Source organism: Haliotis asinina, chromosome 1, assembly GCF_037392515.1.
Source record: "Haliotis asinina isolate JCU_RB_2024 chromosome 1, JCU_Hal_asi_v2, whole genome shotgun sequence".
NCBI lineage: Eukaryota > Metazoa > Mollusca > Gastropoda > Lepetellida > Haliotidae > Haliotis > Haliotis asinina.
Window position 1 is genome coordinate 63288794 of NC_090280.1, and position 121480 is coordinate 63410273.

The following is a 121480-nucleotide window of genomic DNA, read 5'->3' on the forward strand; positions in this document are numbered from 1 at the left end:
TTGCAGTTAAAACAATTGATTATAAACATTTGTGTAATATATAACCTTTGTAAAACATACAGTGAAAACAAATCAAACATCATATTTCCATAATAACTGTAACAAAACAATATCAATTAAAACAAAGATACTCAGGTTCTTACAGCAATATCATGCAATCTGTAAAATTCAGAAATTTATCTCTGACTTGATTCAAGTATGAGTACTACCTGTTCCACACATGAAACGCCTCAGCATGGCACAACCAGGACAAATTGATAATGGTTGACTTGGCCATGTTGCTGGTATGTATGAAGAAATCTGTGGAGATCTGGATGAGAATTTGTCTTCAGCAACCCATGCTTGTCGTAAAAGGCGACTAATGCTTTTGGGTGTTCAGGCTTGCTGACTTGCTTGACACAGTCATTGTATCCCAATTGCGTAGACTGATGGCGTAGACTACTGGATTGTATGATCTTGACTTAACTTAACTTGACTTAACAGACCATCTCCATGTAGCTGGAACATCGCACAACGCCAAACGACAAACCAAACTCTAAGAGATGTCTGTGAATCATGGTACTCATACATGAGGTTATGAGAGGCTAATATGCCAATACAGAGTATGTGGTTACCATGACCACCTCATTTAAATATTTGTACTAAAATATTATTAACTTGTTATGTGGAGTCTTCAAAGAGAAAATTGCCAAAATGTAAATGCACTAAAATAGACAAAAACAATTGAGATCTTTTTATCCCTTACACCGCTAACCAACACATCAGTGGACTGAATTACTAACATAAACACAATAATACAAACATGGATTTCACAGAAAATGGACAACAAGTTTCAAGACTCTAAGATTTCCCATATCCCTCAAAACAGAACCTTGCTTATCCAGACTATGGGTTTTCTCGAATACTGTCCACAAACCATTTCCAAATATCTGAATCTGTAATCAGTTACTCATCCCAGCCAAATTTTACATAGAGCAAAAATAAACCAAAAACAATAAGCAAAAATCCTATGTCATAAAACGTATAATAGTATTCCATCACTGAATTCAAGTGAAAAAAACATGAACTTAATAACAATCTTGATCAATTAAAATTCGAAAATAAGTATCAAACACTATTTGAAAGGACCGTTTATCATTAAAATTGTAATGCCTGCCATGCTTGGCACTGGCAAGGATTACAAGATGAGTGCATTTTCTTGTAAACTAAGCCAGAAATACTAGTTAGCTGTGCATGGCTTTTCTCCTATCTGAAAGGTTTAGTTAAAAAATACCGTGCAGAATTTTGAGGCATTGCTTGAAGTCCATTGTAAAAGACACCATTATATTTTAAATAATATTTTCCAATATGGAGTTGTTTTAGTGTCAACACTTTATAATTAAAAAAGGAAAACCATAAGTGCAGTTCATACATGCAAATGAAAATACTGCTGGAACAAACAAAATTGAATTAACATAGTAAACACACCATAACTCAACTTCGATTTTGGGATGGAGGGGAGGATACGGCTTTATGAGAAAGGGGATCTGCACTTTCGAGAAAAGAGGGGTGCATGTGATGGACGAAGCTCACCTGGGGGACAAGTCTATAAGAGGTACAGCATACATTCAAGGGAGATCACTCTGACAGCCTTATTTAGGTCAACAAGACATGGCTAATGACACTGTCATTTCAACTATTTCACAGTGCACACTTCATTTTCACAACAGTTTCAATGGTCATTTTATACACTTTCAAGAGAAAAGGCGATATGCGCAACCATGCATCCCTACCCCCTCCATACACAAGAATGGGCTTCTCATCTGGATAAGCAGGGTTCCACTCTACTTGGTCATAAAAATATATACTGAATTTCCTATTTCCATTAAAACATTTATATACTTCATCTGACAGTTTTTTTGAGAATTTCATACATCTCACAAAACACAAATGTACTAGATCTTAGAAATAAAGAATTTCAAATACATCTAACAAACAACATTGAACAAATATTATAAATAACATAACATAAACATCTACAAAATAAAAGCTGTTATCCATAAAGACTGTTTGATATTGTACATCCCAGCTTCTATAATGTCACTCAAGGAAGTGTATCTAATAAATGAAACAAGTTGGATACAAGTTGATGAGTTGTAAAACATGACCTGCAATATGATCAGTATCTAATTAAGATGAGTGGACAAGTTTATATAGTGGTGACTTAAATTTTCTGCATTATCAAAACTGAACATAAAAAAGACGTAGGCTGTGTAAGACAGATGTATGACGACAACAATCAGACCTGACAATTCAACAAGAGACTTCTTTCAATGCACTTTCTTTCAAAATATGTTCCACTTTCTCTGAGATTGATTAAAATTACGACTTAGTATGGACTGTAACTTCATGTTCACAATCACATTTATACATACACAAATATGAAATTAATTTCCATGTAGGTGATCAGTGACACTGCATCTTCTTGTTACACTGGTATGTGATTTTATATCATCAGTCATTAGACTTTATCTTTTATTTTCAGAATTTGGCTGTAATTACCTTAAGCTACATTATCTATTACATTTCTCCACACAAAAAATTCAAAAGACTACGTTGCATCTGTTGACATGCCCAGCACCTGTCCAAAAACACTACTCTCATGTACAACACCAAGTTCAAGGTCATGAGTAGACACTGTCATGAATGTTAAAGTCAACTATGGGGGTAATTTACCATTACTTGGTGATGCTGTGAACCTTTCTGAAGCTACAATGCACTGATACAAAGTAAGACAGCTCTCTCTTGAATCATATTTGAAACAGGCAACTGCCAAAAGTCATGGGCCAGACATATTCAAGGGAAATAGTTGGGAGACGCATGTATAGCGTGGCTCTCCACTATTTGACAACACTCAAATCTATTGGAAGTGGACAAGATATTACAGGAACAGTGGCATATGATATCTGAGTCCAGAAGATAGTCATGATGTGGACTTCATGTCATGTTGAATATCTACTGGGACAAGCATGGGTCTAACAAACAGATATACCTTTGAACTTGATGTTATGTAGAATGTCCACTGGGACAAGCATGAGTCAAACAGAGGCATATGATCTGAGACTTGATGTCATGTGGAATATCTAGTGTGACAAGCATTGGTCTAACAGACAGCCATGGCCTGTGACACTAGCTTGTGTCTTTGAGACAGTCACTGCTGGGAACATGGAGTCATGTGGCACAAAATAGTAAAAAAAAAAGTTCAGCAAATGCTTATAACTTCAAACTGATTGTCATGTGGAATATTTATTGACACTCGAATACGTCTAAAACCAGATATAATCCGAGACTTATTTACAAGTTGAAAATCTAGTAGGACAAGGACAAGTCCATTAGATGCTTATGACTGTATGACGTCATATGGATAATCATTATCACTCTAGCTGAGCTATAGTTTGTGCCTTAAAGGTCACATGCAACCAAAAAATCAAACCTAATTAAAACACAGTTATCACTTGTTCATGATATATATAATGCATTGGTGATTGTAAAAAAAACCCAAATAAACAAAATTATAAGCATATAATCGCATTTCAAAAGTGCAATAATTCATACTTGGGTTTACCTCCCTCAAAACAAAGCAGCCATGATACTGCACCCCGTCAGAGGCGGCGGTTGTGCAGTTAAGTGTAACAAAGCCTTTTCATTGGCCACTGGTTCATATGCCAAAACGCTTAACCGGGTATTTGTTTATGGCTTATAAGCCCTATAGGTGTTAATTTCAAATTGCATGTGGTCAGTGATTGAAGTTGTGCATTGCATATTGTCATTAGCAGACAGGCAGGCAGACATATAGGTGTCAATAAACCAGACATTGATTTTTCTCAGTGACAGAGTCTGCTTATGACAATCAACATGATTGTTATGTATCAAGTAGAGTGTATGCTTGCTTGTGTACACAACCAAGGTTAGACTTCTGATCACGACCTCATACTCCAGGCAGGCATACTGTTTCAAGCTCCGCAAACCTATTCACTGCACACGTGTTATGAGCACAGCACAGCATAGCTGTTGAAACCACTTTTTCCCCCAGTGCTGGGGGAAAATTAGTGAATTGTTTGAACACCAATATCGCAGGCAATTTTTCATCACTTTTTTTTTTTACTTTATATTTTTAATTCGCATTTTTGATCATTTGTTTCAGTAAATGCAAAACAAAAGGTATCATTATCTGCAACATTGTGTTTTACGTTGCATGTGACCTTTAATGTCATGAGGTAATCTACTGATACTCCTGAAGACAGACATAATTTGAAACTTATTGTGTTGTGGAATATCTATAGTTACAAAAACGAGTTAGTCAGGTTGACGCTTATAATTTGTGTCTTGCTGTCACGTTGAATAACTAGTGGACTGGAGTAAAACTGCAGCCTGTCCTCTTCATCTTGTCTCCTCAATCTTTCTTCTTTGCTTCCTCAGGTATCTCCAGATATACATAGGATGACCAAATGTGACCACCATCATGGTGATGAAGAGGATGTCAACCTGCAGTACAAACCATTCGTCAGGAGGGGAACAAAGCCCACATTTATGCTGAAGAGGTTGGCATGGGTTCTAGAGACACATACCCCTAGTACATTTCTGTATACAGATACGTATCCAGGCCAAAATCTGACTACAAAAACATACTCTAGGAAAGTATATTTCACATTGTGCCATTTTCTTGACCCAAACTGTTAAACACAAATGCACTTGAATGTGTTGTGTAATCATACACAGTAACGAATATTTTGCAATGCAAAATACCACTTGCAATGTGTGAACAACTACATACGGTTTCAGTATAGGCTTACAGAATATGGACTGATCGGTCGCTTAGGACACTGGGTGTTTCTGTATTCTGATTTTGTCAAGGGTACCTGGGTACATTTTAGCTGTACCTGTGCCAACAACAACCTCTTCCATCTCATTTACAGCAATGCAGAATATTCAGGATACTTTGACTGTATGACAAATCCTTCATTGACAAGTTAACTATTCAACTTCTACCTTGAAAAGTGATAACTATCTGGGATTTATCAGGTATTCTGAACTAAGCTCCACTGTAAGGCAAATTTGGAAAAAAATGTTCAAAAGGGTGATAGTGTAATGTTCATATTTCCTTAAATTCTCTTTGTAATTCAACACTGCATTCAATGCAATCAGTTAAAACTTACTACTACTTTTTAGTATTTATTGATTCTCCTGTCAGTGAAAATGGTTCTCTCTACAAAGCAATGAAAGTAGAGTTTTGTTATACAAATATATATTAACATAAACTGGGAAATATTAAACTCCAATGTGAAAACTTGTAATGGCAAGACACATTCAAAGGGAACATGTTTGGGTTGCTGAGGATCAAATCTAAAACAGCTCTAAAAGAGAACAAGGATAAGATCAAATCTAGCATAGATCTTAACAGGGACAAGGATCGGTTGATGATCACATCTAACACAGATGTTAGTAGGGACAAGGATTGGTTGATGATCAAATCTAATACAGATGTTTGTAGGGACAAGGACTGGTTGATGATCAAATCTAATACAGATGTTAATGGGGACAAGGACTGGTTGATGATCAAATCTAATACAGATGTTAATGAGGACAAGGACTGGTTGATGATCAAATCTAACACAGATCTGTATAAGGACAAGGATTAGTTGATATTGACAAAAGCTGGAATAAATCTTCATAGAAGACAAGGATGCTTTCCTGAAGACAAACTCTAACCCTGATCTTCATTTGGTACTTACCACAAGCGGATTGTTGTTCAAGGGGCCCTGTATAAGGAGAAACAGTGGGTACTGCAGCATGCCGAATATTGCAGACACTGTCAGTATCACCCCTGTCACCTTCCCAAAGTGCTCCAATGGATATCTGGATCATGCAGATGTAATTGTGTCACTTTAATGTGAAGGCAGTTTGAACATCTGCAACATCTTGATGATCACTTGAAAATTTTTGTGTGCATGATAACGGATCAAACAATATTTGCATGTAATATATTTAACTGCTAACATCTGAGTGTACTGAATTCGTTGGTGTGGATATGACTCACTATTTCTTTTCCTGTAAGGTCCAGGTATATAGTCGGACAAGAGTTCACTTGCCACTGTAAAGATCAGGGTTCAATTTCCTTCATTGCTTAATGTGTGAAACCCATTTCTCGTATCCCCAAGGTGATATTGTTGGAATATTGCTAAAAGTTGCATAAAATCATGCTCGCTCACTCATGTATGATCAAATCTAGCACTGATCTTAATAGGAACAAGGATTGGTTGATATTGACAAACGCTGCACTAAATCTCCATAGGGAACAAGAATGGATTCCCGAAGACCAAATCTAACTCAGATCTTCAATGTACTCACGCGTTAGCTGCAAATGCGAAGTTTGGTCCGTAAATGAAGGAGCGACAGACACTGTGCAGGATGCAGGACACGTACTGTAGCGGGAGGATGGGGATCGCCACCAGGATGGAAAACACCAGAGACAGACCAGAACACATCAGAAACGAGGCCAACGATGCATGCAGACGTTCTGGACAAATAGAAAAAGGAACAATTCTTGTCTTTCCTTAATTAATTTTCTTGTGTCTGTCTCCTGTCTGCATTGTATGGTTTGAAGCACATGTGCCCTGATTATTTGCCTCTTCATTTCTGTGAATATTTTATAATGGCTTCCTTCAGGGGCCCTAGTGAACTATGCAAGATATTTAATATTTGGGATTGCACTTTCCCAGTAAAGTACAGATTCTTGTACTGTTGGGGTTGAGTGAGACACAGAGTCAACAATCTATCATACTCAGCTGCTGCAGCCTCTACAAAAACGTAAGTCTGACAACTGGTAATCTACATCCCAGTAGTTTGTTTATTGACGCACTCGGCAATATGGTGATGGTCTCTATATAATCAACTCTGGACCAGACAATCCAGTGATTGTGAGCATGATGTACACATCTGGGATAAAATGACATGTCAACCAAGTTAGCAAGCCTGACCACCCAATCCTGCTTGTCGCCTCTTACGACGGGTTGCTGAAGATTAATGGTAACCTAGGAAAGGAATTAGGACCACAGAGTGAATTCAGCAGTGAATTTGACATTGGTTTATGTTCGTGAGATGCATCAGTGACAGAGGTCATACTGATGGGTGCTGGTCTACCTGTAGTACATACCCATTCTGAGGCTGTTATATATTTTGGCTGCTGGGATCCGTCTGTCCATCAGCCGGCCACTCATAGGACTGGTAAAAAAGCCGATGAATTGCACAGAGGCAAAAAAGGATGTGTATTGACTCACTGAAATTAAAACAATAACAACCACATATACGCATGGAGAAACTCAGTATCGATTGACCTTGAGTCGTGTTATTGAGGGTCCTGGGCCTTGTACTCTTCATTTTCAGGGTTCCTGGATAATGGTGTTCTGATGATCGAAAATAATTGAAAATCAATCAAAAGAAGGATGAAAATTGATTGTCGATTGTTGATAACATATTTCAATTAATTAGAAGTGTGTTTTTTCAGTATAATACACATGAATGAAGTAAACTAACCATTAAATTTGATGAATATTCACACACAACATGCACTCAACCATGTAATGTTATTTGCATTGTAAAATTTTAACCACTTTTATTGTTTAATTACAATTCCCGTCTCTTTCTTGCATGCATGCATTCCATTGCACAAAAGTATTTTGTCACTGTCAGAAATAGAAAATCAAATGTTTATTCACATTTATACCTACAATTTATGCAGTTGATATGTGACAGTGTGAAATGTCAAACAAAGTTCAGCCTAATTACAGTATAAGTTTTGTTTTTCTAAATCCAAATTGATTTATTTGGAATGGACCATGAGTGTATGCAAATTACTGTGCGATGATATTGTATTACAAATGACACAAATTTTAAGTGCCCATTTTATTATCAAACTTAGTGTCATTTTAAACAATAGCTGCCACAAAAATTAATAACTTTCATACTGAATTAGTTTCTTTACTTCAGTTTTGTAGGCCGTTGGCCCATGTACAATAAGGAAAACAATTTACAACATAAAGAGTAGCAAATTACATAGATGGAATTACGATAACTTGTAGCAGAGGATGTAATGGAATTTCTAAAAGTAAGGGCTTCTTTAATATATTTAGAACCGTTAGAAAGTGTGTGGATACAAGTACTACTTATGAAACAAAAATATTTAGTCTGTATGCTATCCATTCTAGAATATGGAAAATACCTATCTCTAATAAAATCATATAATTTGCATTCAAACATGAAGTGAATTTCATCTTCTTTAGAGCCACTGTCACACATTTTACATATCTTATCAAAATTATTATCTCAAATATTACATCTCAAAGAAAGTGCATGTAATTCTGAGCAAACATATATTTCTTCTGATAGCTATTTGATTGATGGCAGAGACATAATATTCAGCATTTAATAATGACTTAACTTCTTTAAGGTACCTTAAATGGACAGATTCTCTGATATTACTGAGAATATGTTGCTTATCACAATCAAGAAGTCTTTTCCTAAAAAGGGAAATGAAATGGGGAATATCGCCAACATCCTGACTATACCATACATATCTGAAGCCATGAGCATTAAAAAGATATTTAACCGATGTCCCCCAAATCACTTGACCACCTGAATCTAATTTCTTCATAAGTAAATAACAATGTTTGAGGTAACGATCCTCAGACATCCTTAACAATTTACACCAATACATGATGCACCTTTGGTAGTAATCCACATAAATATTTGATCTACCACATTTTGCTAAAATACCATTACTGGAGACATGTTTTCCAACGCCCACAACATATTTACAGAAATTAGTATGAAATATTTCCATCAATTTCCTTTCCTCAAATCCCCAGATTTCGGAACCGTATAATAACACTGGTTTAACTTTGCTATCAAATAATTTGAACATTAACTTTACAGGCATGTTAGGATATTTATTAAATCATACCTTCAAAGAGAAATGTGCCTTACTGGCCTTACCAACTAGAGTTTGTGTGCACTTTGTCCAGGACAATCGAGTAGAAAATAGAATACCAAGGTAATTATAGTATGTTGATGTTTTGATTGGAATATCATTGTAAAACCATTTTTCATAGGAACGAAGGAAACCACCTTTGCAAAATACCAAAACCTGTCTTATCCATATTAACCTCCAGACCCCAAGAGCTACAGTAGTTATGTAAAATATTTATCTTTCTCTGCAATCTTATGACAGTATCATCAAATAAATTAAGATCATCGGCACACAGCAGCAGAAGTAAGTCAACATGATCGGATCTGACAAAGATACTCCTTAGACCTGAATCCTGCAGCATGACCTGAAATTCTGTTATAAACATCGCAAAGAGAAACGGGCTTAAAATACAACCCTGACGTACGCCGCTTAATGATTCAAAATATCTACCAACTGACAAATGGGAATGTGAACTGACACCAATATTTTGGAATACATATCCCTTAGAACTGAAATTAAGTTGCCTCTTATCCCTTGCCTGAAAAGTGAGTAGTGTCTTGTTAATGCAATCAAAAGCCTTTCTGACGTCTACAAACAAACAATAAAAACAACCACCGCCTTTAAAAGGATACTTTTGAATGAGACTTTGCAATGTAAATATATTATCTGTAGTGGAGTAACCTTTACGAAGCCCAGCTTGTGCCTCAGGAATTTTAGCATAAACTTCTGCGAATTGCTGAAGACAGTTAGTTATTACCATACAAAACAATTTACCAAGAACATCCATTAACGAGATACCCCTATAATTATCAACATTATAAACACTGCCTTTCTTATGCGAAGGCACAATAATACCCTTTGACCACTCCCGTGGATATGTGCTAGACGCAAGTACTCTATTGAAAATAAGTAACAAATACGGAAATACGGACGAACGCAGCAAATAATCATCTCAGCCTTGATACCATCTGGTCCTGCAGCCTTCCCACTCTTTAGACATTTTACAGCAGCTTCAATCTCATCATGGTTGATGATACAGTCAATATTATTATCATGATCAACATCAGTATCGTGGTCGAGACATCCATCAATAACTGAAACTATGAAGGATGTAGCTACCAAGGAGTCGCACTGTTACTATAAAAGGAAACACATCGGAGAGGTCGCCTCAAACGATGTGTCAGGACAAGATGTCGCAGACGGTGGTTGGAGATAAAGGGACAGAGATATCAGCTGGGATAAAGTAAGCCCTCAGAGAAATAAACTGGGGAAGCAAACGGCATGTTGTAACAATTTACAAATAATATCCAGTTCAGTCGATCATAGGGTGGTCATGCCACCTGTATACGTAGAGACATTTAATAAGATGGCTGAATTCAGCTTTTGGGTATCGGACACTTTTACGTATCTCAACATCAACTTTATGACAAAAGAGTCATCAAAATATGACATATTCCCCCTCGGCCGCCACATATTTGAACGGACAAATCATCTGAAGGTTACATGATGTTTTTTTAGATTAAGTTTGAATCATTTCCATGGAAATCATGAAAAGTATAAATGCCATATATCTGTAAACAGCTAATGGCACCCCTTCAAGATCTGCCTCATATATCTGCCAAGATCTGTTGAAAGATTTCAAATGGTTCCAGAAACAAAGCCCATCTGTCCATTTTGAGACTAAGTCCGAAACGTTTCCATGAATACCAAGAAAAAAATAACTCATAAAAACCTGTACATAGCAAAAAGCACCACTTTAGGTTCTGACTGATATATCTACCAAGTTTTGCAGAAAAATATTGAACAGTTTTTGAGTTCTGCTACAGAAACGAATTGAAGCCCATCCCTCCATTTTGAGACAAAGTCCAAAACGTGTCCATGGAACCCCGAGAAAATAATAAATCACAAAAACCTGTAAATACCAAAAGACACCACTTTGGGGTCTGCCACACATATCTACCAAGTTTTGCTGACAGATATTACAAAAAACCGAGAAAATGATAAATCACAAAAACCTGTAAATAGCAAAAGGCACCACTTTAGGTTGTGATTGATATATCTAAGACGTTTTGCAGAAATATACTGAACGGTTTTTGAGTTATGCTCCGGAAATGAAACACACCTCTCATGTCCGAAACGTTTCCATTGAAACCGAGAAAATCACAAAAACCTGTCCATAGCAGAGGGCACCACTTTAGGTTCTGATTGATATATCTACCAAGTTTTGCAGAAAAATATTGAAGGGTTTTTGAGTTATGCTCCGGAAACGAAGCCCACCCCACTATCAGACAAACACCAAAGTGTTCCATGAAAAAACAAAAAAAAATAAAAATGCAAAAAATCTGTAAACAGCAAAAGGTACAACCATAGATTCAGATTATTACATCTATCAAGTATGGTCTAAAAATATTGAACAGTTTCTGAGTTATGCTCCAAGTACTCCAGGTCCCAGTGGGATCACCCCACACTGGCCCCCCTTCACACCTACCGACAGCCTTATCCCCACATGCCAGCCTTGTCATCCAGACATTGAACATCCCCACAAAGAACCAGCTCCTCAGTCTCTGGAAACACATCCACATCAAGTTCCACATGAACAGTGGAGTCTTCATCACTTCCAACATGGTTGGAGATCTTGTTTGTTCTGCCTCAGACACAGACAAACCATTAGCACTGTCCACATGCTTCTCATCATTTGTAACTGCATCAACTATCAAAGACTTTCTGTTTTCACTTGTGGATATTTCCTCTGTCTTCTTTACAATCATCATGCTACCGTTCTCACTTGACCTCCAAATCACATTGGCGTCAGCGTCATAGGGCCTTTCTTTCTTATTCCTCAAGTGTTCACATGCAGAAAAACGGAATTTATAATCTGGAGGTAGGGGCCAAGGGAAGTGACTCTTCCTGTGGACTATAACAGTGCTGATGATGACAATAATGAACAGGCAGACTTGAAACACGAAACAGTAGTTGATCTTTATTCCTTGTTCATGTGCCAACTGGAATTGAAATACAGGATAGAAAAAATATTATAGTTCAAGCTGTAAGGTGGGAGGGTGGGGTAGCATAGTGGGTTAAAGCGTTTGCCGAAAATGTCGAATACCCGGGTTTGATTCTCCACATGGTTACAATGTGTGAAGTCTATTTCTGGTGTCCCCTGCCATGATAATGCTGGAATATTGCTAAAGCAGTATAAAACCATAATCACTAACCCACTCACTCTGCAAGGTACTACAAAAGATGATTAGGGGTACCATTCTGGATTGTGCCAAAAGATTATATTTAAAATTGTTTGACACGGGCTTGATAACAAGATGTGATATTGTAAGATTCAGCTCAGCCTTTTCGTTGTGTTTTCTTTTCCAAGGCGACAAAGTTACCACACTGGGAGATCTTCAGGTGCATATTTGTTTTCTGGGCACCTTTACTACACCAAAAACTCAAAACAAACAAAAATCTTCAGGAAACAGAAAGCACAACCACAGGAATGTAGCTAATGAGCACTGTCACAGTTTCATGCCTTAGTCAAAGTAGTTGTCAATTTGCACTACAGACTTTTACAAATAATAAAATATGAAAATAAAATAACAAATAAAACAAATATATGCTTAGACTGTCCTATCCTGTGTTCCCACTGTAATATCTACAGAATCTATTCAGGTAAAACAAGAAAGAAATATAACCCATTTCAAATGCCATAGAGTACAGATTGTATATTCCACATGAGACATATCCTAGTTAGGCAGGCCCTCAGTGATAATTTACTGGGTGAACAGAAATTATTCTGTATGATGAGAGAATTACCTTGAACAGTAAGAAAACTGCCGCACTGCTGTCAAAGGCTCCTGAACACATGCTGATGAGTGTGGAGCGAAGGTGCGGGATGAGTCCTCCAAGCTGCATGTTGGTCACAAGGATGAAATACCCTGCATAGCACTGGAGGATGTACCCTGGGTACAGCAGTAAGGGGTTCTCTGTAAGAGAGAGAGTGGATGAAATATCCTGCATAGCACTGGAGGATGTAGCCCGGGTACAGCAGTAAGGGGTTCTCTGTAAGAGAGAGTGGATGAAATATCCTGCATAGCACTGGAGGATGTACCCCGGGTACAGCAGTCAGGGGTTCTCTGTAAGAGAGAGAGTGGATGAAATATCCTGCATAGCACTGGAGGATGTACCCTGGGTACAGCAGTCAGGGGTTCTCTGTAAGAGAGAGAGTGGATGAAATATCCTGCATAACACCAGTGGATGTACCCTGGGTACAACAGGAATGGGGTTCTCTGTAAGACAGAGTGTGGATGATGAGCTAGAGGCTCTCTGCAAGAGGAAGAAAGAGAACAGACATATAATTCTTATTCAACTCACCTGGAGAAGCAACAGCCTGACACACAAATCCTATGATGTAGCATGTTCTGAAAAAGTGAAAAGTTATTGTGTGAAACGCTAAATGAATATTTGTAGGTGATTTGAACTTGTGAAAGCTTGAAGGTGATCATCAGTATACCACAAGGTATTACATACAGGAATACATACACTGTCACCCTTGAAACTGTGAACACCAACCCCTACACCCTTCAACCCCATTCCTGAATAGAGTATCTAAATGTATCTAAAAACGCTAATGAGTGCCCTAACCAAATAACCAAATAAGTCTTGAGATGACATTATTTTGATTTTACAAATGTTAACACATGATGAATTTATTATGTGATTTCTTACTGATCTTCATCAGCCAGCCCCTATTACCATATATGACCACAGGAAAGCTCATCTCATTGATCCCAACTTGATCCTTAAAATCTGTAACAATATAGTGTTTGTTTGCATATTTATTTATTTGTTTGTTGATTATTTCATGACGCAGTCACCATAATTCAAGCTATATGAAAGAAGACTGTAAATAATCAAGTCTGGACCAGACAATCCAATGATCGACATCATGAGCATGGATCTATACAATATACACATTGACATGCATCAATCAAGCCATCGAGTCTGACCATCCGATCCCGTTAGTCAGACTACAAGCATGGGTTGCTGAAGACCAATTCTAATCCAGGGTTAAAATGGTATGCCCTGTACATAAGCTGGATTGTTAACCTACACGTATCTTAATTCAAAATTAATCATGTTATTATACCATCTGGTGAGGGAGTATGGTTCTATGCTGGTTTTGGCAGTATTCCAGCAATATCATGGAGGGTGACACCAGAAATTTGCTTCAAAAACTGTATCAATATCAGGAATTATTCAAATCTGTGTTTTCAGCATGACTAAGAAATGCTTTAACCACTAGGGTGCCATACCATCCCGTCTAGCAGGTAACAAATCTTGTTCCTGCATATCTGGGTTTATGATCATATTGAGGTTTATTAATTTTACTCTAAGTGTCATTCAATAAAGTTAGATATGGTTCAACATTATAAGGTGTCTAAATGAGTTTACATGCAAATGCATCGGCAGAATCTTGTTCCGAAGCGGTCATACAGGTATCCATTGATGACACACATCAGTCCAGTAATGAGGGTGGACAGGGAAAAGATGAGGCTGAACTGCTCATCCTGGGGGGCACAGGTCCTGCTCTTGCCTGATTCCGACAGCTTCAGCTGATCGTCACATGACAGCTCTGTGGGTGGGGCACCAGAGGGTGGAGCTGCAAAATACAATAGTGTGAAAACATCACCCAAGGCACTGAAAGTAGTCAAGCCACTAACAGGGTGTGATGTCATCCGATAGATGACATAACTGCCTTGTCAGTTTGCTGACAGGGTTAACCTCTTTAGCATATAGCAGGGTATGGGCACCATCCTGAACAGACTGATATCAGTACCCTTATGTTAGGTTAACAAGATTAACCTCTATCAATCAGGCATAAAAATTCAGATCAGGACATCCATGGTTCAAATCCAAGCACAAGACTCAGAAATTTTGTGGTCGATACAAAGCATTAAGTGACATATATGAAAACTCCCCCTAACTATAGATGATGGGACCTTTAATACCTGCAGCATTGTTCCAGTGACTGGATGTTTTACCGGAGGAATCAGCCAAGGCTTTATAAGACATGGTAGTGATGCTGACATGATGATGTACGTCACTGCTGTTGCCAACAAACTGTGTGATAGAGATGTTGTTGACGTGTTGTGTACCAGAGACATTGCTGACGTCACATAGGTCTGCGAAGTAGCCTTCATCTTTGTACACATACACCACTGAGTGCCAGCCAAATATCACACCTGAAATAAACACGTTATATGTGACCTATGTAGAGTAGAACATTGTAACCATGTGCAACAGACATCAAAGGCATGTTACTGAAATTGAGGTGAGGTGAGGTGAGGTGAGGTGAGGTGAGGTGAGGTGAGGTGAGGTGAGGTGAGGTGAGGTGAGGTGAGGTGAGGTGAGGTGAGGTGAGGTGAGGTGAGACTGCTTTTAGTAACATTCCTGTAATATCACAGCAGGAGACACCAGAAATGAGCTTCACACATTGTTCCCACATGGGTAATCGAACCCGGTTCTTCGGCGTGATGAGCCAATGCTTTAACCACTGAGCTACCCTACCACCCCTGGTGAGGTGAGGGGAAGGGAGGGGACGTTAACATGGATTTAATGTTCCATTCCACACAACTGCATGCTGTTTGTATGTGTGGTGCGTACAAGACACAAGCACATGAAAGCTTATACTTTTCTGGACTTTACAGGTCCAGCAAACAGAGAGACCTGCTGCACTGTAAGAGGCACACCGATCTCAAACATGGTAAACTGACTGAGGCATAATACTCCTTGTCTTCTCCTTGTTAGTGGCAGGGAAACAACAAGTACCATCTTCCTACTGTTCTGTTTCCACTAGACCACAGGTGCAGTATTATAACTAACAAATGAATGAACAATGATTATGAGGGTGGACACCTCCTCACATGATTTATTCTTAGAACATTGGTTCAATTGAGTTGAGCTGAGAGTGACTGTAACAATAAACAAAACTAGATTCACATACAGTAGTAATGTTAAATGCTTATATCTGCATGGCTTTTATTTTTTCAAGTACGATAACTTATCCAACTACCGTACGAACAATAACAGATATATAACAATAACAATATCGCAAACAGACTAACATATGAACTGAATGTCTGATGTCTATGCATGTCACCATGAGACAAACTTCCAAACACGTGATTATTCACCTGTAATTACGTGCACAAGAGTTACCTGTATTTATCTGTCCTTCGTTTTACCCAAATGATATCATGTGAAATTATAAATCAAACCATATCCTTACATTTAAACCATAATGGGTCTACTGTACCACTGCACTACTATTACTACTGCAGAATGTGTGGGTCATTAAGGGAAATATCCAACCCCAGGGGCAACACATGTGCGACAATATACAAGGCATACATACTGCAGGATAGGTAGGTTAATCTAAAGTCAACACTTGGGACGCTACCATATATGTAATTAGCATAAGGTCAACACAGAGGAAAATATCACATACATACCAACCTTGTCAAAACACTGGACAATATTACATATATACTTAACCTGAAGTCACAACACTGCACAATATGATATATACTGAACATCATTGAAAACGCACCACCTGCAAATTTTGAAATAAGGCAATATAATAATAGAATCTTTTGGAAATGGAAAATTAATGGTGGGAATTTTGATAATAACAAACTAGATCGTAAATAACGCTCTACAGTAAAAAACGGATCGTTCGAACACATCATCAAACACATCACATGAAAACAACAAAATTCATGCACATCACACACGAAGGGCACAAATTGCATGCAGAAAGCATGCTGTTCAGGGGTATAAATGACCTTCGGCACAAAACCGTTCCCATTTTCGCAGTACTTTCGTAAGTAAAGTTTTTTCGCCATGCCAAGATTGTCACCAGAGGAACGAGAACAGGCCTTGGGTATGTTGCAGGTCGGCGCTTCAAGCAGAAACATTGCACGACGATTTGGGTGTCATCATTCGACCATTCTGAGGCTTGCTAACAGATACCAACAAACAGGAACCAGCAGGGACCGGCAACGCCCAGGTCAGGCACGTGTTACCACCCCTCGTCAAGATCGAGACATTGTACGGCGCCATATTCGGGATCGAACCTTGCCCGCTGCCAGAACCGCCAACGCTGTCCAGGGTCGACGTGGTTTGATCAGCGCTTCCACCGTCCGACGCCGTCTCCGTGCGGCAGGGTTACGTTGTCGACGCCCTTACGTTGGACCCATCCTGACTGACAGGCATCGCCGTGAACGCCGACAATGGGCTGAACAGCATCGTGTGTGGTTGTTACGACATTGGCATGGTGTGGTGTTCTCCGACGAGTCGCGTTTTCACTTGCGAAATGCTGACGGGCGTCTACGGGTATGGCGTCGATGGGGTGAATGTTATCATCAGGATTGTGTTGTGCAAACCGATCGGTGGGGTGGAGGCAGCATTATGGTGTGGGGAGGGATAAGTTATCACCACAGAACCGCTCTGATTGTTTGTCGTGGCAGAGTGAATGCCGTTTACTACCGTGACAACATTCTTCAGAACAACGTCGTTCCCTTCTTTCACCAGCATCAAGATCTGCACACATTTCAACATGACAATGCACGAACCCACACTGCACGTGTTTTGATACAGTATCTGGCTAACAACAACATTCCTCTACTTCATTGGCCTGCATTGTCACCAGATTTGTCACCCATCGAACACTTGTGGGATTACATCGGCCAACGCCTCGCACGTCGTCCGCAGATCAACAACCTTGGGGAACTCGACAATGCCTTGCAGCAAGAGTGGAATGCAGTGCCTCAGGACTTTATTCAGAGACTTATCCGTTCAATGAGGGGACGTTGCACAGCTTGTGTTGCTGCTAACGGGGGTCATACACGCTACTGACTTTCCATTTTGACCCCATCTTTATTTCATTGTCAGCTGCATTAAATCTTCACTGTTTTGCTTGATTGGTTTTTGCTTCTTTTCTTTATCAAACATTGGTCTACACAAATATGTAAAATTTACATAGATTGCTCACTTCTGCTCTTAGAAATCCACAATTTTAGGGGTGGTGCGTTTTCAATGATGTTCAGTATATATACCAAACTCTGAGATCAAAATACAGGACAATTTCACATATAAACAAACACTGAGATCAGCACAGTTGACAATATTACATACATACTTAACCTGAGATCAAGATACTGGGCCCTTACTCTCAAAACTTTCATAGCCCTAAGAATTCTTAACTTAGATCGTAGCCAAGGTGTTAAGAATGGGTTTAAGATGTTCGTAGAGCTACCTCAGCTTATCCACTACCACATATATCACACAGGACCATAGGAAGGTCACAAGTTTCATAAAATTCACAAGTAATCAGATCGAGAGTGTCCTTTATTTATTACCCACTTCTTCCCTGCATAAAATTGATAAAACAGCATATTTTTGTTATTTATATACTTTCAATGCGTGAGTAAGTGAGTGAGTTGAGGTATATGCTGCATTCAACAATAATATTCAAGCTATATGGCGATGTTCAGTAAATAATCGAGTGTGGACCAGACAATCCAGTGATCAACAGCATGCGCATCGATCTGTGCAGTTGGGGTACGATGCTATGTGTCAACCAAGTCACAGCAAGCCTGACCACCCATGGATTACTGAAGATCAGTTCTAACCTGAACCTTCACAGGTCTTTGTGCTTTCAAACTGAAATCAGTTTCATCAAGATTTTGTGGAAGAATTTTGCATGATGTCATGACACCATTCTCATCTGCCTCCTCATCACCAGTGCATGTCAGTTGTCATCACCTCGCTCAATCTCCTACAGTAAACTACTCTGTAGTACCTCATGTCTTGGTCGGCAATTCCTTTACCTGACTAACATCACTGGTGGAAACATAGTTGATGTTTTACTTGGATAAAATGTCTCAGTTTGACTCACAGTTGTACACAACACTGCAATGTTCACAATGTTTACATTCCCACATTGCATCTGGAATGTGGTATGACTAGTCAGTTTCATCTGGATGTACTGATCAAACTTATATTGGTAGTAGAAATGCCCCATTTGGTTTATGCTTATCACAGATGTAATTAAATCAAGAACATATTTAATCCACATGCAAACCGTCATTTGACTGTTTATCAGACACTTCAATAAAACAGCATATCTGAGTTAGCCCTGAGCGAGGATTGTTAATTAAGTTCATAGACACTGTTGTTTTTCCTCTCGTTTTCTGCATTAGATTAATCATAATTAATTCATGTGTTTGAAAAGACTGAGAAAGTAGTTCCATCACAACATGACCTACTTGAGAGCTCACCGGTTATCCAATTAAATCCTTAGAATCTCAGGTCAAGTCAGTATTGCCCAGGTCAATGTGATAGAACATTCATGTGATGTACGAGATAAGTATACAACTACCCACTTATTGACCACCTGGACACTATCGCATACATACTAACCCAGAGGTCAAAGCACATGACAGTATCACATATATGCCAACCCTGAGGTCAACACACCAGACAATATGACATACACACCTAACCTGAGGTCAGCACACTGGACAATATGACATCTAAACTTAACCTGATCTCCCAAATGCAGGATATCTGTACACACCCTGTGGCAAAAACTACCTGAAAGTCACTGTGACATGCATTCAGAAATGATTAAACACTTGTCAGATGGTAAACAGATAAGATTATGGGGCAGCCCTCATTCTGATGACCCCAAGCTAACTTTCATCTCAAGATGCAAGCTACCACACTAACACACTCCACAGATGTGTGAGGTTAAGATAAGTGATGAGTTCTTGCACTCAGCCATATCAAAGATTAACACTGTGACAATACATGATGACATTTTAGTCTCTAACAGTATGATCATACCTGCAAACAGCAAGATTTCTAAGAAGCCCCATACCACGACCAGTATGTTGAGAGGAGGTACCTTCGCCATTCAAACTTCAGTCAGCATTTGCACGATATTAGCCCATATCTGTGTCACTTGATTGAAGGAAGCCGAGGTTATCTGGTTTGCAAAGCAAATGGGCAGTTGTTATTCATGGACAAATAAATATTGACCTCGAGCAAACAGGTTTTGCAGCATATTCAAGACATGTCTGTCTGACAATACTGACAACATTATCAGAATAATTATCAGGAGCCTATGTAATTTGACTATTCACATGTTTACACACTGGTATCATGATTTGTTAATGAATCTATCCCGAGAGTGTGTACTGTTACTTAAATAGCCATAACATTTCCAGGTCATGTGCAGGAATTGGAACAATGGACCTTCTCATCCAATGTCAGACACCTTTACCACATGACCAAAGATGTATGACTGTCAGCAAGCTAAACCATGGACATTCAGATCCAAGGTCGGACACCTCCACACATGACATAAGACATGCTACTGTCATCAGTTGGACCATTGACCTTCTGGTCTAAAGTTAGACACCATCTCCACATGACCAAAGATATAACAATGTCAGCAAGGTGGACCATGGACCCTCAGATACGTGATTGGAAACCTTCTTCAGATGACCAAAGACGTATCACTGACAGCAAGTTGGACCACAGACCTTTTGATCTGAGGGTGGACACCTCCACACATGACTGAAGACATAACAAAGTCAGCAAGGTGGACCATGGACCTTCAGTAGTATATACAATGGGGGTTTTAAAACACTTTCAAGAAAAGTCTCTACAAAGCCTTATTTACTAAATAAGGCTTTGGTTGGGCCCTTAGCTCTTGCTATTATTACCCCTACTACTTAACGTGTGTTGGAGGTAACACTGTGCCGTACGGTACGATCAATACACGTTTATATCGATGAAACAGTTTAATGTGAACCGCCTACGATCACTTTGGTGTTCGTAATAAAGGCTTGCTGGGCTTTTTGTATCCCCTGTTCTATGTACTTTTTTTTCTCGTCCTCGCTGATAGCAGACTTACGAGACTTGGACCGAATATCTTGTTTCATTCCGTTATATTTTGTGAGTTCAGAGAGGATTGAACGAAACTCCTCTTCTGAGATCTTACTGTCAGAGAGTGCCGTGGAAATACGCTCACTCACTGTGTTGAGCTTTGCTTCGGCCAGAACCCTGATCTCGTCGTGTTTCAATGCCTTACGATGCAGTCTGCGTGATACTAACTTAAGCGCCAACCCTGCCAACCCTGCCACCCCAGCTGTTATTTCAATACCTAGCACTATAGGTGCGGCCACGATGGTAGCTAACAACCCAACACCTGCCGCCCCTAGTCCCATGCTGGTTGCCATAAGGGTAGTGTCAGCCCCGTCCACGATATTGAAAGCTCTATTGTACTTCTTACATAGTGCTTTCCGCGTGTCACGGTCTTGTTCTAGTTGACGTTTCACATCACATAACTGCCTCAAGCGGAACCCATCTACGGTTTCCAGCGTCTTCGCTACTTCCTCTACGACTGGGTACAGACCCATCCTATAATATATATTTTGAAAGATATTTTAATTGGGTTTCAGTTAAAAGTCTATCAATGTATTTGAAGTCTACAAGGGATAGATCATTACCAATGATAATAGGTGAGAGGCTAATAGACTTTCCTGTTGTAATAAAAACCCCACTGAGGTTTATTAAGCGGTTTATAGAATCCCAGGTGGTATCCTGTTGTATAATAATACGACAATATTGGTGCATGTGTTCGTTAGACCAGTGTATTGACACCCCGGGTAAAATTTGGTGTACTCTTGAGGTGTTTTCATTGTCTAAACCAAAGAAGACTTCTATGATGAGTGTGAAAGGGACTAATATTCTTTCAGGATTACTAAATGTTAATTTATTGTTTGACCTAGCACTTAACCCATTTTTTTTCCTGTCCCAAATAGTTATCATGCGTAATTCCCTCTCCGGAATGAAATCCCCGGGCCAGATACCGTTGTTCCTAATCTTAGTGGTATACCCCATATCTGCGTCTAATGTGATATAAGGTGAGGCGAGTGTTAAGTTGATCAGCCATTTGGGCTCTTTTAAATCTGATAACGACACCAGTCTGTACACGTTGTCTTTGAAGTGCAGGATGTATAATTCATCTTCCTCACCAGGCTGATCGAAACCCTCCGTATCTCCTAGGTCGTTAAGCGTAGTGTTGGGATGACTGGTCATTATTATACTATTACGATATAATTTCCAACTGGTTTTTTGATAATAATTCAGGGGTTAACTTCATACCCATGAAGTGTATGTTGTCAGGCAGGAAGATCTTGGTTAGTGATATCTTGTTTTCCACGATCACGTTGACCCCCTCCAGACTGGTGTCGGCTCCAACACCCACCCGCACGTAAACGTTGCAAACTTGATACTGGTGTCGTTTCACCCACCCGAGTTTGATCCCCTTCACGATCTCGACATCATTCCCCGATGGTTCCCCTAGGTAGACTTTGATGATCAGTGTTGAGTTTGCCGGTAGACTCTCTAGTATCTTGACCACGCCTTCGAATTCAGACACCAACTGCAATGTCACGTTTTGCATGGTCAGTTTACTCGATAGCATGTGGGCTGCCATAGTGTTGAGTGGGCTGACGACTACGCTACGTCTCTGAGTTGGGACATAAGCCACGAGCAGGGTTCCATTGTTCACGACTTTGTTTAGGTGGTTGTCTTTGTTATCAGTAAACACGTAAGGGGAGCCGAGCCTAATATTGAGAAACCAGTCGTTATCGGGTAACAACACCCACTTGTCATCTTCGGTGAAGACGAGCATATATGGCTTGTTTCGGGCGACGGTAGTGCTCTCAACATCGTCTAAGTCGAACAGTTTACCCCCGAACGATGGGTATATTATCCAGTTATCACCGGTGTTGACAAGGGCGTACTTAGTGTTGACTGTTGCTCTTGTGGTATCTACTATATCACTTAGGGTTCCACCGGAGACTTCAACGCGTTTGTAAATGTTGTTTTTCAGTTGCAAGGCGTACGATTTACCATCTACTCCGGGAGCGTCGAAACCGCGCGTGTCTCCAAGGTCGGAGATCCCGATATTGACGCATTTTTTCACTCCGGGCCCTTGTGCGCTGGTCATTTTACATGAAGCATTAAGCTGAGGTATCCTATATTTACAGGATTATGATTTATATCTAACACCGATATTATCAGCTCAGGTATGTTGCCCTGGGTTAATCTCTTATACTGCCGTGGTGAAAACGACTCGGTTCTACCGTCGTTGTATTTCTCAGTTTTCACCGGCACTGCTCTCAGTATAGTGGAAGGGTGACCTCCTTGAATGTTGTACGTTGTGCTCACCTGACCGAGATGAATGTACAGCTCTCGGTACGGTACTAGGTCGGGTAACTTCGTGCCTGTGACGGTTGTTGTTGGTTTTATCTCGTCAGGAGACATACCGAGTATCCTCGCTAATGGTCGGCCGAGCCTCAAGGGGTTTCTTCCGTTGTTGATTAACACCACTGTGCCGTTTGAGTCGTTCATCTTGAGTTCGGCTCCCAGGGGTTTGAAGACCTCGTTTAGAGAGCACACGCTGTAGTAGCCGTCAGTTATCTGACTGCGAGTTCCACTGACGAACAGCTTATTGTTGCTGGGGTTGATGTTAGTCCATTGCGGTAGGTAGGTGATATCGCAGAGTGCGACTTCGAGTTGACCTGACGTGTTATCGATCGCGTGCGTCAGCTGAACGGCCTCACCGCTCGTTATTCCTGGAAGTGTTATGTACATATTATAATATATAATTTATATATTATAATATGGACTTAGCACACTTGAAAATCGTGGTGGTAGGTAGTACGGGGTTTAAAGCAACCTTTATTAATATCTTTGAAAACTATATCGTGTCCGTTAATAACGCGCAGGCGGTGGTAAACTGGAATCAAAACCCAATGCAGTTTTGGCAGAACCAACTCAACTTTGCTGTGTGGTGTGCGACGACAGGGTCGGGTGTGACACTAGACTACGGTATAGACGAACTGAGTAAGGCGGTTATTTTGTTTCATATTTATTATCAAACGAGACGAATATTGAAGGAAATAAGTGCTCCTCTTCCCCAAGATAAAGCGTGGAGTATGACGAATAACCCCTATGATAAACGTGCTTATGAACGTGTTTGTGGGGAGTTTGAGATTCCAACGAATAAAGACTTTCGCCTTCCTGGTGTGAACCATGGTCTCGGTATAGTTTACGTGTACTTCTACAGGTCCGAAACATATATAGCCGGTTCTAAAGATGATTCATACAACCCAAACCATCATACATTTACAGGCCCCACAACGAATGCAAAGATCCATGTCAGCTGTATAAAGCAAACCAATCCTGATGCAGCCACAGCCTGGACTAAAATGATCTCAAAAACATCGAAAGAATTCACTCGTGCTGGTACAATACGCTTGAACGACTCGATTCGAACGTACGTGTGGGCGCTGTTGGGTGCGCAGTCGATGACGCGTTCCAACATCCTCGGTAAGGGAACTGCTTACGACGCTCAGAAACAGTTCGTTTCCAACGTTGAGGATGCTATCAATTCTCCAGTTGATCTCCCGCGGGCCATCGACCGTTACCAAAACGTGTTAGAATACGCCAGATCAAAAGTCAATTACGTGTTCGGCGTGGGGCTGTACATGGCTCCGAGTGATATGCAACTGAGAGTAAAAAAAGTGGTGGGTTATAACAACAAAATAGTCATAGCCACGGCGGATCAAAAGTTGGGTATCAACCCCAGGTTATTTCAATACCTAGCACTATAGGTGCGGCCACGATGGTAGCTAACAACCCAACACCTGCCGCCCCTAGTCCCATGCTGGTTGCCATAAGGGTAGTGTCAGCCCCGTCCACGATATTGAAAGCTCTATTGTACTTCTTACATAGTGCTTTCCGCGTGTCACGGTCTTGTTCTAGTTGACGTTTCACATCACATAACTGCCTCAAGCGGAACCCATCTACGGTTTCCAGCGTCTTCGCTACTTCCTCTACGACTGGGTACAGACCCATCCTATAATATATATTTTGAAAGATATTTTAATTGGGTTTCAGTTAAAAGTCTATCAATGTATTTGAAGTCTACAAGGGATAGATCATTACCAATGATAATAGGTGAGAGGCTAATAGACTTTCCTGTTGTAATAAAAACCCCACTGAGGTTTATTAAGCGGTTTATAGAATCCCAGGTGGTATCCTGTTGTATAATAATACGACAATATTGGTGCATGTGTTCGTTAGACCAGTGTATTGACACCCCGGGTAAAATTTGGTGTACTCTTGAGGTGTTTTCATTGTCTAAACCAAAGAAGACTTCTATGATGAGTGTGAAAGGGACTAATATTCTTTCAGGATTACTAAATGTTAATTTATTGTTTGACCTAGCACTTAACCCATTTTTTTTCCTGTCCCAAATAGTTATCATGCGTAATTCCCTCTCCGGAATGAAATCCCCGGGCCAGATACCGTTGTTCCTAATCTTAGTGGTATACCCCATATCTGCGTCTAATGTGATATAAGGTGAGGCGAGTGTTAAGTTGATCAGCCATTTGGGCTCTTTTAAATCTGATAACGACACCAGTCTGTACACGTTGTCTTTGAAGTGCAGGATGTATAATTCATCTTCCTCACCAGGCTGATCGAAACCCTCCGTATCTCCTAGGTCGTTAAGCGTAGTGTTGGGATGACTGGTCATTATTATACTATTACGATATAATTTCCAACTGGTTTTTTGATAATAATTCAGGGGTTAACTTCATACCCATGAAGTGTATGTTGTCAGGCAGGAAGATCTTGGTTAGTGATATCTTGTTTTCCACGATCACGTTGACCCCCTCCAGACTGGTGTCGGCTCCAACACCCACCCGCACGTAAACGTTGCAAACTTGATACTGGTGTCGTTTCACCCACCCGAGTTTGATCCCCTTCACGATCTCGACATCATTCCCCGATGGTTCCCCTAGGTAGACTTTGATGATCAGTGTTGAGTTTGCCGGTAGACTCTCTAGTATCTTGACCACGCCTTCGAATTCAGACACCAACTGCAATGTCACGTTTTGCATGGTCAGTTTACTCGATAGCATGTGGGCTGCCATAGTGTTGAGTGGGCTGACGACTACGCTACGTCTCTGAGTTGGGACATAAGCCACGAGCAGGGTTCCATTGTTCACGACTTTGTTTAGGTGGTTGTCTTTGTTATCAGTAAACACGTAAGGGGAGCCGAGCCTAATATTGAGAAACCAGTCGTTATCGGGTAACAACACCCACTTGTCATCTTCGGTGAAGACGAGCATATATGGCTTGTTTCGGGCGACGGTAGTGCTCTCAACATCGTCTAAGTCGAACAGTTTACCCCCGAACGATGGGTATATTATCCAGTTATCACCGGTGTTGACAAGGGCGTACTTAGTGTTGACTGTTGCTCTTGTGGTATCTACTATATCACTTAGGGTTCCACCGGAGACTTCAACGCGTTTGTAAATGTTGTTTTTCAGTTGCAAGGCGTACGATTTACCATCTACTCCGGGAGCGTCGAAACCGCGCGTGTCTCCAAGGTCGGAGATCCCGATATTGACGCATTTTTTCACTCCGGGCCCTTGTGCGCTGGTCATTTTACATGAAGCGTTAAGCTGAGGTATCCTATATTTACAGGATTATGATTTATATCTAACACCGATATTATCAGCTCAGGTATGTTGCCCTGGGTTAATCTCTTATACTGCCGTGGTGAAAACGACTCGGTTCTACCGTCGTTGTATTTCTCAGTTTTCACCGGCACTGCTCTCAGTATAGTGGAAGGGTGACCTCCTTGAATGTTGTACGTTGTGCTCACCTGACCGAGATGAATGTACAGCTCTCGGTACGGTACTAGGTCGGGTAACTTCGTGCCTGTGACGGTTGTTGTTGGTTTTATCTCGTCAGGAGACATACCGAGTATCCTCGCTAATGGTCGGCCGAGCCTCAAGGGGTTTCTTCCGTTGTTGATTAACACCACTGTGCCGTTTGAGTCGTTCATCTTGAGTTCGGCTCCCAGGGGTTTGAAGACCTCGTTTAGAGAGCACACGCTGTAGTAGCCGTCAGTTATCTGACTGCGAGTTCCACTGACGAACAGCTTATTGTTGCTGGCGTTGATGTTAGTCCATTGCGGTAGGTAGGTGATATCGCAGAGTGCGACTTCGAGTTGACCTGACGTGTTATCGATCGCGTGCGTCAGCTGAACGGCCTCACCGCTCGTTATTCCTGGAAGTGTTATGTACATATTATAATATATAATTTATATATTATAATATGGACTTAGCACACTTGAAAATCGTGGTGGTAGGTAGTACGGGGTTTAAAGCAACCTTTATTAATATCTTTGAAAACTATATCGTGTCCGTTAATAACGCGCAGGCGGTGGTAAACTGGAATCAAAACCCAATGCAGTTTTGGCAGAACCAACTCAACTTTGCTGTGTGGTGTGCGACGACAGGGTCGGGTGTGACACTAGACTACGGTATAGACGAACTGAGTAAGGCGGTTATTTTGTTTCATATTTATTATCAAACGAGACGAATATTGAAGGAAATAAGTGCTCCTCTTCCCCAAGATAAAGCGTGGAGTATGACGAATAACCCCTATGATAAACGTGCTTATGAACGTGTTTGTGGGGAGTTTGAGATTCCAACGAATAAAGACTTTCGCCTTCCTGGTGTGAACCATGGTCTCGGTATAGTTTACGTGTACTTCTACAGGTCCGAAACATATATAGCCGGTTCTAAAGATGGTTCATACAACCCAAACCATCATACATTTACAGGCCCCACAACGAATGCAAAGATCCATGTCAGCTGTATAAAGCAAACCAATCCTGATGCAGCCACAGCCTGGACTAAAATGATCTCAAAAACATCGAAAGAATTCACTCGTGCTGGTACAATACGCTTGAACGACTCGATTCGAACGTACGTGTGGGCGCTGTTGGGTGCGCAGTCGATGACGCGTTCCAACATCCTCGGTAAGGGAACTGCTTACGACGCTCAGAAACAGTTCGTTTCCAACGTTGAGGATGCTATCAATTCTCCAGTTGATCTCCCGCGGGCCATCGACCGTTACCAAAACGTGTTAGAATACGCCAGATCAAAAGTCAATTACGTGTTCGGCGTGGGGCTGTACATGGCTCCGAGTGATATGCAACTGAGAGTAAAAAAAGTGGTGGGTTATAACAACAAAATAGTCATAGCCACGGCGGATCAAAAGTTGGGTATCAACCCCGATATTAACACCCCCTATATCCCACACATCCCACCACGTGAAACGGGTATAGTGGCGCCACCCCCGGAGCCTAAAGTTCATGTGGAGGTACCCCCCACACACCCCCATATTCAGGCCACCAATCATATTGATAATAAAACGGCCCTGGTGGTTGGTGGGGTAGCTTTGGGACTTATTTGGTTAAAAATTTCTTAGCCGCTACGTACACCAGACCCGCCACGGCGACGATGGCTGCCCACAGGTTTTGACTGAACCACATGGCAGTTTTAGCCAGAGCACCCAACAACCACGAGACGATGCTACCCAGGATGCCGGGAAGGGCTTCAGCGGCTTTACCAGCCAGTTTAGCTAGGTGTTCCCCGAGTTTTTTTATCCAGTCTTTAACACCGCCGGCAGGTGTGGGGGGAACTCCGCCGCCGGCAGGCCCCACAGTATCCCCTGTCAGTGACACCACCAGGGTTGATATGATGAAACCCAATGCAGTCAGAATACTGGCGATGGTGATCCCTTGCTCCCGGAACAATATCCGAATCCTGTCTGCTAACGTGGTGTCTCGGTGGAGGACTTGATTGATGGTTTCCCGCACACGGCTGACCTGGGATCTAAGCTTTTCTTTGTAGCCGGACGCTGTCTCCAACCAGGTCTGCCTTTCATCTTCCAAATTACGTATTCGTTCCTCGATGGTGGCTTTCATAGACTCGTCCTCAGTTTCACCGAGTTTTTTCTTTTCATAGGCGATGTGGTCGTCTATCTCACTCATTTTGGCCGTGCTTTTCCAGAGCTGACCACGAATGGTTTGCATCAACAGGTCCAACCCCCGCAGTTCCCGAAAGGTAAATTCGAGACCCGGGAAGTGCTTGTTCTCGTAGTCGGCCAACACCTTTTTAATATCATAAGTCATGTTTTGATCCGATGGGGCGTCCCTGATGCCTTCCAGACTTTGAACTACCTTCGGAGGAATCTTAGGTAGCACGCCCGTGTAATCTCTGAAACCTAGTTCATCGCGGATAAAGTCAATTTTATATTTACCTTCCAATGTTTTTAAGGCAAGCGGTTTTCTCGTGTGTTTATTCATGAGTTCGGCATCCGGGCGAGCCTTCAAACGCAGCGTGCCATTTCTGAGGGTAAACTTTTTATAGTCTCGCCCCAATGGCTCTACGTAATGTTTATCCTTTTTTAAACCATCATAAAATCCGTCGACGGCGCCCTTAATGAGTTCGTCGAAAGCCGGCTGTAGGCTAGTACTGAATGAGGTCTCCTGGTCATCATTGAATGCCTGGGCACTATCGTCCCACATCTCCGTCTTATCTATGTCTTCAGCCATTAGTATTAAAAATATATTTCCTTTATATAACAATGTACGGCAGAAAATTAGATCCTTTCAGAAGATTGAGAGAGCCACTAGGTGCCAGAGCCGTGCGCCAGTCGGTGACTATCACCAACAATCCCAGCAAGATAGACCAGAATCAAACTCTGCTGGTTAGATTTCCAAACCTTGGTGAGAATGACCTCATTGTACCAGGCACTGTTCGACTGGCGTTCAATATCACATTGACCTCCGACAACGACAAACGCGAGCTAGTGCGGAACGTGGGTCGAGCTATCATCAAGAAAACGACCGTCAAGATCAGCGGTAACGAGGTGCTGAGTATCGACGACAGCGACGTGTTTCACTGCTACGGGGATCTCTGGAAAAGCGAGGGAGAACGAGTCAATGATGTGTACCAGGGCATCAGCAAATCAACCCGGTCGCGCATAGGGTATGCCTTCACGACAGACCAGCTAGACAAGCTATCGGACGGTGAAAAGGCCATCGCTCGAGCATACGGGAATCGATTCTGCGTGCCGCTCGACTTCGAGTTGCTCACGGGGCACGCGCCGTTTTACCAGGCCGCGCTGGGTGATAGGCTCGAATACGAGCTCACGTTTAACGACTATAGCAAAGTAGTGCGTACGCCGAACGGTGATGAGGCTAGTTATGCCATAGACAACATCTCTCTGGAGTTCGACATGGTCACTAGCCCGGAGCTGGCCAGGCAGGTTCGAAGCCAGTACTCTGGGAAGATGGCTATCCTGTACGATCTCGTACTGAGGCATAGATCAGTCGTGCGAGATAAGAGCGACACTGTGTGGAATATCAACCTGAACGTGCCGGCGCGATCGATGAAAGGTATCCTGGTCGTCCCCGTGGAGGATTACGAGCCATTCTGGAGGGACAGCGAGAAGTTTTTCAACCCCGAGATTGAAAAGGTGGAAGTGACCATCGAGGGCGTGCCCAACCAGCTGTTCAGTCATGGTATGAGACCACACCAGCAGTGGGATGAGATAAAAAAGCTACCAGGGACAGTGGGGGGAGCCCCACATGATATAACAAAGGACCTGGACCTCGGCTCCGTGCAGATCGGTGAATACCTGACCACCAAGTACGCCCTATGGTTGGACATGCGATCCACGGATGATGATAAACTGCACGGTAGCGGGCGCCGTATAGATAACGGCAGCGAAGCGATAACCATCCAGATTACTAAGAAGGCTCAACCCGCTGGTAAGTTGAAATTATATCTGTACGTTATTATGGACGCGCAACTTAATATAGACAATGGGAGATTCGTGCAAGCCATCTACTGATGGGGGGTACCCCCAACTGCCCACTGACCCACACTGCGCCATAGTGTGCGGGCAGACTGGCTGTGGGAAGACCGTTTTCGTGTTGGATATGTTGGAGGGTTACTACAAGGATGTGTTCGATAACATCGTTATCATGTGCTCTACTCTGAGCATGAATAAAACGTACGCGCGACCTTGGGTGATGACGGACCCGGACGTACACAAAATCGACCCTGGAACACGCCTGCAGGACTGGTTGAAAGCTCTTCACAAGAAATTTAAAGGGGAACCGACGCTGTTTATACTGGACGACTGCAGCGCTAATCGCGAGATAACAAAAAAGAGAGACATGCTATCGTACCTGGCCTTCTCCGGCCGGCATGCAAATCACAGCGTCTGGGTGCTAACGCAGAAGTTCAACTCGGTGTTGAAAGACCTCAGGGAGCAGACGCGATGGGTGGCCTTATTTCACTGCAAGGACAGGGATTCGTTCGAGGAGTGTTTGAGAGAGAACGATGTGATGAGCAAATTAGAACGGGAACGGGTGAAGAAACAGCTCGCTGAAACTAAACACGCTAAGCTCGTGCTCAAGACCGACCAACCAGTAGCATATAGAGTGTGCTAAAGCTAAGCAAAGCTAAGCTAAAGCTAAGCAAAGCTAAGCAAAGCTAAGCAAAGCTAAGCTAAAGCTAAGCAAAGCTAAGCAAATGCTAAGCAAATGCTAAGTATAGCTATGATATTTGAAGTGTTTGTTGTGTGCAACTTAACCTTCATTTCTCTGTGTTTTTTCTGCATCGGGTATTATATAGTTAAAACTAAATCTTACTTGTTATATTATAAGATGGAGTGTGAGGAATTGCTCGAACAATTGTCTGGGGGTGTGGGGGTCTCCCCCACTGATGATAAGCGAGAGAAACTGGTGGCGTTGGCTGTTGGTGGCAAAGCCAAACATTACTTTGGAGACTACACTCCGGATAAAATTCACAAAATGTCAGCCGAAGAAATCGATAAGCTGTACGCTAGATACGAGTCCCGGCTCGGAGCAGAAATGACAAAGACAATAGGATCGGCTATGACCCAGATATACACCGGTATTGTATCATACTTCCTTCCCATTCCACCAGAGCGCCGACTTTACCTGTGGGAGGACCTCGAGAAAGACCCTTTTATCGAACACGCCGTGAGCTCTATCAGCTGCGGGCTGTACCACAAATATGGTATGTTGTTGGCTCCAGTGACGGCGGCGATTATCACGGCAAAGCATTGTCAATTTGAGAGAAAAAATAATAATAATAGTATAGATGGATGCCAGGGAGGAGGAGGAAACCCCAGTGGTGGTACCCCCCACACCCCCAACAGTGAGGGAAACTCCACTGGAGGAAACCCCCACAGTGAGGGAAGTGACCCCAACAGTAACCAGACAGAAGAATCCTAAGAGAGTAGCTGCCGGTAAAAAACGGTGGTGTAACCAACATAAAATTATTACAGTGACCAACCCCCGACTGTTGTTGGCTGTAGGCGTAACTGCTGCCTTGGCTATCTCGTGGTTATATACACGTGAGGGAAACCTGAGGTGGTACCTCCCCACTGTCGACCCGCATATCATGTTATAATTTAAAATATTTTTATATATACATAATGTCTGAGGGGAAAACGTTCGTCAACGACGCATACCACACCACAGTGGTCGCCAGTCTAGCAGTAGGGTACGCTCGGTTGACTAAAATGGTGCTTAAACAACCAACTATCAAGCTAGATTTCAACCTGCAGGATATGGGTATGCTCATAATGAACCTTGGTATGGCGATGGCCACAAAAGACATCCTAGTAAAACAAGGGATAATACCTGATAATATAATGAAATAAATATAGGGATGGCCACGATAGCTATGATGGTCGGTGGGGCGTTAGTGAATGCCCTGGCATTTTCCGGGAGTAATTTCCTCTTCTCGAAACTACGAGATGATCACGCGGCTGAAATACAGGAAGAAAGGAAGCGACACGATCTCGCTACTGAGAACTTACAAAAGGCACAGGCCGAGTACGCTAAAAAACGCCTCCAGAGGATCGATTTTATTAACGAACAACTCCAGCGTGAAAACCATGCCGTTCAAACATTCAACGATGTCGATGAAGCAATGAAAGAATACTACCTACTAACTGGTAAACGATTGGAACCGCTCAATAAACCCACACTCGCTCAGTACTACACACCATCCAAGGGACAAATGGATCGTGAACTGGGCTTCATAGTGTTGGGTATAGCAGCTACTGCGTTGGTTGCGAAGCAATTAAATTAAATACCTATATAAGTAAACATGAGACCCGCTCCATACCGATGCGAATACATACTTATGGGGAAGACCGAGGCCTGTGGTAGGAAATGCAGGAATCAGGGGTTCTGTTGTTTCCATATGGGAAGTCCTAACTACACGTGTTCTGTGTGTGGTATCGGGGTTAAAGGACACTACTGTCTATGTAAAGCTCACGGAGCGAACGTAGTCAGACATCAACTCATCTACGAGAATAAAAAGGACTACATAAAAGAACGTAGGCGACTGCTCAAGATAGACTCCAAATAAATACACAAGGAAACAGCCACATATTTTTATCAAGGGTTACCTCCCTTTACTGTGACCCAATTAGACATTGGTTATGTTAGGTGTAAACACTATGACTACTGTGCGCGAGCTAAAGCGGGTCGCAAAACAGAGAGGTGTGATCGGGTATTCTAGAATGCGGAAGTCAGCATTGTTGAGATTACTAGGTTTAGAAGCCCCTCCTACGGTAAAACAATTAAAAGCTCAAGCAAAACAGCTTGGATACACGGGTTATTCAAACCTGGGGAGAGCCGGGTTAGTCGAATTGTTATCACATACCCCCGTAGCACGTCCCACTGTAAAACAACTGAAAGCCGAGGCACACGATTTGGGGTTAGGCGGGTATTCCCGTATGAGAAAACCACAGCTTGTAGAATTATTACGACAGAATAGAGCTATTGACCTACAGTTCGTGCGCACTGAGCGCGCTGTAGGCAACTATTTGAGAGGTTGGCGCATGCACGTTGATAGAAACATAGACATTAAAGATATCAAGCCTCTGATAGCTGATAAGGTCAACCAGGAACTAAATAACCTAGGAAGTATCAAGTTTCAGATCACAGTGAAAATGTCGCTCGATAAGCAGGTTGGGAGTACCACTGAATATGTTCAGCCTTACTTCCGAGGTAAACAAGAGGTTGTCACACATACAGAGACCATTGACGCATCAATCGATACCAGTTTTCAGCAGATACGAGAATACCTAGAACGCTACACACACTTGGGGTCCGGGTGGGCTGTAGATAAAATCGATAATGTCTATCTAGACATAGCTAACTACGTGCCATTCAGAGGCGGGTCATACCTAGCCTTGCCCCCCTACTATAGGAACAAACATGCCATAGTAAACGTTAAGAATAGAGGAAAAGATTGCCTGAGGTTAGCTATCAGGTCAGCCTTATTTCCAGCTGACACTAATCCGAACAGGCCTTCTAATTATCCTCAGGATGATGGGCTCAACTGGGATGGTATAGATGAACCCACCCCCATATCCCAGATCACTAAAGTAGAAAAACAGAATAATCTGGCTATAAATGTCTTTGGGCACGAAGGTAACACAACAATAGTACACAGGGTCAGCGAAGTGAAGGATCGCCAAGTTATCAATATATTCATGATCCAGCGAGGTGACAAGTATCACTACACATGGATAAAACACTTTAGCAGGCTGTTGTATGACCAATCGGCACACAGAGAAAAGACCCACTTCTGTGAACGATGCCTACATGGCTTCACACGAGCTGATTTATTAGAATCCCACCGGGATGATTGCCAAGGTGTGGGGCAGACGGCCATACGAGTCGACATGCCTAAGGAAGGTGATAATATCCTAAAATTCAGTAACCACAAGAACCAAATGTCTGTGCCTTATATCATATACGCCGACTTCGAAGCCTTGGTGGTGGGGGATTCCCCCAGTGGTGCCGCCGGTAGCTTTACCCACAAAACACAAGAGCATAAAGCCTGTGGGTTTGGATACATTGTCGTCCGTTGTGATGGGGAAACGAAAGCTCCGGTAGTGTATAGGGGCCCTGACGCGGCTGAAAGGTTTCTAAAGTGTTTGCAGGAGGAAGAAAAAATTATTAGGAATGCATTGTATAGAATCGCTCCCATGCGTATGACCCGAGTCGACAGGCTAGCTCACGCTAGTAGCACTAACTGTCACGTGTGTGACTCACCACTTAACGGTGATTCGGTGAGAGATCACTGCCACATAACTGGTAAGTATAGAGGCGCCGCTCACAGCGCGTGCAACCTCAAGCTTAAAATCAACCCTAAGACAATAAACATCCCTGTTGTCTTTCACAACTTGAGAGGGTACGACTCACACTTGATCATGCAGGCCATCGCGAAAATCGATGGTAATATAACGTGCATCCCCAACAACATGGAGAGATACATCTCCTTCAGCTTAAACGGACTTAGGTTCATTGACTCGTTTCAGTTCCTCCTGTCGTCACTCGACAGTCTGGTCAAGGCCAACAATACCTTCCCTATCACCGATCGATACACAGACGCCGAGACTAGACCCCTGCTTATGAGGAAGGGTGTGTACCCCTATGAGTACATGGATAGTTGGGCCAAGTTCACCGAGACCAGACTACCCCCTATTGACTGCTTTTATAGCAAGCTGAATGAGGCGTCAGTCTCACGAGATGATTACTCACACGCGACTAACGTATGGAATAAACTGGGTTGTAAGAACCTGGGTGATTATCACGACCTGTACTTGAGGACAGATGTACTGCTGTTAGCCGACGTGTTTGAGACGTTTAGGCGGACGTGTTTCAAGCAGTATAAACTCGACCCCGCATGGTATTACACCAGCCCAGGTCTGTCGTGGGACGCCTTGCTTAAAAAGACCGGAGTTAATTTGGAATTGCTCACAGATTACGACATGCACCTATTCATTGAGAAAGGCTTGCGAGGTGGGATTTCCATGGCATCCAAACGATACGCGAAAGCAAATAATCAATACGTGAAAGGTTACGATCCTAACAAGCCAACCAATCACATTCTCTACCTCGACGCAAACAACCTGTACGGCTGGGCCATGAGCCAGTATCTACCTACAGGGGGATTCGAATGGGTACCCCACGTTGATGTTATGGGGGTTGCACCAGATTCGAACAAAGGGTATATCCTCGAGGTTGACTTAGAGTATACCAAGGAATTACACACATCACACAACAGCTACCCCCTGGCCCCCGAACGTATGAGGGTTAACCCAGACTGGATGTCTGAGTACCAACATAACTTGTTAGGTGGGCGTGTGACAGACGTTGAAAAACTCGTTCCTAACTTAATGAATAAGACCAAGTACATCGTTCACTATCGCAACCTACAGCTTTACCTGTCGTTGGGTATGAGACTGACCAAAATACACAGGGTGCTCATGTTCGACCAGAGCCCATGGATGGAGCCCTACATCAGAATGAACACAGACCTACGAAAAAAAGCCACCAGTGATTTTGAGAAAAATCTCTACAAGCTCATGAACAACTCGGTGTTTGGTAAGACTATGGAGAACCTGAGGAAACGCGTGACCGTGAAGCTGGTTCGGTCGAGTGAGGAAGACAAGCTCAGGAGATTGATAGCCAGTCCGGCATTCAACCGTAGTAAGATATTCACAGACAACCTGGTTGCCCTACACATGAAGAAAAGCCACATGAAATTCAACCGGCCTGTTTATGTGGGGATGAGCATCCTCGATTTATCCAAACACCTGATGTACGACTTTTACTACAACGAGCTCAAGAAACAGTACGGTGACAGGTGTGAAGTGCTGTACTCTGACACGGATTCCCTTCTGATGGAGATTCGAACCGAGGACGTGTACGAGGACATGAAAAAACACCTCGATTTATACGACACCAGCGACTACCCTAAGACCCATGCCATACACAGTACGGTAAATAAAAAGGTCCTAGGTAAGATGAAGGACGAGTGTGCTGGCACGCCCATAGCCGAGTACATAGGTTTGAGACCTAAGATGTACTCCATACTGAAAGCCGACAATAGTGAGATCCGGAAGGCTAAGGGGGTTAAGAAGTATGTGGTGAAACAACACATCAAACACGCCAGATTCAAGGAAGCCCTGTTCAAGACCCGTACCTTTAGGCATAAAATGAACACACTTATAAGTGATGGGCATAAGATATACGGACTGACTATAAACAAGACGTCCCTGTCGCCTATGGACACTAAACGTTGGATAGCTATTGATGGGATAAACACATACGCGTATGGACATGAAAAAATTTGAGGCTATTTACTACAGCCCGCGTGGGTACTGGAAAGGAGCTAGCGCAGTAGATAAGCTAGCTAAAATAGCGCGAGTACCCCCGGAGGAAGCCAAAGCGTGGCTTGAAAAACAAGCCCTGTGGCAGATCTATTTGCCGGCACCACGCTACGTGCCTAGAAGGAGGTTCGGTATTAACATACCTAATAGCGTTCACCAGGCAGACCTACTGTTCCTACCCCACGACAAGAGGTACAAGTATGCCTTAACCGTAGTGGACGTAGCCAGTCGTTACAAGGAAGCCGAACCCTTGACCACGAAAGATTCGGCCCAGGTAGCCAGAGGATTCGAACGCATATACAAACGCAGCCCGCTGACGTGGCCAACAGAGCTGCAAGTTGACCCCGGACGGGAGTTCATGGGTGCCGTGTCACAACTGCTAGCCAAACACGATACAAAGGTCAGGCGTGGCACGGCCGGAGCCCATCGCAGCCAAGCTATAGTTGAGAGATTTAATAGGACTTTGGCTGAGCGCTTGTTCGGCCATCAGTATGCTAGGGAGATGGTCACCCCTGGAAAACGATCGACTGAATGGGTCACGAGGTTACCCAAGGTGGTGTCGGCAATCAACCATGAAGTCACCCGTCTCACCGGTAAGAAACCGGCAGACGCTATCAAACTAAAATCAATAGTTGCAGAGTCGGCCGCTCCATTGCGTGGGAAGGAGAAACATATACCAGATAGGGCCCTAGTGAGGTATCTATACCAGCCGGGGGAACACGAGGGTGATAGCCGTAAGCGGGCCACCGATCCTATATGGTCAGTCAAAACTTACAACATAGATAAAGTGGATATGAAAGCCGACGAACCTAACTTATACTACTTGAGGGATGGGCCGGGTAGGGGGTTTGTAAGAGAAGAATTATTGATCGTACCGTACGGCACAGTGTTACCTCCAACACACGTTAAGTAGTAGGGGTAATAGTAGCAAGAGCTAAGGGCCCAACCAAAGCCTTATTTAGTAAATAAGGCTTTGTAGAGACTTTTCTTGAAAGTGTTTTGAAACCCCCATTGTATATACTACTCCTTCAGATATGAGGTTGGAAACTTTCTGCAGATGACCTAATACTGTCAACAAGCTGGACCTTTTGATCCAGGGGTGGATACTTTTTCCACATGACCAAAAACAAAAATCTGTCATCAGCTGGACCATGCACCTTCAGATCACACAACTGTCTGATGCTGGCTTTCCAACATTCATACCTCCATTAAACACAATGAATGTTATATTTGGGTCAGACAGCTGGTAGTCTACAACATGCATTTTGGGACACAACTGACAAGTGTAAATCAGCACAATTACCATAGTGGAAAGGCATAAATATACTACACTACCTTTCAGAAACAGGTCAGATATAACATACATTAACTCCTGAGGATTACCTGTGATAACAGAAGGATTTCAACCATCTAAATTCTGCATTACTATGCAATAACAAATAGAAGTATATTACAATGCAGGAAATTCCATTGCAGTTTGTATTATGATACACCCTGGGGTGTGAATTGTTTGACAGTAATTGTGATCAATTACACTAGAAGATCCTAATTTTTACATACAGTCAGTCAGCGTTAATCCAAAACTTCCGTTTTTCATCAAAATTGTTGCGATAGTGAAACGAAACATTATGTACACCACTACAGTAGTTATTTCCCTTTGGCATATAGAAACATAAACATAAGAACGTGTACATGTACAGGTATCAAATGACTTAATACAGTTTGTATCCATTACAACTTGGCTACTAAATAACAATCAATGCATTCAACAGTGTCTCAGGACACAGTATTACTTTAGACCATGAAGCCAGTTTGGGTGAAGCGAAGTGCTCCTCGGAGATTGAGCACTTGGTGTAGGTCAGAAACTAATGCCACATTCAGATCAGAAGTGTCACCTGTCTTATCAATTACTGTTGAAGCTTACAAGTGAAGATCAGTGCTGATTAATGGTGATTATGAGGCAATGGGATTATCAAAACTTACCGGCGGAAATTAATAAAGCAAAACCAAGTGTAATTAGCTAATCTGTTAAGGTTGATTAATGTCCAGATTCGGAAGAGTGAAGCACCGGATTAATGAATCAACAGTTAATGAGTTTACATTGCAAACCAGGCTAGTTACAACTTGCTTACCATTCAGATATGGGATGAATCAGATTATCAGGGATTCTCAGAGTTAATGAGGCCTGACTGTTCTCAAGTGAATATCACTATTGGTACTTTTGTTCAGAATAATTAGTCTATAAAACATAATCATTAAACTTTCATGGTTGATAAAATCCTTCATCTTTGTAACTATACCTAATTGAAAATCGTGTTCGGAAAACCAAATATATCAAAAGTAACTTAATTTCTAATTTATAGTCATTCACAGGATGCATTCAGTCATAACAAACCTGATCCAGATGTTCATGCTTTTCAGTCTCTGACAAGATGGCATCCATACAACACATTTCAGCAGTGTCAAAAAACAGATTATTAGCCAGTTATGTATCAAGTACCATATGTTAGATATATAATGTAAAAATATTGTTCACATTCCTAATGTTTTATATCTACTTTCATTATCAATGTTAAAGACTAATATACCACAGAGATGTAATTCTATACAAACTATTAATTACAAAGTTTTGTTTATATGCATTGCACAATATTTCAGCTACATGATGGAGGAAAACACATAATCAAGTCTGAACAACACAATCCAGTGACTGACATCATGAGCATTGATCATCATACTTGGGTTTCAATGACATGTCACTGTCAACCATGTCAGACTGCCTGATAACCCGATCCTGTCTGACGCCTTTTATGTCACGCATGGGTTCCGGAGGACAAATTCTTAAACCCGGATCTTCACTGGTGTGTGTACAGTGTTTGAGTCAATTACCCCAAGGGTCATAATTTCTGCAAGGTGACATCATGGCATATTGACATAAATGCTAATGTTCAGCCACTGTTTACTCACTGTTGTGAATAATGGCATCCTCCATGTGTATCACTCAGAAGAGATCGTTTGGGAAACGCATTCAGAATCATTGGAGTGTAAACATTTTCATGGTAAAAAATTCAAACAGCATATGTGAACATTAACTTTTGTGATTTTGTAAGTTGTGTTCAATTTAGAAGGGTAGATGATGCAAAATTCTGCCTGGGTTTGTTAGACTCAGTATAGCAGTGTTAGTTACACTGTAACAAAAAACTGAGCCAAAGTTTACTTAGACTGCCAAAAATGGTCACCCATCCAAGTACTTTCCATGACAAACGTTGCATGACTACATTGGTCTGTACTAGTTCATGCAAGCACATATACACATGTCCTCGTAAGGACGGGAAAGCCACAGTAACTTGTCACGCCTAGTAGACAGAAAGAGTTGTATGATCCCCCAGGGAACTGAGGTTGAAAACACGATGTGCTATTGTGCCAGGCATCTAATGATCGAGGGAAAACAAAGTGCCTTTGAGCAGTTGAACCTGATATCAGACTGGCTGGCTGGCTGGCTGTGCACACATCCACACACACAAAGTACATGTATAAATCCACCGCACTTGATTGCAACCTTAAATCTTGCTTCACTACATGTGCTCAATTCCCCTGAAGAAACTCTCACAAGTCAAGCTGCCAAACACATTTATCTATCAACTCATCACACCAGAAATAATTTCTGAACCAACATTATTTGTACAAAGTGATTCCTACACATGACTGACCTCATCTGCATAGTTCATTTTCCATACTTCACATACACGTTAAATTCACTGCACAAAAATATTCACTATCAATGCTGAATCTAACACAGAAAGAGTAGTCAATATTCAAATGTGCTACAGCTCATTTAACTTCAATCCATCAACATTAGTACCTCCATAATGGCATGAACCAGAAATGACTAGTTAAGTTTGACCCCTGCTGTAAATCATGAAATCAATGCTCAAAAAATGCAAATTCCCATTGCTGACCAAAAGTACACCCAGACACTTGGGTTATTTGGTCGCACCCGATTAACTGCACATTCCAGAACAATTGCTTACAGTACACAGTGAGTGAGTGAGTGAGTGAGTGAGTGAGTGAGTGAGTGAGTGAGTGAGTGAGTGAGTGAGTGAGTGAGTGAGTGAGTGAGTGAGTGAGTGAGTGAGTGAGTGAGTGAGTGAGTGAGTGAGTGAGTGAGTGAGTGAGTGAGTGAGTGAGTGAGTGAGTGAGTGAGTGAGTGAGTGAGTGAGTGAGTGAGTGAGTGAGTGAGTGAGTGAGTGAGTGAGTGAGTGAGTGAGTGAGTGAGTGAGTGAGTGAGTGAGTGAGTGAGTGAGTGAGTGAGTGAGTGAGTGAGTGAGTGAGTGAGTGAGTGAGTGAGTGAGTGAGTGAGTGAGTGGTTTTACGCCGCACTCAGCAATATTCACGCTATAAGGCAGCTGTCTGTAAATAATCGAATCTGGACCAGACAATCCAGTGATCAACAACATGAGCATCGATCTGCGCAATTGGGAACCAATGACATGTGTCAACCAAGTCAGTAAGTCTGACCACCCAATCCCGTTAGTCGCCACTTAGTCCTGTTGTAAGCATAGTCGCCTTTGCATACACAGAGAGCTCCAAATGTGTGATATAGCTATCAGTTTGGCTTTAGCTCTACTCTCCAAGTACCTTGTCAAGAGTAACCTTATTTGTTCGTAAGTAGTTATTACAGATATTGACTATGCATGGTGGTGTCTTTGTTCTTGGTAACCTTGTCAAACAAACAAATACTCAAGAAGAGAAAATATCCTGGGTAGCAACTACTGGAGAGGTGAATATATGATCATTTATGTCTAATACATATGTGGACGTGAAGGTATGGGCATTGTTCCTGAAAGACATTTTGTTGACTTTACTGTTAATAACACTGCACTTTATGAGTTGACATTTAATACAGAGAACAAAGTAACCAAAATGAATTTACCTTTGTTTCAAGACAAGGAACTTCAGGAGTTGATTATAGCTCTGTGCCATGTGAATGTTTAGATAGTTTTTATGTTGTATGTTCACCTTTACTTATTGAAAGGTCAGGATGCATTGGTGCTATTCAGTGGTCTTTAGAACATCGGCCATTCCATGCTTGAGTGGTCAGTGACTTTATGCACTCTTTACGTCATATAGGGACTTCCTTTTAGAAATGTGTATAATTCACAAACTTTTCCAAACCTGCAGATAAAACAACTCTAACTTCATTTCACACAAGTTTTAGACAAACCAAAATGGTATTGCCCAATAGCAAAACACAAAACCCACAAAACAGTAAGAACAGAAATATTAAATAGACATTCAAAGTATTGTCCTCGAATATACATTATTATTATGTTAGTTTTATCCTGTTTCAATAACTATCCATATAAACTGTTCTCCCTTCAAAACAGAGCACTTATGAAATAGTGCATCAACACTGTAGCTCACCTACAGCATTAAAAAAGGATGCTGTAATAATTGTTATTCAAATATTTCCTGTATAAACAAAGAAGACAAAACTATCAAATGTGTAACAAGTTTCAAAATAAACCATCCACAACCTGTTGACATTCTTAATAGCCTTCTTTAAATCTTTAAAAATTACATCTTCAAAGGGAATTAACTTTATTTTGGTTGATGCTTAATAGCAATGTTCCAGTTATATAAAGGCAGTCTGGACCAGACAATCCAGTGACTGAAATCATAAGCATCAATCCATGCAACTGAGATAGACGACCTACATCGATAGTTTTCGAATACAATATAAGTTTCCTTTTTACCTCACCAAAACTACAAGAAAAGTCCCCATAATTTCACAGAGAGAATGCACAAGGATTGAACTAAGATAATATAAGAAAATTATGGTAAATTGTGAGCAGAAAATATTTTGGGGAAGTTTCCACTTCAGTGGGTCAGAGTCCTTGGGATGCATTATTTCAATCTTTCAGATAAAGTGATCTAACAGCAACAGCAACTCATTATGCTCAACCATGATTTGCAAAATATTTACATATCTCTACATATTTCAGTCTCGGCAAAATAAACATGCACAGTTGGTATTCTCCACAATAATATATGGTGCACTGTTAATGCATTTATGTTCAAGTAGGCATTAACTTAATTTCCAGCAAAATATTATTTTTTCGATTGCATTTAAAACTTCCAGTGTGCGGACATGTTCACATACATTTTGGTTCAGTGACTGCATGTATTTGGGGGAATGTTTGTCAGATTTTCTATTTATTTCAACAATAAAGTACTGGTTATTCTATAACAACAGTGAATAGCGAATCAGACATAACCACATACCATGTTTTCTATTCCAGTGACACATCCTTGTCTTGATGTTTAGTATCCCAAACAATTACACAAAAAATAATTGGCAAAATCTGTTTCATATACAGAGTATCTCACCCAAGTGTCTACTGATATCAATTATATCAAGTTGTCACACGTTGATAAAGTTACAAACATCCAAGATTCTATTTATCATCAAGAATCATTCTTCATTAGTTTTCAATGGAAAATGTACATCTCTGATCATGGTACTGCCACTAGACTTGCAGTGTTGTGATGTCATAGCATTGTGACTTCATCAAGTTCATGACATCATAGCATTGTCAGGGCACTGTATAAAAATCTGCTGTCAAGACAATATATGCTAGGAGATATCATATGATCTCATACAAGCAATATCTTCTGTGGAACATGAGTGGATGATAAATGTTTTATTACCCAACAGGAATCAAGAGACTTCTATCTGTTTTTTATTGCAATTTTAGTGTGCTTTAGAAATACTCACTATCACAGTGATCACTTGAACAACTGTAAACAAATCACTGACTTTTGTTCCAAATCGCCATCTAAGAAATCTAATCGTAAAAAAAACTACCAAAACATCACCTGAATGTATCCTGTGTGTTACTGTTAGTGATGTCACATCTTTCTATTACTCAAGCATATAACTAGACGACTTCGCACTATGCCAAGGTGTGCTGATGTAGGCCTTGGCTGGAATACGAGTTTATTCATATGAACTAATCTTGCTATGTAACTGATCAGATATCACAAATTGTTGTATAGATCCATTATATTGTCCTATCATATAACATATATTGTCGGATCATTTGTTTTCCAAAGCCACGCATTTTTAATACTGTTGTCTTAAAAGGTTTGTGACATATTGTTTTACACTTCGTGGGTTTGTAAATGATGAATTTCTTCAACAACGACACGAGGAAATGTATTAAAATCAATGCCATTAATGGGGTAAAATAAACCTTTAGATAACGCACAACGTTCATTCAAAGTAACTAATTCATTTTTAAAAATCCTGAAAGCAGCTGGAAAAAAACATGATAAACTCAAAAAACCTTAGTTGTCAGAAAATTGGTTTTATATCATTACGAATACAGTTACAGTTCCACCAAACATGGGTCAGTTACCTGTAAATTGTGGCCGGATAAATACAGTCTATATAATATTTCACTCAGACGGAAGGTGACTGGATCCAGGACAACCTCTCACCAGATCTCCATGTCTCCATTGTATCTGTCACCGACAACTGATTTTAAGAGTTATCCCTTGTTGGGTGACTTCGCGTCCGGATCAGAAATAGTCCTGTCAGATATTCTTTCACGGCTAGAAAATGGATGCATGGCACCTTTTATGGATAACAAGTTCTTTCTGTTCTTCATGACGATGTTTCAGAGCTAATACTTGCTGCTTTGGAACACGTAGATAAAGAACAAATAATAATCTATCCAATAAAAAGCGTCATGAATTCATGTTCGACCAACGTTTCAAATTCAATGCCTTTCAGAAACTACATTTGAAGGTGTACTCCGAAATTATGCACCTGTTTCTAGATTTTTCAGTAAATCATATTCTATCTTACAGTTGTGATCTATTATCTTCCATGATTTGCAAATATCTTTCAAACGCATCTCACCTTTTATCAGCTTGAAGAGGACAGTGATCTGCTGTTGCGTGAGTTCACGTCCGGGTGAGAATGAGTCCTTCGGATAACTTATCACTTCTGTCCAGCCTGGTTCCCAGGGTCTGCTGCGCTACGCTTCGACTCTCGGGTTTCGTTTGGTTGTTGTTGACGCCGCACTCAGCAATATTCCAGCTATCGACACTCAGTAACTGGATGACAGAAGATCAACTCGCATCAGACGGAAATAAGCGACTGGTGCCGAATGGACTGCTGGAAATGACACATTTATGGATGAAGGAAAACCAAGTTGTATTGATGGTCAACATCTTTATTGCAATGAGTGCGACGTTTTGGTGTCGGTGCTATAACCATTATCAAGCAAGTGATACAAAGAGTTGAAACAAAGAGAATATACACGTAGCTGCATAGTGAGTATATACAAGTGGGTGCAGGCTAAAACGTCACCACAGCAAAACGGCACCTGGCGTGGTAAGTAGACGTTATTGGATTGTGAACTTTGGATTGATATAAATATAAATATAAATAAATAATATATTAGGAATATATCAGGTAAGATGCCCAAATGCGTCTACTCTGTCGACAATGATTGGAAAGTGCTTCTCGTACCCAAGCTGCGTGTAGTATGTTTAGATAATAAATGCGTCTACTCTGCCGACAATGATTGAAAAGTGCTTCTCGTACCCAAGCTGCGTGTAGTATGTTTAGATAATAAATGCGTCTACTCTGCCGACAATGATTGAAAAGTGCTTCTCATACCCAAGTTGCGTGTAGTATGTTTAGATAATAAATGCGTCTACTCAATCGTGGACACTGGCTCCCAGAAAGGAAAAAAGAAGCTTGTGGATTCGTATGGATTCACATATGTCATTCGGGTAAGTACAGACATATCTTCCTAAATACATGTGTATGCAAATGCAAATTTAATAGTTTATATATTAATATTTAAAATATGTTTGAAATAATATGATATTTTTTATTCAGAAATCAACGAGCAACCGAACGTACTGGCGTTGCAGTGTGAGAAACAAAACAACAACGTGTCCTGCCTCGGTAATCCAGTTCGGCGATTCGTTTGAAGAGGGAAAACACCGTCATTGTCACCCACCCCAACCTGGTCAGTTGACAGCGATCAGAGTGAGAGTGGAGGTAATTATCCTGTTTGTTTAATGATTGTCCGAGCTTGTTACCTGTGTAATCGGAAACTGTGAAACTGAGATTAGTGTATTAACCGCTGTGTAACTGTGCAATTGCTATATTCTGCAGGTGAAGGAAAAAGCCGTCAACAATATCTATATGTCGGGAGCCAGCATTGTTGAGGAGGCCCAGCAAAACCACGTCGATCCAGACAAGCCTGGTGGTCGTCAGAACCAACAAAAACAACCCAAAAGAATGCTTGATGACTTGATAAATAAACATCTAAACATTACAAACAATTAAACAATAAAGTCAAAATAATAATAAAGTCAATATAACAATGTTTGATATATGGTGACGTTTTAGCCCGTTAATCAGTAGCCGTTTTCGCCAATTTGGTGCCGTTTTCACCAAACGATTTTGGTGCCGTTCTGCTGTGGTGCCGTTTTAGCTATAACCCATACAAGTAACAAGGTTGATATACACTGTTACCCCTGTTTGTATCACATGCTTGAGAACGATGTTCGTGTCTACACCGAAACGTCGCACTCATTGCCAAAAGGAAGCTGAATATATCCATAGAACTTGGTTTTCCTTGACGTACACAACTTCTAAAATGCCTCTCAAAGAAATTTATATATGACAACTGTTATTATTTTTGTTAGTGAGGCGTGTCGGTACATATTCTTTTGCTGTCAAGAATCAAGTGGTTGAAGCATACAATAATTTGTACCGAAACCTAAGTCGCACTCACATATCAAATCAAATGCGAATTATTCAGTTTGTTTTTAGTGTAACGCCACACTCAGCAATATTCCAGACAATCCAGTGATTGCTAATATGAGCATCGGCATACAATTGTTAAGAGTATCGGGTGGGGGATATGGTAAATAACGGTATCCCATGTACGAATTGCTATATGTTCTTATAAATGTAACAGTGTGTTACAAACAAAAATGTATACATGCTATCTTGAAAATGGTCGTTATGGATTTGAATACGATTATGAGTATTTTTAAATAATCGAAGGAACGAAAGCAAGCAGTTCAGTTCGATGTGTAATTGCACGAAAATTTCTAGAAGCATGCAATATTCGACTGAAATTACCAGCGGTGATCACTTTAATAAGCCAGACAAGACGATCATAATTTCCACTTTATACTCGGAAAGTAAGTGAACATGTCAGAAAAAACATCTATATTCATCGTTCTGGAACTCGTTAAACGTGCCTCGAGGAAAATGACACATGAAGAGCTATTGCCATGCTTCTGTCTGTTACACAGGAGAATGTCGTTGTTCGTTGATTCAACGCCGATTCATAACAAGGCGTCTACGGTGACGTTTTCAGCTAAATAACCAGTCTCCAGCGGAGCAAACTACACTTGCGATGGGGATCACGTGAGTGTAGATGTGTTGTACATCAGTATTTGTCTATCGCACTGTCCTGAACCACATTATTTGCCCTAGCCCTCAGTAGTCCACTCTGCAATGTTTAACAGCTAGATGATCAAGTTTAGATTTAATCGGATTCTGAATCTCTGGTCTCCCTGATAGTTCTTTTCAATTTATACGAGTTTCTTTGTTACTATCAAAATTATATAAATTATATTCCATTGGACACATCTGGGACGAATCCAAATACTTTCTTGGATATGAAATGACCCCAACAGGGACTTTTGACGTTGCTGGCCTCAGCAGGATGATGGTGACAGACCTGCATCCATGCGCAAGAACAGACTCAATTTTGACTCTGAACTTTCTTGCTCACGAAGACCCTCTTGTGTTAGGTTCATTTGCAAATGCCAGGTGCGTATTCTTAGCTTAGCATTATGTTCGTTGTTCATGTGTCCTCACAGTATTGAGCCAGGCACCTAACTGTCATCCCAATAAGTTGGTAACCTTACCTATTCAGTTGTTTCTGTTTGTTGTTAAACGCCACACTCAGCATTTATATGATGGTGGATGGTAAATAATCGAGTCTGAACCAGTCAATCCAGGTTATTGATATTCTCAACAGAGTGGAAAAGAGATGTATGATACTGATATCATATCAGCAATTTTGAAGAGAATACAGATGATACAGCTTTGAAGGAATATTGGATTTTTGATATGCACAGCAGTTTTGATGAGATGTGGGATGTTGATTTGTGCTGAACATTGTTGCTGAATGAACATAGATCATTAATATGCTCAGCATGTATGTAGTATATTCAACACATATGAGCAGGTGTTGGGCTCGTGCATGTGTCATAGATACCACACATAATACTGGTGCTGAGATATATCCTTGTTGGCCGATTGCTGACACATTTACAACTGAATAGATGAATAAAACAAGACATCACAAATTCATGTAACAAAACAATATTATACTTTATTTCTCTACAATGTTGTATCAGTTTGAGAGATGACCTGACCTGAAGCCAGGCCACACAGCGATTTTGTACAGTACACAGTAAATAACCATTATATATACACATTCAGGGCCTTCTTCCCCACAGGCAAACTGTTTGTTCTTCTGTACTGCGCTGATGGGACGAAGGCCAGGGATTGCAAACACATACAGCTTGCTTCAATCAACAGCATGCCAGCATTAGTTCTTGAAACTGTCTAATTTATATACATTGCTTATCATGGAAATATAAATCAAAATCATGTTCAACATGAAGAAATCTATATCTGAATGAAGTCATCCAAATTGTGAGCGAGTTAGGTTTTACTCTACTTTTAGCAGTTTTCCAGCAATATCACGGCTGGGGACATCAGAAATGGGCCTGTGACAGAGTACCAAAGTGGGAAATTGAACCTGTGTCTCTGGCATGATGAGTTAATACTCTACCCACTGGGCTACCTCAACTCTACCTTAAATGATGATGATTGTTATAAGAAAACACAACTTATGTGATGCAGTACAAAGCAGAGGGTTCATAAGGTTTCAACTTGTTTTGTTTCCCTGGTGATATTGTTGATGCCTGGGTAATACTACCAAGTGTATACTTTAGTAAGTTCATGAGTAACACTAGATATATGCGACCCAACAAACACTTTTAATTTACAGGGTGAAGTTGGTAAAACACCATGCAAACAAAAATCTGAAGTACAATATACTGGACGACTTTATCTCCCTAATTGTCAGGCTTGTCATAATAATTTACTGATTTCATTTATGTAAACTCACATTGTTCAAAAAAAACATTCTTGGGCTAATTCATTCTCACTGAATTTGAAACATTACTCATGACGACAGGTACATATAGACTATTCTAGGCTCTGAAATGAACTTAGTTTACACAAAAGCTGGTTCCAAAATTATGTGAAAAAATGGTATCCTAAAGACTCAGCATTTTCAGAAAATAGTTCTAATCAAAGCATGTCCCACATTCTAGACATGCATGGACTGTCTTAGTATATTTGTTCAGTGTTTGTATGACAGACTAAGATTTGTGCGGACAAACAATCACGGCAAATCCATGAGTCAAACCCATGATCACAAAGTTGTAGCACACCCAAGGGATTTTTATCAAAATACATATTCTTACAACATTCACCCGACACATGAATCGAATTCCGGATTACTTCAGCTTCTACTTCTTATAAAGAATTCTACCAGATCTCCCTGACAGAGGAAGTTGTACCATTATCACAATCTGCACCAAATGCCAGTTGACTTTGAATACTAGCAAAGGCAAGGATCTGACCAACATATTTATTGCACTTCTGCATTTTAACAATGTCCAAACTGATCAGCAACATGTGCAAAACCTTCGTCTTTCAAGGTCCGCATTAATTCAATCCTCAGTGTGACCCAAAATGCACAGTGAGCAGGTGACATTATTTCTACCCTGCTGTTAGCAATATTCCAGCAATATCTGGGCAAGGGACACCATAAATGGACTTCACACATTGTACTTATGAGGAATCGAACCCGTTTTCAACATGAGCTAATGTTTTAAGCCCACACGTCAACTCCCACCACCCCTCAAAATGCACACCCATTCTATCATCACCCCAGTTTTAAATGGGAGGAACTCATTCCAGTCTTAAGACCTTTTGGCGTGAGAAACTAATAAAACATTATTGGGGGAAATAGAGATATGAACCAACAATCATCGATTTTCAGTGTACCAAAAAGACCGAAGTACACGCTGATTGCAATGTATAATCTCATTATTTCAGATATTTTTCTCCTAATGAATTCAGTCATTATACTTAAGGAAAGTAACACAAAGCTCACCCTGACAGTCAAGTTTCAGATGTCATGGTTTTCAAATAAAACATTCAGAAATGAAGCAGCTACAACATACATGTTGCATTAATATGACGATTTCAGTCATCAATCAATCATTTGGAGTAGGTTTAGATATTCCTTATTTCTCACCGCAGGTCCGTTCAATCAGATATGTCCACCACAAGTACATTTTGAATCTACTTTAGGTTCTGTTCCACTTGCTTAATCCATTATAAGGAGCAGTGACTCGATCTGAACACAGATTAATACACTTCTATACAAACGATTCAACTGTGGCTAAAAAAATTAAATCAATGAAAATTGTTAGCACTTATAGTTTGTAAAACTCACAAAATATAAAGAGACAGTCACTATACTGAATAAAGAATATGGTTGAATTATTGAGCAAATGTTGAAGGACAATTAATATTGCAGTGTTATTTCTATAAATAAAACTAAAAGAAAATATAACATTAAAAAAAATCATTCTTCAAAGAGTACTAGAATTTTGGTTTCAAACAAAATGTTCAAATTCATAATGAAATAATTGGCAAAAAAATCTCTAACAAATTAGACGAAAATGGTCAAATGGTCAATGATATGGTAAATAAATATAGTACAATGAACATGCAAGTAGATACAAGGGAAACAAACCTGTAATGTACACAGGTATTGGAGTCTGCACATTGCCAGTGTATCACAGCCCACCTGCACAAAAACGATCGTACAGTGTGCGAAATTGTTTCCAATCTTTGCTGGCCACACAGGCTTGAAAGCTTCTAGAACACAAAATTATTATCTAACCCAAAACTTGAATGTAGGAACTAAGCAAACCATTATAAAAATAGATGAAAATAAGACGTTGCTGGCATGACACATACTTCACTATTAAGCTGCTATTAAGTTGCATATGTTTAGCAGGCCATAATCCAGCATGATTAGTGTAATATAACTTAACAAGTTGGAGAGAGTGACATATATACAAAGTAACTCCATTACAATTTACTTGAGAAACAAACCAGTTTGGTAATTTTCTGGTCCGACTGGATTTTTACTAGGCACTGGCTATTTCGCACACTGTCTTACTGGCTACAACTACGATAGATCATGGTAGCTCTAAGATCGCATTCTGTGAGTGAATTCTACACTTAAATATCTACACATTGCCTGAGGACAATTACATATCGCACTTACCCACTTAAACAGTATCTGTGTTAGTCGTACAAATATTATTATGATTTATTTAATGTGTATACAGGCAAATCAGCCTACATCTTATTAAAAATGTCACAAAAATCACACATTGCATGTTTAACAGGTGGGATATATATTCATTATAGCTAAAATGGATAGAATTATCATTAAAAACGACCGCACATTATCAGAAATGAGCGGGTCACTGTAACTTGATAATGCCCGCAAAATGCTTGACGACAGGCCATTATCAAGCCCGTTGTTAGGTGACGTCATAAGTAGCTCAGCTGTTGAAGTTCAATCACCTATGGCTCGAATGAACTTGGGTTCATTATTGACCATATATCTGGCTCACATTTGTCACATGTGCCTGTGCCATTATGCACTTTCCTGCCTGAGCCAACCATAACAATTGTACCATAAATGACAACATACAGCAATGAAAATATCGACTTGAAGTCTAACGTTGTTGATGACTGAAAACAATGGCGGCTGGTAGTATGAGCAAAGGTCAAGGTCGAATGTTGTCACTCTCAATAGTGACGTCATCTGTGTTGTTCTATGACGTGTCTATATTTGTGAAATGTGTGTCAGTGACCTCCGTGGTTTTGTTGTTGGCAGTAAATGCTTCTAAACTGATGCCGCTGTTTTTATTCTTATTGTATTAAAAATTCTATTCATTTTAGCCATAATAACTGTAACGCTGTTTTTCAGGGCATTATCATATGCAGAAGCCCTCGGTCATTAATAAAAGACCTCAGGCTTCTGCAAATGATAATGCCCTGAAAAATAGCGTTACCCTTATATTAATCGCTGATGTTAGTGTCAGCAAAAAGATTATATACGTTAAAAAAAACAAGAAAGTACTATCTACAAGCTAACAGCGAATCTTAATGATAAATTCCAAAAGCCAGCTGCACAGCATAATACTTCTGGTATAAACTTCCTAATAAGACATCACTGAACAGATCTGTTACCATGGCTAACTAATTTTGAGAAGTATAGTCATATTCAGACCCTGAAGTGTTAATCAACAGTCCATGGAAACATTCTCACATTTCAAAGCATGTGACATATGAACACTATGTTAAGAGCAAGTGAGCTGGGTTTGAGGCTGCTTTCAATTGTTATATCTCTGCTTGCCAGGTGAGTGAGTGAGTTATTTTATGCAACATTCAGCAATATTTCAGCTATATGCAGCGCTCTGTAAATAATCAGGTCTGGACCAGACAATCCAGCAATCAACAGCATGAGCACCGATTTACACAACTGGGATACAATGACGTGTCAGTCAAGTCAGTGAGCCTGACCACAGGATCCAGTTGGTTACCTCTAATAACAAACATAGGTTGCTGAAGATCAATTTTAAACCAAGTATACCTTCAAGTTCAGTCATAGCACTACGCTATGGTGATAGCGACTAGCATGGTATACGGCTGAAGCGAAGTGAACCGGGATTCAAAACAACAATCATAGGTTCCTGGCATCTCCAAGGGACACAACTCTGCACATTGAATTGTTGTGCCATAAAACTTGCATGTTGCTGTGATATGAGATACATTAAAGCTCAGGCCTGGGTGAAATGGGTAATACATAAATAAACAAATATGTGACACACGCATGTATATTTACACTGCACTTATACAAGTCATTTAGAAAATGATATTAACACTGAAAAGTCAAATCAGGCAGATGTCCTCCAACTACACATGCAATTCCATTCATATAAAAAATAAAAAAATGGATTGGCTGTTAGCACTTACAGTTTATCAGAATACAGTGTTTGGACTGTTACCTAGGCCAATGGCTATTTCATCTTTCTGAATGTTACTGTTTTTCATCAACAACAGGTGATGTTTTCATGCTATTGGTTGTTATAGATTTAAGATGACTGATTTGGGTTTTGAGCAGTTTCAAACATTGATTCAGTAATACCATGGCATCATGACAAATGAAAACCAAAAGCCCAGTGAGAGTTCACAATACCCAAGTCATAGCACAGCGAGTGGATATGGTTATATTACTGCGGGAACACCAGAAATGGGCTCCACACAGTGCACCCATGTGGGGAGTTGAACCGGGCAGAGTGAATGTTTTAGAAACTGAGCTACTCCACTGGATTTAATGCAATGACTTGGCTGGGGACACAGTAAACACTTTTCCCTAACCCAGGATCCAAGTGGTCTTAAGAGTGAGTGAGTTGGCATGAGCAATATCACACTTGGGTGACACCAGAAATGGGCTTCACACATTGTACCCATGTGGGGAGTCAAACCCAGTCTCCAGCGTGACGAGTGAACGCTTTAACCACTTGGCTACCCCATCACCCTTGAAGTCACTTGAATCATTACTTCCGTTATATCATAGGATGTAATTCAATGAAGGAAAAATTCCAAAATAACACTGATCTACAATGTTCCAATTTTTACCATTTTCTGTCAGACCAAGGATCATAATGCATGCTTATCTGTGATACAGATACTGGATCATATAATCACCTGGTGTCATCGCTGATTTTCAGTAATCAATTTCTATGATTTATTTTGCCCTTGACACAAATGGATCTGATATGGTCAAACTGGCTATTCATTTGCCCAGCAGCTGATATCCATATATTTCAAACAAAGTATGCATATCTGCATTGACGACTTCAGGAGAGTACACCATTGGGCCATCAACATACTGTTGATGAAAGAAAATAAAGTTGCTTAAAAAATATGATTTGACAAAGGAATACTGCTACTATTTTTAAAACCTCTGATTTAACTTGTCAGGTCAGGAAATTTTATCATTTTATCCCTCATGACCTCTTTAAGTAGTCTTTAGTTAATGAGTGATTGGTTGGGTTGTTGGTCAATGTCGCACTCAGCAATATTTCAGCTATTAAGATAGAATGATATGGATCAAGTCAGAGAGCCTGACCATCTGATCATGTCAGTCACTTTTATGACAAGCATGGGTTGCTGAAGATCGATTCTTACACAAACATTCATATGTCCTCAATGAGTGAGTGTTGGCGCGATTATCAATATCCCAGTGAATATGGTTGGGTGAAAATAATGCTTTTGGTATTCATTTTAACAAAGAGAAATTGAAATGTTTGCATCTACCTTTGATAATAAAAGACATACTAACATCCACAAAACTATCTACAATGAAACATAGCTTAGCCCCATATCCCACATTTTGATTCATGTCTTTGACACCAGATATCAGAACCATGTTCAACCAATAACAAACCAGACAGAGGAGCATAACTAGCAGAATCACAGATGATGAAACACTGAACAGAGAAAATGGGTTTTGCTGCCAGAAAGAATACCACAATAATTATTTGGTATCTGCTACCAAGTCGTAATATGTCACCGTACTGTGTTGATTACTTGGAAAACACCAAATACAGAAAGTAACACTTAGGCTTATGCAACATGCAGCTAATTAGCATCATGGCCTAAATTTCTAGAAAAGTCTTCTGCTGCTGTTGCTGTGGTTACAGAACATTAACGCTTCCTGAAAAACACCACTATTGATGACTTTTATCTAGAGACTATTCTGGAAACATGAATTGTCAATTTCATTAAAAAAGTCAATAAAACAATGGCAGTGTGATAATTGTATGTGTTCAGTCTGACAAATACTGTCTCCATGCCAAAACTAGTCTAAGAGAACTGATTTTCAGACTTCAAAAAGGAAAGTCAATTTCATCCAAGTTTCCACACAAGCTGCAAGTCTTTCTGACACTTGCATGAAGCTTCTGGTTTGTGGTCACAGTGCAACATAATTTCATGCTCAGAAAACTCAGCCAGACCAAAGTATCATTTTTGAACAACCTAACGGTCAGGAACAATTTGCCTATCGTCAGTGGTACATTTCGTGATGAGTTTCCAAAACCATTTTAAAATTCAGAAATAATTTACAGGGTTCAGCAGAGACACATGGGCAGTTCTCTCCACACAAAGCATCAGCATAATCTTTCTTTCACCAACAAGATAACACATCACAGCACCAGGATAACAGGGACATGGATAACATACTGATCACTCACCATCTCATAGGGATCTTATTCACTCACTGTTCTCAAGCCAAGAGCAACCTATTGTCACATGTTTGAGGCTGTGTCTCAATGGGAACCTGTCCATTACTTATACTAACACAAGAAATAACATTCTTTTAATTTAGAGTTTACTTGAGAAAAAACATCAGCAATGAGCAAAAATATCCCAAATTGTTTTTTTAACTACCGGTACTTATTTAGCACTAACACTGTATGAGTTATCTTCTGAAACTGAAAAGGTAGCAACACTTACAAACCAGTTCCACGGTACCTCCATATTGTTAAAGAGTAATTGATAATAACTTGTTCTGCAAACTGCCATTCTTGAATCCAGTTTGTACAGCCATATTATTTTTTTCACTACTGGAGGAAGTCCTCGTCATTGAAGTAACACTTATTTTATACACAGAATGCCAAACATTTTCGCATAATTATCTCAGCACATCCCCGAAGTTTGAATACAAACGGCATTAGTTTATCTACTTTTTCTGCTGATTCAGCACCTGATACTGCCATCAAGGGAGCTATTTGAGTTGTGGATGACACATAGCTTAGACTTGAGAAATATCCATCACCTAAGTTCTTCACTCCCTTGTGTCTACAGGATTCCTCCTTCACTTTACTCCAGGGGATCTAAACTTATCAAGATATTTTGATCCAAGTCAAGGAGGCTGCAAGGAATCCTAAAAGTAATTCGTCCAATAACACTCAGATAACAGATCATTCACAAAGATGGATAACAATGTGATAAACAAAGCAGCAGAAATGACACAGAATCTGAAAAGACAAAATGTCTTTCATCACTGGAAACCCACTGAAGGAATCCAAGCATTTACAGAAACATTATTGTCAGGTCAAAGAAACATGTATTATGATCTATGAAAGCAGGTGCGGTTGCACTGCCATCACAAAATGTGTTTTAAAAATTTTCCAAACATTAGGAAGTAGGGATGTCACGATACATTGACACTTCTTCTAAGACAATATCATCATTTCAAGTATCGGTTTAAATATGTTTATGTTTACATTTTGCAAATGTGTCAGGTTTTTTGATGTTATGAGAGTTATAAATATTTTTCATGCACAAAGATGGGAATTAGAACATTCTAATCTCTGAGAGTAAAAAATGTGGTTCTTTTCATTGACTATCATAAAATATGAAACATTAGTGTTAAAAATGTAAGTAAAGTTACGCACCAATGCCCTGAAAATAGGCATAATGATACGCATCAAATCATGACAGGGGTATTGTGACATGTATCGCCTCATGAATCTTATGTATCATGACATCCCTAGCAGGAAGGTTCCTGCATGACGTATGTCTGATTTAAGCTATATGATTAGTACAGTCTTGTTTGATTAACTGACTTAACTGTCTAATATTTTCAATGGTGTTGGAAGAACTTTATGTAGACAAGCAGATGAAGTAAGTACAGACAATGAACCAACAATTTACTGCCTAATAAGACATTCGAAAATGCCTGTGTGGTCACAAGTAAGTTCTGGATGACTTTATCATCTTAGCATGTTTGACAACCTTAAGTAGTGTAGATAGTACACTATGCTGAGCTATGTTCTAAAATAATGAGGTACACGGCTGTTGAGTAGTATCAATGGAACCTCAACATGAGGACCCCTAAGTCTTGACTATTTATCACTGTCTGAGACACCTGGACTTACACGCCTATTTAAAATTTTGCTGAATTGTACTTTAGGGTAGGTGAGTCACATCTTAGATCACATCTATACTGTGTATATACGACTTCAGTGGTGGTATTCCCAATGAGTCTACAATGGTTTGCAGGATAGCAACGAGTGTACTAAACAGCTCTCAAAATTAAAAGAGTCCTACGTCCTTGGTTTTTTGCACCTAAAGACCCGAGTCCTTGACCTTAGCAGCTAAAGAACTATATACTACAGACACCTCAATCGCTTACATTCAACATTTGGATTTTCCAGCTGAAGTTTGAATTTAGCACTGCATTTATACCGGCCGTACAGAATGAACGTTGTGTCAGGAAGATTTTTCTAATGATTACTGGTGCCACTGGTCCAAGACAATGTAAAGTTCCCACAGAGACATGAAGAAAAAAACCCACAGCAGTATGTTCCTCTTTCACAGAAATATCACATAAGTAAGTTACCATGACAATATTAACCCATCCTACTGTCACAATGTTAGTGAAACCACAAAGGGTTAAGCCAGCTGAACCCTCAGTATCCTTTGTATGCCCTGTGTTTGCTTGAAAGCTTTCACAGATTCAAATCCTGAGAATAACCAAGGGAGATAATACATAATCAGCAACCCACAGCACTCAAAAAAAAAGGCATGCTTTTAGTTCTTCTAAGTAAACACTGTCTTCCACCAAGAGTAAAATGCAGATGCACAGAAACGATAAAATGTGAGTGTTGCTTATCTCCCATTGGTACTGGTTTATAAAAGTTTGCCTCCAAATCACCAAGACTGACATTTCCTGTTAAAATGTCGCTTCAGGAGCTTGGTCACAACAATGCACAATTAACACACCTACTGGCAAAAAACAACAAGCTTTAGACGGACACTTCATACGAGGAATCGTACAGGCTGCGGCTGTTCTCATTGCGCTGCTGTCGAGAGTTGTCTCCTCTTTGTACCTGTTCTCTGTCCCTACTCTCAACAGCTTGACTCACTTCAAGAGCTCGAACAAAAGACAAAGGTCGATGGGGCCCACTACTGACCTCAGATCTAATAGCACCCATTTGAGAGTTGCTTGGAGTCCTTGTGCCGGACATGCCAGGCTGAGGGTGATTGTTTGTAATATTAGGCGAGTGGCTTGACACGCCCCCTGTTGGATGATTACCAATAGTCCTCTGCTGATATGCTACATTATTATACTCCAAATAGGGACGATTATTTTGACTTGTGTTTGCCACCGATGCATAAAACTCACGAGGCGGCGAAATGGAATGACTGCGTGGATATTTGTAAGTCTTGGGGCTGTTGGAAACAGACTTATCCATGTATTTACGATAACCCAGAGGTATCCTCTCCAATCCTGGGCTGTTGATGCTTGTGGAAGGAGGAGTGATGGGTGTGTTTATACTTGTCTCTTCAATCGTCGCTATTGGAGCACGGCTACGCTCCGGCAAGCCCTGTGGCCGACCATCTCCGCGTGGGTGGGGATCGCGTGGGTGTTGCTCAACACGAGGATATTGATGATTGATGTGGGGTTGATCACTGCGGGGATGCGGATCAACCCGAGGATATGGGTCCACAACAGGAGGTGCATGTCTCGTCCTTTGTGGGGAGCGTTCGTACAGATTTCGGTTTCGTTGCATCCTTGGTGATTCCCTCTTAACATGGTTGGGCTGACTGGCTTGGAAGGATGCCCCAACTGCTGTTGGTTGAGTGGTGTCGAACAGGTTTGTGTAGGATGCAGTCTTCTTTGAGGAGGGAGGCGAAGGCTCACAGTCCAAAGACTGGCTGCCCTTATAGTCCTCGTCTTCCCAGTTTCCAGGGTAACGCAACTACAAGAAACACAAAAATAATATGAATAAAAGCATTCAAAACTGTCAACACTAACAAAACTAGTTTTATCTACCAAACTAACTCAGCTCAATATCATTTAAATTTCTTTCAAACTTTCGATTATCAAAACTGATTCTTTCAGGTCCCAAATTTCCACTTCCTTTTCCAATAATTTATTTACACAACACTTTAATCACGCAGCATTGGAAATATACAGACACAAGGCTTGTTATGATTTGAAGAGTGTACTTTATGGTGAAATTTAAAATTTTATTACATTTAACTCTTGACAGACATTTCCCAAGGTTACAAAGATAACAATACTGAAATCCTGTAGCATTCAGCTTTTGTCATCAAACTGAAATGTTGCATCCAAATGTCAACAAAGATTAAGATTTTGATGACGATTTTTCTGTGCAAATTGTCATTTTGAGTCTTAGCCTCATCTACAGGTGAGTTACCATGGCAACACAAGTGGTACATCAAAATTGAAAGACGCAAGTACTCATATATACCATAATGTCCATGATGGATTTGCAGAATCAATAAAGTAAAACATTTTAAAAAAGCAGGATATGGTTTCACTGTCTAAAATAATTTGAAAATATAGCACCAACTCCAATCTTTAATTTCCATTTATATTTCAGCAAGAGCCAGCACTAGAATAATAGTAAATAAGATCTGAAAACATTCCAATGCTGAATGAAAGTTAAAATATGTAATATCAAATGAATATATTTATAAAATTCTTGAACTGAACAAATCATGGAACCCTATTTAAAGCACTTCAAGTTCTGGAAAATTTAGTCAGTGGTAAAATTATGTCCTAAATATTACAAAATGATAACAATTTGTTTCTGAATGAAGAACTATCATCTGATGAATAATCTTCTTTAACCAGAGTTAACAAATGGAAATATTTCCGTAAAAAATACCGACAACAACCATTCCTGCCACTTTAACAGACTGAAAAAACATGCGAAGTATTGATTCACAAATATGATGTATGCGAGACGATAATAACATTATACACACATTACACAAGATCAAATACACATACTTGAAGAGCTTTCAGCACTCAAATACTAGAGATATAAAGTACACAACACTACAGATAGAGGAATAATTTCCAATCTGGATATATTTTCAACACGAAATATATGACATTCCCACTACTCAAAACATGCAACAGTCTTAGAAAAGAAATCTTTCCGCTTACATGTTTCAAATTGAACAACATCTATCTATGCATGATATGGATATACAAACACATACTGATGATATCTGAGCTTAATTTGTTTATCATGCTTGACGATTTTGGTCTGTGCAAAGACTCTGAGTGTACTAGTCCAATCCTGTCTCTTCATATCATTTTGGTGTTAATGTACAAGACTTTTACCAGCCAAGCTCACAAGACTGTATGATTTTTTACTTGACTTGGGCTACAGACTAGTGGCTAAAGTCACGGACAGTGATTTAAATACGATGTTAAAATTTCATAGAATGTATTCACATAGGTTGTGTTCACCAATTTTCAGGCTGTGATATATTTTTTGTTTACACACCAGCCTGCCTCCCAACCAGCCGATTTCACGCCATCTTATCCCCCTCCACACCCCTGAAAAATGGTAAATTCAGATAAAGCAAATAACTCTGTTCACCTTTCATTTCAAACTTCATGGCATTTTCCTGAACCAACCATAAATTCACGCAAATCGCATCCATCGAGAGTTAAGGTTAAGAATTGTCAGAGAAATTTAATCAAGGAGCACTGCACAATTTTGTTGAAAGTTTAATCATTCATAATGTCTTCATCACTTTCAATGTAGCTGTTTTGTATCGCATTGGAAATTGAGATTCACATACACCTAAGGGATGAAAGGGATAAACAAGAGACGTTCTCCTCCACCTCATCAAAAGGCCTAACGTTATGTTAATATAATCACAAATTACAAAGTAACAAGATGTGTTTGTTAAGCTCAGATTGCTGTCACTGACGAATCTATTGTACATCATGTACCCGAGAAAGTATCAAGTATGTGCCAAGAGATGACCTGAATAGAAAGTAGACGACAAGACACAGAGTACATCGAGGGTAACTCACTCATACACCTCACATGTCACCAGCCACCTCCCATCACTTGAAAAGATAAACACACTGTCATTGTAACTTACACTGCCTGCATACCTGAGTGTGCTCAGCTAATCCCTTTCATAGTGAGACATGACAATGTTTGACTGTGTCAGTGGGTTCTGCCAGGCAAACATCTTTGTGTAAAACGAATTAGAAATTTGATCCCTGAGCATGGAGCTTCAGTCTATTTTGCTGTTGTGATGAATCTCAGATAACTCGGGCTGGGTGGCTCAGCTCAGTGTTATGATGCAGTATTCAAGCAATATCATGGCAGTGGACACCAGAAATGGACTTCACAAATTGTACCCATGTTGGGAATCAAACCTGGGACTTTGTGACGAGTGAATACTTAACCACAAGCCTACCTTGTGCCCCCAAATAACTCAAAGTATTCACTAGTTCTTTTCTACATCAACAAAATGGTTATCAGTTCCTTTCAATGTCAACAGCACAAACTGTTTCCTTGTTAGTTACCAGAACTTGTGTTCTGAATAAGCTGAACTGTCATGATTAACCAATGGACATCCTCCATACCCATTATGTACATTATGTATCCCATCCATCATGAAGGACGCCCTCGACTAGGTATATATATGACGTCTTCCCTCATTCCATTTGAATTCAGATCCAAATTGCAAAATGTGCATTTCTGCCCAGATCAACCATGTGAATCAATAATAATACAAAAAACAAATTCTAAACACTCCTTTTCCAGAGTTCGGCTTGTTGACTCAGTTTGGATCTTTGGTCATGAGGGCAACGTGTCTGACTTCAGTGGGTTTGTGGTTCGAATCCCAACAAGGGCTCTTGGTAATTTAATGGTAGAATATGTGTGATATTGTTAACATAAATGAGAATGTCAAAATGCTTCTCCATGTTAAGTATTTCAACCAAGGGGAGGTAAGTCCTCTGAATCTTTGACAACATGCTGCAGAACAGCTGTCAATGAACCAATAGGAAATCTGGGACAACGGCATGCATGGATCTCCCTGAGGGCAAATGAAGAAATGGCTTTCTCCAGCAAGCTGTTACAGCAGAATAAATCCTGTATCACATGGCTGATAATTATATTGTATGATGAAAAGGAGAGGATAATTTACATCAGTAAGAGAAGTGAATGATTTCATAAGTGTTCATCTGCAAGGTTCGATGATGAAAAAATACAATCAATATCTTTTCACATTTTCCATTCATGTGATTTATTGATTGGGGCAATAAATAATTGTTTGTTTCATTCCATTTCATAAGCTCCAATACACAAAGTAACCCTTTGTACACCCTCATTCTACAACATACTGTAACATGATTAGGTGCAATAGAATTCCATAGTCATGGTTATGTGCTTCATTAGGCACTAGCCAAACATTTCTGCCAAAACTATGATGTCAACTGACACATGCAGGACCCCTACGATGGTTATTTCAATACCACTACCTGAAAATCCAGGCTTAATCGTTTGAACAATTTGAAGACAACATCAAATAGTTTTGGATATTTTATTTTATGTGTTGCTTCTCCGCTAAATAGTATCTACCTTCAATGCAAGTCCATTGTTAAAATCAATATGTCAAAGGAGTTGGTAGGAATGAAGTCAAATTACAGAGGGTTACATGAATGGACCAAGAACCCTCTTATCTTTTCTTTGAGTAGGTTAAAGGTGGCTCTGGTTTCAACTAAGGAGAATATATACAGATGTCCTCAGATCTTGAGAGGTATCATATCAGAAATAAACTATTTTCAGTAACAATGCTTCTGTTGTGTCCAGCCCATCCCAAGTTTAAAGGCGTTCAACAAATATCAAGGGTATGATATCTCCATTTTATGAAATGAATACCCACCATTGCAACGAAACCACTAAAGCAACACAGGCCTTATCTTACCTTCATGTAAAATACTTTAATGTTCATTGGTCAATGATGCTTTAACAAGTTTCCATGTCACCTCTCCAAGGAGGAAAAAACATTACCCATGGTAACCGACACTCCACCAAGAAGCTGCATCGCTAACAATCATATGACATCATGATATGATGTATGCAGTGCACAGCTGTTTGTAAGTTCCGTAAGAACACATCTATTTTACGAACTTTCACTGACTTTTTAAAATTCTTTCTTACTGTGATTCATTTGTACAAACAACTTAAACATGATTAACAATTTTTATTGTAGTTATTTTATTTCAAACATTTAACATGGCAGTTAGATAACTATGGTGTATGCTTCCCCTTATAGTAATGTGGTCTGATGTATGCCTTTTTGCAGCAGTCTTACCCTCCCCTACTGGCTCACATGACACTGCTACAAGAAGGCACATGTCAGAGACAGTATCACCCTTGAGAGAAGCATACAACTTCTGTTATCACTCACCAATCAAAGAATTTATATAATGTAGTCTCTACTATCCTAACATTTAAAACAAACTATGACAGTAACCCTTGGGACCAGAATCCTATCAGTAATGGAGATATAATGAACAGGATGATTAATACTAAATGGAGGAGATTCAATACAGTTGTGTAAAATGATGAATTAAAAATAAATCAGAAAACCAACATTAGCCACTTCACAATCATTTAAATCAATCCAATTGATAAGACCCTTCTTAAAATATTACTTGAATAATGCAAATGTCTACATTTTTAGTAATTGGCAGAAAGGTTGTTAGATAAAATCTAAGTCAAATGAGAGGTACTCCCCCTCGTAATAGCAAGGCGAGTTCAAAATCTCTCTACTTTTAGCAGCTGTATCCACGCAACTAGTACATGCTCAAGGTGCTGGTATATTTTCTTGATTTTAAGAAAGAATAAGTAAAGTATAGAGGACAGTGAATATTATTTATGTATCTCAAAATGGAACAAAGAAGACAACTTAAAAAAAATGTACACAAAATGTCCAAAATATTTAGTACCCCAAATTCTGAACCATTACAGAAAACCAACATCTGAATCATAATAATGTCAGTTTGAAATTGCTTCAGTCGAAGATTTCAATGGAGGAGTCCTCTGATAACCTTACAGATAAATGTCATGTCAGAGACAATTTGATCTTGGATCGGAAACACAGTCCGGTTGGGAATTACCTGCATGACATGCCACTGCTTTAACCACTAGGCTACCCTACAGCCCTCAAGTCACATTAAGTGTAGCAAATATATAAAGCAAATACTACTACGTGGTATCAATGCTAGGAGACAATACTTCAAACTGAAATATTTACCAAAGATGTCATTGAATCCTAATCCCAGACATGTCAAAGTAAGTGTGACAGTCATTTACAAAGTCGGATTTGGAAATGGAAAACACATGGACGAAATGTTTAACACTTAAGAGACGCATTACTTACCTGTGGTTACTTACTTACATCAAAAGAAATAGTTACAATGATTGTTAGTCTGCCATTATTAACATAATATTCTGATAGTTCCAGAACACTACTAAATTCTTGAAACATTGTCATCACATCAAGACATGGCTATTATATGTAAGACTGATGAAATATCCAACTGATTTTACAAGATGGATTTACCACGACTTTGACCAACTCTTAACACTGAATTCACCAAATCTATCACCTTACTTGTTCCTCATTCGGCACCCAAACTGGCAAAATTGGTAATAGGAAAAACTATATAAACTGGCCATAATATCAATGTGTCAATCCTCTCCAGAGCTTTTTGTTTCGTAAACTTAATCTATTTCAAGATCTTGCAATCAAAAATTACCTACCCTTGCCAACTTGCCAATTTAACTGGCTACACTACTAGGTCTTAACCAGCCTTAATGATTAGATGGCAAAATCAACAAGGTGGAAGGTTCCTTTGACTATGACTTAAACTGCTGTGAAATTCAATATTAAAAAACAAACACACAAAGTCAGTTGTGAAAATATGTTTCTGATGGGACAGGTGTTTTTACATCTATTTCAAGGTAATACAAGTTAGCCCTCCTGCATTTATATCTTGAAAATCAAGTGCAGGGAATTTTCAATTGCAAGAACCATAGTAATGGATGTAGGGTTTTGTGTAGTTGTTCTCAAAAGCAAGCCCTGTGGATATGACAGATGCTGTAAACCAAGCATCATGAAAGATAAGAACCAAACATTGTAGAGGTTTTGCTTGGTTACACATTGAATAACGATTGGCACTGGAAGATGACACATGTCACTTATTACACACAAAACAGATATTCATGTACCTTTCTGAAAAGGGAAATGAACAACTAAACAAAATGAATAGGTAACTCTTATGGCTTAACTTTTGAGAAATCTTTCTGGTAGTATGGTGCCCAAATGCATCATCCAATTACCAAAAAGATATTTGGTGTCAAGTAAAAGATGTTTCAAATCTTTCAGCCTATCATCCTGACAATCCTACAAAAATCTGATGTTCATAGATAATCTCCTTTCTGCTACGACGTCTGCAACTACATCCGTGCATACTCCATCCCAACTACGACAGTGCAGCGGTGACGTAGACGATGTCAAAGTGGGATGCTGATACTGAAAGTGTGTACAACCTTATAGCCTACTCACACTGTTGTTGACTGAGCGCCCGTCTCGCTGGATTCCGTTAGAGCTGGCGTCGGAGTAGAGTTTCACATCTTTGTCCGCGGCCACGTAGGTAACCTTGGACGACTCGATCTGTATTGTCCGCGTCTTGGGAATGTAGGCAACTAATCTGTGTGGAGGAGCAGGGAGACAGTCTGTACAGATTGGGCTGGACAATTAGGTCACATCTCAAAGAGAGGCTGGACAAATAAGTCACATCTCAAAGTGAGGCTGGACAGTTAGGTCACATCTCAAAGTGAGACAGACAGGTCACAATCTCTAAGAGGCTGAACAGTTAGGCCGCATCTCAAAGACAGGCTGGACAGTTAGGTCACAATCTCTAAGAGGCTGACAGTAAAGTCACATCTTAAAGTGAGTCTGGACAGTAAAAACACATCTCAAGGTAAGACTGACAGTCAGATCACATCTCAAAGTGACGCTGCATAGTCAAGACTACATTTAATTTGGTCTGGACAGTTAGATCACACTTCAAAGAGTGGCATATCAAAGTATGGGTGGACAGAGACATTATCTATATCCAGCTGTGGCATGGTAGCTGAGTGGGTTAGCACCAGAAACCAGCATCAGTGCAGGCAAATACCTGCGCATACCATCACATATACATGCATGCCGCTATATAATTTCAATAAATCATGAATGTGACACTCCACCTCACTGAAACAACAACTAGTCTGTAGCAGATGTGAGTCTAGTTTTACATCATGAGGTAGTGGGCAAATGTTAACCCTGCAAGTGCTGTGGCACCTACAGCTACATCAACATACTCACTTAGGCCACTGCGGTCCACACAGAGCATAACTACAGTTGAGCCAGCAGCCTCGAGAAAAGGGGTTGTGCCCACCTTTAAATTTCCCTGTAACCTGGACATCGCAACAGACAATTCATAAACACATGCATGTAATTAAATATTTACTAAAATATCTCCTTCATTAGTTATCATCATCATCAGATCGACTGATTCAGGACGATGTCAAACCGTCAACCCGAAAATGAGACAATTTGAAATTATTTAAAATAGCCATGACTGGACATAATTAACATTTTAAACATTTTGTAGTAATAATAATTACATTTGCTAATAAATCAACATCAGCAAACATTCCCATTAATAGTGAAAAGAATTTGTGCTCAGTTGTTTGTATTTGTGCCGACTTAAGCAATGTTATTTTCCAGTTTTAAAGTTACATGTTAAGTTGCCTGACACCATTCACAAACTGGAATAAGGTTTAAAATTAGGAAGATGTTTCATTCGAAGTTTTCTGTGTTAGTAATGTAATGAACTTTTATCCCTAAAGATAGTTTGGTTGGTTTGTTGTTTAACATTGCACTCAGTAATATTCGAACTATGTGGTACTCGAATCTGGATCAGGCACCTGGCAGTCTAGTGATCAATAGCATGAACATCAATCTACACAATTGTGATACAATAACATGTGTCAACCAAATTAGCAAGCCTGACCACTCGATCCCTATTTTTTTCCCAACAAACATGAGTTGCTGAAGACAAATAGTAACTGTGGTGACTCACGGGTATGATTAGGCATTCCACCATACAAACAGTAATAATACTGACATATAGACCCTTAATTATTACCAGTATTAGGATGATACTGATGATAATAATGAGTGAATAAAAACAACACTAACACTGAAAAAACTACATATCCAAAATCCATCAGAATATGGCAAAAGGTTCAACATTCAAGTCAGAACAAAATTAATCAGTGTCAAAGTATCTAAAAGTTATAGAAAATATTTCAGAATGTTCTGATTTACTGTTTTTATTACAAGACTGTAACATGAGCTTTTCTGAGTCAACAAACATGAAGTCATCTACTGACATCTTAACAGATCTAAATGTTAATGTATCGTTCATTTCTTTGCTGTTTAACACCGCATTCTGCAATATTCTGACATGGTGGTGGAGTGTAAATAATTGAATCAGGTGTAGACAGTCCAGTCAACATCATTAGCATCGTTCTACACGAATGGGATATGACGATGGGTGTCAACCATTAATTATGATCTATAATGAGCTTAGTTCACATTCAGGTTAATGAAGAATATTTACTCGACCTAGGCTTTGACAGTGTCATGACACAGGCTGTATCTCATTATCAGATAATGAGTTTACACCTGCAGACTCACCTGTTCATTGGTTGTCCTTCCCCTAGATACCAACACCATATGGAAGCCGGTCAGTCCTGCCACCGGGATGATCAGCAGACCAATTATACACATTACTATAATACTGGACACATGTTAAGGACAAAACATTCTGTTTAATACCTCTATCAACTAAAGGTATTAACTTTGTGTCAATAATATTAACATCATTAAAAGTATTGACCATAAGTATATGTAATAATAAATGAAAACTTTTCTGCACCTTCAAAACCACAGTAACCCTAAACATGTCATATATTCTGAAATATTCTTTTTCATCTTATTGCATTTTCTGCAGTGGAAGTAATAGGAAGAAAAATATCATTTTGTTTTCATTCAGCAGCTCACTAAGCAATATTCCAGCTGTATGGCTGTGATCTACAAGTAATAGAAACTGGATCAGACAATCAAGAGATCAACAGCATGATCTTCAATCTACGTATCTGTTACATGATGACATGCATCAACAAAGTCAGTCAGTCTGACCACAATATCTTATCATCTGACACTTACGACAAGCATGGGTAGCTCAAGACAATTCTAACCTGGTTCTTCACAGTAAGAAACAAATAAAAAATTGGACTTGGGTCTCCTATGGACCGAAAACCTTCCTAATATTTTGAATAGAGCAAACCCCAACTGTCTATACCCATTAACATGAACTCACACACTTCCTGTGCATCTCAATTCCTAACCCTGAGGTAGACCACATGATCAATCCAGCTACACTGTAGCTTACTTACATCAGTCAAGAAGGCCATACAAAACATATTTTAGAGTAATTTCTTTCAATTAATAACATTCTCGGTATCTCCAACGTATACGTTCTGATAAATCTCCAATATACCCTGGATGCATATTACCTCCATTTACTGGCTCCACATAGTCGCAGTAGGCATTCAGCTCAGCTGCTGTTACAACCAAGGTTCCCAGTGTCAACAGAGGCCTCTCAGGAATCTCAAGTTTAATCAGATAATTTAAAAAGCGACAGCAAGTGGTGACTGGTACACTCAACTTCCAAGTGTGGATGGGATAGAAAACCAGCCAAGGGAGGTAATAAAATCATTTGGCCGAGCTGTAAATGCATCCAGAGCATAGTAAAGATTTATGGGAATGTGAACCCTGGAGATATCAAGGATGACTAATAATGGTTCAAGACAAACAGGCAAATCCTTGGAGAAACTGCCAATGCCCATTCCTGTTATGAAAAGCAATATTTGAGGACAACTCATTTACCTGCATCCTCAAATATTACTAATGTAAAAACAAACATTTCTGCAGGTTTTTGTAAAAAGGATACGCACAAATACTGCCTGGCTCATCCAGTTTATCTTTGTGATGTAGCATAAAGACGAGGCACTGGGAAAATATACTAACTTTATGTACGGAAAGTGAGCATAGAAACAGGAAGAAATATCTATAGTTGCGTCGACCTATGCAGTTGTTTAACCACGGGCAGTGGTGGTCAAACGTCTGAAAAGAGAACAAAAAGTAACTGTTTCAGTATACAGAACAAATGACAGGTCATGAAAAACAATCAAAAGTTTAGTATACTAGTATGTTTTTGCAGCTACTTGACAAAAATGATCCACCAACGAAGTTCTGTATGTTTGTGTGTATGAATAATAATTCTAAAACCCAGAATTACTAAAACCGGTATCCCTTTCCATACGCGATCTTAGTCCACAGGTGATCCTGTACTGGAACATTGGGTTAGGGCAGTCGTAATGCTCCAATCACTTTGCTGAACTCAAGTAAGGAACATGAAAGAGAGGAGTTGAAGAAGTGTAAAAAGTCTTGATCACCATGGTAATGAAAAATGATTCCTAGATTTTGTATGAAGATACAATATTTTTTCTGGCTACAGCTTCATCACCAGCTGATTTTTTCTTTTGAGTGATCGTGTGGGTGAGTGAGTTAGTGAGTGAGTTTACGCTGCTTTATTCCAGCAATATCTGATGTGGGACAACACAAATGGGCACCACACATTATACTGATATGGGGAATCAAATCTGGGTCTTCAGTGTGATGAGCAAATGCTTTAACAACTAAGCGATCCCACCACCCCATACTTTTTTTCTTACAAAAAAAAAAAAAATTACCTTGCTTCAATTTATCTTTGTAGTAGAAGACTTCTTAGTTTAACATTCAGTTTGAAGCAAAGATATTTTTGAGACTTTTCTGCAAAAGCATTCTTTTTGTTAACATCTATGTTTAGGTTGATCCCCTTCATGTTAACATGGTAAACTTTACTCACCTCTATACATGTGTTGCACACACTACAATGTGAACACCGCGGAGGGCGGTAAAACTGGCACGTCGTGCACCATTTCATCCGCACTGTTATACCTTTTATTTCAACATTTTTATATAAGGGAGCTCTAAAGTCATCATCTTTGGCTTCATCTTCATGAGCTGTGGAGAAAAAAGATGGTTTCCATTAACCAACTACAGTTCAGAACAAAACATTGACTAAACCCTAGAAAGCCTGACTAGAATCTGACTGGGAGAGGATAGTACTATCTACAACTTGAAAGAATGAATAAAACACTGACTAGCTCTTCTTTACAGTTCAGAGAAAGACTTCAGTATTCCATGACCAATAATCAATTAGTTGTACATAGCAGCTATGACACACGTTCATATCTAGCGTGTAAACCTTGATGAAATGTAACAAAGTTGTCAGTTTTGCAAGGCGTATATTTCATGTGTACCAATAGCATTAATGATCTGCGCAAGTATGCTGGCATTTATTCAGTCTATGATTCTAACCATTGCCATGGCATTCATTAACAAAAAAGTAAGTACATGTTTGTAATTTTCATCTGCAATGACCACGGCATCTGTGACAAATGTCTTTTGCAACTATCAAACAGAGTTTGGCTCTTAGTATCATTTCCTGGAGAGAGTTGTTCTCATTGGATATACATAAAACCTGAGCCTACTGGACTGAACACAATTTTACTTGACTCAGAATACTGGCTAGCAGCAAAAGAAACATATTTTAAGAAGATATAGATTCACAATGTTCATGGACAGAAGAAAACAATATGACCAAACTTTATCTGATTCGTATTCCCAAAAGTGTTCCTCCAGCAGCATTATCTGCATGAGATTCAGTATTGTCACACTTCTACCAACTGTTGATCTCATAACTGTTTCTCATACAAAAATTTAGTATGAGATACAGTGTATTCATAAGTTCACCAATTCTTGATCTCAAAAGTCTCTTGTGCATCAATTTTTATATGACATACAGCTTACTCAATCTGTGAGAGATGTATGTGTGTTATAATGACTTATCATACAGAACCCACCTTTTGGATATATTCCTGGATCCATGAAAGTTGCCAGGAAGAGATTTGCCAACACAAAGATTGTCAATATTCCCTGATACACTGGGATGGCTAGCGCATAGGTACTGGTATTCATTAAATATCTGCATCTGCAATCAACAACAACCATTATAGCATAACCAATCAGAAAGCATTGAATAATATAATATATAACATCCAAACATGCAACAATGTACACATATTAATGGCACAAGAAATGAAATAATAATTACATTGGTGATTGAACAAGTCATTTTACAGCCTGGGAAGTTTTGACATCCCTGATTTCAAATACTCGTAGTGAGTGGTGGGAATCAGTTGAAATTTCCCAACTGATGATTGGTGCAGTAACCAGCGAAGTATCATAAAAAAACATGGTTAGTGTCATGTTTCAGATTTTCCTATCCAGGTTGCTATTTCAGATACCCAATAAAATTATGCAACATGCAACTTCAAAGGGATGACTAATATATCATGAACATCAACGTCCTACAAGACGTCAAGTCTTCAAGAAATATTCAGTCATGACTTTTCAGTTACTGAAAAGGGTTTTCTAAGAAATAAATACCTTTTCAATACCTGACAACATGGATGATATGTTCAGTCATCTAGTGTTTTAAAAACTACAACAGCAGTTCCAAAGTCATTTGTGTTCAATTCTGAGAAAATGTAATTGATAACAATATTCACAGGGGTGAAAATAACCCATTGCCCGATGTCCCTGTCTAGACGATTTTTCTGTCGGGCAAGCTAATTTGCATATGACACTCTATCGGTGTCCAGTTGACTTTCCATTGGTAATTATGTTGTTTATTAAAATAATCAACAAGAAAATCAGGTGGTATGGTGAAAAAATTATCAGGGCAAGTGATTTTACAAGTGCCACTATACTGGGGTACATCAGCAATTCAAGAATTGTTTCCATCCTTGGTTCATAATAGTCATAACCACTCAGCTTCTCTACATAATCATAACCACTGAGTTTCTCTACAAAATCATAACCACTCAGTTTCTCTACATAATCATAACCACTCAGCTTCTCTACTTAGTCATAACCACTCAGCTTCTCTACATAATCATAACCACTGAGTTTCTCTACATAATCATAACCACTCAGCTTCTCTACATAATCATAACCACTCAGCTTCTCTACTTAGTCATAACCACTCAGTTTCTCTACATAATCATAACCACTCAGCTTCTCTACATAATCATAACCACTCAGTTTCTCTACATAATCATAACCACTCAGCTTCTCTACATAATCATAACCACTCAGTTTCTCTACATAATCATAACCACTCAGCTTCTCTACATAATCATAACCACTCAGTTTCTCTACATAATCATAACCACTCAGCTTCTCTACTTAGTCATAACCACTCAGCTTCTCTACATAATCATAACCACTCAGTTTCTCTACTTAGTCATAACCACTCAGTTTCTCTACATAATCATAACCACTCAGTTTCTCTACATAATCATAACCACTCAGCTTCTCTACATAATCATAACCACTCAGCTTCTCTACATAATCATAACCACTCAGTTTCTCTACATAATCATAACCACTCAGCTTCTCTACATAATCATAACCACTCAGTTTCTCTACATAATCATAACCACTCAGCTTCTCTACTTAGTCATAACCACTCAGCTTCTCTACATAATCATAACCACTCAGTTTCTCTACATAATCATAACCACTCAGTTTCTCTACATAATCATAACCACTCAGTTTCTCTACATAATCATAACCACTCAGCTTCTCTACTTAGTCATAACCACTCAGTTTCTCTACTTAGCCATAACCACTCAGCTTCTCTACATAATCATAACCACTCAGTTTCTCTACTTAGTCATAACCACTCAGTTTCTCTACATAATCATAACCACTCAGTTTCTCTACTTAGTCATAACCACTCAGTTTCTCTACATAATCATAACCACTCAGCTTCTCTACATAATCATAACCACTCAGTTTCTCTACATAATCATAACCACTCAGTTTCTCTACATAATCATAACCACTCAGTTTCTCTACATAATCATAACCACTCAGCTTCTCTACATAATCATAACCACTCAGTTTCTCTACATAATCATAACCACTCAGCTTCTCTACTTAGTCATAACCACTCAGTTTCTCTACATAATCATAACCACTCAGCTTTTCTACATAATCATAACCACTGAGTTTCTCTACATAACCACTCAGTTTCTCTACATAATCATAACCACTCAGTTTCTCTACTTAGTCATAACCACTCAGTTTCTCTACTTAGTCATAACCACTCAGTTTCTCTACATAATCATAACCACTCAGCTTCTCTACATAATCATAACCACTCAGTTTCTCTACATAATCATAACCACTCAGCTTCTCTACTTAGTCATAACCACTCAGCTTCTCTACATAATCATAACCACTGAGTTTCTCTACATAATCATAACCACTCAGCTTCTCTACTTAGTCATAACCACTCAGCTTCTCTACATAATCATAACCACTCAGTTTCTCTACATAATCATAACCACTCAGTTTCTCTACATAATCATAACCACTCAGCTTCTCTACATAATCATAACCACTCAGTTTCTCTACTTAATCATAACCACTCAGCTTCTCTACATAATCATAACCACTCAGTTTCTCTACATAATCATAACCACTCAGTTTCTCTACATAATCATAACCACTCAGTTTCTCTACATAATCATAACCACTCAGCTTCTCTACATAATCATAACCACTCAGTTTCTCTACTTAGTCATAACCACTCAGTTTCTCTACATAATCATAACCACTCAGCTTCTCTACATAATCATAACCACTCAGTTTCTCTACATAATCATAACCACTCAGTTTCTCTACATAATCATAACCACTCAGCTTCTCTACATAATCATAACCACTCAGTTTCTCTACATAATCATAACCACTCAGCTTCTCTACTTAGTCATAACCACTCAGTTTCTCTACATAATCATAACCACTAAGTTTCTCTACTTAGTCATAACCACTCAGTTTCTCTACTTAGTCATAACCACTCAGTTTCTCTACATAATCATAACCACTGAGTTTCTCTACATAATCATAACCACTCAGCTTCTCTACATAATCATAACCACTCAGTTTCTCTACTTAGTCATAACCACTCAGCTTCTCTACATAATCATAACCACTCAGTTTCTCTACATAATCATAACCACTCAGCTTCTCTACTTAGTCATAACCACTCAGCTTCTCTACTTAGTCATAACCACTCAGCTTCTCTACATAATGATAACCACTCAGTTTCTCTACTTAGTCATAACCACTCAGCTTCTCTACATCAAACTTGAGTATGTTTTGACGACACTTTGAGCAATACTCCACCATAGAGTGATACCAGAAACAGACTTCACACATTGTACCCATGCAGGGAATGGAACTCAGGCCTTCGGCATGATGAGTGAATGCTTTAACCACTCTGCTATTCGACGACACCTAACTAACATGAACGGTGAAAGCAACCTCAAACGCTAACGCATTTCTTCCACTTTCTGAGTGCACATGACACAACCTGAAGAACAGCTATATCATCATTTATGCATGTTACGTCTTCCTGTATTTCCCAATGTTACACGACCACGTTTCCTTAGTTTCGGTACCATGTGTACAGAGAGCTCAACATTCATGTCACACTGATCTGGTTATCAGAGAATGCTATTTCCTCAAGGGCTTCTGTCATTGCATAATTCTATTTGAAACATAGCACTAATGAAGAGACCTCAGACACTTACCTTGTGTATATATAATTTTGATCATAACAACTAAACCCATCTGAACTTATAAGGAATATCAGGGAGACCAGATCTTCAGAACCTGGAGAAATCCAGACTTGCATTTAGGGCTTTAGCATTGCAGAGGATGAGCTTGACTGTAGGAGAAATAATGCATTTGCTGGTCAGTAGGTGAGCGAGTGAGAGTCACTTTAGTTTTACAGATATATGATGGCAGTTTGTAAATAATTAGGTCTGGACCAGATCCATGGATCAACAGCATGAGCACTGATCTACACAATAGGTTATGCTGGCAAGTGTTGACCAATCAGCAAGTCTTACCACTCGACCCTGTTAGTCTCCTCTTTTGACAAGCATGTGTTGCCAAAGATCAATTCTAACCAAATCTCCCAGGTTAATGCAACTCAGAGACTGTGAGACTAATGAGCAGAAATCCTTTGAATTATATCTAGTTTTCTGAACATTCTTTAAGACAATCCTAAAAAACTTGTCAGGATGACCTCTCATTTACGCAGTTCTTAAATTTCCATAAATTTGTTCAGAAATTAAAATGGACCAGTTTTGCACTATATCTTGACAGTGTGGTATTTAGGAATTCAAACGGACCATTTTGGTATCTTATTTTGACAGTGTAGTCTTCTTAAAGTTTAGATTCAATGTGACATACGCTTCAGAATAAAATGATTCAGCTAAAGTTTGCCAATACCACCGCTGGGATTCATTTTCTAATTGTTTTGCTGCAGTAGAATGATATCTTTGGATTGAGTGAGATCATATTTTCCTCACCAATAAAATTAGATTGAAACAAACTAAATGGTATATCAAGATACATTTACGGGTTTGTTACGTTTGTTTGATTCATATGTTCTGAGCATACACCATCTCCTGATTTAAGTAAACTTCTGCTTGGTCTCGCAAGTGGAGCTAATAATTTGTTAGTTATGATAACACTTAATTTTAAGATACATGTAATATCAAAAGCAATGTCCAGGTTAGCAATTCTTCAAGGCTTCAAAACCCAGTTGTCAGTATAAACAAGTGATTGAGTATGCTTTTATGGCTGCTTTTAGCAATGCCCAGCTATCACATCTGGGGACAACGGATCGTGACATCATGTTGCCTTCACCACTAGGTTACAACCCGCCACACCAAACCCCCTTCCATCCTGCTGGTAACAAATCCAGAATCCTCTGTTTAACTTCCTTGTATCATATGACTGACAATAATATTACCTTCCCTCTAGCAGCACTTTATATAAAGTCCATAACTATTTTCACAAATTGTCCACAAAAATAATATTCCTTCACATCAGAACAGCACTGAGCTAGTGTCCTATTGCAGGAAAGCAGAGCAAAGTATTTCCGGATTAAATTTGCAGGTCACAGCGAATGAGTTTATTAAGCATGTTAAGTGTCTTGATCATGATAACATTCACTGGGTGATACAGCAACTACTTGCCAATAGCGGAACTGTCTGATATACATTATAACTTTCACCTCTTGACTAATGCTTAAAATAGTCTGTTTGCAGTGAAAACATACTGGTGAATTTTATTTTAAACCAAAAAGTGAATAAAATAAAAAGAAATTACGATTGCAAATGCTCATAATTTTACCTTGCCAAATGAACATTGAAATCTCAGGATGTTATTCACCTTTGGTTAAAGGATATTTAACAAACCATCATAGATTTAAGTTGCTATTATTGTTATTGGTTTGCATTACAAGGGGGTATGCACAATATAATGAAACACCATCAAGTGACTGACTGAAGACATAATACATTCATTTATACCAGGAGGTCAAAGTTTGCTCAAGGTTCACCAGCACTAATTTCCATGACGGTAATTTCAGACGGTCATATAGAAAGGTACAGCAATGGAATAAAATATCTTATCATGAGCTGAAGATTTTACATGTGCTTTCCGACATGATGTGCATTCTGCGCAAGGGCCTCCTTGGACATTTAGTACGCTGAAGACCCGAGTTAATGTGTCCACATGGGTACAATGTGTGAAGCCCATTTCTAGTGTCCCCACCATGATACTGCTGGAACATTGTTAAAAGCAGGGATTGGGAAAGGCAGGGGCAATGGGCCATTTTGCACATTAGAATAAAAAATGGCCCATTACAATGTTGAAGCTTACTATGGATACAAGGTTCAGTGGCTCATTCTAAATTAAGAAAATTGCTGATAATCCTAAAATTAGTAAAACGGTCCACTGTCAAAGATTTCTATCCCAATCACTGTAAAAGCAGCATAAAACCACATTCACTCTACACTGAGGTGGGCAGAAATAGAATGGGCAATTTCCAATTGATCTGGACTAATGAGGCCCCACTGAATAATTACCATACTGTAACTACAGTTGGGAACGCCTTCCCATGAGTGATGACGGATTACATCATACACACTATGATAATTACTGTCAGTGACGTCATAGGTTCAGGAACTGTCAAAGACTAATTGACTATTTGCCTATAAACAAGGATGCAAGACTAGATAGTGTGAGATATGACAGCCTGTTAGTCTCAGAATAATGAAAATATTCCATGATGTGTTGGTCTCACACATAATGAAAACTTTGCCATAAATGTCATAAATGGTATTTCACATACCAAACCCATTGGCCAAATATTTCTGTAAGTGGCATTTTAGAAGTTGGGAAGTATGATATTGACAAACTTTATGGATAAAGACTCCTCCTACTTAGTGAGTGCCATCTTACAATACAGATTCTTGTACCACTGCTGGGTCCACCCTAGATATTTAAATTTGGGGGGTCAGGTTGACACTCCAAATTTTTTATGAGAGTTGAAATCAAAATTTGGGGGTCAAACAATTTACAGAGATGATCAATTTAACAGTAATAATTTCTTTTTTTTTTTTCAGGTATATGCCTTGTATCTATGTCTGTGGATTCTCTAGAATGATCTCCCTTAATATTCATATTTTAATCCTGGAGAAACACAAAGTAAATTTATCCAGGTTCTAATCAAATGAGACAAAGTTTTATGTAAATGAATGACCTGCCTAAATGATGTAGATTTATCTTTAGAAATGGATCTCAGCTTCATGATTGTAACGTGTACTTTCAAATCAGAATTCAATTTAGTTACATTTATTACCTGCTATAGCCCTGAATGGTGTGTTTTTTTAGTGATTTCACTGTGTCAGAAACAATGCTGTGCTTGTTTTCTCACTTCACCCAGCGACATACAGACAGGGAACCGTGCACCACTGTCAAGTAGGAAGGCAACATGAACACAATGAAATCAAGGGTATGTATATATCCTGACTGAGTTTAGTTTTACGCTGCTTTTGGCAACATTAAAGGAATATCCTTCTGGGTACACTTAAAATGGGCTTCAAACGTTGCACACACCTAGGGAATCGAACCCAGGCCTTCGGTGAGACAGGCAAATGCATTAATCACTAGGCTAACCCAGCTCTCCATATATATACTGAATGTACCTTCCTGTCTGAGGACCATACAAGAATCTTTAGCCAAACAACGCACTCACAAAATGAAGGAAGTTGTCTTCCATGAGCTAGATTCAGTGTAGACTTCTTAAATAACAATATTAACATCTTTTTCTTGCTATCTCTTACTTTAACGAGTATGAAATTCACCAGTTCAATGCCACATGAACAGGTTCTTAGGAACATGAGGTGTCCAACCAAGATTAAAATATTAGCTTGTTTGCTACATAACATGTTTAACACCGCACTGATATTCCTACATGATGACGGCCGGTATATAATCCAAGGTGGACAAGACAAGTGATTGATATGGTGAACACCACATGTGGAGAACCAACCGAATCACTGTCTGACTACCAAACATAAGATTAATACTGACTGACATTCTGAAAATCTGACCCGGCATCCCAGCAAGGAAAAATTTAGATAGTATAATCTCACGATGAGATAATAACAATATTTATTTCCTTTGTTTCCAATACTAACATATGACATGACCTTGAACATAGTTGAAAACCCACACCAGAGTAAACCGGAGAAATAGAATCAAACGGTAGGTTCTTATGAAATAATTAGCTCCTCAAGCAAAACATACAGTCCCAATCTGCATGCATAATCCACTGTCTTCATCTTGTATGGTTCAATAATGTCATGGATATGAAATCAGTACATGTGAGCAAATCAATATAAACATTCCACATGTTCAATAAATCCATCACAGACTCCAGTACCAGGCTCAATCACTTATAGCAGAATCAACCTATCATAACTGGATGCTTGTTGCACCATGAAAATCTGTAATTAATGCAAACTGTGTGGATATATCCATCCTGGCATGCTCAATAATGAAAAAAATGACAGCTCAGATCTAGATGAAATATTTACTTCTCTACCAAGTAATGGGTAAGGAGGGTCGTCAAAAGTGGGTTGGACTATGGGCTTCTGGATTGTAATGTCTCACCAAAACTGTCACGTTTGTAATATATTCATATAACAAGTTGTTCTAACTTAAACCAGTCTATCAAATTATTGTGAATAACAAAATATTTTCCTGACATCTAGACTGTTCCCAAACTGATCACAGGAAATGGTTCCAGTTTTCGCTATACCTGCTCCGCATGTGGAAAACGGAGAACTAATTAACACAGTACTCTTGCGTGATTTACATTACAACGTACTTACGTATCTTGGAAGAAACTTCAATTATTCAAGAGGAAACATATATATCAACAAATGAATATTGAGTGTAGTTCGAAAGCCGGGTTCATGCAGTTCGGCAGGTAACTGGTTCATTACTCACACAAATACGAAGTACACGGATGTGCATCCTAAGATTAAACTCCATGCACATGTTGCAGGAATTATTCTTGTTGAGAATTCACATCGAGGCATGGCTGGTTAGAAAGAGATGACTGTTATGGGAAAATTTTTATCCACTTCACATCTTACAAAGATGGCATATCGCCTCCATTCCGACCGAACGACTCCACTAATGTATACATTTATTCCGCCAAGAATGGTGTTGGAAATAGTTCATCAAAATGTATACATGTTCATGTTAATTGTTGATCTAGTCATGCATAGACTGGATACGCTATATTCACGTTGTTTGTTGATATTTCAGACGTATTTAGTTCACAACACTGTGAAAAACATTGGTCCATTAATCATAAGCGCACGAATACTCTGAAACAAGTGCCCCGGGGAAAGGTCGTCGATACTACTTGCCTAAGGACAAGCAATAGTCCACTAACAACCGTCTGTTGGATCACGAACAAATCTCGTGTTCACATTTATTTGCTCGAGGAACAACTCGACACTATATATTAACGTTTACCAAACGGCACAATCTGAAACGGAGAGAAAAGAAAACATAATAACAAGAGCCAAGACCGACAGGAAGAATACGCGGATGAAAACACCGAAAAAGATAAATTCGCACTAACGAGCCAATTAGAAGGGTGGGGCTGCATGGAATGTTACATATATTGCGGAAGTCGGCCTTTCGGACACAGCAAATATAATATATCATAACGAGCAAATCAAACATACCTTAAATATGGTTTCACACCTGCGCCGATGACTATACAAGATAACCATCTTCAGCTGCAGAGGCTTGGATTACTATATATGCATTTGCGTAGGGTGTGGGATAAGAGCAGTTGTTTGGTGCTTTTTAGATACAATAAAATTATTTTTTGCATTTTTCTTAAGAGTGAATAAGTATAGTTTGTTTTGTTCATTTAACATATGTTAAGAAGTTTATTTTCAGTACATCTCCTGTAATATATATTACTTCCCTTCAGTGGCAGAGAAAGCAAGCCTCGTGTTTCGTGAAATACTTCAACACGTGTGCAGACGCTTGTGTTTCACATGAATAATTTAAGTTACAGACACCACATTGGCAAACGTTAAAGCTGTTGAATATTTATGTTTGGAGATGATATTTGTGTCCGACAGTCTATCTGACTGAGTGTGCCAATCCCTTCTAGGATCGCCAGTTGCTGAGTATTGCGGAAGCGACAGGTGGGATTCGGTGAAGCGTTTATCTCGAACGCAAATGCCAATATTTCAGAACTGAAAATCATCTTTGTTATTTTCCCTACGTGACAGATCACTGACAGATTTACAATAGGGTTGTTACCACAAATGATTCTGAAATGAACATATTTTTTAGACAAAAACGCTTTCTGAATTAGGCTTATAAACTACATTAAAAAGAGGCCCACTTTCTTAATTTTCAAACTGTGGTAATTTAGACTTGCATGGGCTGATTTGAAATGATTTATTCCTTTTGAAGATATATATTTTAAAAAAGATACTGTTATTTCTGGTCTAAATGCTAGTCTAGTTTACCAGCTATTCACTTTGGTATAATTCATGAGTCACCCTTTGAGCAGCCGTGAAGGTCCGGGTTAGAACTGATCTTCAGTAAGCCATGCTTGTCGTAAGAGACTGCTAGGGAGATAGGGTGGTCAGACTCAATGACTTGGTTGACAACTGTCGCCGTATGCCATTTCCGTAGATCGATGCTCTTGATGTTTGATCACTGGATTAGCAACTGGTCCAGACTCGATTTGTTAAAGACCGTCTCCATACAGCCGGAATATTGCCGAATGTGGCGTAAAACTAGATTCACTTACTCATTCTCTGAATCGGCTGTGAGTGGCACCTTCCTATTTGAATGTTGTAGCATTGTCCTGTGAATGAACGCGGCCCGGACAGACACATCAGTATGTGGGAAGATCGTCACGCGAAGACCCTGGTTCGATTCCCTACAGTGGTACAATCCTTGAAGTCCATTTCTGCCGTCCCCCGCCGTTGCTGGAATAGTGCTAAAACCTAAACTGAACTGAACTGAACTGAACTGAACTGAACTGAACTGAACTGAACTGAACTGAACTGAACTGAACTGAACTGAACGAAACGAAACTAAGTCAGCGAGAGGGATCACCCGATCCATTATTAGTCATCTAATCAGTCATGGGTTGCTGATAGTAACAATAATTTTGTTACATACAAAATGGTTTAAAATAATTCTCTCTCCCTAAACTGTAAGGAAAATTAATAGACAAAAAAACCTTTGTGCAAATGTTCAGTTTCAAAGGTATGCAATTTGCATAGTCCCCTTATCTATCTATATCTATATATAATGAACTGTGATAAGACCATCTTTTCGCTATTTGGTTTAGAGATTTTTCACACCAACATTTCTGTTGATGGGTTTTAAATAACCCCACTCGCCACCCCCAAATATTATATTTCAGATTTTACCCCTAAGTGGCTTTCACCACAAGTAAACTGTTAAAAAAAATAGAATATGCCATCAGCCATTCGATTGTTCTTATTTCATACTCTTATGGGGTTTAAAAGTCCAGATATTTATTTCAGTATTTATTTTTTTCAGTATTTAAAATTTTGTTTTGCACCGATACCAAATTCGTAACAGAAATCTGATTTCATTAATGTAGATTTTATTTTATTTTTCATTTTATTTATCGGCGATATTTAAAAATGATATTTTTTTTAATTTATCAAAAATTTCAGTCGGCGGATCAGTAATCCAAGTGAAAAAAGTGTGGCCTAGGAAGCAGATTGATATTTCATCATCCATTGCAAGCAAGTAGTATGACTGCTGTTTGAACTCGCGTCATAAGAAGACAAACATGGCATATACGGGGTCCGGGTGGCATACAATGGACCCTGAATTTTAAATTTAATGTCATCATCTTAATTAAGAATACGTAAAATGCACAAAACACACACACGAGACACACGTTTGGGCGTATATGTTTCGTATCTCAATTGTATCAGGAGGAAACTTTTGCATCCAGTCTGCTTACAAATACTAGACTAGGTTATGTTTTATACATCACAGTCTCTATTAACAATTTGCCTTTGATATTCCTCAGCAATCAACAAATTATAAGTGCGTATGGTCGATAAACTTTGCAAGGAAATCCCAATGATCACTCAAAACAAGAAATATCCTAAAATATTTCTCGATGTTTTCACTGAACTAATGAGACAGATTGTAAACAAGGTTTAATATATTTTTTAAATGTAATCTGATTAAACCGAGTTATTAGCAAGAAAGTTTAACTTGCAAAAAAACTCGATATTACCTTCATTAATAATGAAATACTTAACATTACACGTACGTTTTATCACTTTCATTGTGTCTCATATGCATATTTTTATGACAATCCTCTTTGTAAACAGACAACCGTCGGCAAACATACACAGTTGTTGTGATACTACTACCAACCGGGATCACTTCCGGGTTACAACATTCGGAGATTCTCGGAGATATACGGCTCTGTTCGTTCCTTGAAATTAGCAAGAGGATACGAGTCAGCTCCGATTGTGAATCCGTGAATTGAAACTTCCGGATCGGGAGCACAGTGTGTTCATAGATAATAACACTCAGGCTGGTCATGAGAAGGTCGTTGAGAGGTCCGGGTTAGTTGTCACTCGTGTTTGAGGTATTGTACTGTCGTAACTTGGATTGTAATATTCGTTGACCATGGGGAATAGTCAAGCTTCTCCTCCCGATGAACATGAAGGCCATTCTAATGCTCAGTCGAGAAGCACAAGACGAGCCTCATCTAAGGCTCATAATGCTGCTCTTGTCAAACTATTTGAGGTGAGTGTTTTGAGTGATTTTTACTTTATAATTGGACGTGACACTTATTTAAATTCTTAGGGTCTATCAGCAGTGAATGTTTCATAACCATGTCTAGATTAGTGACATGGGATTATCTGCTAACGATGAGGACGGTGAACGATGAAGTGGATAACAGTTGTAAAGACGACGACGATGATGATGACGACGACGATGATGATGATGATGAGTTATTTGTGTTTTGTATGCAACTAAATCAGCATTGGAATTACGAATGATTTATTTCATATTCCAGTGTGCAGTGATTGGATTTTCTAATGGTGATACTGGCTAGCGACCAGCTATCGCCATTTTTAAGCGGGTTTTAACGATTTGGTCCATTATGTCCAATCAGAATCAAATAAAATTTGTCTTGATGATAGATCAGCTATTCAAATATGTTATCTGCTTGTTTACAGTTGCAACAGGGAGCAGGGTAATGTATATTGTGCTCTCCCAACAACTAAGAAGACCAATTATCGCCATTTCTGAAGTTTTTATGTTATTCGCCCAATTTTACTTAAACTTGGTAATTAAACTATTGTGTTTCAAACCTTGACATATTGAAGAAATTTCATATTTGGAATTTGTTTAAAAAAAAAGAAATTTAAAAGAACAAAACTCGCTCTCATTGAGGAATTTCGAAACTCGCTCTCATTGTGAATGTTGACGGATGCTGATATAGGCTGATGGGAATATGGAGATATGTGTGGAACTTATAAAAGTTGACATTTTGAGTAGTAGTTTGCAGTTTTTGCAATGTTTGTTTTCTCGAGGAAAAACGAAAAGATAAAGGTGAAAACTGACAGTTATATTTTGTCAGTATCGTCGGCATGATATCTGTCAAGTCCTTAAAATGGAGATGGAAATTTGGGTCAATTCAAAGTGAAGTGATTGAATGTTGGCATTATGGGTTTGTTCAGACAAATTAAATCTGCACTTTTTATGGACTGAATTGTCAAGTCAGCCTGGATGATTTTCATTCTATTCTCATTGTTTATGAAATTTCAAGTCAACACACTAATGGTCATGTGACATACCCCCGATATGTTTTGGTCTCGTCTTCCAAGGGATTCATATTTGTAGCATGTACAATGTGAAATACTTGCAGTAATTTTAACCATTGTAGCCAATCGTTTTTTGGATCTGTCAATGTGTGAAATACCACAGAAGTACAAGTAAAGCTGTTTGCGCAAGGGCTACAGCCAGGTGCTGGCGATAACTGGTATGCGGAGATAACTGGTTGCTAACCAGTTGTGTATTTTCAGGGATGATGATGATGTGAATATGACGTTTGTCATATTGGTTAGTCACAGATGATAATAATTAATCCTGTTTTTCCACTGGGGCACTTTATAAATGCATGTTGTATGAGGAACTGTCCTCCTTAACTACCAGACAAGAGTCATTCATAAGCTTCACTGCTTGATGACTCAGATTTCTCAATCAAGCAATCAGTGCGTGAAACCTTTATTCAAAGATCTCTCCAATCCAACTCAGAGGCCAATCAACCTGATACCTGTTTCAGATGTCAGTATGAAAATTCAAAATGCAAATTAGAAATTTTACAGCTCAAGCTGTTATATTTGTCATAAAACCAAGGCGACTGCTTTTTCATGATGATTTATGCATCTTGTATAACACAAACTTGAAATAAAATCAGTTTGAATGAATAGGAAAAGGCTCAGTCAAGAGGAAGATGCTTTAGTGGTTTAGTTTACATAATGAATTGAACACAAAGTTTAAATACAAAAAATACATATGGCATACTAGTATTCCTGGAATTAATACCAGTGATCTGAGCATGTACTAGTTGCATGGATATATGTGCTATATGAATGTCCTATAATAATATTGTGATTAAATGTAGTTGTTAGTGGTGTTCCAGCAATAAAAAATAATCCAAAATTGATAGAAAGGAAGATTATAATAATGATCAGTTGTAGAAAACATATTTTCGATTAATCAGAATTTTGTTGTTTTAGTATAACACACTTGAATAAAGTAAACTAACAATTAAATTTGACAAATATTTACAAACATGCACTCATTAGTGTAAAACTAAGCATATAGTAGATTTTAAAATCTAGTGTCTTTCGTGCATGAGTGCATTTCATTGCATGACAGTATTGGCTATAAAACCCCTTAAATTTGCATAAAAAGTGGATATATCTCGATATTAATTGATACTCGTTTATCATCCGATAATCGATAGTGAATTTGGTTTCTAATTTCCAACACTTGTAAGTTGTTGTGGATGTGATGATGAAACAGTGCTGCAATTTCCATGACTTCATCACGTCCATGATGGCCTGACCATTATTCCAGTTAAGATCAGATCAAGTCGGATGTCTTTTCTCTCCAAATGAAGTCCATGGAAAAGCTTTGCTTGCTTTCTTTTGTTGCAGGAAACTGGTAAATTGAGTTATTTATTTATGACATCACAATGTCAAACATACATGTAAGGTTTTGTAGATTAGTCATTAGCCTGGCTCTGTTTACAGTTGTTGTCAATATGGATTCCTGTACTCTTATGTGCACCTCAGTACATTCTTTCAACTTAATCAAAGCTTACATGATACCCCTACACAACTGACAACAGGGATTTATGACACACAAATGCCAGCATCCTATACACATTAAAATTGGCCATGGATACAACAGAAATTATTAGTACGGCCACAGTCATGCAGAAAAATTCCAAATACGTCTTGTAGAGTTTCCTGTTAAGTAACAATAAGTTATCCCTAGGTTTGGTACTACCTGGATTATAGTATCATTTGCAGGTTAATTATGTGATGATCATGATACACAATAGCAGAGACTGAATTACAGCATTATTACAACATAGTATGAATAATAATATTTAAGTGTATGGGAGCCCTATTTTGTAGTCTGGGAAGCCAGAAAATTAAGTATGAGTCTCAGGGACCCTCATATATAGAATTATGGTAAATCCCTGGTCAATACCGATTCCTGTGCTCTGATGTGTACCTCAGTACATTCTTTCAACTTTAATTGGCCCTTACATAATACCCTACATACTTTTGACAACACTATTGGCAACTTCATCTTGTTGCCATGGTTACAATGTTTTTATTCAGGACATGCTATGTTATAGGCTGCTTGCAATGAGTCAAGCCCATATTTGATGTTCTTGCCATGATATTGTTGGAATAGTCCTAAATAAATTGCCTAGTTTCAGCTGATCTCGCCTCTGACAAAATCTAGGCCAACAGAATGGAAATGTACATGAGTTTATAAGGAGCAACTTATCAGTATTCTCCAAACGTATTCTGTAACATAAATTGAAAATTAAATTAATTTAAAATCATGGTGTAAAAGTACTGTATACTGGCACTACCACACAGATCCCCATTCTAGTGGTGGTGGGGTAGTGTAGTTGTTAAAACATTCGCTTGCGGGTGGGGTTTGATTCCCCACATGGGTACAGTGTGTGAAACCCATAAATTTCTGTTGCCCATCAGTGATATTGCTAAAAATGACGTAAAACTAATCTCGCTCTCTCTGCCATTGTCCTTTTCAGGTAAAATATTTGTAACTACCTTTTCAACTTCTATGAAATTTTTCAAACTGTTGAACTTTGATTGTCATGCCATATATTTTAATCAAAATGTTTCCATTTCAAAGGGAACCCAATCAGTAAAACTTGCACCCCTTAAACTGATTTTTAACAATTTTAAAAGTCTAGAATGTAAAGCAATAATTTATGTAGTGCATGAAATTAATGTCATACTAGCAAAATATTAAATAGGATGTTTACGGATATGGTTAGGGTTTAGCAGCTTTTCTTTTCATGAGTGATTTTATTAATATTGCATAATGAGGATCATTGGACTCACTCACTCACTCACTCACTCACTCACTCACTCACTCACTCACTCACTCACTCACTCACTCACTCACTCACTCACTCACTCACTCACATTGACATGGGCAAGTTGTTGTTCATTAAACCAAGGAAGATGGTCATAAGGAAAGATGTTTCTTTCATTAACTAGTTTCAGCTGACATTGATTATGTCAGTCACATCTTCAAAGCTAGACAAATCCTTGATGGTGGCATGCTAGATATTATACAGTCTAGTCATGGACGGCAGTAGTTTCTAGTCCTCAAGTGTTTCTGAACTGTAGGTATATCTGCCGGATAATACACCATAAGCATGAGTTCCTGTGTACGTACTAACTGGACAAAGAGGGGCACTTGTTAAACCCATAAACAAGTGAAAATGTTTTTCAGAGATTAGGCAGTAGAGCACAACCCTACTTCAAATAATAAAACTAAACTTTTTTGTAACATTTACTTGGCGTTCTCAACGTCTTATGCACAGCAGTTTTTTGTTTCATACTGCAACATACACATGAAAATGGGTACAACCAATGGTTTACGTGACATGAATTCCTGTGTCCTATACTCAAAATAATTTACAACAGATGTGACAAAATTTAATAGCCTGTCCACAGGCACACAAAGGTCCAAATACCTTTTTGTAAAAATTTCGATCAAGTCACAATACGTTATTACTGAGTGAGTGAGTGAGTTTAGTTTTATGCCGCACTCAGCAATATTGTTATTACTGAGTCTATTATTTGTCGAGTATTAATGGAGTTTAATTCCTGCAACAACGTGATAGTCATGATACACAATAACAGTTACTGAATCACAACAGTATTACAACATAGTATTAATGATAATATTTAAGTGTCTGAGCCCTCATTTTGTAGTCAAGGTCCCCTTCAGAATTAAGAGCATGAGTCCCGGGGACCCTCTTGTCAAATACAGGTAAATCCATTGGATACGACCTTGTTAATTTTCAGTCTTAGTAGGTGTTTGTTAGTAAGATTGTGAACAGGTTTGTTTTGATGTTTTCCTAATGGGAGGGGATGCTTATTTGACCTTTGCTTAATACATCAGTGAGTGAGTGAGTGGGTTTAGTTTTACACTGCACTCAGCAATATTCCAGCTATATGGCGGCGGTCGGTAAATGATCGAGTCGGGACCAGACAATCCAGTGATCAACAACATGAGCATCGATCTGCACAATTAGGAACCGATGACATGTCAGCAAGTCTGACCACCCGATCCTGTTAGTCGCCTCTTACGACATGAGTAGTGCCCTTTTGTGGCAAGCATGGGTTGCTAAAGACCTTTTCTACCCCAGGACTTTCACAGGTCCTTAATACATCAAATATGGCAATCATGCTTAGATCGGTCCTGGGTTTCAATAACCTGCATGGCTTCAATTTGTAAAGCCTATTTCTAGGGGCCATCTGTTGGGATATTGTGTGCACATTGGTGAAAGAGGCATAAAATTACTAAACACACTCACTTACTCTTGATGAAATAAAAGGGATTTAGCCATTGATGGCAAGGAGTTGGGAAGGACATTTTTATGTAGGTATGATTTAAATGTCACATATGCTATTCACTTGGGGATGAGTCTTACACCATAATATAAAGTAAGTTAGTGAGTTAGTTTTATGTTTTTTTTAGCAATAATCCAGCAATATCACAGCGAGGGACACCAGAAATGGGCTTCACGCATTGTACCCACATAGGGAATCAAACCAGAGTCTTCATTGTGAAAAACAAAATGCATTAACCTCTAGGCTACCCCACCATCCAAGCACCATAGTAAAGAGACAGTCAAATGTGGATGCAAATCAAGACAAAATTTGTTTGAATTCTGTATGTTCTAAAATAGTTTATTAAAGAAATACATCACAGGTTTCTTAAGAAACTGACGCTGTTATTTCACCACAAATCCTGCCTGGCTTATCTCACAGTATGTATACATAAATGAATGATTGCTAAATATTTGAGTGTGTTTATGTCATTGTGCCCCCAGCTGTGAGGGTTCTAGTAGGGTGGGCACATGATCCCCCAGCATGTGATGATGTAGAAACAGCAGTCACTTTCAGGAAGTAATCAATTTCAAACCTTTCAATCAGCTGTCAGTCAGCTGACTGGTTCTTAATGATCTGCACTCAGGTGTGGTACAGCTCTTACACAAATAATTATATAGATCATAGAGATCAGTAATTGTTAATTAAATAGCGATCAATTATTAAAAAATATTGGAACAGAAACTTTGAACACAAATCCCAAATAAATCTCAAAGAAATGAATACATTTTAGTTTTACTTCAGCTCACAAACATGAGGTCCCAGAGACCCTTAATGTTTAGTTAAAAGACCCTTGCAGGCTGTGGCGGTGGAGTAGCCTAGTGGTTAAAGCATTCGTTCGTCACGCTGAAGGGTTCGATTTCCCACATGGGTAGAATGTGTGAAGCCCTTTTTTTGGTATCCCTGCCGTGATATCGCTAGAATATTGCTAGAAGTAGCGTAAACCTAAACTCGCACGCTCGCATGTGAAGTAACACAGCAGAGAACTGTATGTTGGAATAATTTTTTCAGAGCTTGGAATAAATCATTGATAGTGTCGTCTTTTGGATGAAATGATGAACATTACTGCTATGAAAGAAACAACCAAACAATTAGCAAAGTCAGAGATATGTTGGCCATACAATGGATGACATTGTGTTTCTCTGTGGACTCAGTGAAAATTTTTTCTGCATCCTATCTCCTCATTTGTGTGCACTTGATGCACATTTGTGTGTCGTGTAAAACCCTGATTTTACATCACTGTTAAGTGGTGACATGTTTATCGAAGGATTACCAGCAAAGCGTCCTGAACATGATTTAGAAACAGTCCATGAATAGCCTCAAACTTTTTGTATTGCATAAATAAATGACAACTTTATTTGATGACAAATGTTTTTGTTTGATGTTATCGATGACACATGTTGATAGTCATTAACAACTTTTCCTGTAGACAATATTTCCAATTATCAATCTTTTTTGCCAGCACTACGGCTGACTAATTGTTTCCATGCAGACTGGATTTGTGTCAGTAAATCCGCATTATTTTGTTCATCAGGAATGAAACAGGAAAATCTGGCATTTGTTGTAGCTGTTAGAATGGACAGAAATATGTTAATTTATGAAGGAAATTCAAGTGTCTTTACAATTAAACATTATGCCAGAATCAGAAAATTATCTAAAAGACTCAAGTTTTACCTGACAGACATATGGGGAAAATATTAAATTTCTGTACACAATGATATTTCAGATCTTTATCAATTAATAGATAAGGAATTTTACCCATGTATATTAATTCTGCTTTGAATGAAATATTGCAAAATTGAGTGTTAGATCATCTTTCTCTTCTGTCGTCCTTTTATTATCTAAATTTTGCACAATATTGCAAACAAACAATTAGTTATAAACATAATGGTATGAGCTGGGGATAACGTTCATGCAAAACAATAATTAAACATTTTAAAAGGTGATGCAAATTATGAAAATATGGAGCTCCCCAGATTCTGAAAAGATTCATTCAGAAATGAAAAATTCATTCAGAGATGAAAGATTCTTGATAAATTCCCTAACTGTCATCATAAAATAATAAACATCTTGGTCAGTTTGTTTTTGCCAAGAAAGTTTGACTAAAAATAAGCAGATATAGTGAAAATGTCATTGAAGGATTGTTTTGCATAGAATTCTAACATGGAAAAGAAATTTTATCCAAACTTACTCTGTTGACATGTTACATGAGTAATGATTTGGCTTGCACAACTGGAGGCGAGAAATTATCCTTAAACTACGTAGATGTGACAGTGATTGACAGCTGACACATTGTCGTTGACATGCATATGATGTATATATAACTACAAATAGATTTTTTGTTGAAATTATAGAATTTGTTCTTAAAATGAATATCCTTGACTTGTCAAGCCATCAGTCTCCATTCTGACAGCTGTTAAAAATGACACCGTTCATTATGTTGATGAGGTTAGCTACTGTTAGTGTAATACAGGCAAACTATATCACCATTATGTGATTGAGTGTGATTTGCGTATCTGCACATATGACTGATTTATTTAAGGAAATAAGAGTGTAAGTGAGTGAGTGAGGTTTTACGCCAGTTTTAGCAACAGTTTAGAGACATCAGAAATGGGCTTCACACATTGTAACCATGTGAGGAAACAAACCCAGATCTTCAGCATGCAGAGAGAATACCTTAACTGCTAGGCTACCCCACGTCCCTGCATGATAGAAGGCACATACGTTTGCAGTGCTGATTCAGATATGTAAACTCTGAAATTTCGGTACCCATATAAGGAATTGAACCCAGGTCTTCACCGTGACGAGCAAATGCTGTAACCACCAGTCTACCTACAAGGCTACCCCAACACCAATCACAGTACTGAACCCTGTCCTCACTTCAAAATGCAAATAAGCTGCTCACAGTTCACTTTACTTCCTGATAGAATTAAGTGCATGTTTTTCAACAGTTACGTTAAGTCTGTACAAACTAACTCCTTGTTGGAGGTTTGTATAAGTCATGAAATTTAAGTCATTTGCTGGTAGTTTGTACAAACAGTAATTGTGTAATGAATAACAAGCTCGCTTGTCGAGTTGTTTGCACCGCTGGAGACTGCAGAGCAGTCTTTGTGGGAATTCCAAGTTAGGATAGGTCACTTACGCCTCATGCTTGCATTTGTGTTGGGACCTGTGAAGATCCAGGTTAGAACTGGTCTTCAGAAACCCATGCTTGTCGCAATAGGTGACTAACAGGGTTGGGTGTGGTCAGGTTTGCTGACTTGGTTGACACGTCATTGTATCCCAATTGTGTAGAAGGGTGCTCATGCTCTTGATCACTAGATTGTCTGGTCCAGTCATGATTATTTACTGTAACCTGAATCAGTGTGCCCAGGAATTTCATTCTCAGCTCCATGGGAAGTATACATCAGATACTGTCTTACTCAGTTACTGAATTAATGCTTATGTAACTCACTCACCCACTCATTTGTCCACTCACTCAATCACCTTTACTGATTCTGTATTTTGATGTCTTGAGCTTGACACCCTTGACCAGTGATCTGAATCGTTACTGTCCAGTGACTCTTACTGCTGAATAGACTTTGTTATACAGTCAGATCATAGGTCAACTAAGTGTAAACATCAGCACTATATCCATACAAGAGGTGCATACCAATTGGGCCAGAAACACTGGAGATACTCTGTTTCATAGTCCTTGAACCTCAATATTTTTCTTTCTACCTTAGCCCTGTTTATAATGCTAAAGTCCTAAATGACACAGCCGAAGCTTGTTGGTAAAGGCAACTTACAGGATTGAGTGGTCAGGCTTGCTGACACTTGCTAGTTGACACGTGGCATTGTATTCCAATGACGTAGATCGATGTCATGATGTTGAACTTGCAGCACTCGTCATCGCAAAACAGTCTGAAAAGTAGGACCAGTGTTTTCAACCAACCAACCAACCAACCAAACTAAACCAAGAGGCAGCAAGTCCAGATTTCCTCATGTTATGAAACTCTACTCTATTTAAATGGAATTGATGTTTTCAATCAAAAGTTTATCTATTCAGAGAGCAGTGGAGGTCTGACCTTTGGGGAAAAAATCACTGTAGTCATTGAAATTACTCTGATAAAATGTTTAGGTTATAAATTCATGATAAATGTGTAAATTTTAAAAGCCTTTGGATGAAGGACAGTAAGAGTAACAACTATATATCACAGTAAGAATAATTGAAAATAGTATATACCTCTTAAACAGGATTTCAAATAAGGCCAATACAATATAAACAGGGGCTGAGTATTTTTAAGTACTGAAGTGAGTGAGTTTAGTTTTACTCCGCACTCAGCAATATTACAGCTATATGGCGGTGGTCTGTAAATTATTGAGTCTGGACCAGACAATCTAGTGATCAACAGCATGAGCATTGATCTGCACAGTTGGGAACCAATGACATGTCCCAACCAAGTCAGCGAGCCTGACCGCCTAATCCAGTCAGTTGCCTCTTACAACAAGCGTAGTCGCCTTTATTGGCAAGCATGGGTTGAAAGTAAGCAAGTGAACATGAGTCATCCATATTATAACAGGAAACACGCTACAATTCCGCATATCTCATGCCAAGACATGTTCAGAAAATAAACAGAATTTACATTGGATTGGGCAATGTCATCAGGGAGAGTAAACAATTAAACCACAGTTTGCAGATCCTGGCACATTCAGGGGACACAACTCTGCACTAAAATGAATATCAGTTCCGCCATTTATGTGTTACTTGTGAAGTATGTTTAGTATGTTTAGATGTTTAGACAACATGAAGTCTTCGTCTGTCTGACATTTGTTGGTTGAATATATTGGGTCCATACCCTTTAAAATATGTGTAAACATGTGCAAAGCATTGAAAGTTTGCTGAACATGTGAAAGGTGACAATAAAGATTTCAAATGAGATTATATTGTTCTTGACTAAACTCATCATCACTCCTGGAGCTACATCTGATAAGCTTGAATTTATTTATTTCAGAAAATGGAGATAACTGCAGACTTAGGAAACTCCCACCCAGGGGAGTTGTCCCAGACAACATTTGAGGTAGGTCAAACAATTAACTTTGTGAGAAAAACAAGATGTATGGATGTCAACTTTTTATTGTGAACAACACAATGTCTCGGTGCATATGCTTGCTGTTTCATCAGGTGAGCCTCTGATGAAGGACAAACATACTCTCTGAAATGTTGTGTTATTCACAATGAAGAAGTTTACATCCATTTATCTTGCTTTTCTTATGCATTCCACTTCTGAATGACCTTCAGAGGCTTAATTAACTTTGTGATGTGCATACTGAATATGTCAGGGGTGGTGAAATACTAGCATAGAAGAGTATTTCCCTGTTCTGCATATTTTTCTCCTCTGTTAGCGGTCCCTCCATCTATTTATATGTCAGGTGTTTGGTGTGGAGGACAAATTTTGGGTGGTGGCTTACGAAATGTTTGCCTAGATTTCAGTGAAGGATATTTTTTAATATCAACTTCCTGTAACTATCAAAATCATTTAAATGCAAGTTTTTGTGAGTCTAAGTATTAGTTTTAACTATAAATAGGTGGTTTGTGAAAATTGAAATATAAATTTGGATGTTTTTACGGACAATTATAGCAGCCTTGCACCCAAATATCTTCTTCAGAAGTTTGAATATGTCTGTATAGTGCATTGGGGAAAAAAGGTTGTATCCAGGATTTACTACAAACCCACAAGCCAGTGACTGTATTTTACTTAGCAGAGAAGACAATGAAGTAACACCCCTACATCCTGTTGGTCAAGCCGCACCTGTGTGGACATCCTCATGTACACCAGCGTGACAACCCACCACAGACTAGCTGACTCATCAAAACACAATCAACTTGGTATATAATTGCTCTACAGGGTGCATTGTTGGATGAGTGTTAGCAGTCTTTTGCATAAATTGTAGTTATCTCATTCATTGGTATATGTCTGATTCAGTTTGTCTGACACAATTCATTCTTGTAATGAACATGTTGCCCAAGTCTGTCTCACAGTCCCTGAATTTATGTTTTACCTACGGCCTAGCCCACCCTGCCATGACAAAGTCCTGAATGAAGGAGGTCAAAATTTCCTCAGGTTCTTAATCTCTAGTCTCAGTCACTTGTCTCCTTTTCAGGGCAAAAAGAATTGTTTGTTTTTTTATAAAAATTATTCAGAGTTTTCAAGTATTAGTCTACTGTTGTCCAAATGTTACTGCATACCAGGTTTCATGTAGGCATTAGTGTAGGCACTGTAGGAATGTATTCACTTATTATAGGCACAATGAAAGTGATTTACTTACTGTAGATTCAGTGGGAATTGATTTACTTGTTGTAAATACAAGAAGAAGCAATTTCTCTCAATTGTTGGCAACAGGAGAAAGAAGGTAATTTTTGTAGCACAAGGGTGAGTGATTTACTTATTGTAGGCATAAGGTGAAGTAATGTACTTATTGTAAGCACAAGAGAAAGTAATTTACTTATGGCAGGCTCAAGGGAAATTTAAGTAATTTACCTATTGTTTGCACAAGAGAAAGTAATTTACTTCTTGTAGGCACAAGAGAAAGTAATTACTTATTTAGAATATGTAAATCATTTAAATTATTTAAATAGAGTAGTACGCCAAGTGACTTTCTTCTTTTTCATTAAGTTCAGAAATCTTAACTTGTCATATGATATACTAGTAGACTTGTGTGGGTTGTATTAGATATATTTGTTTCTTGGTATTGTTCCACAGACTAGGGCAAATGCAGCAGACGATGATAGAGTCTCACAGTAGATAGAATTTGGAGTCAGATTTCTTTTTAATTCTCTTTAGAGATAAGATAATGTAAATTGGTTTTAATGTTACTATGATTATAGCACCTGGATCTATTTGACGTCAGTGACATTTCAGTGAAATGCCAAACTGACCATTAAAGTTTTATGTCTTCTAATAATTCTATTATGTGGCTGTTTATTAGGCTCAAGTCCAATATTACAACAGACAGTGATGATATAGACTCTTGTGAGTGACACTTCTTGCATTAGGAACATCGGAGAATTGATTCATCTCTAAATAAATCGAAAATGTCTCGTCAGTGGTGAGAGTGTGGGCTCAGATTTGTGAACTTGGAGTATTAAGTCAGGAAAGTACAGCATTAAAAAGTCATGGGCAGAGAATTGTAGCATGATATTTGGAGAAAGGATGAGAATTTGGGTATTCTAGAGGTTGAGACAAACATGTGGTTGGTTGATACTAATTCTTAACATCTTCAGATACTTTTCCCATTTAATCCTTGTTCCTGTCAGCATATACTGGACAAAATAAGGTAGGGATATTTGTATTTTTATGATTGATATTTCATCAATATGTCATTGAATAAATATGTCAATATTCATAACTTCAAAATTTATAAATATCTCTAATTAATTTGTCTAGTATATATCATATCACTACATGTGCATATTTTGGGGACTAAATCCTACTTCACCAAATTACTGGGGCGGTCTGGTCACCTGATGGTTATGACATCCTTGAGGGTTGTTTTTGTTTATGAGTTAAATTTAGTCGTGAGAGTTTGAGACCATATGTATTCAAAATTATATCTACAAATAAACTGTGTACATCATAGAGCTTCTATTGTGCATGTTTTTCTCCTCACCTTATCTGGAATGGTAGTGTAACCCAGTGGAATATTTCTAAAACTGGCATAAAACTATACTTACTCACTCACTAAATACTCCTTAAGTAAATTGAAAATTATCCCAGCGATCATCAGAAGCAAAGAAATAAATTCAAGTGTGAAAATGGAATATTAAATTCTGGCTTTATGTTCAGATCCGTGAAGAACAGTTTTGTAAAATAACCAATCTGCCCACATGAGCTGATGAGACCTTAGACTTCAGGTGTCTATTTTGTCCCTTTGCAAATATTGAGCATGTATCAAACTGAAGCACACCAGCAGGGTTTTCACTGTATTATTCCTTCTGACAGAGAGCAGGTTCAAATCCCACATGGCTACAATACGTGAAGCCCATTTCTGGTGTCCTATTCCGTGATTTTGCAGGAAAATTGCTAAAAGCAGTGTAAAACCAATCTCAATCAGTCTGACATGGAGCTGAAGGTCATTCAGCGGAAAACAGTTGCTGAAAAATAAGCATATTTAACTCTTGATTATGTTTTTATGAAATTAAGCAAACTACCCACATGAACTAATGAGACCTTTTACTTAAGGTGACCATTTTCGTCCTTTGCTAATTATTATTGAGCATATATCAAGTTGAAGTGCACAAGCAATTCTCCACTGTACGTTCTTGTGACATATTGCTGTGGGTCATGCGGTGGAAAGCAGTTGTGTATCAGAGAGATCTGTGTAATCAGGTGAGGCTGTGTTGACATTAGGACTCATGTTGGTTGTATCACTGCTGTCTGAGTTACCAGTATCATGTGCTCGACTCCTGTCACCACATGGCTGAAATATTGAGTGTGACATTAATGCCGATGAAATCAGTCACTCATGTACTTAATGCTAACAGTGTACATCCTTTAAAACAGTTCTTCAGTTGTCTTTGTCACGGTTTTTCTTAATGTACTAATGGCCAGGTAAAATTTTAAATATTTGTGGATGTCTCATTGACCAAGGTCACATTCCTGAGAGATATCTTAGTGCTAAGCTTACGAACGTCTTATTACCTATAGTGCAGTTCTCTTAGTGCTAAGATGGCTTTGTTGATGGGACACTTATTCAGTATTTACCTACAATGTTATTTTTGATAATGAATACTTGAAAATAATTTGCCCTTAGCTCTAAGTTTGCTGTGTAGGATCAGACCCTTGCAGCATCATTTTTTCTATAATGGGTAATGCAGCTATATAGCCTTAACACTAATATGTTTTTTCTTTATTGTCTTTAATAATATTTTTTTTGTAATAGTTATTAGTCTATTCTATCATACCTTACCTCAAAGGTGTTTGTGGACCAGAAACCCCCAAATCTTTTTGACAATAGTTTTTGACTACTGTGTACCCTGAGTTATGTATGTGTTGGCTCTGTTGGTATACTATTTTCACCTTTAAATTTAAAAAAAAAATAATTACATGGCAATTATGTTGTCTTATCGCAAGAGTTGTTGGTCATCTTGGTAACAACTGTCAATTAGATACTTCTGTTTTTTCTCACAGAGATTTTACAAGCTCAGTTTTGTTTTATCAGTCCGAAGACCGAAAACTTCACAAATGTGGAATAAATTAAAATTCTTGCTTTTTTTTTTTCTTGCTAATGTATTTATAAACAACCATATTTATTGAACTGAACTACAGAGCATGTGTTTCTTTCATTGGTTTCAAACACTTTGTATCACAGAGATAATGAAAGGGATAATTCATTGTGTAAAAACTACCTGCTGTTTAACTGGGATAGTCGAAGACCCAAGTGTTTATTTGAGCCTTCTTGTTTAATCAAGTAAAGAGGTTGATTACTGTTATAAAAACTTAAGGAGCTTTTCAGGTTTTCATTCGACTAATAAATATCTTGTAAAATGAAGCACTTTCTCCTAAATTCATCACTGTCCACCAGCTAGCTCAGGGCTTTGTCTGAGTTCAAACATTATGGGACTGGTACTGTGAACATTGTGATGATCAAACTTTGCTTAACATGTTAATGCACTTTTCAAAGGAAATCATTCTTCATTTAATGTCCATCATGTTGTAAAATTGTTTATATGCATGAAAGTGGAATGTCTGCCATACAATTGAACTTGTTTTATGGTTGTTGGGGACATTTAGATGCAGCATTTTCACTTTCACAGCACAGAATAATGAGAGTATTAAACTGGTGTTTATCACATTGTGCCTGGGGGATGACTAGAAGGTGAACAGATCAGAATACATCACTTGTTGATCATTGAGAATACTTTAGGGACTCTGGGATGAATATATGACAATGTTTTGTGGATGACAGTCTCCTTATCCTTTGTTCTGATGCTTCAGAGCCACATTTTTGCTCTTCATCATTTTCATCCTAATGTTGCAACGTCTAAATGCCTATCGAAGATTTGACCCTGAATTATGTATTATTATGGATAACACTCTCTTTTCATCCCTAGTACGGATCTTATTTCCTGTTTTACAGATCTGCTAAGTTATATTTTTTCAAGAATAAGATTGAAAGAAAAAAAAATCCCCTGCCTAAAAAATAAAATTCAAATGTTTTTAAGGGCCCAAATGTAGATTTACAACAACAGCAAAAAGATGTTTGCATGAATGAAAGACAATTTATTTGTAGAGTGCCTAATATCCAGGGTATTTCCTGCTCAGTGGTGCTTTACAAAAAAATTACACAATGATGGAAAAAAAAGTTTTTTTCCCATATACACATCATGAATTTCGAAAAGTAAAATACTTTTAGTATTTAAAAGGAATATTACTTTGATTTGTGATTCATTTGTTCTTCTTCCTGCCTTTAGGTTTTCTGAGGACAAAAATCTGTAAAGCAAGAAATAAAATTTGTCTGGGTTAATGATGCTTCAGAGCAACTTCTTGCCCTTTATCATATTCATCTTGACATTGAAAGTTCTAAATGCCCATCAAATATTGCACTTGGAGATTTAACTTAGGGATAGTGGGTGACTTTAATGTTATGCCATTTTGCATTATTCCAACACTATAATGGCGGAGGATACCAGAAACGGGCTTCACACTTAGCGAGACACAGAGGCCAATTTTCATCCAAGATTATCATTCATCCTTTATTCCTCTTTATTTGTACCCCAAATGTCAAATAATTTCTGAAACTCGCATCAAGAACCCATTCAGTTCACATTTATATAGCTGACCTTATGACCTGTAGAAACTTTAACTTGTGGACAGCAAGCATAACAAAGAGGACAAGGTTTGGGACTGAGTTTAGTGTAGTGGCTTTGTTAAAAATATGCGTTGATAAATTTAAGTTTAAAATATCTTTCAATAAATATTGTATGAACTTTACAAAATTGTCAACTGTCAAGTCAGAAAAATCATGTTTTGCCTCTGACTGACTGACTGACTGACTGACTGACTGACTGACTGACTGACTGACTGACTCACTCACTCACTCACTCACTCACTCACTCACTCACTCACTCACTCACTCACTCACTCACTCACTCACTCACTCACTCACTCACTCACTCACTCACTCACTCACTCACTCACTCACTCACTCACTCACTCACTCACTCACTCACTCACTCACTCACTCACTCACTCACTCACTCACTCACTCACTCACTCACTCACTCACTCACTCACTCACTCACTCACTCACTCACTCACTCACTCACTCACTCACTCACTCACTCACTCACTCACTCACTCACTCCTAATGATTATGTACCCATGGAAATCCAGGCTAGAATTGGTCTTCAGCAGCCCAAGGCAGCGAACGGGATCTGGTGGGTCAGCTGACATAAACATTCGCATTTTCATAGTATGCTGTGGAATTTTCTATCACAATTTCATCTGACCTCTGGCTTACATCTGTTTCAAGGAAACTTCTGGGTATTCAATAAATATAGGTTATCACCTGAGTGTGTTTTGGGATGGTTAATATCCTGCATTGGGAATAAACATTGTATTTAGATACATAGTGTTTATTCCTAATACAGGATATTAACCATCCCAATACACACGAGTGTGATAACCTATTTATCATACAATGTCATTCTCACTTTGAAATTTAAAAAGATGTGATTTCATTTGCCACAGATGAAACTATACTTCCCGCCTGTATATCTATGACGTCACAAACTCGGTGACACAGTTTTCTTTCTACTGAGTACTCATATGACTGCGTTATATCATGTAGTTCCCAGTCAGTTTTTATGTTAAAGAGTGTATCGTTGTCAACAAATATTAACTTAGTTTGAAAAATGACAAGAAATGTGTGGCACTTGGGAAAATTTCAGTTAAACTTTTGAATAACATATATAATGTTTGTAAAGCGCACTTGTCAGCTGACAAGGTGTCAAAGAGTTCATTCGAGATATTCCTGGCTGCTATCCAAGTCAATGATTGCAAGACGCCTGCGTTTCGGTGCTGGTGAAGTCATCATCAGTCCCATCTATCATTACGAGACAACAATTTTCTCTCATCAAGGCACTCACAGTACTGTAACCGTGGCCGTCAATCTGGACACAATCGCTGATAGATGGACATGACGCCATGTTTGTTTGCAGTGTGAAAGTAGTCCCTAACATTTGCATCTGACCTTCAAATTTGCATTGGTATCCATATATGACCCCATCGGATACAGAAAATATCCGTTGGCTTTATCCTGCCAAGAACACTACCTACTGTATGATAAAGTGCAATTCTAAATACACACCCATTCTGATGTTAATGTCCTGGCAGCCATTTAACCAAAAACACCCACTGAAAGAGATAGCTACCATCCAGTGTGCATTTCAGTTAAGCAACACGGATGTTGATATTGAAGTATTGTACCGTGTACACACTCAGTGACAAAGAAATGAGCTATGTTGAATGTAATGTTCTAATTAGAATCTTCCCTTCATACTGTCATAGGTAAACATGATATCAATCCCTTTCATACTAGATCCTTAGTGACTGGTTGGAACATTTGGAGTTCTTCTTGGAAAGTCTCATGTTTTTTCGTTGCATACAATATGCAGGTTATTGTTGTAGGTTACTTTTCGACTGGGAAAGGCCAGTTGGTTATATATGTTAGCTGTTTTTATTGTCTGTTGTCTAGGAATCAGTAACATGCATTTGCTGAGTATGTCCAGTTGTGTGGAATTTAGTACAGCATGGCGACAGCTGCTGGTCATGTGATTTAAATGTTGGTGATTTATGTGAACACATGTCACACAAATCTATACGAATTAAAGACAGACTCTGAACTAAAATGCCCATAATTCTGCTGAATAGAATTGATTGGTACAAGTCCATGACCCAGCTGATTATGTACCTTGTGTATCACTCATGTTCGTAATGGACATTTTAGACTGTAGTCTTCCAGTGACTGAGTTCAAATTGGAAGTCACAACTGCAATATTTAAGCTATATTGTGACTGAGAAAGTTGATATTAATTGAATCGTGATGTTAGGACTGTGTTTTAGCAAAGTATTTGATGTGTAGTATATAATTCCCATTAATAGTTTAGGCTTACTAGAGTAAATATAGAGGGTTACAACACATGAATTCATATATTGTAAAACAATTTTGAAATGTTGAAAAGGTCATAGTCATGAGTTCAGTAAATGATAAAAATCAGCGAAGAATGTCGAAATCTCATAAAAAATGTACACCAAAATGCAGCTGTTGCATCATCCTCTTGCAACTCATCTGCAAAGGTTTGCTTTCAGTTCTCTCAAGTTAGTGGATAAATCAATCTTCTTTGTAACCAAACAAATACAGAGCTTACAGTGAGTGTTTTAACTGAGACTAAACTTTTGATGGGAAGTTTATGTTTGGTATGAATGTTTGAATATACATTTTGAGTTGTCTAGACTGAGCATACAACTAAAGCATATTTTGGAAAAGATGAGTCATCATATTCACGATTTGTAATTTTAGTTCTTGCTCTCTTCATTTAGCTTCATATGTGGTCAGTATTGTGACATATTAGGGGCCAAAGTGATGGACTGATGAATGACTCTGGCAGTTGTATTTGCAAATCCTACTTTCTGCATATGGTAAATATTTCTTAGTAGTGTCAGCCATTGCAATTTTGTTGTCATGGAAACAAGGGAGGTAACAACATGAGAGAAGTATTTCTTTCTGCAGAAATTGAAGCACATGTGTAATTAATGTGAGAATTTGAATGACCTCTAGCTTGTCATCAACAAAGAGAAAGATTTCATGAAGGGCGACTGAGTTTAATTTTATGCTTCTTTTTTGGCAATAAACTAGACACATCTCAGCGGGAGACACCATAGATGTGCTTCCTCCAGGCTACATCACCACCAACTATTCATGAAGGGAGATCATGATAGGTCACTCTGTCATTGTATTGATGATATGTGAATGCATATTCAGTATCAGAACATGTTTATTAATATTGATAGAATTGATGATTCACTGCAACAGGAATGTATCTATGATTTAACTGGACAACAAAAGAAGGCAGAAAATTACATTTTGAATATTCAATAGAATGATTCAGCCTGTTTCCTATTTCATTACACTGGTATAAGGTAGAGGTCTGAGGACTGAAAGCTTGATAGTTATGTAAGAATCTACACAGAAATGCCTCTACATGCAGTAAGCAGGAAGTTGTTATCCATAAAGTCATATGCCATGTCATATGACTCCCCAACTTCTAGAATATCTATCAAACAAATAAACAAGTACCCATCACAATTTACCGGTAACATTTCTTTGACATGGCCATGGATCAGACTTCTCACTTTTCACTTTGTCACCACTTTGACCACTTGACCATGGAAACTGTGCATATGTCAAGTTAAGTTAGCAGGTCAATCCTGGTGTGAGATTTGTCAAAGGTTTCATGCATTACATTTTTCTCAAGGAGGTTGAGACAGATTTCTGCATTTATTATAAATCCTTATAAACAGTCCAGCAAGAATGCCAGATTGGTGGGGTAGACTTGTTGTTAAAGCGTTCACTCATCATGCTGACAACCAGGGTTCGAATCCCACGTGGGTGCAGTGTGTGAAGCCCATTTCTGGTGGCACCCAATGTGATATTACTGGAATATTGCTAAAAGTGGCATTATACTAAACTTCACTCACTCATGGAGGCCATTCTTCAGACCCGGGTTCCGATCCAAAAACCTTTACGGCCTTTCGAGGATTGGTTGTGGATAGACTCCCAGACCAGTATTGATTTAGTTGCAGATTAAACAGTGATACCTGTAGTAAATTCTTGTAAAATGTATCTGTTAAAAAGTCTATAAATGTTACAGTAACAATGTTTAAATGGACTGATAAACCTGAAATCATCAGTGTCTCACAGTCCCTGAACCACATAATTTTCTTAATGCCTAGACCTCCCTGCAGTTCCCTAAAAGAAGTTCAGCCTGAACCTCTGTTCTCACTGGGGCTCCTTTCCAATTATTTGTTACGACCAAAATTTTATATAGTCAGGGACTGAGCATTTGTCTAGTAAACCTGACATAATGAAGGGTTTGGCCATCGCCCACTGACTATTGGGAAACACAATGAGTTTCATGTTTCTTTTCGGAGGTCATTTCTTGCCCAGCTCCAGCTGGTTGAGATTTATGATGAAGGGTTATCTTCTGGGTTACATTCTTTGTACATTTGATGTGATTTTTATGTTAAGTTTCAAGTACTGTAATGAAGTAAGAAAACAAAGATGAAACAGATGAAATCTTTAAGTTCATGCATTAATTGTGTTGTCTGCTGCATGACATTTTGAAGGCTGATGTCTCACCAAGAAATATTTGTGTCGTCCTTTCTCTCATCATTGAAACTACAGCTTCTATAGTGACGCTTAAAGAATTTCATGATGTAGTGTAGAAACATATTTTTCGATTTCGAGTTTTGGGCATTCACCAAAGGTAGCATAGTCGTATTTGCACATGGGTACAATGTGTGAAGCCCATTTCTGGTGTTCCTCGTTGTGACATTGCTGGCATGTTGCTACAAAAAGCGTAAAACTAAACTCACTCACTCACTCACTCACTCACTCACTCACTCACTCACTCACTCACTCACTTCCACTTGAAAGATTGGGAAGATGATGTACCAACAAGGTAATTTGATGACTTATCTTCCATCTTTGATACTACAGCTTCTGAGTGATATTTTAATGATTTCAAGATGTTAATTCAGAAAATGTCAGTACAGATTGGGAAAATATTTCCTTGTTTCAGAATGCCTTCCATGGTCCCCTACACAAGTTTGGGAAACTGATGTATCGCCAGATGCTCAATGGCAACACTGTGAGGGACAGGATTACACGGGAACAGTTCGTGAAGTCCGGCAAGGAGATTCTGAAAAAATTTGATGAAGTGGAACAGCATAAATATTATTTCAAGCTGTTTGCTGCAAGCAAGGACTACTTAACGACTGACGGTTGGTGTTTACTGAGTCTTAATTTTTCCTGTATGTCTTTGAAATCATGATCATCACATTTGTGGTTTTTATGGAGACAGGTAGCCCTGTTGTCAGAATTGTGTATGGCCCCTTTGTGCTTGAATCTCATTATGGTGGGTAGGAATTCAAGTCAACCCTGTATATTTTGTTTGCTTTTGTTTACTTGTTGTTTATCAGAACACTTGTCAATTCTCTGTGATGGCAGTCTATAGGAAATTGAGTCTTTACCAGACAATGGAGTGACTGACATCATGAGCCTCAATCTACAGCATATTTGGATACACTGACGTGTGAACAAACAAGTCAGCAAATCTGACAACTTGTTTTAAGAGATGAGTAATGAGACTTAGTGATTATGTTGACATGTATTCATTGTATCGCCTTGATTGATGCTCATGTTGTTGATCACTCAACTGTCTTGTCCAGGCTCAATTTTTACAGATAGCTGCCATATGCCTGGAACACAACAAACAAACAAACAAACATAAAGGTAAAATTTTGCTGTTGGAAATGTATTGGAGAGAAAAAAAGAGTAAATATGTCATTCAAACCTTGTTCACGTGTCAAAACATTTTTCATTGTAGACACTAGGCAATAATGTGCCCATTCATGCATCTTCTGGCCCATATGCATACGAAAAATTACTTTTTAGGTGTACATGACATGTATACAGGGTCGTATACAGCTTTTTGAAAGGAGGCAACGGCGGGAGTGCACACTCCTGTACCCCCTCTCTGGATCTGCCTATGGTATAAAGACTACATCAGTGGAGACTCATTCTGATGTATGATACAGATTCAGGATTTAGGCCAGCTTAAGACTCCATTTAAACACACAGATCTGAGTCACTACCCTTGCTGTGTTGCGACAGTCTGCACATTATGTGAGGGTTAGGTCTGGAGACATCATTACAAGCAGCCCTAGACTCTGCAGATGTTGATTCAATGGCTGAATAAATTTGAGCATTAGAAACTCTCAGGAATGAAAAAGGTATTGTACATACAACCAGCACGACCATAGAAGATAAATGTCTGTTTTCTGGGCCAGAATCTTGACCACCTTGAGGCTTGGTCCAAATGGGTTAGCAGACAGACATTTGCTGTTTGGGATATGCATGCATGACCCAAAAAGAGACATAACTCTCTATAATCACTGTGGCTCAGATCACATTAAATCTTAGATGCAACCAAAAAATAAACATAATTAATACACTATCATCATATATTCATGACATATAAAATACAATGCTGATTATCAAAAAAACAAGCTATAAGTGTACAGTATCAAAATCAGAAGTGCAGTATTTCATGCTTGGGTACACTACCCATGAAACAAAGAACCCAGGAAGAGGGTTCGGGTGGGTGTACACATAGGGGTAGCTAAGACTTTCATTGGCTGGTTCATTTGCCGACACTCTCAGGGCTGTTTGTTTATGGTGTATACCCTGATAGGAGATAAGTTCAAATTGCATTGAGTGGTCAATGACTGAAGTTGTGTATTGCATATTGTCCTTACCGGACTCATAGTTGTCAATAAAACCAACATTGAGTTTTGTCAGTGACAGAGACTGATTATCATGATCAACATGTTTTTTTGTGTGTGTGAAAAGTAGATAATTTGCTATTTATTGTTTGTGTATTCAACCAAGATTAGGCTACTCATGTTCACGACCTTATAATCTGTGCATCCTGCATCATGATGCTATTCACTGCGCATGTACTATGTGCACTAAACAACACAGCTTTCGAAATCACTTTTTTTTTACAACATTTTTTATTTTTCAAGTTTATAAATTGAATTTGCATTTTTGATAATTTGGTGCTGTACGTCTATAGGGAAAGGTGTGAGAATCTGCAAAGTTGTGGTTTGCGTTGCATGTATACTTTAAGGTTAAATCCATTGTGGACAGCAAGTAGACAGTCATTTATTGCAGGGCTTGCGTGACCGACATGATAATGGGACATAACTCTCTTAATGATAATATTCACTGTATTGGTATTTGAAGGATTGAATCTTGATTTCAAAGGCTAAGGTCACCAGGAGGTTTGATATTTTGGAGGTAAAGGAAGGTATTGTTTTCATGTATTGTATGTACAATCATTGCAAAGCCCATTTCTGGTGTCCCCCACCATGCAAATGTTTGGAATATTGCGACTAGAGGTGTATAACCCAACTTACTCACTCACCACCAGAGGAGAAGTGGAGGGGTGGGATTTTGGGATTGTGATTTTGTTTCAAGTTTTTTAAATGACCCGTGAAGCTGTTGTAAAAACAGGTGAAAAAGAAATGTATACCCCCTTTCTCAAAAAGGCGCATCCACCCCAACTCGCTTGCTCGCTGAACCAACCAATCAACCAACCAACCAACCAACCAACCAACCAACCGACCAAACAATCAACCAACCAATATTGTTCTATCAACAAAGGGAACATGTTTCTATACTTACCGCCTTTATGTTTAATCAGTTAAATCTTGATTCCAGTCTCAATCTTAGATATGATGTTAAACCCACCAATATTACATATGATGTAAAACCCAGCAATCTTAGATATGATGTTAAACCCACCCACACATCTATGCTCATAGCTTTGTAAGTACAGTTATTTTAAACTTAACGATAACCACCATTTCGTATCACTCACCATGCTTTGTTACATGGCCCAAAATTATTCCAGATGAAGAGGCAGCAGAATGGAAATGAGGACTGAATAAAAATCAAACTCTGGTCATCCAAGTAAAACTAATGACCACGTTTTGGGCATTGACCTCGATGCCTGTCATATTTATAAGCTCAGTTTGAGTATTCAAGGCATTGTCCTTTATGAGAGCACCCAAAATAGGGAGAAGCCGTATGTTTGAATGAGAGGTGGTCATGTATTAAGATTATTGGTGTGTAACAGAGAAATAACACATGACCTTATCCCTTTGTCAGCTTGTCTTGTAGTTTTCTACAGGTTGCACCTCAGTTGTAGTGAAAAACGGGTGACCTTGGTAACTATGGTAACCTTGGTATGGAACCTTGTAATGGTTTTGTTCATGAATTGCAACCATACTTGACTGTATATTTTACAGCATTGATGTATATTTTCAATGATTTTACTTGTTGCTGAAATCATGATTTCTTGATATTTATTGTAATATGTCCTTAAACTTCCTATCAACAACAATCCTGTCCAACAGAGTGTTAAATTTGCTTTTGCACATATTAAAGTTTACATCACTACAAGTAATTCATTGATTACTTTATTTTAACACAATATCTCAATTTCCTATTTTTAATACAGGGCTGGGTACACGTTAACAGGGCCATCAACATTTTTCAGCCCTGTGGGCTTCCTGGCATCCTTAAATAGTTTCATACACTGACAAGAGTATGTAAATATTTTAAATATTTGTATTTTTTTTTCTACACCTTCTCAGTAAACTACTGATTGTTGTAGTATGGGTTTTCAGAGGTGACATCTATGGTTACATTGTCAGAAATTTGTGATGAAATTGAGAAGATATTTTCCCATGAAGTATCGATGAAGGTTCTGTAGTAACAGACTTTGACTTTGTATATGAAGTGTAAATTCAAGTAGTTTTTGTGATTAAGTCTCATCTGGGATTTGAACCTTTACATCTGATACCGGTACTTTGTTTACTTCTCTGTATGCATCTTAAGTTTTGTTTTCGTAATTTGATTTAGTGATCTGATAATTCTAGTTTTTCCTTTTAAGCGAGCTCACTTCATCTGAAGTAGATTGAGTTTTGGGGAGAAAACAACATTCATATAACCTGTGAGATCTAATCTGATATTATTCTGCCACAAGATCTGAAAGTAGTTTAAAGCCTTTCCAAATCCCCTTTGCTGTCTTTTTCTGGAGAATTGTAATCTGTTGAGGGCAATATATTGTATTCCCAGATTAACTTCACAAAATCTTATAGTTCCATTTCTTTTTCAACATATGTCAAGGGCAAGATGTAACACAAAGCCAGTACACAGTAACAGCACAAATAACACAATAAATTCCATAGCTCCTCGCTCAGTGTGGCTATTGTTAAGTTCACACCAGCTGGCCATTGATTGCTGTGTAACATTGTGGAACATGCCTATGTCAGTGTATTGTTGATTTCAATCTTGTTCTACATTGTTGTACATTTCATTGTTTGGAGCACTTGACACTTACTGAACAACAGTTGTATATATATAATATCAGTCTTGTTCCATATTGTGCAGGGCTAGTCATGGAGTATCACAATGCTCAATAGTCATGATGAAAGTTTGTTTTTATCTTGATAAGCATGTGAGAATTGACACCAAGACATTGAGTACCACAGTACATTGCTGGCATTGCACATGCTGAAAGTTTTTATACAATATTTAGCTAGATAACTATGATTACACGATGCCATTAAGAAAGTTGTCAAATGCAACATATGTTATATATGGGATTTCACTTTTTTAGTAAGTTGCGGTGGTTGAACAAGCTAGGCGGCTGACTCTGTGTGCTGGCGATTAGGTGCCTGACTCTGGGTGTGGGTTCGAATCCCGGATGGGACTCAACCAAAAAAGTACTAGAATCTGTACTTTACTAAGAAAGTGAAATCCCAAATATGACGTATGTAGCTAGATAACATTTTATGAATCTACTCCGAAACATTGCTCTTTGCAATAAACACATTTTGTTATCCATTGAGTCATATGCTTCATGACTGACTCATCAACTTAAGATTGCCCATCAAATGGTGCTTAAGATTGAAGTTATTTGTTATTGGTCATTGTTTTAAGATTGTGAACACTTAGTTCATAACTCATCTGCTGCTCATCCGTGATTGAAAGAATATATGTTTGTCTCCTGATTTTTTTCTAGAAATGAAAATGAAGGTTCTTGCTCAGACTTGTTGTGAGTTAGAACTGGTCTTCAGTTGCCCATACTTATGAATCTAGTAAGAGGTGACCAATCAGATCCGGTGATCAGGCTTGCTGACTTGGTTGCCACATGTCATCATGTCCCATTTGCTTAGATTGATGCTCATGGTATTGATCACTGGATTGTCTGGTACAGACTCGCTTATTTACAGACTGCCGCCATATAACTGGAATATTTTTGAGTGTGACGTTAAAGTTTAAACAACAATCAACCAAGCAACCAACTAGTTTTGTCAAATGAGTAATTGAGTTAGGATTTTCAGTCACATGGGCAGTGTGTCAGCCACATCATGATTTGTTCATCATGTTGAAGGTGTCCTTAGAGGTGGAATTCATATTTTTATGGCATATTGCTGTATCTACAAATTTTTTGCAGTAGTCGATGTTCCTGGTTTGTTTGCAACCCTGCAGCGGAATATCAGTTATGTAATGTTTATGAAAACATGTCACGTCTACCTTCAAGTTCACTTGGTATAATGAGATGCTGGAGGCATGACACACATACCTATCAAATCTACATTGTACTTCCCAACAAATGTCACATAGAGTTCCTCAGTGCTTAACAATGGACAAGAATCTGCATCAAAATATCGCACTCACAAATATAAAAGTTGCTATCCATAAATTTTTGTTGAACTTTCCAACTTCGAAAATGCCACTCAGAAATCTAATTTTGTTATTGAAATACATTTTTGTACAGCCAATATGCATATGACAAGAATGATTATAGGTGGAACTTTTATAGTTATTGTCATGATGCAAGCTTCTTGTACCCCCACCTCATCATGTTTTAGTTTTTGTAAATTTCAATGAAGTGTTCTGCTGCATGTATTTTGGTGGGCGTCGTCCATCACTTCGACTCATAGTCATGGGGCACAATATTGTGTTTCTTTGGATGCAGTGATTTTTTTTCTGCATAAATTCTCTACCATTGTGCATACTGGATGCACATTTGTCCGTTGCATAAAAAACCCTCCATCCATTCATTGGGATACTGGGCCTGTGAAGATATGGGTTACAATTGGTCTTCAGCAACCCATGCTAGCAGGATTGGGTGGTCTGACTTGCTGGCTTGGTTGACATAGGTCATCCTATCCCAGCTGCATAGATGCTCATCCAGTTGATCACATTTCGCAGCATTCATTGCCTGGTGAAGACTCAGTTATTTACAGACCTCTGCTTCATAGCTGGAATATTGCTGAATGCAGCATTAAACAACAAACAAACTGGTCTACTGCAACTCGTTCTTCCTGTTAGGGTCAGTAGAATGTACTTAAACTTGCAATTGCTATCATGTGGTAAGCTCATTGTGAATCACTGGCTTGTCTGGTCTGGATTTTGTTATGTACAGGTGCTGTCATCATGCCTTGATACTGAAGTGTAATGTGAGGAACAAAAGACAGCTGGTGACATTATGGCATTACAAATTTCATATTGCAGTGCCTACATTGCATTTATCAGTGTGGACAGTGGTCAGATGGACATTAAACGTACGAGGGGGTATCAAAAAGTTCTAATTATCACCAAGATGTTTACAGGATAGAAACTTTATTTTGATTTCTTGTCCTTAAGACTTCTCTACATAGTCACCATCACATATATTTCTTGACCTTATGCAGACTGCCTAAATAGGCCCCGTAATTTCATGAAAAAACAACACTCCACCTCTTCAATGACCTCATTGGTATGGTCAAAATTAAGTCCACATCTTGACTTATCTGTGAGGGACATAAGATCGGTTTGGAAATTCCTTTCCATCTCACAACAATATCATAAGATGGGTAGTCTTAACCATAAACAGATTTCATCTCCTCTTGATTCTGTTGGGCCGTGCAAATCTTAGAAGGTGGTATGGGCAGGGGAGATGTGGTATGATAAATACACAGATGGCATGGAGAGGAGAAGTTTGGTATCAGAGAAGAATGGTATTAACGTTGAACATTGACTGCAGTGGTTGTGTGTAAAGTCCAGTGATCGGCTGACTCAGTTGATTCCCTCTGTTGCAGATGCTCTGCAGATGGTGCAGATCTCGTACGCCCTGACCCTGTCAGCGTCCAAGATTCCCTTCAGTAAGAGTGACCGTGATGACAAGGTGTTTGAGGCCATGGTCACCAGTATGGTAAGGGAGTATGACATGAAGTGTTAGGGAATGTTGTGCTGTTGAGGTTATTCCTGTGGGTTATTCCTGCTGGTTAGAACTTTGGGTTAGAACATTCTTCAGGAATGCATGCTTGTCACAAGAGGTGCCCAGACAGGTTTTCCTACTTGATCTGTGTGCCATTTTATGCTAGTTGTTGAGGTGACATCATGACATCAAACACATGGTTTTCTGGTCCAGATTTGATTCCCTGCTGACTTGTCATGAAGCTGTGATATTGTTCAGGGATCGAAATTATTAGTGCCATTATGTACCGATGACACGACTAAGATTGAAATGGCATTCTGAAATTCTTACCTGTGTGCCCTTGTGGCACACTTGATTTGTTTTTGAAAGTGCATTAAAGTATGTTTTAACCATTATTTTCTTTCATGATTTAAATGAAATTATGAGCAATGGTGTATGGGTCAGACAGACAGCTACACATCAATGTCTTTTGACATGCCTAACATTGTTTTGTTACTCATGATTTATAAGTGAATCTTACAATACAGTTACAACTTTTACATTCACTTCAAGTCATGTAATGTTTTGAAGTTCAGTTTAACAGTCCATGAATTTATGGCACACCTGAAACTGAAATGGCACACTTAAATTATCATGAAAGTGCCGATAAGGAGTGCTCAAAGAAAACCTAATTTTGATCCCTGTTGTTGAATGCAACTAATTATCAAATTTGGAGGCCCTGGAGATATCGAAGATGTGCTAAAATGTGAGATTCATGTTTTTTAAATCCTAAAGTTCTGTCCTTAAGTTCATCTGAATTGTTTCTTGAAAACATTTTGGTGTTTCAGTTTGGCATCGAGACCCAGATATCATTCGATGGGTTTGAGAGCTGGCTCAAGTGGAACTGTCCTCATCTATTCTCTGGTGTACACAATTGGGTCTACTTGATCCTTACCGGATCTACCCTGCCATCAGAACTGGTAAGCCTCCAGTAGTTTCGTAGTTGACCATGTCTCCAATATGGTGCAGACATAATCACTTGTCTAAGGGAGATAACTCTCGCAATGGAAATGTTTTCCTAGTACAGTAGCATGACAATTATCAGAGGATATACACATTTTTATAATCCTCTAGCATGGAGTTACATATATGAAAGTTCTAATGCTTATTTCAGAGATATATGTCAAGACTGAGTACACATACTCTTTTGGTGCAACTACATTAGTAAAATCTGAGCATTTCCTGCTACCATATTCTTACTACATGTTTCAAAGTGTATTTTTGGTATATACTGAATACTGCATTTTTTATCATTATATTTGCTATCTTATGCATGGATGCAGATATATTCGTTTCAAGAGTTTGTGATCAAAAGTTGGAATGTATTAATGATAATCCAGTATGACCATGGCCCTCAAGTGTTGAAGCATTACATCGATTAAAACTTCATTTTCAAGAAATACAGAGTTCGTCTTGATTTTAGTTTTATTGCATTCATGGTTCTGTACCTAACCAAGGGTTCTGTATCACAATATGTTGCGAAGCTCATGTGTACCATTTTCACCGCCAGCATATTTATGCCATAAATAAGTTTTGTTCCAGAGCTAGGTCCCTTGTTACATGTTATGTTTTGAGCATAGAGAGTTGCAGCCCTATGTTATCTTTTTAGCTGCATAATGTCTGGAATTGTCACATGTTTTCTCTGAATATCTGACATTTTGTGAAAGAAACTTTGCAAGCTTATATCAGAGATTTTCATCAAGACTATTTTGAAAGTTAAACCATTGCAATGTGCCCTATCAAAGTGGAATAGTGATAGCTGTCTTTTGTTCTACTGTTGTTATGTCCCCAGTCCGTTCCCTAATCCTTGAGGTGTGTTGGGATATTCACTTATCATGCCAAAGACAGGACTTGAATACTATGCATGAAGCCCTTTTCTAGTGACCTCCCAGCACCCTCACCCCCAACCCCTCTGTAATATTGCTGAAAGTGGTATATAACCATACTCACTCACTCACTCTTTCATGCTTGTGTTGTACTGACAGGAGGCGGCACCAGTGCCACAGCTGGAGGGCTTTGTGGAGGGTAGGTACAGTGTCACCATGGGCATGCTGTGGGTGTTGTCAGCGACGCTGCCCCAAGTCTACACTCACACCCCGCAGCAGGAACAACAGTCCTCCAACCCTCTCATAAACTCCTACCATCTCATCATGAAACTGGTGAGTAGCTTCTCCTCGGGAAGCTGTAGTTGGGGGTAGGTGTGTGCCTTGGGGTTAGGAGAGTAGATAGTGGCAGAAGTTTTTGAACCATCTCATGAACATCTTCCATCCTGTCAGGACTGAAGGTTGTTGGAGTAATAATAATAGTATAATTTTAATAATAATCTACCATTTGACAGCCACATGATTGGAAACATTCAGGAAAAGCACGCTCAGTATGCGGACCTCGCCTTTAAAATATCTTGCATGCATCCCAAGTACACCGTCATCTGGCTCCCCATTGTTCTCGGTGCCCTTTCTTTTGGTACCTCCTAAACACTTGGCACAGATCTTCAGACTGCACAGGTTCTCCACCAGGAACACAGCCGATTTGACACACTAGGTAATGCAGGAGGCTGCAGTTTTGGGGAGTCTACATATATCCCATAAAATTCTTGGTGGGCTTGAGAAGGCAGCATTTCCTGAGAGGAGTCCCATTCATTGTCTTGGCTGCATGTAGACAGGGCGAGGGCCCTGAGCTGATGATGAGTCTGACTGTCCTGACTGTGCCAGGATCATCAGAACCCTCTCTTCTGCATGTATATCTTAATCTGTAAAACATAATTCATTAATATAGCGATTAATATCCATCTAACTAGTTGCTCATTGGACACTGTAATCAGAATCTGGTTATAAAATATTTTTTTCAAATCAATGTTCAGTCAAAAAGCTTCATGAAACGCTCAGAGATTCTCATAAAGCAAATGTAGGCTGGTGATCAAGTCGATGAAGACTGCTGTTGCAAACATAAACCAACTTCTCGGAGCGTGACCCTCAGTTGGCGTTGTTTCAGGCACGTCTGTCTAGATGCCAGAGCTGGACACTACTATACAACAGTGATGACCATGGACTCTCCATTAACAGGTAACCACGGTTACACATACATTTCATATATGGTCTTGTAGCGGACGGAAATGCCATCATGGAACTGTCTCTGATGCTATCAGCCATGACTCTTGTATCACCAAACAATGAAGCCGGTTGAACTGAGCTTGCTAATGGATAACACACCAAAAATGAATAAATCATTAATGAGTTTGGATTTTGTATCTTTATGATATATTTATTATTTATTTTTATATCATCTCATTTATTTCAAACAGGTTTAACCACCATGTGTCTTCCTATATGGGCCCTTCCATCACCCTTGTTGCATTTGAAGGAAGAAATCTCTACTGTGTTGCTATGGATACAGGACTACGGTATGGATCATTATCTTGCCAATGAATATAAGCACCATTACCAGTTGCCATGGCTACAATCGCATCAAATGTAATGACTATGTTTATCATTATTCTGTGTGTGGAAAACTTGTCAAATGTAGAAGTATGTGCATGATAGCACAGCGTGGTGTATCGTGTTGTATCTGTGACAGAGAGGGGGACACACGGTACGGAGGCGAGGACTGTATGCTAATACAGATATGTCCGGTGTACAGGGTCATACAGGGTGAGTTCCCTCTCCTTTACTCTTTAGGGACTGTTCAAATTTAGGGTTAGTGGAGGTGATGATGATTTTTATGGAGAAGTATGTACAGTGTGAATGACACCCTCTTAGACCCTTAGATGTATGTATATATACGTCCCCCACCCACCCATCCTACATGTCATGTACCAAGTCAATGGCCCCTTCCTCTAATTTTTAGTCATAGTCATTAGATATTTTTATGTACAGTTTCCCAGAACAAAATTCTAAAAGATCATCATCACCCACTCTCACCATAAATTATGAATGGTCCCGTACATACGTTGATATTATGTCAGTGCTGAATTCAAACAAAGTCATATATGGATGAGTAATTCTGATGAACACACAATGTTGTTGAACAGCTAGGTATATTGATATAGATTTTTAGAATAATCGTTAATTTATCTGCAGTTGGGGAGAAGATGTTGCTGTACAATGACCTGAGCCGAAGTCTGCCAAGGGGTCTTGAGATTGGAAAGGATGTGCGAAGTCCAGTGCTGTTCATACCACACGAGTTTGACTGCGTGAAACATTATGGCGTCATGTGTAATCTACAGAAGGTAGAGGTAGGTGACGCAGATGGGATGTTGACTCAGGAAGATCAGGGTTAGGAGTGGTCTTCAGCAATCAGCAGGGTGGTCAGACTTGCTGACTTGGTTGACACATCATACCCAACTGTGTAGATCGATGCTCATTCTGTTGATCACTGGTTTGTCTGGTCCATTTACTGACTGCTGTCATATAGCTGGATATTTTGGAGGGTAGCATTGGACAACCAACCAACAATGTTTCAAGTGTAATCTGTAGAAGATAGAAGTAGACTATGCGACAGGGATGTTGACAGTCGCCATGGTTGCATACGCATCATGTGAACACTGGAAAAACTTACCTTTATTGATACTTACTGAGATGCAGGTGTTACTTCAAAATTCAATGAATATTCCCAAGCTTGTGGTTCTAGAACTGATCATATTTGGTTTCCTAAATTACCAGGGTCTGTTGATCAGTTGATCTGGATAGTCCTCTGCTGACTATGTTTAAGAACAAGTAGGAAGACTCTCATCTCTCTAATGATGATGTGCTTGTTTCTTGTTTAGCGCCAGACCCAGCAGTATACCAACTATGTGATAGTGGTCTACAAATAACTGAGCCTGGACTAGACAATACAGTGATCAACAGCAAGTGCACCAATCTACACTACTGGGACACAATAGTATGTGTCAGTGAGCCGGACCACCCGATCCCATTAGCTGTTTCTTACAGTGGGTTCCTGAAGACCAGTTCTTCATGGGTCTCTAATGATACTTATTAAATGAAACACTTTATTGCCTGGTTCAATTAGGTCTGGCTGCTGGTTTAGCTTAAATATTGCTGATTGACATGCAAAATGATCAATAACCACACAGATTTTTGTGATTAATGATTTGTATTGTTGGGTAGGTATGGGGCTGTGGAGGATCGTCAGTAAAGGATGCTCAACTGAAACAGAAACAGTGGGAGGCTCGGGACACTCAGAGACACGCCCAGAGGAAGGTGAGGAGGATGTAGGTGTGGGTGTTTGGGTGAGATGCTTGAGAGGCTGCGAGTACGGGATAACGTTCACCCCAGAGGAGTTTTGGTTGGATTTTCGAGTTTGAGGACGTATTACAGTTAATAAAATGAGTGTTATTTTGTGGAAATCAGGCAGGATGTGTGGGGAAATGTACAATTGAGAGGTACGTGTGCATAGTTTCGAATGTCACCGAATTCTTAGCGTACATTTCAGCCTGAAATCGGAATGACTTTATGTCTGCACGACAATCAAATATGGCAGCTGCTGCTCCTTTACTCTATTGATATATACGACGTGCGTGTAGATCTATGTTTAACCTACAGTGCAAGGATTCCCATGATATGATGCTCACTTTTAGTTCAGTTTAATTGTATTTTACTCACCAACTCAGTCAACGTGAGGAGATTTACTCAACAAAAGTGCCAATCAGCATTTCATGAAATAAAGCCATTTCTTCAACAACAGTCTGAATCTCTCAACAATTATCTTGTTTGTTCCCAGTTGCGTTTGGAGACAGAGAACTGGGGTGAAAACCCTGACAAGCAGATCCTGGAGTGGGGCGGAGTCAGGGGAGGCCACTCTTACAACCGATAAAACCAATCACAGTCCAGAAGATGGTGCTTATCACAAGAAATTGGATGGACAGCTGAATATTTAATTGTGTTATTTTAGCCAAGTGTCGTACTTTGGGATCACACAAAAGTTTTCCATTCATCAACTCAAATCTATGTGTTTGGCATGTCAGATGGTGTGTTTAAGACCTCTTCTAACAAAAAGTCCATAGTCAACTGTCCCATTTCTGTTTCCAGAAATCGTAATAACAGCCTTGGTGGTCTGTGATACTTTGTCTCTATGTATTCAACTGCTAAAGCGATATACTCTGCTGTGCAGAGTTACATTCCTTAGTCGTGCCAGGATCTGCTGGTAATTGACCTGAATGCCAACATTCAACCGTTAATGGTCCTAGATTTGCTCACGTGTCTATCATCAGTTGACTGCCATGAAAATACTGTGAGCAGCATAAATTCTCCACCAGTAAATGATATGTTCTGCGATCCAGTTTCCTGACATGTTGGTGCACCTACAAGAAGAAAGAGACAGTGGCAACCATTTTTCTTCAGCATCTCCATTGACACTTTGTTGGCTGTGATAATGGTTAGAAGTTCCATGATTTTATGGCATGTTATTAAAGTCCCTGCTGTTTGTTGTATTTTAAAGATTTATTTTATTGTACATATTGTGTATTGTTTTAAACAGATATAATCACCCTGGATATTCTGAGAAGCCCATAGGATGGCTTACCAATAACATAATCTCTTCATACCCAGATGTGATGGGTTTGCATACTGGCAAACAAGGATAAGTTGAGCACTGACCTGACAACTGACTCGTATTATCCTGTGTGAACAAAGGGATCCCAGGTTATACAGTCGAACACCGTTGTCTCAATATTTATGGGATCAGGAAAAAATATTGACTTATCCCAATATCATCACATCCGACTTGGACATATCACATACCAACATGAAAGAAATGAAAGAAAACAAAAGAAAACACTAACTTGCATGTCTGTTATTTATTTTTGCTCACAGAGATCGCAAATACACATGGAAATCTTGTCGTTGTGTCCATTTTGAAGTATACAAAAGATAGATTTACTCCACAAATGAAGTGAAGAAATCAGAAATTCTTAACTGACGGGCATTTGGTGCTGGCGTGAATGCAATATTGGTCAATGAGCAAGGTATATGCAGCCATGTTTACAATCAATTTCATCATCATGCACTTCACATGCACTAGCCTGCATCTGCTCTTTCTTTCACAAACCATATTGATTTGCTCACTGCCATGCACTGCTGACTTCTCGTAAATGCATTTGCTGCATCAATCCAACTTACCCTTGTTTGCTAGTAATTGTATGGGAAGGGTTCCCTGCAGGGTGATTATATGCAAAGGAAGTTCTTCATCATCCTTTAATAGGCCACAAAAAGTTAATTATGAAATTTTTATCATTGCCCTGGGATGGCCTAGTTAACGAGTTTGTGAGTAACATCAATGAACTGGGTTTGATTCCTCACATATACTGAACAGCAAAAGAAACACAGGTTTAAAAAATAATGAAACCTCATAAAAGTAAGTGTTATTGCTTATGTCTTGACAAAAAATCAGAGTTGTGTTTCTTTTGCTGTTCAGTATAGGTACAGTGTGTGAAACAAATTCCTGATGTCCGTCACCGTGATGTTGTTGAAATATTGCTACAAATAACATTAAACTAAACCCACTCTCCATTTACTCCCTCCTCCTTGTTCTCTGTGGTCTAATGGATAGTGCTTCTGTCAGGAGGCTGGAAGGTCTAGCTTGATCCCAGGCCAGGTCAGAAATCAGTTGAAGTTAAGCAGTGTTGGACACTTAGTTCGTTGATGCTTGGCTATCTTTGGCAGCTTGACTCCTGAGTTTCTAGTTCTGACCTACCCTACAAGGAACCACATGTGACACATGTGGTCTCCCCTTAGGCAAATGAGTTTGTTAAAAAATGTCTCTCTCTGCCCAGTATAATATGGGTACATGATGGGATAAGTCATATGACCATTTACTTTCTTGCACCTTGCAGTCAGGAGTATCCAGGATAATAGTGTCCATGATACTTTATGCTCTTAGAGCAAAGTGCTAATAAGTGTCCTTATTATTATACTACCCTGGATAAGAGAGGATGATCCCAACTGCAATATTTCTTCAATAATCAGAATGATTGAAAACCAGGTTTCAGTGTATCGCTTTGTTTATTAAGCTCCCTGCACTGACAGTTCCTGTCCCAGTGAAGTCTTTTTGTTATGTTTGAGTTGCATGTGGTGTGTTAGAGCTTTTGGTGCTGTTTAATGTTGACCATGAGATGGACATGTGATAGTAGTAGATTCATAAGTTATATTCTGCAATCAGAATGAGCAAGCCCAAAACCATTTTATCTCTGAACATTGTTGTTTTACTGATGTAGATTACTTTATTTTCTCAATAAACATAGCTTTTCTGTTCCACTTGTAGAGCCTTACATTATCACCAATGGAAGTGACATGCTGTGACCCTCTGGAGGCCCACCTTGCACAAAATAGCCTTAGCACAAAGCTTGGAGTTACTCCCATACATGCTTGTATTCACCTCATTACAGCTTTGGGCCAAAACATCACTGCATATTTATTAGCAATGAAATGACAATATGTATCAATATCTGGGTTAGAATTGGTTAGATGACAACAGGATTGCTGACTTGGTCGACACACATCATCATATTCCAAATGTGTAGATTGATGCTCATGATCACAGGATTGTCTGGTCCAGACTCGATTATCTACATGGTTTGAATATTGCTCAGTGTGGTAAAATACAAAGCTACTATCAGCAGAATATCTATATTGTTAATATAGGTAGATAGAGAGCTTGTAAGTAGTGTTATATAGAATTATGTAGATTGATGCTCATGATGTTGATCACTGGGTTTTCTAGCCCAGGCTCTTCTCGCAGATTGATGCCATATAGTTTGAATAAAGCTGAGTGTGGTGTTAAACAACAGACCGTGATTTCCATCAAAATTGTTGCACATTGAATGTATAGAGATAACAACCATGCAGATTTGTTGAAGCACTCATAAAAGATATTTTACTGAAATGTAGAGATCTTCAGAAGAAAATGCTGTCTGTAGTTTGATGCTGTGATTGACTGTGGTTTCTAGAAGTGTATTATTATGCTTTTTACTAGACTTATAATAA

The 121480-nt window shown here is 39.0% G+C and overlaps 3 protein-coding genes across 4 annotated transcripts; 1 reads left to right on the forward strand and 2 right to left on the reverse strand.

The window, feature by feature from the left end:
- Positions 1–4131: 4131 nt before the first annotated feature.
- Positions 4132–44788, reverse strand: LOC137295851 (equilibrative nucleobase transporter 1-like). 2 transcript variants are annotated; one of them, XM_067827416.1, is made up of 11 exons: positions 44668–44788; positions 19907–20048; positions 15007–15240; positions 14450–14657; positions 13370–13416; positions 12812–12981; positions 11493–12006; positions 7193–7315; positions 6388–6556; positions 5772–5895; positions 4132–4524 (listed from the first exon to the last, which is right to left on the reverse strand). In XM_067827416.1, the coding sequence occupies exons 2-11, from the start codon at positions 19974–19976 to the stop codon at positions 4420–4422; spliced, it is 1764 nt and encodes a 587-aa protein (XP_067683517.1). In that variant the 5' UTR covers positions 19977–20048; positions 44668–44788; the 3' UTR covers positions 4132–4419. The 2 variants fall into 2 exon arrangements, with proteins under 2 accessions (XP_067683517.1, XP_067683510.1); XM_067827409.1 differs by lacking the exon at positions 44668–44788 and adding an exon at positions 38807–38886.
- Positions 44789–58264: 13476 nt separating this feature from the next.
- Positions 58265–80251, reverse strand: LOC137295840 (palmitoyltransferase ZDHHC5-A-like). The gene is made up of 8 exons (XM_067827400.1): positions 80070–80251; positions 71483–71610; positions 70423–70580; positions 69466–69638; positions 68148–68250; positions 66768–66859; positions 65964–66108; positions 58265–59299 (listed from the first exon to the last, which is right to left on the reverse strand). Exons 1-8 carry the CDS (start codon positions 80159–80161, stop codon positions 58343–58345), a joined length of 1848 nt encoding a protein of 615 aa, XP_067683501.1. The 5' UTR covers positions 80162–80251; the 3' UTR covers positions 58265–58342.
- Positions 80252–83594: 3343 nt separating this feature from the next.
- On the forward strand, positions 83595–119273 carry LOC137295875 (uncharacterized). The gene is made up of 12 exons (XM_067827440.1): positions 83595–83915; positions 94354–94419; positions 105204–105405; positions 112345–112457; positions 113291–113422; positions 114488–114661; positions 115494–115564; positions 115804–115902; positions 116076–116149; positions 116579–116733; positions 117608–117700; positions 118221–119273. The coding sequence occupies exons 1-12, from the start codon at positions 83796–83798 to the stop codon at positions 118311–118313; spliced, it is 1392 nt and encodes a 463-aa protein (XP_067683541.1). The 5' UTR covers positions 83595–83795; the 3' UTR covers positions 118314–119273.
- The last annotated feature ends 2207 nt before the right edge of the window (positions 119274–121480 follow it).

Excerpts from the sequence above, each read along its gene's own strand:
- LOC137295851 (XM_067827416.1), bottom strand. The coding sequence starts at position 19,976 with ATGGCGAAGGTACCTCCTCTCAACATACTGGTCGTGGTATGGGGCTTC. Across the intron at positions 15,241-19,906 it reads AGAAATCTTGCTGTTTGCAG|GTGTGATATTTGGCTGGCAC; the intron begins GTATGATCATAC and ends TGTTTATTTCAG. Across the intron at positions 7,316-11,492 it reads ATGTGGGGATAAGGCTGTCG|TGAGTCAATACACATCCTTT; the intron begins GTAGGTGTGAAG and ends TTTTAATTTCAG.
- LOC137295875 (XM_067827440.1), top strand. The coding sequence starts at position 83,796 with ATGGGGAATAGTCAAGCTTCTCCTCCCGATGAACATGAAGGCCATTCT. Across the intron at positions 94,420-105,203 it reads TGTCCCAGACAACATTTGAG|AATGCCTTCCATGGTCCCCT; the intron begins GTAGGTCAAACA and ends TCCTTGTTTCAG. Across the intron at positions 105,406-112,344 it reads GGACTACTTAACGACTGACG|ATGCTCTGCAGATGGTGCAG; the intron begins GTTGGTGTTTAC and ends CCTCTGTTGCAG.
- LOC137295840 (XM_067827400.1), bottom strand. The coding sequence starts at position 80,161 with ATGCCTCGATGTGAATTCTCAACAAGAATAATTCCTGCAACATGTGCA. Across the intron at positions 69,639-70,422 it reads TGTGCAACACATGTATAGAG|ACGTTTGACCACCACTGCCC; the intron begins GTGAGTAAAGTT and ends TTCTCTTTTCAG. Across the intron at positions 59,300-65,963 it reads GGCGCTCAGTCAACAACAGT|TTGCGTTACCCTGGAAACTG; the intron begins GTGAGTAGGCTA and ends TGTTTCTTGTAG.